Below are 144,179 nucleotides of genomic sequence, written 5' to 3' on the forward strand. Positions count from 1 at the left end.
TAAATGAGGAAAAAGAATACCCTTGGCAGGGAAGGGAGAGGCAAAGATTAAAACAGAGACTGAAGGAACACCCATTCAGAGCCTGCCCCACATATGGCCCATACATATACAGCCACCCAATTAGACAAGATGGATGAAGCAAAGAAGTGCAGACCGACAGGAGCCGGATGTAGATCGCTCCTGAGAGACACAGCCAGAATACAGCAAATATAGAGGCGAATGCCAGCAGCAAACCACTGAACTGAGAATAGGTCCCCTATTGAAGGAATCAGAGAAAGAACTGGAAGAGCTTGAAGGGGCTCGAGACCCCAAAAGTACAACAATGCCAAGCAACCAGAGCTTCCAGGGACTAAGCCACTACCTAAAGACTATACATGGACTGACCCTGGACTCTGACCCCATAGGTAGCAATGAATATCCTAGTAAGAGCACCAGTGGAAGGGGAAGCCCTGGGTCCTGCTAAGACTGAACCCCCAGTGAACTAGTCTATGGGGGGAGGGCGGCAATGGGGGGAGGGTTGGGAGGGGAACACCCATAAGGAAGGGGAGGGGGGAGGGGGATGTTTGCCCGGAAACCGGGAAAGGGAATAACACCCGAAATGTATATAAGAAATACTCAAGTAAATAAAAAAAAAAAATGAAATGGGAACTACTGGGTTTAGAAGGGTGTAAACAGTGAGTAGCTTGGGCAGAGGGGTTGAGGGGTGATTGCCAAATAATCATACATTTGTAATTTCCATAAGGAAACCAATTACTTCTTATGCTTTGTTTATTTAAAAATAAGCAAATAGAAGAAGAAATGTTTTTAAATGTAGCAAAGATGATAGATAAAAGAATTTAAAGATAAAAGAATTATTAAAAACTGATGAGTGTAAAGGAAAATGAGCTAAATTTGTCAAGACATCCAGATACACAGAATCTGAACTTAATTGACAAGATAAACAACGCTATAATACGTAGGTAACAGATGCTAATTCTACAACGCCACACACAGAAAAAAGTTTTGGTGCTTGCTGAGCTTCTAAACTCACAATGAATTCGGGACAGATGTGAGCTGGGAATCATCTATAACCTGTGTTTTAAACGATATATTTATTTTTATTTTGTGGATATATATGTGTACACACACACACACACACACACACACACACACACACACATATATGTATAATTTTGTGGAGTGTTCCTGTGTGTATGTATGTGCACCACATATGTGTGATCCTCTTGAGGTATAAAGAGGGCATCAGATATTTTGTAACTGGAATTACAGATGATTTTGAACTACCATGTGAGTGCTATGAACAATCAGAGATTTTTCTTTTATAATGTAATATGGTAATGTTTTTCTTGGAACCAAATACTCCTATGAAACAAAGTCTGCCATAAATTCACTAAAAGTTAGAATGGTTTCATGACTTGGAGAACAATTAGCTACTGATTAGCTTACTTAATAACATTCATTAAGGAGGAATAAATAAAGCAAAACTTTTTTTTCATAGACTACAATGTAAGGCAGGTTAGAAGAAAGCTATAATTAATCTTTAAAAATAAGGCAGCTACTGTGAAGTCATATAGATTGTCTACTTTGCCTCAAGAGCAGCATGAATTCTCAACTGCTGTACCCTCATTGCTCCAGCCTGGCTAGAGGGTCTGTGTGTCTACAGGACTGTTTTTGCCTGGTGTTTGGTCCTGCTATGCTCTCTCAAGACCACTGAGGACTTTTGGGAGAAAAGTTGGGAATTCCATAGCCATTCATGCTGTTGTCTACCAGCAAGGACAGTTGTATTTTCCCTCTGAACTGTATATTCTTAACTTTGTTTTATTTCCTATTATTTATTTATTATTTATTATTATTTATTATTAATTATGTGCTTTGGCCAGGACTGCCAGAGTAGGGTTAAGAGTTAAGCAAAGGAATAGGCTGGGTTTTTTTTGTGTTTTTCAAAGAAGAATTAGCAACTTACTAAACTTTTAAGTGTCAGCAGAAATTAGACAGAGAAATTCTGAAACAAAACAAAACAAAAACAATAAACAAATAGTCCTCTATGTATGGTAAGACTTGAGGTACAATGATAGGTCAGTGGGTTCAAAGGTTTCAGCATGATTCACAGAAAAACTTTAAGGCTATGCAAGACTGGGCTGGTGTTAGAGAGGTAGACAAATGCCAATGTGGATTCATTAAGGGTAAATGTGTGCTTGGATATCAGTAAAAAAGCTAAAATATACTCTGTGGTAAGATAGTAAATTATGGAAATCTTAGGTGAGGTATAATCAGATTCATAGTTCAGAAAGAACTATGACGTTGGAGGAAAATTAGGTTTTCTTTTTAATTGTTGAGAAAAACAACCTATATGAAGTCCTGTCTTTCCCAAGTTTTCTGTCACAGTCAAATAAATCTTACATGCTTGAAACCTGACCAGTTATTTCTGGGTGTGCAATTTCTACAGTGCACCAAGTCACCATAATCCAATCTAAGGATTACTGCAAATTTTGTCTTAGCTGATATTCTAACTTGGTCCTTAATTTTATCTAGTCTAATTTCTACAGGAATCAGAATTATGCTTTTAATAATCAAGGTGCAACATGACTGAAAGCAGAATATTTTATAAATTGAAAGTTAAATTCCTTAAATCCTTACTATTATCTCTTACAATATCCAAACCCATGCAGGTTGCCAAAACACTGAAGAAAGCACATGGCAAAGGCATAAGAGTTTATTGAAAATTGCTAAGAGGAAAGATAAAAGGGCTGATAAACTGATGAAGTTAGATGTCTAGTTGTAACTAGATGAAGTAGTTGTATCTGTTAGTTCAAACAGGAAACCTTATTGAGGTTTAGTAATGTTCAACCTCATTGTGATGTCTCCATGGTAGCCAGCTGTGCTTCTTTGTCACATTTGATTATGTAGCAAAGGGTTTCTAAAAATTAAATGAGGTAATCAATAGCATCATTAGCTTAGCCTGCTGTGTTGTATCACCAGTGTTCTAAGGAATAGCTGACTTGTATACATGCAGAAAGAAGGCTCTGTTTTAGATTACACTAGCTTGCCAGGCACCTTGCGTGCATGGGAGGAGTCAGTGTCTTAAGAATGAAAAAATAGATTCAGGGATATGACTCTCGATGTTCTCATTCTATATTTCTATAAGAGACCACATGCCTCTAAAGAACTGGTATTCTTCCCATTGTCTTTTACAATCTAGTGATTCACTTACTTACTCTGCTCTGACTATACTGACCATTACTGCTTATTTTTAGATGTTATTCACCAGATGAATTTTATCTTCATTATATTTAGAGTATTTATGAAAACACCCCATTTTTCTAGTGTTAGTCCTAATAACATTACTTAAAACTATCAAATTAATCAAGATGACAAAGTATGGTATATATTTCTTGTTTTATGCTAAAAATAAACTTTGGAATTGTGGTGGTTTATATGGGAATGACCTTCATATAATCATATATTTAAAAACTTGGTCTTCAGTAGATGGAATGTTTTGGGAAAGATTAGGAGGTATGTCCTTGTTGGAGGGTGTGTGTCACTAGGGATGGGGCTTCAGTTTGAAAAGAACCATAAAATTCCCAGTGTGCCTCTCTATCTCTACCTCCTTCTTGTGGACAAAGATGTGAACTTTCAGGTGTTTCAAGTGTCGTGCATTATTTTACCTACATGAACTCTAACCTTCTGAAACTGTAAGCTCTTTTGGAAGTTGACTTGGCCATGGTATCTTGTCATAGTAATAGAAAGTGACTAAGACAGGAATCATGTTTCAGTTTTCATTGCAAAAGAAAAGTTGAATGAGTTGAAGTTCAATGACTTGATAAAAAGAGAACTATTATTGAATGGAAAATTATCATGCCAAATTCTGGAGAAACATTCATTCAGAAATCTATCTGGAGTCTACTTACTTGAAGAGGAGGAGGAGAAGGAGGAGGAGAAGGAGGAGGAGGAGGAGGAGGAGGGGGAGGATGAGGAGGAGGAAGGGGAGGAAGAGGAGGAAAAGGAGGGGGAGGAGGAGGAGGGGGAAGAGGAGGAGGAGAAGGAGGAGGAGGAGGAGGAGAAGGAGGAGGAGGAGGAGGGGGAGGAGGGGGAGGAGATGTCATGAACCAAAAGAAATAAATGTTGTAATTATGAAAAATACTGAAGGCTAGAAGTTAATATGAGGATGAGAATACTTTATGGTCATAATGTTGGAGGAACACCTAAAATTTTCTGCATTTTTATCTCTAGGAAACATAATTTTTATAATATAAGGATTTGAGAAAAATCTCCTCACAGACATGTCTGAAAGAAGGGAACAAAATTATTCTTTGGGAAAAATGTACATGAAGGTCTATTATCTATGGAGAAAAGACTTTTCAGCACCTTGGTTCAAATAGGGGGTAAACTTATGCCACTCTACCATGTCTAGGCTTTTGTCTTAACTAAGGGGAGAAGGTAAAAAGTTGAGAACCAGCTCAATTCTTCCATGTTCTATGATGTAAGTAAGTTGTGTTTTCAGCCGTAAGGTCTTACCATCAGGCTGTGGAGAGTAGCTAATAGCATTGGTAGTAGCCTATGGTCTTTGGTGGAAGCTGTGGGATGACTTTGGCCAATGACTCAACAAATCATAATCCATTTCTGGCACTGGAGGTTTTAATATGGTGGTAAAAGATGCCCAGTTGGGGTATTGTCTCCTGCATTATATTATAGTTTTATTGTAATCCCTGAACTATATCCATATATTTTAGGAAGTCTCTAAAGCATTAGCTTTCCATATGGCTTTAAAAAAGGTCTTTAGTTCTTCTTTCCCATATTTCCTCCTTCACCCTGACCTCCCATAGCTCTCCTAATTTAATCCTATTCTCACTTTGTTTTTATCTCTTTATAACACTATCCTATATTTCCTAGCCTCATATTATTAAAATTCTATGTCACTTTCTAGTCTTCATAGTTTTGTGTCTATCCTTTCTAAAAAAACTGAAGGTGCCCAAGGGCAGGAAAACACACATATTTGGTTTCATCCTCCAGAATGCTTAAATTATCTGACAGTGCTCAAGATTATATGGTTTAGTTGATTTTAATTAAATTAATGTTAATTATAAAGATGCATTTTGTTTAGGTTGTATACTTTTCTAATAACTCAGCCCTCGGTCCTTGAAAAATATATAAAATATTCTAGGACCATTATCTATGTCCATAATATTGGTCACTAGATTTGGTCAGGGATAGTATTGTCCATTATAGAGTTTAATAGAGCCTAATACTTCAAAATTAATCACATTATCTTCTTATTGTTTCTTCATTAATTTCTCATTGTTAGAACAAATCACTACCTACCTACTTAGTATTTTAAAATAGCAATTATTGTATAGAGTTGAGACACCCTTGGTTTGTGTCACTCAGGGTTGTCTTTCTTCTAGAGGTGTTAGGGTATGCCGGTCTCTTGACTTCCACGTCCAATGTGCTGCTCGCCTGTCTCCTGCTTTGGCTCCTCTCCCTAGCATCACCTCTGTTCTCCTTCTTCCATCGTCATGGAATGTTTGCCTCTGGTTTTGACTCATTGGCTCTTCTAAGGGTTCTTGACATCACACTTGGCCCACTTATAGTTTTGGGACAACCTCTCCATTTTAAGGTCCTTAACACACCACACAATTTTTTTTTGTTAAATAAAGCAATGTAGTTTCAACCTCTCAGTCTCCAAAATTATTATACTTTCTTGTTTTGTTCTGTTTTGTTTGCATCTCTCTACTAAGAATGATACAAATCATGAGATTATCAATTTACTGAAATCTGAATCAAGTAACAAAACATTAACTTCATCAGTGGAATAAAGTCATCCAAAGTGGCAGAAGAATATTATGTCATTAATTACAAAGATGGGAAACAAGCTTGTGTGATATGAAATTTAGGCATTAAGGATTCTCAGAATTACTTAACAAAGAGTCTTTTGCCTACAACATGTTTGCTCGCCTACCTAACATGTCCTGCTGTATGGAGTCTTAAGCACGCTTGTTTGTGCTCTGTAATGACTTAGCTTTCAGAAATCGTAGATTGTTCAACTGAAAGAGAACAACAGGCTTTGTCCTGTGACCTTTTGTAATTTATAAGTCTAAATGGATTGAACAGCACTAAATAATTAATTTATGCTGTGTTTAAGCCCCTTGCTCTTATACTTTACACCCTAATTATTATGAATTCCTTCCTTGTGCAAATCCTTGACTCCCTAACCTAAATCAGGCTAATACAGACTTGTGCTCCAATTATAGTGATATCGTTCCCTTAACCTTGGCAGAAGTAACATTATGATAGGTCAAAAAGTATCTTTAGTTTCATTGAGAAATCAAGTCATCAGGGAATTGTGCTCATGGCTGTAGTGTTAATTAGTTTTTTCATGAACGTATTGTGTGGGTTAGTTAAGATTCAGACAGTCTCTGCACTTAAGTAAAAATATATGCCCTAATATGCTAATACCAGTCAAATGTGATTTTAATTTAATGATATTTTCCTTATGAATCAAGTAATTGGTACTGTTCATATTTTAACCAATTAAGACAAAACAACCATGAGCACATCTCAGTGAGCTCTGTTATAAAGGGAAAGAAATTTGGAACTGGCCACACTTTTCCCGAGATCCTGAATACAGGAGAAGAGGCAGGTAGCTTCTAGATAACTAACACATTACACCCAGTATCATGAACTAAATAAAAAAGAAAACAGAGTAGGTTTGAACTAAGACAAACTAAAAGAAAGGGCTGGTGAACTAGTTAAGCAATTTTGAGAGAACTTGCTGCTTTTCCAAAGGACTTGAGACCCATTTCTATCACCCATGTGATTTTAAAACTGGCTTACTTCCAGCTCTAGGGGATCTGATGCTTCTGGCCCCTAGAGCATCTGCACTCACACACACACACACACTCTTTCTCTCTCTCTCTCTCTCTCTCTCTCTCTCTCTCTCTCTCTCAGAAATATTAAAAATAATAAAAATGAAAAATTAAAGAAAATGGTGTTGTATATACAGCGTCTATTAAAGTTCCCATTGCATATCAATGTGTAAATACTGTCACAAGGATGGAATCCTGTAGTGGGGATGTTCCTCAGAAAAGGAAGACATCATGTGCATACTTTCTGCATACAGCAACTGATCTTATGTCAGAGCAGTGGTTCTCAACCTTCTTAATGCTGCGACTCTTTAACAGAGTTCCTCGTGTTGTGGTGAGTCCCATCCATAAAATTATTTCCATTGCTACTTCAGAACATTGCTACTGCTATGAGTCGTGATGTAAATTTCTGTGTTTTTAATGGTCATAGATGACCCCTGGGAAAAAGTCTTTCCACCCCAAAGGGGTTGTGACTCACAGATTGACAACCACTATACTAGAGGTTAAGAAAAGACTTACAGACTTATAATACAAGTTCTGTATATGTTGAAATAAATCATCTCCTATATCTCTTAAAATTAAAAAAAGCTGACTTGAATCATACAACTGGATTAATGGAAATATTTTGATAGAATTCTGCTATGTATAAAATATTTTGTTTTATGAATGTTTGACCTACATGTGGTTCTCTATACCATATACAAGCCTAGAGTGTCAAGTCTTTTGAAAGTGAAGTTACAAATGGTCTTGAGCTACAACACAAGTGTTGGGAATAGAACTGAAGTCTTCTGGAAGAGCAGCTAGTAGTCTTAACCACAGAACACTCTGCAACGTATTTTACACAGGATATACAGATATTCTTCACCAAAGATTCATTTCATATATATGTATGTGTATGAATATATATTTTAATTTCTAGGTTACATAGAGCCTAGAAATCTAATAGCATTTTTATCAACGAGGGTACTAGAGACAGACAATATGTGGTTGCTTAGTATATAATGATTCAGTGTTGTAGAAGTTTGTCTGTTTTCTCCCTGCTAACTATTCAACTCTCCAAATACTTTTCTGGCAGAACTTAATTAATTCCTATTAGTCTAAGAGAAAGAGGTTTACTTCCAAGTGCACAAACACAACAGACTACAATTCTTCTGTCTCTGGAGTAAAACAAAAAGTTTGATTTTGGCAGTATCAGCAGGATGCTTTGAGTTCACAAGCCTTTGGACTGAGATCAACTGTAGAAACCTCAGGGAAGACAGCTGAGGTACTACCATGCATCTTCTTGATGTGTTTTGACCAAGAACAAGCCCACATTTGAATTTTCCACCCCCCTCCCTCTATCTTACAACTGTCTGTAGTCTTTGGTTACTGGCTTGTCCATGGTCTGTCATGTGGGTCTGATTTTCCTGTATCTGTTTCTTTTGTGTTGTGCCTGTGTCAGTTCTGTGTCTGTAACCGTCCTGGACAAATGACTTTGCTTTGTGTTTATTGAACAGCATAGAGAACCTGGTAGCTGACAAGAATGAGGAGGGATACTTTTATAGAGATCTTTACCAAAGCGCTACCAGAGAAGATGTTCTTTTTATTGACCTGACTGATCCAGAATGACACACAAAACTGCAAACAAGGGTTACCAATGTATATTTACATATTATTTTCCCAATTATGGTGAATATTTGGTTCATTTAAGGTTGCTTTTTAACCCATTGGCTGTTTTCCGCAAATGAGTGCCAACACACACACACACACACACACACACACACACACACACACACACCACCACCACCACCACCACCACCACCACCACCACCACCGCCGCTACCACCACCACCACCACCACCACCACCACACATTATTCTTGAATACAGAGCCTTAAATGATCTCCAAGAATATATTAACTCAGCTGCCGGGTTCAGCAAAAGCTCAGTCTCTTTCAAGGGAAGAAATATTTTTAGAAAACATTTCACAACTTTCTATTTATTATGTTACCTGTAAGTGAGGTTACCCAGTATTTGTCTTGGTGTATTGGTACTATTAATTTATTATAATGAATTCCAGGATAATCTATGTTGTCTCAAATGACAGGATTTCCTTCCCTTTTAAAGTGGGAGAAGGGTTCCTTGAGTCATTGGTTTGGCTGGTGCATGATCAGATCTTGTACATTCTACAATAGGCACTGAGTTCACATGAGTAGCTCTATAGCCAGATGACACTGTTTCCTTCTATTATCTATCACCTGTGCCTTTAAAATTCTTTCTCATGCCTCTTCCTCAAAGATCTCTGAGCTTTGGGAGGAGGGTGTGTGGTATATATGTTTATTTAGAAGAGAGCATGCCACACCCTTACTTTCTGCACCATGGCTAGGGTCTTTGTGTTGATTATAACCTACTACAAACAAGCTTCTCTGATGAGGGATGAAAATGCATTGATACATGGATATAACAGTAAGTGGATAGGAATCAGATTAATATTATGTCCATTTAGCATAAATACTAGTTAAGATCTCCTCTAGGGACTATGACTTGTCTGGCCACAAGTTCTTGACTATATAGCAATACCAGATATGTTTTACATTGTGGAGGAGACCTTAAGTCCAATCATAAAGTGGTTGGTTACTACCAGAGCATGTATGCCACTATTGTGCCAATAGTCATCCATTTCCAGACCATTAATCATTATACTTCATGGAGTTCACAGCTGAGTAAGAGTGATGGCTACTTTTCTCCTCTAGTAGCATGCAAAGCACTTTAAAAACACTAAGGTGAGCCACAGGACTGAAGCTTACAGGCCACTACCAGCTTGATATCTCCATGTTCTAAGATTCACATAAATCATGTCTTTAGCATTAGAGTCTTACTGACAAATTCTAGAGGGTGACCAAGAGAATTTTTAAATTGGGTTGCTTATTTTCTTAATAATCAGTATTGGGGGGGTTGTAAAGCATACTGTTTTATGGATTTATTTCATGGTGTCTTGGTCATTTGTATATGGGAAGGCTACTGATTTGGGTCTATTAGTTTTGGACCCTGCTACTTTGTGGAGTGTATTTGTCAGTTGTAGGAGTTTATTGATGGACTATTTAAGGTGATTATGATAAATTCATGTCATCTGCATGAAGATGCTTTGGGTTCCTTACCATTTATATTCATTCTACCTCCCTAATATGTATCGTCGCTTTACTTGAGACTTCATGCCTTGTGTTGAATAGGAGTGGAGAGAATGAATATCTTTGTCTTGTTCCTGGTTAGTGGAAATGTTTGGAGATATTCTCCCTTTAGGATGATATTGGTGGAGGCTTTCCTGTATCTTTCTTTATTTATGTTGAGTTATGTCCCTAGCTTCCCTGTATTTTCCACAACTTTTATTATGAATGTGTGTTGGATTTTGTCAGATATCCTGTCTGCAGTCACACCAATAAACCAATTTAAAAAAAGGGGTACACAACTAAACAGAGACCACCATACCACAAGAACACATGCTCCACTATGTTCATAGCAGCCTCATTCGTAATAGCCAGAAACTGAAAACAACCCAAAGATCCCTCAAAAAAGAACAAAATACAGAAAATATGGTTCACTTACACAATGGAATATTATTCAGCTATTAAAAACAAGGACAGCATGAATTTTGCAGGCAAATGGAGGGAACTAGAAATCATCATCCTGAGTGAGGTAGCTCAGACCCAAAAATACATGCATAGTATGAATTCACTGATAAGTGGGTGGATATTAGCCAAAAATGCAGAATACCCATGATACAGTCCACAGATCCTAAGAAGTTGAACTAGAAGAAAAGCCCAAGTGAGATGCTTTAATTCCATTTAGAAGAGGGGGAAATCACAGGAGGTAGAGGGAGGGAGGGACCTGGATAAGAAAAGGAGGGAAAAGGAAAATGGGGATAGGATCGTGTATGGGGGGCAGGAACAGGAGAGAAGCCCAGAGGGACTGGAGAATGAATGGAAATACACAGAAGCATGGGGTAGGGAAAAGCTCTAGAAAGCCCCAGAGACTTGGGTTGTGAGAAGTTCCCAGAAGTCAGTGTGGTTAACCTTAGCTGAAATATCCAACAGTAGGAATATGGCACCTGAGGAGACCATGTTAGAAAGGGCCCACAGTGAAGGGATAGGGACACCAACTCACCTTCAAAATAGTTGACCCAGAATTAGTCCCATCTAAAACAAAATAAGGGGGCAAAAAGGGAACAGAACCTGAAGGAATGCCCAACCAGTGACCAGACCAACTTACCAACTTGGGATCCACCCCATGAGGGGGCACCAAATCCTGACACTACCTAAAACTTCATTGTTTTTGTGTTTAGGTTTTTTTCATTTTGGTGGAGTGACTTTTTAAGTACATAGTTATGATTCTCTGCATTTCCTTGATATCTCTTGTATTATTTCTCTTTCATCTCTATTTTTATTTACTCTAAACTGTCTGTATCTTTATTTCAGATAATTTTGCTGTAAGTTTGTAAATCTTCTCAAAGATGCATCTCTTAATTTTATTAATTTTTGAATATTATTTTCATTTCTGTTTCATGAATGTCTGCCTTGAGTTTGACTAACTTTTCTTGTTTACTTCTTAAAAGCTGTTGATTGTTGTCATTGTTCAGTTGAGGCCTTTGGGTACATTGCTAACTTATTGTCTTAAGATCTGTAAAATATCTTTCAGTTGGCACATGGTATTATAAATGCTCCTTATAGGACCACTTTAATTGTATCTCATAGATTCTGGTGTATTACATTTTCATTTTTATTCAAATCTAGAAAATTTAAAATTTCCTCCTCAATTTCTTTTTTTTATCCAGTTTTGATTGATTCAGTAGTGTGACACTTAACTCCCATGAGTTTGTGTCATTTTTATTGTTGATTTATAGCTTTATTTTTAATGTGGTCAGAAAATATTCAGGCTATTATTTAAACTTTTCTAAATATATTGAAACTTAGTTTATTTCTTAATATATGCTCTATTTTGGGGAAAGTCCTATGGGATGCTGAGAAAACTTATTTCTTTAATATTTTGGTGGGTTTTTCTGAAGATATATGTTAGATTCATTCAATTTACAGTATAATTTAGTTTTGGAGTTTAATTAAACTTCATGAAGACCTCTCTATTGGTTAGAATTGGGTTCTGAAATCTAACACCATGTTAAGTTTCAGGCTGTGGGTTTTTATTATTATTATTATTAGCATTACTATTTATTCCTTTTCTTTAATTTTCTCTTTTCTTCCCTCCCTCCCTCCCTTCCTCCCTTCCTTCCTTCCTTCCCTCCTTCCTTCCCTCCTTCCTTCCTTCCTTCCCTCCCTTCCTTCCTTCTTTCCTTCCTTTCTTCCTTCCTTCCTTCCTTTCTTCCTTTCTTTCTTTTGTTTTTACACTCCAGTTTTTATTCCCCTCCCGGTCCACCCTCTAACTGTTCCACATCCCATACCTCCTAGTTCCCCCATCCCACCTCTATTTGTGGTTTTAAATCTTATGCTGTTTCACTTAATGGATGCTTTTGATGGCTCAGGTAACACCCAGGCCATGATGAGCAGTTTGCCTAGTAACTCGATTGCATATTATCAAATGTTCGGTTTCCACTAATGCTGGATAGTATACTGAGAGCTGTCTCTCAGAGGGACAGTAGTTATTTGAAGATAATGGTACAGCCTTGCTCCAATGTCCTAAGTGTCTCTACTGTGATTTATCTATAGGGACCTTCTAGAGAATTCAAATGGCATCTCTATATGTCATTGATCCCCAAAGCACTATCACATCTGCTCGATCATATGGCTCGAGTACAGAGCAGCCTGAAGAGCGCCTTCTTTTTTTCTAGGACCTATTTAAAGTTAGAAGCTTTCCAAATCACTTGATCCAAGTGAGGAATGTGCTGCTTCCAGAAACCAAATAGCCCCACTAAACACTGTGCTTGTTTCTTTGTGGTTGGGGGTGGGGTCGGGGATTGGGACACATGCAGTGACTTGACTTTACGTTAGTAGGAATATTTCTGAATGCCAAACACCGCTGAGGTCATAGGAATTTCACTGATGCCCAAAGCCCTTGAATTTTGGTTGGATTAATGTCATAGTCTTCTTAGTGAAGTACAGTTGAAACGTATAAATAAATTTTCTTTTCTATCAAGGGGTTAAATGAGACAAAGGATGTTTCATCTTTGAAGAAATTTGTAAGGACACCATCTGGTCAAAAAAAAAATCCCTCTTACCGCCAGCATTTTTCAAAGATCAAAGTATATGCTTTAGGTCCTATCCTATTCTCCAAAGTCACACTTTGCTTATCAGCAGAGCTGCTTTGAATTATCCAACAACATAAGAATGTAAAGCCAAGATCTGACTGCTCAGAGTGAGGCACAGGACCTCTTAGCATAAGGAATAAAAACTGAGAGGAACTCCTACTGGGTGGGCATACTTGACTGCTTGATTTGGCATGACTACGTACTCTTCTGCAAAACTAAAAGTTTTTGTCTTACTCAGATACGTTGAGTTCATAGTTATTCTCTTGAGACCCAACTTCACTTTTTTTTTTAACACCATGATGTAAATCCAGAGCGCAGAGCGGTCCTCCCTCTTCCTCAGTGGCTCCAGTCAGCATAATGTCATCAATACAATGGACCAGTGTGATGTTTTGAGGAAGAGACAGGCAATCAGGACCTCTTTGAAATAAGTTATAATACAGGGCTGGAGAATGAATATAATTTTTGAGGTAGAATGGTAAACACATACTGATAGCCTTGCTAGATAAAAACAAATGACTTTTGTTGGTCCTTACGGACAAGGATTGAGATAAAAGCATTTGTTAGGTCAATAGCTGCATATTAGATACCAGGAGGTATGATAATCTGCTCACATAGGGAAACAACAGGTACTCCAGAAGCTGCAACTGAAGTCAGTGCTTGACTAAGTTTGCATAGACAATTATCATCTACATTATATACTTGTCTGAATAGGCTGAATAGGAGAATTTAAAGTAGATGTGGTGGGAGCCAACACTCTATGTCTTTCAAGTTCTCCATGGTGACAATAATTTAAATAATCCCTTCAGGGATGTGAAGTGATTTTGGTTCACTATTTTCCCTGGTAGAGGCAGTCAGAAAGAGATAGATCACTGGGATCAGGCTATTAAAGGGTAAGCTCTGCTCCAAGTCTTGTCTGATTGATGTCTGCTTCTGGATTCATCAAGAGATGGATAAGTCACGCTGCATGTTCCTGAACCATGAACTATACCACAGCAGCTTTCCCACTATGATGGATTGAACTCTCTGAAGCTGTGAGACAAAATAAAATGCTCTTTCCTGAAATTGCTTCTGTCAGGTATTTGTCACAGCACTGAGAACATGACCAGTGGAGCACACGACTAAGTATACATTCAATATTTTGGATTCTGTGACATCTCTGAACCTTTGATTTTTAACAGTTAGGGGTTAAAAAACAGATAAACCAAAATATGAATAGATTCATTCTGTAGTTCTCCATTTTTTTCAGTTTTTAAACTTACCAACACTTAGCCTGTACCAAAAGGATAGCAATGAAGGTAATAATATAGAGAAATTAATTAAATGAGTATTCCAGTCACTAATTCTCTTCTTAGGCATTATGAAGTAAAAGAATGCAGATTGAGCACTTCGTATCTGACAGAAGTGCCAGAAAATTGCAGTGCAAGCTTGATAATTATGTTCTTCATTATTTTTAACATATATCAAGATAAATATAGCATTTCTTTCCACTTTTAATAGCATGCATTAGTACAAGAAGATGAGAAGAAGGGCGTTCATCTCACAGTGTTATAGTTAAAGGCAATGACAAAGAAGGGGTGTGACATTAACGATGTGCAAGCATCAGGGCTGTTAATTGACATCGATTACATAATCATTCTATAAACTATGCACACAGTTAAAAGAAAATAACATGTGCCTTCTTTGCATGGCTGCAATTGCTGACAACAACCATCATTAAGAACAAGAATATAATGAAATTAGGGATGGATAAAATGATTTGTTTCTTGTCTCAACTGAATCAATACTTGACTAAGGCAAATCAGATGATGTATGAAACTTCAAGTACAATTAATTTATTGTCACTTAAAAATTTAACTTATATTCCGAGTTTCTTATTAATAGTGCCAATTATATTTTAAAGTGAACTACTTCTTACATGTCTTTCCCCTTTTTCTTAAATTTTAAAAAAAATAAGTGGTAAAACCTTGAAGGAAAATTCTAAATACATTTATTTAAAATTTATTGCTTGAAATTCTATGTTTTTTTAAGTGCTGAAATTTGAACCAGATCCTTGCACATGCTAAGCAAATATTTCACACTGAACTGCTTCCCCAGTATTTAATCTAACTCCTGCTTGGTTTAGATTTGGAATATACAAGGTCAATACAGCCATAGAATAGTGGAAATGACGCCATTTCTTTTGAACCTAGATCGTAATTAGCTATCTAAAGGCTGATGGAATCAAATGCAAATTTGGGGCCACATAGAATTAATCAAAAGCAATATAGATTATTTTGATCATAGTACAATTTTGTTTTCAGGAATTTTTCTATATATTTGAGTCATAATAAATAAAACAGATCAAATAGTTTTGCAAATATTATCCAATTAATGGGGAAAATATTAAAGCTCAAGGAAGAAGATATTATGATGCAGTCATACAATGTCAAGCAATCTTTAGGTTAGTCAAAGGGGAAAAAGCAGGTAAATAGCTACCCCTTTTTTGTATATACATGGAACAAAGTCGTCTTCCTGTCTAGTTTTATTCAATTATTACATTGTATAAAAATACATTGTATGAGATGAGAAAAACAATTTTAAGATTGACAGAAGCACCTTCTTGAACAAAATCTTCTAGATTTTCTCCAAATATTCAGCTCATATGTGAAAGGCTGGGTATTAAATGAAAATCTATTGATCATATAAAGGATACATGTGGTGGAGCTTATCCATAAACCCAGGGCTGGGTAATCAAACAAAGGCAGATACCAAGTACTTTTTTAAAAAACTTGGATATTTTATGTATTTATATTTCAAATGTTATTCACTTTCCTGGTTTTCCTCCAGAATCCCCCTATCACATTCCCCATTCTCCTGCTTCTATGAGGATGATTCCCCCCTCCAACACACCTACTCCCATCTTACCACCCTGGCATGCCCCTACACTGCAGGAAACAAGCCTTCACAGGACTAAGGGCTTCTCCTCCCTATTGATGCCAGACAATGCTATCTGCCCTTACATATGCAAGTGGAGTCATGGGTCCATCCATGTGTACTCTTTGGTTGGTGGTTTAGTCCCTGAGATGCTCTAACATATAACAAGGACACATGCCCCACTATGTTCATAGCAGCCTTATTTATCATAGCCAGAAGTGGGAAAGAGCCCAGATGTCCTTCAACAGAGGAATGAATACAGAAAATGTGGTACATCTACACAATGGAGTACTACTCAGCTCTTAAAAACAATGACTTCATGAAATTCATAGGCAAATGGATGGAGCTAGAAAATATCATCCTGAGTGAGGTAACCCAGTCACAAAAGAAGACACAGGGTATGCACTCACTGATAATTGGATATTGGCCTAAAAGCTCGGAATGCACAAGATACAATCCACAGACCATATGAAGCTCAAGAAGTAGGAAGACCAAGGTGTGGATGCTTCAGTCCTTCTTAGAATGGGGAACAAAATACTCACTGTAAGTAGAGTGGGGAGGAATTTGGGAGGACTAGAGGTAGGGGAAGGAAAAAATGGGGCAGGATCAGGTATGAGAGGAGATGACAGGGTTGATATGCAGAGGGAGAGGAATTTGAACAGAGGTTTGTAGCAATGGGGGGTGTGGAACTGGGGGTAGCCACCAGCAAGCCCCAGAGGCCAGGAAAGCAATAGGTTCCCAGAACCCAATGGGGATGAGATTACTTGAAATCTCCAACAAAGAGGAGGGAGAACCTGTAGAGACCATATCCAGGGGTTAGGCAAGGCCCTGTGGTTTAGTCCCTGGGAGCTCTGGGGTGGGGGTCTGGTTGGTCATATTGTTGTTCTTCCTATGGGGCTGCAAACTCCTTCAGTTCATACAGTCGTTTCTCTAATTTCACCATTGAGGACCCCATAAGTCAGTCCAAGGGTTGGTTCTAAGCATCCACCTCTATTTGTTAGGCTCTGGCAGAGCCTCTAAGGAGACAGCTATATCAGGTTTCTGCCAGCATGTACTTCTTGGCGTCTGCAATAGTTTGTTGACTGTATATGGGATAGATCTTTCTTTGTTTTGTGTGTTTGGTGTTTTGACTATTATGTGATGGGAGGAAATCCTTTTCTAGTCCAATCAATTTGGAGTTATGTAGGCTTCTTGTATGTTTATGGGCATCTCTTTCTTTAGGTTAGAGAAGTTTTCCTTCCTATGATTCCATTTCCATTTTCCTATAATTTTGTTGAAGATTTTTACTGGCCCTTTGAGTTGGGAGTTGTTGCCCTCTTCTACATCTATTATCCTTAGATTTGATCTTCTCATTGTGTCCTGGATCTTCTGGATGTTTTGGGTTAGGAGCTTTTTGTGTTTTACATTTTCTTTGATGGTTGTGTCAATGTTTTCTATGGTATCTTCTGCCACTGAGATTCTCTCTTCTATCTCTTGTATTCTGTTGGTGATGCTTGAATCTATGACTCCTGATTTTTTTCTAGGTTTTCTATCTCCAGGGTTGTCTCCTTTTGTGATTTTTTTTATTGTTTCTATTTCCATTTTTAGATCCTGGATGGTTTTGTTCAATTTCTTTACCTATTTGATTGTTTTTTTTTCTGTAATTCTTTAAGGGATTTTTGTATTTCCTCTTTAAGGGCTTCCACCTTTCTACCTGTGTTGTTCTGTATTTCTTTAAGGGAGTTATTTATGTCCTTCTTAAAGTCCTATAAAGTCACGAGGTGTGATTTTAAATCCAAATCTTGTTTTTCCAGTGTATTTGGATATCCATTATTTGCTTTGGTAGGAGAACTGGCCTCTGCTAATGCCAAGTAGTCTTGGTTTCTGTTGCTTAGGTTACTGAGCTTGCCTCTCACCATCAGGTCGTCTCTGGTGTTAGCTTGTCTTGCTGTCTTTGACAGTGGCTTGACCCTCCTGCAAGCTCTGGGAGTAGGCAGAAACTGGAAGGGTCCTGTCACAGACTGCTCCTGGGTTTATGTGCCCTGAAAGTTCCAGGTGGTTCAATTGGAGCAGAAGAGTTGTTCTTACCTCTGCTCTCAGATGTGTCAGTGCTCCTGGTGACTTATTTTCAGCTCTGGGCACTATTTATTTATTTTTACACTCCAGATTTTATTCCCATTCTTGTCTACCTCTGGTTACTTCTTGCCAAATAACCCTGGCATATGTCAAGTTGACAAAAAATTAACTAGTACAGTTTGTGAAATTGAAGTTAAGGAGGGAGAAAGAAAATTGGCATTGCAGGAAATTAAGGCATAATATGGAATATAACTTCAAGAATATTTTTCAGAACACAAAAGCAGGCTAGATGGCTGCTCACTCCAAAGCCAAGTCATTCTGAGACCCTAACCCTGCTATCTGAGGATGACACCTAGCCATTGGCTCTTCCTACAGTCACCCCTTTCTCTGGGATTCTAACCCTGACCTTTAAGGACCAAGTGACTATTCTCCACACAGGTTTCTGAATCCCTTCCTTCCTCTTCATTTGGGACTTCAAATCTACTGTTTGAGGATGTGTGGCAAGCTACAAGCTCAGCTCTATCTTCTTTTCCCCTTTCTGGGACATTAATTTGGTACTCTGAGGATTTACATTTAGTGCCTGTTTCCCCCACAGGGAACTCTCCATTGCCTTTCCTTCTTGGATTTTAACCTTGGCATCTGATGACCTGTTCCTAGACCCTGCATCGTTCCACATGCCCTGCCTTTCTGAGAACTCAGGCCAGGTGCTTGCTTACCCCAAAGTCACGCCTGACTTCCTTCACTCCACATTTAAAACTCTACTTTCAACATCTGAGGACCTACACTGAGCCAACTTGCTGAACACACAGATAGTCATCCTGCTCGCTTCCCTCTGAGACTTTGAGCAGCCACCCGATTCCTTGATCTGGGTCATATGTTCATCCGCAGCCATTACCCTTTCTCCTTTAATGTTGGCTATCTAAAGACCTGTGCCCAGTCATTTGCTCATCTTACAGGCAGACTACCCTTCCTCTTCTTTCTGAAACTCAAAGTCTGCAGTCCAAGGATCATCACATTGCCAGGTGCCCATTTGAATGTACTACAGTCATCCTGGCTTATCCACCTCCCCATCTGGGAAACGATGAGCAGATGCTGGGCAGCACCACACTTTGATAGAGATGGTTTAGATGTGCATGTCTTTGACCCTCTACTTAAATTTTAATCTCAATTCATGACCTTAAAGATAGAATTGAGGGGTGCACTGATCTCTCTTTCTCCCTTCTTTTCACTTTGGCTCTTTTAATGGACTTATTGAGGATGGGTCCCTAGACCTGACTTGGGGCATAGACTGTGACCCTCAAGTTCAGTAACAAGATGGCAACAACAAGGACATATTTAGGGGAGTGTTTATCACTCACAGTGAGCTGACTGCAGGTAGAGAGGAAAGATATGAATTCCAAATCATAAAAAAGGACAAAATAGGCAGCCTACAGGATGGGAAAAGATCTTCACCAGCTCTATACTTGACAGAGTGTTAATATCCAAATACATAATGAGCTCAAGAAACTAGGCATCAATAAACCCAATAACTCAGTTAAAAATGGGAAATAGATCCAAACAGAGAACACTCAACAGATAAGTACTTAAGGAAATGTTCGATATCCCCAATCATCTGGGAAATAGAAAGCAAACTCTGGTATTCTATCTTATACCTATCAGAATGGCTAAGATAAAAAACTCAAGCAACAGCACATGCTGTCAAGGATATGTACAAGAGGAACACTCGTCCATTGTTGGTGGCAGTGCAAATTTGTCCAACCACTCTGGAAATAAATTTAGAGGTTTCTCGGAAAACTGGGAATAGTTCTACCTCAAGACCTACTCATACTATTTCTAGGCATATACCCAAAAGATATTCTACTATACCATTTGGACTCATGATCAACTCTGTGCATAACAGCTGTATTCATAATAGCCATAAACTAGAAACAATATAGATATCCCTCAACCAAAGAATGGATTAAAAAAAACACATTTTTCTTTTCTACATATGTACCGCATACATTTACACAATGGAATATTACTCAGCTATTAAAAACAATGACATCATAGAATTTCCAAGCAAACGGATGGAACTAGAAAATATCATCCTGAGTGAGGTAAACCACACAGAGAAAGACAAATGTGGTATATAGTCTCTGATAAGTGGATAGTAACCATAGAGTATAGAGTAACAGTGCTACAATCCACAGACCCAAAGAAGCTAAGTAACTAGGAGGGCCCAAAGCTAGAATGTCACCAAGAAGAGGAAATAGAATAGATATTGGGTTGGATCGAGGGAGGGAGTGGGGTGGGAGAGGGTTTCAGGAAGGGAGAAGGAGGAATCAAGTAGGGAGAGGATGAGGGAAATCACTGGAATCAGTGTTAGGGGTGTATCTGGGGCGAGCTAGAAACCTAGGACAATGGAAACACCCAGGAATCTATGAGGGTGACTGTAGCTAAGACTCTTAGTAGTGGGGGATATGGAGCCTGAAATGGCCATCTCCTGTAACCAGAAAAGATTTCCAGTGGAGGAACCAGTACACCAACCCAGCCACAAAACCTTAGACAAACTATTTCTCATGCCAACAAGATATGCAAGGGTAAAGACCAGAAAGAATGGCTAACCAATGATGCATCCAGCTTGAGACAGATGCCATGAGAGAGCGCCCACCCCTGACACTCTTAATGATATTCTGTCCTGTGGATTGCTGTCTGTATGCAGGTGAGGGCAGGTACAAGATGAGGTGAGAGCCTGTGATTGGACAGTGGAAAAGGAAGGTAAGCTGAGAATTTTAGAGGCGAGTACAGAGAGAGAGGGTGGGGGTGGAGGTGGGGGGGGGAAGGGACAGAGAGAAGAAGACAAGCTGGAACCTATAAGAGAGGAGCCAGAACCACACAGTCCTGGGATCCATAAGTAGTCTGGATCTCTTAGATAGATGATAAATAATAAGAAGGGTGCACTTGGCCCATCTAGGGGTGTAGCTTGTTCCTATCAATTGTTTTGCGTTCATTGTGCAGGCGTTTTGAGGGTTGAGAATTTACTAATATAAATTTAACTGATGGATTACGAGCCTCTAGAGTTTTGATTTTACCTGGTTAAAGGGATTTGTGACAACCAGCCACAGGGGTGGATGGCGGGGAATGTGAGCAGAGAGTCTGCCAGGATGAGAACAGGTTGGCCGATCTGCCGGGCTGAGAACCGGCTGGTCTGTTCGCTGGTGCCTTGTCGGTGGTAATGTGGGATTCTTTTTTTATATTTCACCCAACACTGCTATACTTACAGAAAGGTACCTGGAATAATTGTTATCTGAGAGGCTTCACCCAGCAACTGATGGAAACAGATGCAGAGACCCACAGCCAAACAAACATTCAGCAGAATTTGGGGAGTTCTATAGAAGACGGGGATGAAGGATTGAAGGAGCCTGAGAGGTAAAGGAAACTACAAGAAAACCTATAGAGTCAACTAACCTGGCCACATAGGAGTCCACAGAGACTGAACTACTAGAGAGCATACATGGGAAAAACATAAGCCCTTGGCACATATGTAACAGTTGTGCAGCTGGGTCTTCATGTGGAGCTCCTAACAGTAGGAACAGGGGCTGTTGCCTGCCTTTGGATCCCTTTCCCCAACCAGGCTGCATTGCCTCACCACAGTCAGAAAAAATGTGCCTAGTCCTACTGCAGCTGTTGACATGAATGGGAGGCTCCCGTTTTCGGAGTCTTTTCTGAGGAGAAAGGGAAAGTAAGACAAGAGGGAAGGACAGGAAGAGGGAAAGAAGCTATGACCAAGATGTAAAGTAAATAAATTAATTAATGAAAATGTAAACAAACAAACCAACCGACCAGTTAGGACTTTTGGGGGGATTATTGGAACAATCTGAATGTTAATAAATAAATCCATTTCTGATTGGGGTGCCTCAGAGGGTTTGCTTTTCTGTTTGTCTTTGAATTCCTATGAACAACTTAAGGTTGTTTTGAGTAATTTGAATAATGAGCGTGATCATCCTTTGTGGCTGGCTTTGTCATGATTCTTCTGTAGAACAAGTTTGGAGTATCATTGTGTCAATAAGAGTTCCTGGAGAGAAGCCGTGTCTGCAAAGAAAAATTGCTTAGACCTCAGTGCTGGGGAGAGTTTGGGATGTTGCAGGTCCAGAGGCTGAACACTTTCTCTCAAGCTTGCTTTAGCTCCTTGAAGGCATTCCTACCTACCTCTGTGCCCAAACTAATATCCTGTAATTAATAGGTAAAGCCCATTTTAATCTAACTTAGCAATCTTCTAGCTTCCACCAAGCCTAAAGCTAAGAATTTCATCAGATACCATTAGAGGCCTATCAAAAGCTTCCCCCATGTTACTGTAATCTACATTCTGATATATTTCCTAGTGTATTAAACTTGCCTTGATTAATGACTTTCACTGTTCTATAAAACATAAAAACCTCACAGAAATGCTTCCATGGTCCAACAAGGAATTTAGGGGAACCTAAATTTGTGTTCTGTAGCCATGATCACCCAAATGTGAGCCCAAAATAAACTATTTGATTTATTAACTTTAAATCTGTAAGGTGAGAGCTGTTTTTTATTGTTGTTTTTGTTGATACTGCTTAATAGAGAAACATGCTGACCATGAAGGATGGTGGGCAGAGAGAGAGAGACAGAGACAGAGACGGAGACAGAAAGAATGGGAATTAGCTCCCAGAAGTGTTGGGAAAGTGAGCGTTAACTCAAAGTCAGGGGCTGCTGAGATGGTTAGACATTGCTCTTCCTCTTCCGGTCCATGAGTTGGGGACTCTAGGGAGACATGTCTATATCCTCTTCTGCCGTGACTAGTGTGGGTTTAATCCTTATAAAAGAAGCACGTCAACTCTAGGAAGGAATGTGGCTTGATTTCTTCACGCTAAGATGTCCAACTTCTCAGAGTGCAGAATGTTTTGAAAGGGACAAGCCCCACCATCTGACAATTACGCCTTTTGCAGACAGTCCTTGTCTGAGAAGATTTGGAGTTCTTGTGAACTATTTGAAACCGAGAGACAAAGGTGTTGAGGAGAGCTTCTATGGCTTATGTGACCACAAATATATTGTCTCTAGTACTTTGGTAACTGCTAACGAGAATGCCAGCTGACTAGCAAAATGCACTTTCTGTAAGTGCTTTCTCTGTTTTATACTCTCTAGTTTTGCTCACTCTTCCCTAAGACTCACAACATTTCAGGATGTTGAGTTATTAATTGAAAAGGTGATAGTCCTTGTTTGCCTGGAGTTCTCATCTCAATATAGGTATGATTTGAGAAGACGAATAATTAGACAACGTTGCAAGTTTTCATTTGTCCAAACCATGTGAAAATGTCACTCAATTATGAACTTAATCTGGTTATCATATTTCTAATACAGCAACTATGAAATATTTTTATTCTTGAGATTATAATATAATTATATCATTTCCCCTTCTCTTTCCTCTTTCCAAACTCTTCTATTTACCTCTCTTTCAAATTCATAAACTCAGTTTTCATTGATTGTTATTACATCTATTACATGATTATGTATATTCATGTGATATATATGTATACATATATATATATATTCCTATGTATAGCCTGTTTAAATCTGTATAATTTTACTTGTATAAGTTTTCAGGGCTGACCATTTGGTATTTGATAACCACTTAATTTGTTCTTCCCTGAAGAAGACTATTTTTTCCCCACTCTTAGCAATCCTTAGTCGTCTGTGATTCTTTGTATAAGGTCGAGGCTTTGTGAGCTTTCTCTTGTCCACTTTGGCATATCTACTGTTGATCAACTCATGTTTAGGTGGTCATGCTGGGGAGACTTTGTGGGTGTAGCTTCTGTTATTACTAGAATACATAGTCACACAGCAAACTCCTCAATCCTCTGGCTCTTACAATATTTCTGCTCTCTTGTATGAAATATCTATTTATATATAGATATATAGATATAGATAGGTAGATGATATATGGACATATAGATAGATATTCTGCAATATCTAAAATTGTTGATGTCTGATATGTATAGCAATGAAAAACTAGAACCTAATTTCTATGCCTGAAGCAACAATACATTCATAAAGAAATTGTTTTGTTCTTTAAGATGAAAATAAGCACAATTTCATGTTTTATTTTTAAAAGTTGTTTCATGTTTCTTGCTTTTTAACGAATTGTCTTAAGGCCAAAGGTCATTTGCAGATCAGTTTTATTGAAGTGCTTTTTAAAAGATAGCTTTGTAAGCAACTATTTTAAATTTATTATAGGGCAATTAATGCTTTTTATATCGGTGACAAGAAATGTATAGACCTGTTTATCCAAAACCAAGATATTAAATTTTACTTTAGAAGCACCTTACACATGGTTTTATGTCATGATACTAATTGTGGCTGTTTCTCTGTGTATATCTGCGTCCTAAGTGACATAAGACTTAGGAAGACTGACAAGCAGAGGATGTTTCTAAATCTGGACATGATTATTTAATTTCGAAACAGTATTACTTTTACTGATTGTGTGTGTGTGTGTGTGTGTGTGTGTGTGTGTGTGTGTACATATGTGTGTATAAGCCTGCTACTAGCTGTGTTGCTATAGAGGCTTATAAGTCATCTGTTTGTTAGCATTCTATAGAAGTACAGCTTCTGGCAAAGAAACCCAACAGCTTTCTTTCTTTTTTTGATTTTTTTCATCTTTATTAACTTAGGTATTTCTTATTTACATTTTGATTGTTATTCCCTTTCCTGGTTTCTGGGCCAACATCCCCCTAACCCCTCCCCGTGCCCTTCTCTATGGGTGTTCCCCTCCCCATCCTCTCCCCATTACAGCCCTCCCCCAACAATCATGTTCACTGGGGGTTCAGTCTTGGCAGGACCAAGGGCTTCCCCTTCCACTGGTCCTAAGCAGCTTTCTTGACCTTTCATAAAAATCAAGAAGAATGGACTTCAAGTATACTTGACCTATGAGCCACTGTTTCTATGCTTCAGTTGCTTAAGTTGGACCTAATATCTATTACTTACTCCCTGTACTAGTCAGAGTTTTCAGAAGAATAAAACTGAGTGTGTGTGTGTGTGTGTGTGTGTGTGTGTGTGTGTGTGTGACATTTATCACACATATACATATGACATTTATTTGAGTGGCTTTTTGTTAGAGTGGGTTACATGCCGTGGTATGAGTAGTTCGACAATGGCCGTCTCCTGATAGAAATGCTAAAGATCTGGTAGTTGTTCAGTCTATGAGACATTAGATGCCTCAGTAATCACAACCTGGTGCTGGAGTCTAGAAGGACTAGAAAGATTCTCCAACCATCTGGACTTAGAGTAGGTCTTCTACTTTAAATAATCCAAATATGAAACCCCCTTTGAAGGTGTGCCTAGTTGCTTGGGTTTCAGTTAATAACAGATGTATTCAAGCTGACAATCAAGATTAGCTATCACACCTCCCTTCCTCTGTGTGGGAGCAGATCAGACTGATCAGGAAGTCTTTTCCTGGCATTGTGGGACAATGGAGAACCATTGGGTTTCTGTAAAGGCTTATAATTACGTTGGTAATATGAAATGTCTTCAAACTATATTGTTCAGAAACATGGGGGTAGAGGATTGTCAGAACATAAACGAAGTGACAAATGTGTGTAGCACTAGTCTGTAATCCCAGCACTTGGGAAGCTGAAATAGGGAGGTCTGAAATTTCAAGCAAGCCTAGGACTCATGCTGAAATACTGCCCCAAGCCAATGAGTTGGCATTATTTGAACCAGTCCTTCCAAAAGCAACTCAAAGCCAGGAGGCTATGAAAAATCGTTCTTAAGCCTGACTACGGGGTTACTAAGTATGTTATATCCTTAGTCTGTCAGATTATTGAAACAATGAACTCTAAAGAATGGAAATATCCAGAAACTTCACACTTTGAAAAAGAAAAGACAATAGTTAGAGGGGGAATTTGTCTTCCAGGAAAAAACTTCACACAGTCTTCATAACTTGCCAGCCCATTTTACAGTATGAGATTAATGACCAGAATATGATGTGTCAACGGTAGGCTAGAATACAAGTTGATAGAGACCGCTTAGATAAGCTTATTCTTGGCCCTCCATTTAAACTTAAAATCCTGAGGACAGACTTTGACTATTCACTGGATGTCTATGTTTTTCCACACAGTGTGGCCACTTCACATACATTTCCATTTTCTGCTTTTCACTTTTAATCTGGTTCTTTTAGTGACCTTCTTGAGTATGGGTAGCTGGACCTGTCTGGAGTCCTAGGTTGTGATGACCAAATTCTGTAACACCAGCACATCTACATCAGACTGCCCAGGAGTCAGACTGTGGAAAGGCTATGTGACTTGGAGGTATAGAGACTTGGAGGTATGCAGAAACATGCTCATTGGACAACTTTCTGGGAGATACCTGGTCAATTTTGGGTGGCAGGGTCCTAGATGTTTCCTCATGGCCTTCTTTTCTTCCAACAGCATCCACACTCCTCTTTCTCCTTTCCTCCTTTGCTTCTCTTTCTCCCTTCATTTTTAAAGCTTTTGTTTGGTCCTTGTCTCTCTGTCTTTTAGGCATCAAAAAGAGACATGGCCTTGCTGAATGAGCTTACAGCCTGGATCAATGAAAGGCAGGCAGAGAATCCTAATCGTTCTGGAAGGCTGCAGTATCCCTGAATGTGAGTGATCGTCATGGGCTCCCTTGGGATGTTTCTCCATTTCAAGACACCTGTGGGATAATCCCAGGAGAGGGTCTATAGCTTGTTGGAGAAGATACTGCCCCTTATGGGTGCTGTACAGACTGGCCACTGAAAACTGTCTGTTCACAGGCAGAATGATTTTGGCAGCTGTGTAGTCTCCATCCATGCAAGGGTGGCTTGAAGCCAAGTGACCTGGCTGGTCATGGCTCAGAGGATCTTGCATAGTACGTGGCTATCCTGTCTGAAAATTTTCTCATTTAGAGAAGTTCCTGCTTGCACTAGCAATTTGGATAAAAACTGGATAAGGAAAGATTAATCCTTTGTTTCCACCATCTCTGGATCCAGACAAGCACTGGCTGGCCCTTGTGAATCCCTGCTGGACCATGTGACAGGATTTGGGGAAGGAGTGGGAGAAAAGGCAAAGGGTGAAGGTGGGTGAACTCCCTGTTTCCTGGACTTCCATTGTTCCTGCCAGTATTGCTAGAAAATGGCCACTATTCAGGGTCTGTGGGAACTCTGGTCCAACCTAGCACAGTGCTGAGTCCAAGCTTAGGAGGAACTTGCTGAAAACCCTTTATACATTCATCTCAGATCTGATAAACTTCTTGTTCCTCTCCAACATCCTCTGTGTGAAACCTTGAACCAGGGCCACCTCTAATGTCATTTACTGGCTCCCCTGCAGTTTCCAGGATACAGGAGTGGTCACAGGGCCTGAACTAGATACTGCAGTCTGAGATCCTTTTCTGGAAGGCAGGATTTATTCCGTTTCAGTAAAGCCCAACACCATGCCTCAGGCACACAGCTAATTAGGCCCACACAGATGTTGAACCCAGACTGAGTGACTCCTGCTTTGTACCTTGGCTCCTGCTGTCTTATCAGCGTCACATGTTAACATACTCTTTTCTGTCACTACCCTGAGCCCAAAGTCTCTGTGAGTGAGCACTTACATTGCCTAGGGGGAGGTCAACACCTGAGTTGACAAAAGGCCCACACTGGAGTCCCTGTGATGTGGTACACCAATTGTGAGCAGAGCTTCAACTCCTGTCTCTCTTGGAATAGAGCTTTGCGGTTTGGATGAAATCTATTTCATTTGAGTAGTCCAAATCTGTGATTTTTAAAAATTTATAATTTTATTTTATGGATATTTTAAATCATATTCTTTCCTTTCCACCAACTCTTCTGGATCCCTTCCATCACTCACTCAAATTCTTGTTTTCTCTCCCCCTGTCAAGTAAAAAATAAAAATAAAAACCAAAACTATTAAGCAACAACAAAACCTCAATGAGCAAAAAAAAACAAAACAAAACAAAACAAAACAAAACAAAAAAAAAAACAAAAAAAAAACCCAAATAAAACAAAATGACACACAAACAAACACACAAAAACCATGCAGTTTGTTTTGTGTTGGCTACCTACTGGGCCTGGAGGCCACTCTGAAATGTGGTTGGTATGGTCACTGTCACTCCATTGGTGATAACTGATTTTCCCTTTTACAGCAGGCATCAAGTGCAAATAACTTCTTGGTAAACAGTGGAACTTTGTGTCAACTTCTCTTTCTCAGTGCTGGGATTTTTGAATTGTTTGAACAAATGCAGGTCTTGACGACACTGTCACAGTCTCTGAGTTCATATGTATACCAGCCTTACTGTATCTAAAAGACCTTCTTACCTTGGAGACATCTACCACTGCTGGCTCTTAGAACCTTGCTGTCTCTTCTTCTATATGGATCTCTGAGCCTTGAAAGGAAGGCTTGGTAAAGACATCAATTTAGGTCTGAATACTCTGAAGTCTCTCACTCCCTGCCCATTGTTCAGTTGTGGGTCTCTGTGTTAATTCCTATCTACTGTAAGAAATTCTCTGATGACGGTTAAGCAATGCACTGATCTATGTATACAGCAGTATGTCAGGAAGATTCACATTATCACTGTTCTTTTAGCAGTGCAATAATATTAGTAGGGGTCTTAGTTATGGTTTTACTGCTGTGAAGAGACACCATGACCAAGGCAACTCTTATAAGGACAACATTTAATTGGGGCTGGTTTACAGGTCCAATATCATCAAGACTGGCATGGTGCAGGTGAAGCTGAGAGTTCTGCATCTACACCTAAAGGCTGCTAGCAGAATATTGGCTTCCAGGAAGCTAGGATGAGGGTCTTATAGCCCACACCCACAGTGACTCACCTACTCCAAAAGGGCCACACCTTTTAATAGTGCCACTCCCTGGGCCAAGCATATGCAAACCATCAAAGTAGGGTTTCCCCCCAAGTTCTGTGACCTATCTACTCTGAGGTTTGTGGTTGGCTGAGCCTTGTTAAGTATCCTAACTCCATCTCATGTAGTAAGCTCTACATCAAGTTTCTGAAAGTTAGTCTTATAACATTTGTATCATCACAGCACCAGGGTATCCTATCATCAGGTTGTTACAGTAGGTCGCAGTGTTTTATTTGTGCAATATTGCCAATTACTCCACTTAAGATGATATTGATGCGAATTTTCTGTTTATAGTTTTGACTGTCTTGAGGTACGCTTCCCGTAGCCACGTGTTCTCTAGTACTTTTAACATGAAGGTGTGCTGAATTTTTCTGAAGAGTTTTCCTGCAGCTTTTGAGGTGATCATATGGTTTTTGTCTTTAAGTCCATTTACGTGCTTAATTATATGTATAGACTTGTGTATGTTGAACCATCTTTGCATTTCACAGACGAAGTCAACTTGGCTACAGTAAATAATCTTTTTATAATATGCTTGTGTTAAGTTTGCAGCATTTTATTGAACATTATTGAGTTTATTTTTATCAAGTATATTAACCTTTGTGTGTGTGTGTGTATGTGTGTGTGTCTGTGTGTGTCTGTGTGTGTGTCTGTGTGTGTGTCTGTGTGTGTGTGCCTGTGTGTGTGTCTGTGTGTGTCTGTGTGTGTCTGTGTGTGTCTGTGTGTGTGTATGTGTGTCTGTGTGTGTGTCTGTGTGTGTGTGTCTGTGTGTGTGTCTGTGTGTGTTTGTCTGTGTGTGTGTCTGTGTGTGTGTGTGTCTGTGTGTGTGTGTTTCTGTGTGTGTGTATGTGTGTCTGTGTGTGTGTGTCTGTGTGTGTGTCTGTGTGTGTCTGTGTGTGTGTGTCTGTGTGTGTGTGTCTGTGTGTGTCTGTGTGTGTGTGTCTGTGTGTGTGTCTGTGTGTGTCTGTGTGTGTGTCTGTGTGTGTCTGTCTGTTTGTGTCTGTGTGTGTGTGTGTGTGTGTGTGTCTTTACTTGGTTTTGGTATTAGAATAACAATGGCTGCATAGAAGGAGTTTGGGAGTGCTCTTTCTATTTCCAACATTTTAATTGTTTAAGAAGATTTAGATGCAGATCCTTGAATGTCTGGTAGAATCCTATTTTGGATCTATCTGGTCTTGGGCTTTTTTAGTTGGAGGGATTTTATTATTATTTTAATGTCTTCATTTGTTATGTACTTCTCTTCTGCTTTGTTTTAAAGTTTGGTCATCTCATTGAATCTAGAAATTCACTTTTTTTTGAGGTTTTTCATCTTAATGAACTACAGGTTTTTAAGATATTCCTTTATATTATTCTGAATTGCTTTGGTATTTATTATAATGTTACCCTGGTCATTTCTGATTCTGTTCATTTTGGTCCTAGCTTTTTTCGTTAGTTGTGCCAAGAGTCTGTCTGTAGTTTTATTGTCTCAGAGAGCCAACTCCTGGACACATCAAGTCTTTGCATTGATTTTTATTTCATTAATTTCTGATCTGGTTTTTGTTTTTAATTCTTTGCCATTGACTTAGTTTGGATTTTATTTGTTCTTGTTTTGTTTAAATTTTTGAGCTGCCTCGGTGTAACAGGCCCCCAGATCTTAGCATGATTGGCATCAGGTCGCAGGCAACATTCTGACTGTAAAACCCAGCACATAGGCCCAACGCCTGTCAAAATGGAAACAAAGAGCTAGTCCACAGTCCTAGGAAAGTCCCCGAGCAAAAAGTCCCTAAAAATGTTAACCTTGCTTTTTGGCTTTTCTAGTTCAATTTTTGCTAACTAAAATGTGCCAACCAGGATATGAATTGTGGACATAAAAGACAAGGAGCTCTAAGGCTCAGAACAGCATGACTTGTTCGAGTTTTGTATGCAGATACTGGTCCACAATGAAGACTTTTTTTTTACCTCCCTGGCTTTCAAAGTATCTGTGTGGTGGTGTCTGGTGGACTTACCTTGAAATGTCATTAAACCATTTATTTGTGCTCTTTCTGAGATCTCCCTCTTAATTACAGCATTCAGAGCTGTAAATTTCCTTCATAGGAATGCTTTAAATATGTCCTAGAAATTTTGTTGTATTGTGTTCTCATTTTGATTTAATTCCAAAACCTGTTTATTTTTTTCTTGATGTCTTTTTTGACCCATTGATCATTCAGTTTGAACTATTTAATCTTCATGAGGTTGTGCTTTTAGTAGATTGGTTTGTCAATTTGAAGTTTTATTGCATTGTAGTCAGATAGGATACATGGAGTTATTTCAAATATTTTTGAATTTGTGAAGATTTGTTCTGTGTTTTAGGATGTGGTCTACTTTAGAAAAGCTTCTGTGTATTGCTGAGTAGAATCTGTATTCTTTGATGGCGGGGTGGGATATTCTGTCCAGATTCCAGTAGATATCTGCAAAGTACATTTGGCCTACATTCTGGCATTTCTCTGTAATATTTTTTGTCCAAGCGAGGTATTGAATTTACCTACTGTTGATGGGTTTATGTTGGGTAATCTGTGTCTTTAAATCAGGTATTACATTTTTTAAAAATTTGGTACATCAGAATTTGTTGCTTATGTGTTTATCATAGTAATGTCTTCCTGGCTAACTGTTTCATGATTAGAATGAAGCACCACTCTCTAGCCCTTCCAGTTTGTTTTACTTTATTCCTATTTTGTCAAATATTAGGATAGTGCATCCTATTACAATTTTCCAGGCATGATTTTGTCTATCTTTTACTCTAAGTTGATGTCCATGTTTAAGGCCAAGATGTGTTACTCATAGGCAACAGGTATATGGATTTTGTTTCTTGAAGTATTTATCCAGTCTCTGTCTTTTGATACCATTAATATTTAAAGTAGTTATGGAAAAGCATATGTCAATTTCAGTCATTGTGTTGTTGGATTTGTGTTGTTTCTCTTGTCTGTGGTACATTGTGTTTTAGTAATTGTGGCTTCATATTTCTTGGTTTGCTGTATATTGCTTTTATTATGTTTAGGTATGGACCTCGAATTCCTGATCTGTCTAATACTTTTAACACGAAGGGGTGTTGATTTTGTCAAAGATCTTTTCAGCATCTAATGAGATGTTCATGTGGGTTTTTTCTTTGAGTTTGTTTATATAATGGATTACGTTGATAGATTTTCATATATTGAAACATCCCTGCATTCTTTGGAGGAAGCCTACTTGATCATGAAGGGTGATCATTTTGATGTGCTCTTGGATTTAGTTTGTGAGAATTTTATTGAATAGTTTCACATCAATATTCATGAGGGAAGTTGTTCTGAAGTTCTCTTTTTTTGTTGGGTCTTTGTGTTGTTTTGGTATCAGTGTAACTGTGGCTTCATAGAACACATTTGGTAGTGTTCCTTCTGTTTCTATTTCATGGAGTAGTTTGAGAAGCATTGGTATTACATCTTCTTTGAAGGTCTGATAGAATTCTATGCCTTCATATTTCTTACCACAGGATCTTGACTATGCTCATTCCTTTCTTTAGATTTGTTATGTTGAACATAATTTTTTAAGGCTGATTATAGCATAAAAATTAAAAGATGGCAAATAGTTTTGTGGGTATATTATTGTAGGTTGGCAGTTATGGCCCTTTTAGAACTTGGAATGCTTTGTTCTAGTTCTTCTGGTTTTAAGATTTCTATTGAGGAAATAGCTGTTTTTCTAATGGGTCTTCCTTTATATGTGACTTATAATTTTTCTCTTGTTACTTTCACATATTCTCTTTGTACTACATACTTAATGCATTAATGGTAATAAGCTGTGAAGATTTTCTTTTCTGGTCTTGTCTATTTGATGTTCTGTGCTGTTCTTTTATCTGTATGGGTGGTTCTTTTCTTAGTTTAGGGAAGTTTTCTTCCATGACTTTGTCCTTGACTTGGGATTCTTCTGAATCTATGCCTATAATTCAAAGGTTTGATATTTTCATGGTGTCCTACATTTTTTGTATCTTTCTTGCTTGTAGATTTTTAATTTTTTAATATTCTTTTCTTGTTTGGTCTAGATCTTTTGCTTTATCTTTGCATGCTGATATTCTGTCTTTGACTCAATTCAGTCTATTTGTCAGGCTTTCTTTTGAATTTTCAAGTTTGGTTATTGAGTTTTTCAGTCCGATTGAGTCCTCTTCAATGTTTCTACCCTTTTATTAAATTCCATTTTGAAATTTTATACTGACTTTGTCATTTCTGCCAGGCTTAATTTTCTTTGTCAACACTTATATGGGTACCCTCCTTATTAAATTCTTTCTCCTTAATTTCTTTGATCTGTTTCTTTTAGTTTTTGCCATATTCTTTGAATTCTTTGACAAAACTATGATTGTTCTTTTAAAGTCTGTGTGCCTGGGTTCATCTAGATAATTCTCATTGGCAAACACTTCTATAAAACTGATAAATTTTGAATGGGAGCTACTGTCTGTTTTTTCTCTTATTTGTTATAATTTTGAATTGATATCTGGGCATGCGAACTTCTTTTATTAGTTCTGTTTTGGCTATGCACAGAGCAAATTTGGTCAGAGGAAAGGATGTAAGACTGAATGGACTTTAAGGTTGAGGTTGGCCAATGAAGTACAATGAAGCCAGCTGCGTAGTGTGGACTCAAGTGGTGTATATGTAGGATGTGCATCCTTTTTCAAGCCTGGAGTACGGGAGTAGATCTGGGTGTTTGGGTGAGTGTGTGGACAGGAAGTTCAGGTATTCTCACTGTGCTAAACCCTGGATAAGAATATGCATGTACTGGTTGGATGTGGTGTAGGAAGATATGTGTAGGTTAGGGCAGTCAGGGCTGGTCCTGGCAGAAAGAGAGGTTGGTTGTGTCATAGGCCAGGTGTCCAGAAGTAAATGAGGGCACTAGATGTGAGAACCAGACTTGACTGAGGAGTTGGGAAGGTTTATAGAGATGCAGATCAGATATATTCACTGGGTTAGACCATGGAGAAGGATATTTAGGATCTGACTCAGTAGGTATGTTGCTCTGTAATTTATTTTCATAATTTGGTGTGTCTATTTGTTGTCAGTCAGTGATTACAATGTTAAGACATTGGAATTCTGTCATTTTGTAATACTTTTATGCCCCACAGAGATGATCTCTTCATTTTATGCTCACAACTGTGTGTTGTAAGAAGTCATTTCCATTTGATCCATTCCAAACAAAGTCTCTAAGATTGCAAGTTTGAATTTCTATTTTAGCTCCTCACGTGAATGAGTTTAAATGTTTTGTCATGTGCTCTAGATCATATATTAGAAAGTAAAGATAGAAAAATGAGAAGAAAGAGGAAAGGAGAAGATAGGGACACTGGAAAAAGAGGAAGGGAGAGGAGAGAAGAAGGCAGGTCTTCGAGCACTCTTCATAATCAAGAAAATGGTATTGCCACTAATAATCTTCACTGTTCACTTGCACTAATGAATACTCTTCACTGTTCACTTGAGTAAGCAACCCCTTCATTCTCCCCTTGTTCAGTTTTTCTTCAATGATCTCTACAATCATAATTTTCTGTGAGTTAAAAAACCCAGTGGCCTAACATGCTCCTAGTTTACTGTTACCTGCTACAGAAGAAGCTTTAAAAAATTGAACAGTTGTTCCCTTTTTAAAAATACATTTTAGTGAAGTACAAATGTAATCAAATATATGTATTCCCCTGTTACTTATAACATGACTTTTGAACTCGGTTATGGTTAGATTGATTTTTTTCTAACAGTAGATTTAGTTTTTGACATTGACTCAGTACTGATTAATAATCACCTATATCATTTATATAACTTTATTGAGAAGTAGCCTTTTCAGGCATGTTTATTTGGGTCTTTTCTGTCATTAAATTTACAAAGGAAGACCCATGGAGCTGAAGAAACATAAATATTTACCCATGTGATATGAAAAGAGGACAAGAGGTACAGTCAGATCAATCTGGTACCCTTCATATATCTGTGGTTTTGCAATGTATCTGAGTACTAATGCAACTGTCCTTGTGTTCGTATTTGCAAAGATAGGCTCTGTGGTTATTCAAAACGCTGTCTCTGTCTCTACATGTCTTTTCTTGTTTCTCCTCATATTTTCTCCCAGGATATGTTACGATAAAAGAGGAACAAATATCGCCTTAATTATTGGTCACTAATGAGCAATGGAAAATTTATTAATTCTGTTATTCATTGTGTCTTGTGAACTGATTCCAGCTTAACACTGCAATCCATAATTGCATCAATATTAACGTTATCACATAAAAAGGGTTACTCTGCTGCCCATGCTTAAAAGCTATTATAATTTTGGGCTCTAATTAAGAAGCAACTTTCCCTTTTAATATGACTGATATTAATATTTGTTGACTATATTTGTATGTGTAGTTCAATCTCATTATTGAAAACCTAGTATCTTCTTAGCAAGTCTTGTCCTCATGAAGTTTGAATAAATGTAAACATGAAAATATACTATGTGTATTCTAAATCCAATGAGTCAGCAAAATCACCAAACTTTTCCAGTTGTCTTCTCTTCTCCCAATATATTCTGTAGCCTCTTCCATAACTCATAGCTCTCCTAAAATAAACACATTATATACTATTAAAGAAATATAAGCAATGTCTGATGGACTTACTCAAATTCTAAGCAATGGGATTGCTAACTTATCTGTCAAAGGAGGACCACTGTATTCTATCTGCCTCTATATTACTTTATGCAAATGGCCTATGACTGTGGCCCCTAAAGACCAAGTTTTTCACATGATCTCTTGGTCTGTCCTTCCTTGTCTGTTCAAAGACTCTTCTGACTATCATCATGTCTGCCATTGCTTGCCTTTATTCTACAGATCAGTCTTCTACAAGAAAGAAAGTCTTGACAGAGGGTGCATCACCTTGTACTTCTAGCTTCATCTCACCATGCTTGTACATTAATGTTCTCTACTTCTTCACTTTACTACTGTCTCTCTGCCCATTTGAATTAGGCCTTCAATGTATCAATCCACTCGTTATTTTCTTATCATTCATACCCTCTCAGGGGTCTTCAACACAGTTGCTGCTGCTCCTCTTATATGACTGGGCACAAAAGGCCTTGTTTCTAGCTCTTTATTCTATTCAAAATGACCTAGTTATTCTTCTTGTCTTTGTCTGCTAGGAACTGAAGTCAGATGTTGCTCATCTCCAGAGAATTTCCCTTCTACTGATTTTGCTTTCAATTTAAATAATTGTATTTTAACACTGTGTCTAATAATTTTGGTTTTTATTCAGTTATTTATGTGTTGTATTCCTTCACTGGAATATAAAGATACAATAATAAGAAACTACACTCTTAAAATTACTACTGTTTCCTTAAGTTCCTGAACAATGCCAGGTTTGGAATGAGTCCTCATCAAAGATTTGTTTAATAAATGTATGGAGGGAAGTCAAAAGCTTTCTTTACACTTAGAAAAATAAAAGCTACATAAACAAATGGAATTTTTGTTGAACTGATATTTTATATAAATTTTGTGCTTCATATTTGTTACATACGCAAACCTGGAAAACCTGTTACATTTAGCTAAGAATCATGAAAGAATATTCTGTTTATTGTTAAGTACAAGAAACGATTTGTGTACAGTTAAATAACCTCTGAAGGTAAACTCCTAAATCAGCATTTTATGTAATGTGCTCTTAATATTTTAAGTATACTTTGTCCATAAAATTCACTACTGACTCTAAAACAAATTATGTCATTGCTAACTATGCAAGACAACTCACGTTTATTACAGCTCTGGAAGTCATAAATCTGAAATAGATCACAATGAGCTAAAACCAATGAATAAGCAGGGCCTCACTGCTTCCTGGATAATGTAGAGAAAAATCTCTTGTGCCAGCCTCCAGGTTTTAGAAGTGACTCATATTTTGTAGCCTCTGTGTTTAAAGAGACTGACATTACCTCGTATCTTTCATATTATAAATTCTTTTCATTGTACCTTCCCACCTACAAAGACAATTATATTTATGTGGTGCCTTCTTTTAAGATCTGCTAATTATTTTCATCTTTTTTAATTTTTAAAATCATTTTTTATATGATTACATAATCTTTCCCTCTCCTTTCTTCATTTTAAATTCTCCCATATGCCTGTCTTTACTCACTTCCAAATTCATGACCTCTTTCATCATTAATCGTGCTATGTGTGTACACTGCCTGTATGTGTGTGCGTGTGTGTGTGTATGTGTGTGTGTGTGTAAATGTGTGTGTGTGTGTGTGTGTGTGTGTGTGTGTGTTCCTCAATATAGAAATAGAAGCTGCTCTGTCTGTAAAAGATTACTTTCATGTATATTTTCAGGGATGACAATTTGGTATTAGACTGCCAATTGGTATGCTCTTTCCTATAGAAAACGATTTCTCCTACTGTCAGTATTTTTCAATTGCCTGCAGTCCTTTGTGAGTTCTTTGAGGCCTTCTGAGTGCACCCCCCTGTTCAAGTTAGCACCTATTGCTGTCTTGCTCAGTTCATGTTCACACAGTCATATTGGTGTAGTTTTCTGGGTGTGGCTTCTGGCTTTACTGGAAGACACAATCTCATAACAAACTTTCTATTTTTCTGGATCTTATGGTCTTTCTGCTCTCTTCTCTGCAATGATCCCTGAGTCCCAGGAGTTATGTTGAAGGAGTCTTCAGTGGAACTGGGCTCCAAAGTCTGTATTTTGACTGGTTATGAAATGTATAGTCAAACAGATGGAACTAGAGTAGATCAACTAGAAAAGAACATACTGAGTAAGTTAATTATTTTAATCTATAATTCCATTCACAAACTCAGTTCTAATTTCCCTAATATAGTTGTATATTCTAGGGGTACAAAACAAGGGCTTCTTTGGGAGCTCTTTTCCTACCAAGAATACTCCGTCTTTTTACTTTTTAAGATTTATATCTACTCTATATTCAAGGTTCAATAAACTTTTCCCAAAGTTCAAAAAATTCTCAGTCTTACAAAATCCAAAATTCCTACCAAAGTCTCATAACTCAAAAGTACAAAATCTCATCTGAATTAATAAAATTAGCATGGAGGAGGGGTTTAATATAATTCATGTTGAGGAACTTTCTCTCTTTTAAACCTTTGAAATGCAAAGAATTAATTAACTGCCCCCAAAATACAAGTGAGGGCTTGTATAGGATATCAAAGATAGGTAAGCACACTGGCTCAACAATGGAGGCAAGGAAGGGGAGTCTTTCACTGTGTGTTCCAGACAATTTCAAAATGCCATGAAATAAAAGTCATTTCTGTGAGATGTAAATGATGCATTGCCATATAACGTGATTCTGCATATTATAATTAAATAAATGAAGAAAAACACAAGCTCACCCTGCTTAATTTATAGCTTTCTATTTCCAAAGTCTGTTTAAAAGTCAGTTGTAGCTGGACATGTGGAAAGTACCTATAAATCCCAGCACTGAGAAGGCTGAGACAAAGGGCCTACTATGAGTTTGAGGCTTGCTTGGGCTGCGTAGTGAGAACTCAAGAAGTTAGACTCCAACAAACCCAACAGTCCAAGTAAAAACTGGGGTTCAGAGCTAAACAAAAGAATTCTCAAAAGAGGAATCTTGAATGGCCAAGAAGCACTTAAGGAATGCTCAACATACTTAGTCATCAGGGAAATGCAAATCAAATGACTCAGATAGTCCATCTTTTACCAATCAGAATGGCTAAGATAAAAACTCAAGTGACAGCACATGCTGGCAAGAATGTGGAGCAAAGGGAACACTCCTCCATTGCAGGTAGGATTCCAAACTGGTGTAACCACTCTGGAAATCAATCTGGCAGTTTCTCACTTTCAAATTAGAATGTCTAAAGATCTGTCCAAAAGCAGAACAAAACAATAACAAAACAAGGCAACAACAGAACCAAAAAGAAACAAAGACAAAGTCAGTAGCCTAAAAGAAAAGTGTTTCCTGCATAGACCTGCAGGCTTAGCAGGGAGGTTGTTCATAGGCCTTATGGAAAATTCAACCTCACTTATGATATCGCTGAGTGAAAGAAATTTTTAATTCTTCTATGAAAGAATCATAACACAGAAAAATGTTAAAAAGGATACTGGCCATTGAAAAGAAGTATATTATTATTATAATTGTTTTAGTGATTACCATAAGATACTCCCTTGTGCTCTGAAGGAACCATACATTAAGAACTATTTTGGCTAGAAAATTTTTGCACAATTTTGTGAACAATTAGTCCATTTTCTTGCTTTTTTTCTTCTTGGGTCAGCTATCCAGCTTTCCTTGAAATTTTTCCCTAGAATGTTTGAATCACGCATATTGAGAAAAGTTTCTCGTGATGCCAGAGTAAAAACTTAGCTTGGGTGACATCAGTGCAGTATAAAGGATGGGTGACATCTACTAATGCTTATCTTTATAGTTCTAGGATGATAGCATGCTTAGGGACTCTCCCTCATGTCTTAACTTATATGTAATAATGTCTTTCTAAGCTCAGCTTTAACTCTATATTTTAATTCAATGGGAGCTAATATTGTCATATACTGTAAGAAGCTATACTAATACTATTTATTAAACATCTCCTTTCTTTTCTTAATAATTTGAAATAGTTTCTGTGCCACTTACATAATTTATGTCACTAGGTATCTTTCCTAGCTTCATTTCTGTTCTGACATAAAATACCCTGATAAAAAATAACATAATGGACAAAGAGGTTGTTTCATTTCAGTTCTCACTTCCAGGTTATATGTAGCCGAAAGGCAACAATGTCAGGGCCCTGAAGCAGATAGTCACATCATATCTTGAGTTAGGAATAGAGAAATGAATGAATGCATGCTCATTTACCTGCTTGCTTCTACTCAGATCAATTTCTTCAGTTTTACACAGTCCCTGGACCTCTGCCTGCAGATTGGTGCCACCCACAATGGACTGGGTCTTCCTATATAAATTACCTTAATTAAAATGATACCTGCAGAGAGCTGCCCATAAATAATCTGAGGCACACAATGCCTCATGTAGGCTCTCTTACTGCGTGATTCTTAGTTTTGTCAGTTAAACAATCAAGTATGTCTGAATTTTATATCCTGTATATCAGTGCTTATGTAAAGCAGTATCACTATATCTTTATATTTTGTACAATAATGCTGCCATTTCTATGCCAATCTCTCCGTCTCCCTCTCCCACTCCCTCACCCCCCTTACCCTCCCCTCCCCTCTCTCTGTGTGTGTGCATTTGGTATCATCTAAATAAACTTACGAATCATTTTGGAAAGACCTGAAATAAATCCATTTAGTGTGGTAATATTACATTACACTTATGAATTAATAAATTGTATAAACTTATGTTACTAAATTCTCTAACTATGTCCATAATAAATTTTGCATAGATTTGGGCCTCCATTTACTACTTTAATAAATATTTCATTTTTTATTAATAGTGAATTTTTTATTTCATTTTAGTTAATAGCGACTACATGTAAATATTTGTATCTAAGAATTTTACTTTTCTTTAGTACTTTGTATATAATTTTCCTCTAAAGCAGACTTTAAGCAAAATTTTTCATAAAAACTATTAATTATCTTTGTGACTCTTATTCATATGACAATATTTCAATTAATTCATGTGATTACACTGGGCTTTTCCAATACAAAACACATGATCTCTGAGTACTGACTTGCCTCTTCTTTTTAAGTACTTTAATGTATAATAAATATCAGAGCTACTAAGTAGATTTTTCAAAAATGTCAAAAAATCAAAGTAATTTCAGGTCACCCTTAAAAATTACATTGTTTTAGCAAAATAGTTTTTAATATATAAAATCTACATTTTCAGATCTATTACACTCCCTAAACCCTCCCAAATCAGTGATTTTTTTTTCTACGTCAAGAGTAATTTGTGCTGGAAGAGTAGGGTGAAGATGATAAAAATATGTGTAAAACTCTCAAAGAGCTAATAACAATAAAAGAAAAGAGTTTACATTTGCATTTCTGGTTATAATTTTTAAAAATTAGTATTGTATTATAACAGTTCCATCTATAAGACCACATCAACTACTCATCTTCAGATTGCTCTTAAGCTGTTTTAAACATCTTTGGATATGAGATATTGGCAAATTTGATTTAATAATTTAGTTCTGTTTTCTTATACCCACATGTGGCCCGTTTAGATTCTTTGTAGGTGTTTTTAGTGCTTAGATTCTTTGGAAGAGGATGCTGATGCTGATTTATTTTCTCTGACATAGAATGACAAAAACAGCACTCAATTACCAGAATATTGTATTTGATGTGACCCTGGCCACATGATGCTTATAGTGTAATTAGTATTCAAGCTATTCCAAGTCATAGTAAAAGATTATAGAAGTCACAGCTATTTTCCAGATAAGTAGTTAGAGGTATAACCTGAGCTCTGGTAAAGCCAGGACTCCTAGGTTCTTTTGTAAGTTAGGCCACTATTCAGTTCCTTTACTGACCTTGATATATATATATATATATATATATATATATATATATATATATATATATATATATGTGTGTGTGTGTGTGTATTAAAATTATTAAGAATTTCTCTTTACATTTTGAGATTATAATAAGGCACTTTGTATGTTTGTGCCACTATTCTCTGTTCTAATTCTTGACCCCTAATTTGTGACAAATGAGACCTTGTGTGTGGCTCTATAGAACACTTGACTTGACTCATCTTCTCGTGCATTCTAATACATAGTTCATCTAAAATTTTACTATTGTGAAAACTGTGATGTACATTCTAGGCTACTAAAGAATGAATGCATTGTGGGTCAAGACACATGTGAAATAGCAGATGCTGTAGAAACTTCTAGTAGTGGTGGTCATTAAAAATATATGGCGATCACTGAGGGAAAGGAAACGAACCCTTGGATTCATTCTGCAAAAAGAAGACACTAAGCAACTTTGTGCCCCTTGAACTTGACCCTTGACCCTGTCGTGTTCTTTTATGGATACATCTTAGTTCACTAAAGAGTTGATGATGAAGTAAAAAAGATGTTTATGAGCCTCATGTTGTTCTTCTACATTTCCAACGACATCCACAGAACGTAAGCTTTTTATGCACATTTTATCTGCCACTTATTTTATCCCAACAGATGTACATGCAATTGTTCTTTTAGGATTCACTTCAGCCCACAGATGTCTGCACAGCTGCTTTCTCATCCAAAGGGGATTTTCTTCTGTGGAAGCAGTCATGTAAGCAGATTTTTGTGTTTTGTTTTTGGTTTTATTTAAAGCACTGTACAGTTCCCCTTCCACTGAACAAGAATTATAGGTAATAGTATTAGCTCTACAATGACCTTGAGATTTTCCTCAAGAAAGATCAGAAAAAATAAGTCATCTCTCTGTTTGTCCACCATTTAAACTATAATACATGTTTTTGCATTCTGGATCCTCAAGAAGTATATCACCTTGGAGTTGAATCTCATGTTTCATGTGTCTCCTGTTTCTGTGGCGGAATTAACATGCTGAGGAGAGTGGGAACAGTCATAATCCATTCAGAATGGGGAACAAACTAACAAGTAACTATTTTTGGTAAAAGTCACAGGTAGAGAATAGCTTGAGGCCTAGAAGAACAAATGACTTGATTTGCTGCTCTGATTATCTGCATCAACTAGACGAATGACCATCCTAACGTGTTAGAATAGTAGTTTTGACCATATATCCCAGAATGGAGACTTTATAAATTTTGCTTTTTTGTGTGTAACTACAGAAATTTATGAATATTTATACTTTTGTAAGGAACATCTTTCATTTGATTTGTTATTTATTTTCAGCAATTAACATTGTTGAAATTAAAACAGCTAATCTAAGGTTTCTTTTATAGATTATGGGCTAACAACAAGTCCTGTGTCATGATCTATCAGAAGCCACAGAGCTTGTCTGACGCTTTGAAGAAGTGGATACATGCTATTCTGATGAGTAGGTCACCAGGACCACATTCATTGTCCATCAAAAGCTTAAACTGGCCAGATAGTGACATCACCTCTAATGTTATAGTGTTTTTTCAGAAACCCACTTTTATTTATCCTAATTAAACACAATCAGCATTGTGTGCGTGTGTTTCTTTTATGATATGGTTATGTTTTTATTTGTTGGTTTTATTTTAGTGGAGTATATAGTAAAAAAAAACTCTGTGTAGAATAAGTGCTTATACAACCAATAGATGGAAATACTTCTTGGAATTATTGACAGAGCAGTGATCTTTACAACTTAAAACCATAGACAAAGGTAGCGTTTAAAGTCTGAAACGTGTATCCTGCTCTTCCCCCCTCTTTGAAGGAAGATATGCCAAAAACTGGGGAGGGTGTCTCAGTTGGGAAAGAAGTTCGGGGATTATGGGAGATGTTGGGGGAAAAAGACAAAAGATAAGATAGAAGGAGGAGGAGGAAGGGGAAATGATGTCATATTTTAACTATTTATATTTTAAAATTCTATAAATAAAAGTACAAATAAAATGATAACTAAGCATTAAAAATTCTAAAGCTTGAGGTCCTTTCATTTTCAGCTTACTTTTGTTGAATGTGGAAGACATGGTCCAGGTCTGTCTTCTGCAAACACATGCCCAGTTGCCCCAAGACTGTGTTGAAAAGATTTTTGATTCTGATTTTAATTCTGCTGATTCACGAGCTCAATAAGTCATTCCATCTCTAGTGTCTTTTTCTGTTTTTGTTGTTGTTGTTTAACATTTTATAGTTTTCATTGTAGAGGTCTTTTACTTCCTTAGGTTTATTGCTAGGAACTTTTTAAATTTACCGGGAATGAAAACTGTTTACTGATTTCTTTCTCAGCAAATTAATTACTTGTATGGTAAAGAGAATCAGCTGAGGAATGGGTGGGAGGAAAGAAGACAGAAGATAAAAAGAATGTTACATTTTTCTTTTCAGGTACTTTTGGCTTTAAAAATTTCTGTCAAAAAATTGGGTATTTTCTGATAGGCCTGCTCTTAGAAGGAACATTTCTTTTCCTCCTCACAGCTGTCTTTATGCTGTGTTTTTGATGCTTTAACTAAAATATGATGTGAAAAGTTTCTTTCTGGCTCTGTTTCATAGGCTTTTTGTACCTGGGTGGGTACCTCTAGGTTTTGGGAAATGTATTTATTTGAAAACATTACATATGCCCTCATTACGGTATTCTTTTTCCTCTAAGTGAGTAATTCCAACAGTAGAACTTTTCAGATTCCTACGTTTCTCCCATGTTCTGCTCCATTTGTTAAAATCTGCCTTGACTTGCAGCGAGCGATCCGATTCCTCCTCTGTGGTTCGCAGTCTCGAGTTTCTGTTTTCTGTATGCTCCATTTTGTCGCTGAGGGAATTTCCACTGAGTTTTAAGTTGGCTTACTGAACTGTTCATTTCTAGCATCAAATTATTTTCTTCAGTAACCCTGTTTATTAAGTTCAGTTTTTACATTTTGATTTTCTATATTTATATTTTGGATCTCTCTCTCTCTCTCTCTCTCTCTCTCTCTCTGTGGTTTGATCATAATCTTGATTATTCTTTTTAATGTGGCCAAATTATCTTTCACAGTTTTTTCATTTGGTCTCATTACTGTGAGATTAGTATTTTGGGTGGAGAATATTGTCTTCATTTTTTTCTGTCACTTTTATTTTTGAACTTAGACTTGTGCATGTTGGATAGTCTGTTAGTTATATCTTTTTTTTTTTTTTTTTTTTTTTTTTTTTGGAGCTGGGGACCGAACCCAGGGCCTTGCGCTTCTTAGGCAAGTGCTCTACCACTGAGCCAAATCCCCAACCCCAGTTATATCTTTTTTTAGTGTAGCTCAAATCACCTTTCTTCTTTCAGTATGTGGGAGGACAATGTTTTGAGAACATTAACTTTAAAGGGGTTGGACTTTGTTTTCTTTTGTAGAATTCGTATGTAGGGCTACAGATCTTTGATTGCCCACCACTACTTGTTTGAAGGACAGTTCCAATGCCCATCAATTACATCACTTGCTGGCCTGTGGCTCTCTGGTGTTGTTCTCCCATTCTAGTTTCTCTACCTTGAGTAAGTTCTGGTCAATCAAACAATGGTGGTAGAACATCTTGGTTAACAGAGTGTTTTAACAGAATGCCTTAGGTGATATATGGCTGTCTTGTCTTAAGTCTGTAGAGGTGAAGTCTACAGGATAGACTAAACTACCCATGGGAAATATGCAACTCTGTACAGTCCTTGGGATCTTGGTCAGTAGCTAGGTTGTGCTACAATGTGTGACTTGTGTGACTCCTAGTGGTATTGAGAAGGTGGCAGGGCTAGGAAGGCTTTTTTGCTGGAGTGGCTAATTATATGATATGTGATGTTCTACATGGTTTTCAGGTGACATGTCAGGGGAGCAGGAAACAATCTTCTCAGATATTTTATTGAATGCAAGTATTTTTATTATTTTTAACAATATGAAAAATGAAACTTTTGAATTTTGCCCTTTCCCTTTCTTTCCTTGCCTTTACTTTCATTCTTCCCTAAAACTCCTCCCTGTCCCCCAATTCTCTTCTAATTCATGACCTCTTCTTTAATTATTATTGTGACAGTACACACACACACACACACACATACAGAGAGAGAGAGAAAGAGAGAGAGAGAGAGAGAGAGAGAGAGAGAGAGAGAGAACACTACTGGACCAATTCATGTCATCCATAAATACATGGGTTTTGACTAATCAATTTGTATTAGAAAATCTTGCTAGTGTGATGACAAACACTGGAAGGATTTGGTGAAACAGGCAGAAGTGGGGGATCACGAGTTTGAGGCCAGTCTGGGCTATGCATTTTGGGGTGGAGAGATGGCTCAGTGATTAAGAGCACTGGGTGCTCATCCAGACGCCCTGAGTTCAATTCCCACCAACCACAGGCCATCTGTAATGGGATCTAATGCCCTCTTCTGTCTGGTGTGTCTGAGGACAGTGACAATGTCCTCACATACATAAAATAAAAAAATAAATCTTTAAAAGAAAGAAAGAAAACCCATCAAGGAACTTGTAATGGAGAATACGGATTCTCCTTCTCTCTGCAGCCATTGATTACTGTCGTTCTTCATACAGAGGTGGGACCTTGTAAGATTTCTCTCATCCATTTAGCATGTCAGCTAGCACTGTAATTATGCAGGTCTTGTTTAGACAACAGACTTTTTGTAATTTCATGAGTCTAGCCACCATTCCATGTCTAGAAAATAGTAACAGGGTCCTGGTGTGTGATTTTTACAATCTTTCTGCCATCACGGTCATAATCTTTAGGTGTAGTGATTGCGCTGTAGATATGCCAATTGTGTCTGGGAAACCCATGCCACTTGTTCTCAGCAGAGTTATAGATCCCTGTAATAGTCTCCATCTGTTGCAAAAGAAATTTTCTTTATTGAAGGATGAGAGCTACAATTATCTACTGGAACTACTCTAGATAGTACAAACAATATAAGCAGATGTGTAGCAAATATTGAGATTGAAATAGAGATAAAAGGTCTTTGAAATGAAAAAAATACAAAAGTAAAGGCCCAGGCCAAGGTAGATTCATTGCTGAATTCTAAGATTTTTTTAAAGAACAAACAAGAATGCTTTTCAAAGAAACATTTATGTTTCTTCCATGAAACAGAAATGGAAGGAATTATACCAAGATCACTTTCTACAGTTTGTATTGCCCTGATACCAAAGTTAGATAAGTACACACACACACACACACACACACACAAACGGGGGAGGGAGGAAGGGAGGGAGAGGGAGAGGGAGAGGGAGAGAGAGAGAGAGAGAGAGAGAGAGAGAGAGAGAGAGAGTTAAACTCCTCTGATATATATAGAGGCAGAGTTTCTCAGTTACATAATTGTGAAGTGATCTCAATCACGCATCAAAACCATCATTTTCCATGAATATGCCTTCATTCTAGATTTGGAAGGGTAGGCTGGTATATGCAAGCTGACATATAATATACCATAGAATCAAGGACATAAATGATTTATCATGCCTATGTCAAATAATTTTTTGACAGAATCCAGCATCCCTTGGTGATAGTAGCTTTCAAGAAACTAGTGCTAGAAAGACACAATAAATATATAATATAATAAATGTGTTTATGGCTAACGTATATTCAACAATAAACCAGGAAGGTTGCAAAGCATTTTTATTAAAATCAGGAATTAAACAAGGATATCTACTTTCTCTGCTTTTATTCAACAAATCCTAGAAGTCTTAGCTGGAGCAATTAGATGATAAAATAAAATAAAAGTGATGTAAATGAAAGGAAGAAGCCAAAGTTTCTATATTTTCCTTTGCTATATAATTCTGTATGTAGGATCCCCTAAAGATTCTTCTACATAATTTATAGAACTAACAAATATTTTCAATAAACTGGTAGGACACAAAAGGCAATGTGTAAAACCCAATAGCTGATCTATATGTCAATAATGGATATACCAAAAAAGAAACTAAAACAATAATCTCATTTACTAAGTTTCAAAAAAAAGTTTAACGATAAAGCTAACAACAGAAATGAAAGATGTCTCCAAGGAAAAATGTATAACTCTGAAGAAAGAATTAAAGAAAACATTAAAGCATAGAAACAGGCTTACTGACAAAATTGGTATCAAAAATGAACCTATTTTAAAAATCTACAATTTCAGTGTAATTTTCATCCAAATTCCAATGACATGTTTTCATAGAATTAGAGAAAATTCTCAAAATTTATATAGAGGCCCAGAAGACCCCGGATTGGTAAGATAATCAAGAGCAGTCTTAAATTGTACTATGGTTTTACAGGAACAAAAATATAGAACTGACATAAACCAGACTCAGGGATCAATGAATGCTATAAGGACCTCAGACATAACCCTAAATGTGGTTAAGTAGAACTTCGTATTTCATGTAAGCATGAAAAATACACTGGAGAAAAAAAGTCCTTTGAGATATGGTGCTGGTGGGTAAACACAGTTATAAGAATATAGCAAGATTACTGCATCCCATGCTCTGCACAAAATCAACTCAGAATGGACCAAAATCCCTAATGCAAATTATGGGCATAAATACATTTTATGAACCAGGACTCTAACTATCTCAAGAAATAAAACCAAGAAGTGGCAAGTGGGATTGGCTAAAATTTTAAAACTACCATAAAGCAAATATTAATTAAGTGAAGAAACATGATTATGTTATGGTAGGATCTATTGGCACTATATAAATATATATAAAATGGAATTAGTATCTAGACCATATAAGTAACTCAACCAATTCCCCAAATCTAACAACTCAATCAATAAATGAAATAATTAAATGAGTAGACAGCTTTCAAATGGTGAAATACAAATATCCAATGGACATACAAAAAACAATTTAACATTATAAGCTAGCGAGGAAATGCAAATTTAAAGTACACTGAGATCCCATCTCACTTTAATCACAATCGCGGTTGCTAATAAAACAAATAACATCATATGCTGGAGAGGGGGCAGGGACCCCTATATACACATTGATGAGGGAAATGTTAATTAACTGCTGTGGAAATGAGGCTGGAAAGCCCCAAGAACACTATCAAAAGAACTACCGTGTGACCCAGCTACACCACTTCTGAGTATATATATACTTTGAGAACTATAAATTAACGTATAACAGAAATACTGGAACATTTACTACAGCACTATTCACAATAGCTAAGTTATAGACCTTAAATCACTACCTTTAAATCACTCAACAGATGAATGGATAAATAAAATGTGGTATATATACAGAATGAAGTTTCACTTAGTTATAAAGAATAAAATTAAGTCATCCTGAACGGTAACAGAGATAACTGGATATCAACATAGTAAGCAAAACGGATTCAGAAAGACAAAAAGCATATATTTTTGCAATCCTTTGGATCCTAGGTTTTGTATAGTTAAATAAAATCATCTATAGACATGACAACACTGTCCTGGGAAAAACAAAGACAGTTGGGGAGGGTAGAGGGAGCCCTGTGGATGAACGTGATCAAACTGAATGAGATTCTTGAATAAAAAAAGTCTGTCTTTATGAAACCTATCACTATGTACAATGTATGCATAGCAGTAAAATGCAGCAACTAAAAATTTAAGAATATATTGCAGATAGAATTTCATTATCAAAAGTAAAATATGTGTGTACGTGTCCAAAATTGCAGAAACCCTTGGCTTAAATCGCTGAGATTTTTATGAGATGCAAGTATCCATTTATACCAAAAGTGGCATGTTTAAGATTTACCAATTCATTGAGAAAACTTATGTCTAATATTTAAAATATAGGTTAATGTTTCTGTTGTTAACAGCATCCCTTTTTCTCATTACATTTGGTTGTCCACATCTGAAATTATTTTTAATTATTTAAAATTTTTATTTGGTTAACTATTGTTTTTATTAGCAATATTATATAGTAATTTTCACAGACAAATTTCCACAGATGAGATTACAAACTCCTAGAAATTGATCTTAATTTGGCTTTTGTAGTAAAAATAAAGTGAGGAGCTGTAGTTTTTATACTCCCAATTAAACGCCTGAACTATAAATCCCTTTAAAAGGTGGTACCCTGAAATGATTTCTATAGCTATTTCCCGGTTTGCTCTTTCATCAAGATTTTTATTGTAGTAGTTTTTGTAAGGAAGCATTGGTGTTATCTACCAACATGAAAACTATTTGTTGATTTAAAGTGCAAGGGGAGATTTTGGCATGCCCAAAATTTCACATGCAATTGAGTTTTCCCCATAATTACCTAGTCATGCTCCATGCCCTTTACTAGAAAACTCAGTTATTTCTTTGTCATACTTTTTGTTTTGTGAGATTTGTTTCAATCGCAAAGAGTTCATGACGTTTTTGCATAATGCTTTATAAAACAATGGTCCCAGAGAATCCAACATTTTCATTTTCTCCTTGAGATCTCTTCTTACAGCAACTCTTCTTCTTTTTAATTAAAAAAGAAAACCAAACATTATCAACTGTTTTTTTAAATCCCCAGCATATATATTTATATGACCTATTTATAAGTATATAAATATATTAAAACATTAATCACCAAAATCTGAGACAGTTACAGCGGCAATTATTTTCATTTCTCTTTTATGAACTATGAAAAATGTGATGACACTGTCTATGGGTCTATCATTACCTCAGTTATGCTCCCTTGCAGGTTCATTAAAAGTCCCAAACGTTTGAGCATTTCCTTTTTATTCTTTTATTGTTTTTTGAAAACATGACAAACCCTTTCACCATCACTACCATCAACAATGATGTGTATCCTGGATGCCATGTCCTTTTAAAGCAGCTTTGGAGGCTTTCAGAATATAATTAATCTGATTAGTGATTCAGCTTCCGTTTATGCTAACATTATCTAACACAAAGAGCCCCCTACAGGTTAAAGTTTAAATGTGGATTACCAGATAAAGCCAGTCCTGAGGAGCTTTCTATGCTGCAAAGAGAAATTGGATTTGCTTTTCACCTCATCTCAGGCTCTGTCATCCTGGTTTTTGCCCTGTTCCCCTGTACGCAGCAAGGATATTAATTTTGCAGTAAAATCTTTAAGCAATTATGCAGATAGCTCTGAAAAAGCAACATACACACAATAAGAGAAGCTTAACTGGAAAATGGACCCCAGATATTCATTAAAAACAGATGGCTACATTGCCAATAGCATAAGTTGCGATGTTTCAGCTAAGCCGATATTAATCTCACACAACATGAATGGAAGATAAAGGTGTTAGCATGCAAACTGTGTTGTTTATGCTTTTTGCTTACAAATAACACAATAATGATTCATAGCTGTTTGCTTTAATAAATGACTCTCAAATCATTCTTTACTCAAAAATGAAATATTCTAATAGTCCATTCCATACTAAATACTGATATTGCTTTCAAAACTGATATACTATGAGGAACTACATTATTTTTATTTTTAAAGATTGTTATTAGTAGGGGATCTCACCTAAAATTATTTTCAAAAATTTTATCTTTAAGTTCATTGAAAATGGGAAATAGTTAATCAGTGTTCTTTAAAGTATAAAATATAATGTTATATTTGTTTAATGAGCAAATCTCTGTTAATCTGTTGTTGGAATAATTTGGTAAGTGGAAGCTTAGAAAATTTGAATCTAAACTAAATAAGATAAAATACAACTGAAAAGGCTGAGACAAGATTTTCAATAAAAACATTTATTATAGAAAGAAATCTTATGTAATTAAGATTATGAAATGAATAATCATAAAAATGTATTCATTTATCTAATTAATAAATAGAACTATTGAATTAACTATAGCTAAAACTATGTATATCTTTGTAATTAGTAGTATAAATTGATAAGTGGTATAAATAATAAGTGGTAGAAGACTTTTAGAAAATTTTAACCAAACATTTTAATAGCTAAAATGTAATAAAAAATGACTTTTAGGAGAGAATTTTAAACACAGTTAATCATATGTCCTAGTTAGGGTTATGATTGCTGTAATGAAACATGGTGACCAGTCAGCAATTTGGGGAGGAAAGCTTTTACTTCACTTATACTTCTAGGTAACAGTGCAGCAGGGCCCTAAAGGAAGTCAGGACACAAACTCAAACTGGGTACAAGCTAATGCAGAGGCCATGGACGGTGCAGTTTACTGGCTTGCCCATCATAGCTTTCTCAGCCTTGTTTTCTTATAGAACACAGGACCTCTAACTCAGGGATGACACCACCCACAGTAGGCTGGGCCTTCCCCTATCAATCACTTATAAAAACGCCCTCCAGCTGGATCCTATGGTGGCAGTTTCTCCGTTTTGGTTCCCTCCTTTCAGATTTTGGGTCAAGTTGCCATAAAACTCATCAGCACATCACATGACCAGAGAAATAGAAACACTGAATCCAAGGGCTAGAGAAATCACCTTCACAATATTCAGTGCTTTTTATAGAGAGATCATACTGGGCCTAAGGATGAAAATGGTCCTCGTTTTACCAAAATAACTACCTGATTTCTGTGTTGTCACTTGCAGCAAGTACAAGCTTCTCTATTGAGGGCTCAGTGATACACTGATCTGAGGGTATAGTAATATGTCATCGGGAGTCATTTTATTACTATGATCCTTTAGTAGAATAACGTTTCCCACTACGGCCCATTAACCTGTCTAGACCCATGTTCTTGGCTCTTTTCCGTGTCAGATACGGGTTTCATTTTATGGAGCCAGCCTTAAGTCCAACCAAACCTCCATTGGTTACTCCCACAGCTTTTGTAGAGCATGTGTTGGCTGGCCGGATGCTACTGTAGCTTTTACGGCTCAGAACTGGGTGGGACTGAAGGACCACACTTTCCTGTACTACAGCTGATGGAGATGACGCTTCCAGCTGAGTATCAGCTAGATTTCTTTATATGGCATATCTTATATTATCTTCAGTGATAGGGTATTGCTGTCAAGTTCTAGTGGGTAACCCATAATACCCTGTAATGTTTGTGGTTGCCTATGGAACCTCATTAGTTAACAACTTAAAAGAGGCAACTTGCCCTTGGTGTGTTGCCCTGCTAATTAAGATCAAAGTCTACCATTGTCCGGATAGCCTTCTAGGATGGGCACAAAGTGCACGACTCCCTTCACTAGCGAGGCTTCTCCTTCTCTGACTTTCTCTGGCGAGTTCAAAGTTCTCTACCTGCAGAGTGTCATGTCTGTTAAGATTACAGGTTCAACTTTTCTTTCTCCTGATGAGAACTCAGTTCAGCTAGCACTTGAAATTCCCAGAATGCCTTTCTATGCTAATGAGGCATTTTGGTACCTTAAGCCTTCAACTAATGACCTTTGCCCATTCTGGATATTCTGACTGCTTCCTCCCCAAATTGTACAAGCCTTGAATTACCTCACTGCAGCTGGTCACTATTTCCACGTGTACTCACGGGGCTACCAAATCCATCACCCCCTCCTTTCCCCTTGCTCTCATGGACTGATTTGACCCACAATTCCTGAAGGCAGAGAGAGTCACACTGGTACTAAGAGGTTATCTCATAGTTTGTGACTAGTTGAGGTGTGTTTAAATTTTATGTGGTTTTGAAACTAGATTTTTCTATGTAAATAAGGCAAGTATGGGTCTCTTTGTGTTGCAATAACTGTCTTCTAATTTTCGATCCTCCTGCCTCAGCTGTCTGAATGCTAAGGTTACTTGTGTAAGTCATCATGTTTTTCTGGTATTTAGAAATGATTTTTTATTCTTTTTAGCAATCTGTGTTATGAATATCACTTTCATATAATCTAGTATTTTTATTTGACTTATTTTTACTGGATCTATATTTCATTGTTCAAACATTCATTTCATTAATCCTCCATTTAAAATTAACAGAGAGGGATGGTGAGATGTCTTAGCAGTTAAGAACAATGGCAATTATTCCAGGGGATTCAAGTTTGGTTCCCAGCATCCCAGCAGCTTAGAACCATCATGAGCTCCAAATCCAGAGCAGATGGTCTCTTCTAGCCTCTGTGGGCACTGCGCATCCACACGGTACACTGACATACATGCAGACACAACACCCACAAGCATAAAAATAAAAATGAGTATGTCTTCAAAATGTACCTTAAACATTGTAACCATCATTTAGAAACTTGCAAAGTTCATTTGAGTGATTTTTACACAGTAAAATACAATAAATATGAATAAATAGAAAATTGTTCGGGCAAATGCTTGGTGATCAAATCCAACCGTCTCTTTGATTAATTAATCAAACATGTAGTTTTTTAATTTTATTTTTCTTGGATATTTTATGTATTTACTTTTCAAAGGCTATTCCCCTTTCCCCCTTCCCATATCCCCTTCTCCCTCCCCCTGCTTCTATGAAGATGCTCCCACTCCCACCCACCCACTGCCACCTCAATGCCCTGGCATTCCCTTACACTGGTTTTAAAACTGAGAATCAGAATAAAACTACCTTGGTGCCAAAGAAAACAGTGGAGTTGTTCTAAATTGTCTTTCCGGTGCAGTCTAAATTTCATCACCTCTGTTCTGTTTTCAATCCTGCTCTGTACTCCGAGCCCGGCAGATCCCATGCTGTTCCTCTAATATGTCCTTTGCCTTTCTGTGCTTGCAGGGATGTGTGGATGCCGGCTCTGCCGTAGTGAACTGAACTCAGATGGTTCTGCGGATGCCTTAGCTACCCTGGGAACCTTTCCTTTAACTCCATATGTGATCATAATTTGCTGTTGCTTCATTTATAGTTCAGTACATAGATCTCTGAGTTTCTATTCACCGCAATCTTTTATATGTTCTTTCTCAATAAGTTAAGAGCAACTCTAAGTCAGAACTGCTATTTATTTAGCTTTCCTTTCTAGAAGCAGTTCTGGAAATACTCATTAAAATACATAGTGACATGAGGACATCTTGACAAGATAACAACAACAACAACAACAACAACACAGTAAAATAAAACTGTTGGGCACAGAAGGGGGTGGAATTTGAAGCAAAACGATTAAAATTGCATTATGACAAATAAGTTGTAAGTATAAGAGAATACTTTTCATTTATTAGTGATCAGTCTCAACTGTTGAATTTTGTATCCTAAGAAGAGGACAAGGCAATGGCTCTGCAAACCTCTTTGTTCTGTCTTCCTTGTGACGTAGTTGTTTGGAGACAGAAGAAACAAGAAACATGCAAGCCAGGATTAAGAGTGTGGTACAGGAACAGTCCAATGAACAAAGTGTCCTTAAAAAGAAAGAATGACAGAATTAAAGAAGAGAGGGAAGAAGGACGGATGGTAGGGAGGGGGAGAGGAAGGGTGTAAAGGGGAACTGACTGGAGGGGAGGAAAGGGAGAAGAGAGGAGGAGAGGGAGAAGGGGAGGAAGGAAGAGAGAGGAAAGGGAGGGAGCAAGAGACAGAGAGACAGAGCAGGGAGTGGGGGAGGGAGATTAGGAGACATTTTTCTGTCATCTGTTTACTGGAAGGAGCTATGCAGCAACACAGTGTGTGCACTGTGGTTAAGAGGATTGTATACCTTCTTGAAATTATATAAACATGGCCTCCAACTGAATCTAGAGACTGCAGAAAATGTCCTTACTCAAAGCCAACATCCTATTCACAAATAATTTATAAGTGTTTTGTTGCTTTTATGTCCAGTTGAGAAATTAGCACATCATTATTTGGCAGTTGAAAAGATAATGTAAACTTTTTTTTTTTTTGGTTCTTTTTTTCGAAGCTGGGGACCGAACCCAGGACCTTGCGCTTCCTAGGCAAGCGCTCTACCACTGAGCTAAATCCCCAACCCCAAGATAACATAAACTTAAGAGCCAGTGTTACATATGTGGATCTAGACAGAGCTTAATTAGCCAATGGATTGACTGAACATTGAAACATTTTCTTAAATTCTTTTGTGTTATCAATATTCTTGTCTTTGTTAATATGTTCTGACAAGTGTAATCAAACAATGATAATAGAAGTCAAAAGACATTAATTTAAAAATAATGCCTGTGACTTGAAAATGATACTAAACCATCTTTTATTTCGGTGTTTCCAAGGGATTCTTAGGTACTACCAAATTAGCAATGGGACATGAAATGAAAATCTAGTGTGGCTTCACATGCCAAAATTTTCTTAAGCAAACACCTTTTAAACTTGGTAAGTTAAAAGCATCCCATACACTTAAAGAATACTTGTAAATAAAGCACGCTAAGCAAACGATGATGAAAAAACAGATTATCTTTGAGATTCTGATGTGAGCGATTTTGAACTCTGACAATGGATATTCAAATACGATGAAATGTCTATATTGAAAGAAGTGACGGTCTACCCAGTGCACTGAACAACGTGAGTCACTTCCACAGTTAGATGCTGTCCAAGTAAGGCAGCAAGCACGAGGCCAGGCAGAAGGCCAGGAAATCCACCCTGAAGCCATGAACATCGTTGCATATTCCACTTGACTCTGCTGAACAAAGCCACTGTTTGGGTTTGGTGGAGAGGGGTTTGAGTCAGGGCTTCACTTTACAGCTCGTCTTGGCCAGTATTCCAGACTGGCCTTGGAGTCACAGCATAGTTCATTCCACATGTGCTAGGACTGCAGGTATGAGCCACCATGCTCAGCTTAAAAATGACATTTTTGTACAGCTCATAGTAAGAGGTTCAGATGTAGGTGTCTTCTCTGGTATTCCTTTAGCAGTGTGTAATAATATGTTTACCATTTTAGCAGTAGAAATGTTTAACTGGCTCAGCTGCATGCTGACCCTGATGATGCTCACTTGAAGAAGAACTGAAATATAAGTGCGGTTACTTTCCCCTGTCCTATGTTATTTTTAATTTTTTGAAATACGGGGCAAACAATATTTCCAAATGAGTATAAATTAAGGTCTTTGAGGGGAAGACCCAGTTTAAAACAGTGATGTAAATGCTAATAGTGTCTTTCTTTTCATCACTATAACGCAACTAAAAAAATCTATGTAAATTAAAACTATAAATAATTGGCTAGGTACAAAATGAAATATCCATTACTCTTCGAGTTCTCATGTCAAAGAAGCAAGGCGTCTTCATTAAGAACATGAGCGTCTTCAATTAAGCACAGTGCATAGGTGATCTGTGGGCAGCGTGGACAGTAAGGACCTTGGGAGATCATATCTCATCAGAAGAGACTTCAGCCACCCAGGTGCTGTGACATCCATTATAAGAACCTCTCTCTTGCAAGTCTCATTTTTGTTTTTTTTTTTAAATAGAAGGCAGAAATATGAATTTCGGTAAAACCTTTAGGTCTCTATGTTTTTAGCCAGTCTAATTTAATGGTAAAACGAAAGTGATCTATATAACATGAAGAGAACATGCCCATAGATAGGTTGCTTTTGGCTCAGAAATACACCATTCTGATAGAGATTCTGATTTAAAAACAAGACAAGATTGGGTTTCAAATTACCAGTTTTATGCGTACTATTATCTCCTGATGATGCTGATGACACATGATCACTGGCTATATAAAATAATTAGACACAGTTGGTGGAGAGTTTTAGATGTGGATCTGGAGGACCATGAGGTTTGCCAATAGACTAAGCAAGAAATGCTTTTTATTTTAGCCCAGTATTTAATACGTGTGGACAGGGCAATCAATTTATAAAAGTTTACATTCATTTTTTCTTGCTACAGGATATATTTAATTCATGAAGTTTACAAGAATATATACCCGAGGAAAGCAAGTGTCAACATAGACATGCTGATATTGTAGCATGAACAATTAACTAAGCAGTTAACAGAATCAGAAATATTTATATTCTGATTATATGCCTTATATGCAGTATCTTACTTGATGTGTGTAACAACCTTAAAAGTGACTGTTCAGAAAAGGCCAGCCATTTGCACAATATCATTGAGATTTCAGGACCCCTAATCTCAGAATCTGGCCTTTTAAGGAAAGTGTTTTTGCGACTGTCATTATTCATGTTTAATGCTGAGTCCTGCACGGAGCCAGCTGGCCTCATTGCCCCAGTGCCCACGAAGAGTATGTTATCATTCAAAACTGATGGCTAGCGAAACTGCGGCTTCAGGAATGTGAATGACTTTTCCTGTGTTTGGAGCACCGGGAGGAGGGTTCCAATCCAAAGGCCTCAAACCAGGTGTTTTTGAGCACCTCGTAGTGCTACCGCAATAACATCGTTTCGAACATAGTCTTCTTAAGTGAAACTGTTTTCCTATTTCAACTAAGACTTATACTCTTTGAGCTCATACTGAATGTTAGTACAGGTCAATTGAATAAAATGTCGCTTATGAATGAAGTCGTTTACGTTTCAAAAGAGCATACACTCCTTTTCGGTTTGATCGTTAGAGCATTTACCTTTTAATTTCAGTTATTACTAATCATTATGGGCTATGTGTATTCAACACAATGTAGTGATGTTTAAAGCATCTTAAATTAGATATTTGTTTTTCCTACCTGATAGCTAGATCTCAGTATACAAACAAGGGGTTATGAATAACAGCGACTTCGTTCTGAATTTCTTTTCCAGAATTCAGAGGAAAGCCATTTTTACGTTTTCCAGGTTAACTTTTGTGCAGTTTTTTTCCCTTTAAGCTACAGAACGTTTTATGAACATTTTATTTTACTGCTTAGAATATTATATCATAAGGAGATAACAATTAAAGCTTGCAGGGTATTTTTATATTAGGGTCCTATGTTTGTTTTGAAGAGCATTATTCTTTTCCAAATTATGTCTTGTCAAATTGTTCAGATTGTTACATCTTAATGTATCTAGGAATAGATTTCGAATATGTTTGCAGAGGATACCAGGATAGCAACTGGGGGGGGGGACTTTAAATTAGTGACACAATACCTGCCTATTACATTAGTTGACTCCTATTCTCTCAAAGTAAGGTTCCTTTTAAATAGTTTAGTTCTTCACTTTGAATAGCCATGTTGTATGCATATGGGGGACTTAAATATGCTATGACATCACTATATATATACATATATATATATATATGATTTATAATTAAATTACAAGAATAGCAACCTGCAGCTTTTCAAAACCATGAGCACAGAACTGTGGGAAATTTTAATAAATGAACCCAGACACTCATTGATTTTTAAAGCTTATCTCTTCTTCCTCTATCTCATAATGTTGATATTGGTCTGGTCTGTTCCTCTGCGACTGTTTGAATTGAATTATCCTTTATGACTGATAGTTTCTTATTAAATTACTTATTGATGTGGCTTGACACTAGTTGAATAGATTCATTAAACTTCACAAGTTGTTGAAGCCTAGTGCACTGGAAAGGAGAAAAAAATAATACCCTCTTTCTTAGACTTCTTAATGGACAAAAAGCGTCATGTTTTTTTGAGCCCTTTTAAAGCATTTAATAAAGCATGAAAAGATATGACATCAATCCTACTAAAACACAAGAGAAAATGAATGATGTTACTGTAAATCTTTACATCAATCACACCCAATACTTTGGAAAACAATATAGTTTTGTTTGCATTTCAGAAGTGACAAACAACGTTTGTGACTGGCTTAACATAGTCACTTTCTATTAGTGAAGACCAGGAGCAAGTCAGAATTAAAATGTGGCCCTGCGTTGCTAGGCAGCTGAGTTGTCTTGACATGGTGGTTAGTTTCCTTTTCACTGAATGACAACAGTGAAATGAAAGAAGTTTTGAAAAACTTGATAATGGTTTTCAAAGGAAACGAATAATTGGTGGTGCTCGCCTGTGCAGCGCTGTGTGCAAAATTTCAGGCAGCCATGAGAGGGGACTGTCACTAAAAATTTAAACTCTTGGACGAAAACTTGACCTAGAGTCTTCTGCTTTTGGCGGTTCATTTTCCAAACACCCCCTCTGAGACCAAGGGGTATAGGATGAAAGCATTAAAACAGATGGGTAAAGAAGAAAAGGACCAATAGTTGTGATTTAATCCACTAGTGAAAGGGGGGACTTAAGTAAAATCTTAAAAATGAGCAATGTGTAAAAAGACCGTTGGCTCGCACCTATAAAAAAAATGTTTTAACCGCATGGTAGGCTACAGTCAAGCAGACACTTGAATGGAAACGCGTTGAATATAAAGGATCCAAGCTCGCTGACTTACCCTGCGTGGGATAAAACAATTACACTTGCATCAGTTTTGAAAATATTCCTGACACGATCACTCTAAAGGCTTATGGAAGTCATCCCAACTTGAACATCTATTGTCTGAGGCCCAAGCTGAAGACAGCATATGCTTAAGGAAGGGGAGCAAGTTAACAAAAACATGCGGACCAAAACAAAACAAATAAAAAAAATAGAAACACAACAAAAATAGAGGGAGGGAGGGAGGGAGGGAGAGAGAGAGAGAGAGAGAGAGAGAGAGAGAGAGAGAGAGAGAGAGAAATACATGTATACAGGCTGCTCACTCTTTCAGCCAAGTGCGAGAACTTTTTGTTTCACTCTCTTTGCCATTAATTTACCCAGAATTTTAAAAACTGAGCAAAATGGACTCATATTGAAAGAAAGGACCAATTAGTGTTGGATTAACATTCATGGTTATTTACTGTTGTTTTTGTACTTGTTCCTGTGCTCTGACTTCCTAAAATTTCACAACCCAAAGATTTAGAAAAATGGGGTTGTTTAGACGCAAAGTGCAATGAAGTGGCTGCGACCATTGTGCGGACACCACCTCTCTCATTATACCCTCTCAATCAACACTCAGTACACAGGAAACCGCAATAAAGCCCATCTGCCACGGTTAATCTGCAGGCAAACCCACACCCATGTCTATGCCCGTTACTCTCCAGCCTTATTATTCTCAGGTCCGAAGCTTCATAAGGGATCAGCCAAAGTCCATTAAAGTAAATAATAGCCAGAAATGACAGGCTTAGCAAGGATTGGGAGGAAGTTGAACACCAATCTGAGCTCTGAGCTCTGATTAATAGAGAAAAGCATTGGGAGAAAAGGGGAGAAAAATGACCTCAGTCTGCTCCAAAGAATTCCTGAACCTTCGTTGTTAGGGCAAGTGCCGCCATCTGAGACGTTAGTGATCCTTGAATTTCCTTCACTTTGATGCAGCTCAAATGGGAAAATTCTGAAGGTTCAGCAAGGTCCCAGACCTCAGCTGGAGAGCTGTCTGGAGTCAACCCTGTCAAAATTCTCTTGTGCAAGAGAAAGCCTTTATTAGCTAGATTGCAACAAAAACAATAACAACACCCACAAATGCCCTACACGCTCTCATAAGGAGGCCGGCCTGTGCTCTAAATCGCCTCTGCGTTTATTGTTTCCTTGTTCGTAGTCAGTTTTTAAAAGTCTCCAAACAAATGCAGTAAAATAAAACAATAGGGATTCTTAAAATGAAGGTTTCGCAGGGACCAGCTGAATTTAGTGTGCTGATAGGCGAGTAGGACTGTGTCCGTGTGTTGGGGTGGAGTGTCAATTTAATTTTAAAATGTGGTATTTCTCTTTACCGTACAACTCAGGGGGGAAGAATCCTTCTCAAGCAGTTTAAAATCTGTTCAGTCAAATAAAAATCATAAAACATAGCAGATATTACTACTGTAGGTTTTATAAAAAACTGACCAGGGGGAGAAAAACCCAAACCCAAATGACACAGCCCTCAAATTAGTGGAAATTTTCTCCCCCCCCCCACTTAAATATAAATATCCTTTGAGCTTCTATTTGGTCAGTTTCTTAATGTAAGTGGTCTGGGAGGGTCACATACCACCCCAACCTCTCTCCCCACAGAGGCATATGTGCTCTTGAAGTGAGACAGGTTTAGTTTGGGATTTTGCTACAGCTCTTCGCAAAGCTCTGAAGAAATTTGTTTCTGCTAGACACCATCTGTGGTCAGGCAGAATTCATTTCAATCTGCTCTACGATTTTTTTAAATGACTCTCCTCGTACAAAACAGTATTTGTTTTACAAAAACGCGGACTGGAATGAGGGTAGTGGCGAGAACTCTCAGAAACTGGGAGGCTTTTTAAAGTAAGAGAGACTAACGGCACAGTTCCCGCCCGCCTCTGCGAGACCCCAGTCTGAAGGGCAGACTGCATTTGGCACTTACAAGCAAATGCAGAAAAGACCCCAGTGATTTCTCAGGAAGATGTTAATGATCCTGATGAGAACTGGATATTGGGGAGGCTCACCTTTAAATGTATTTTTCACTCAAGTTTATACTGTAGCATGCGATTTTCATAAACAAAGTAACGAGGTAAGGTAGAGAACGGTGGTTACGTGATGGTGTATCACAGATATTGCTGATGGCTTGGTTAATGTACTCTTGATGCACACGTGGTACAATTTTTATATTTTAATCTTAAGTGGAGAACAAGAAATGACAATTATTAAAAGACAAAATAGAAATCACCAGGAGCTGCAATTGCTATCTAGGCTGTTCAAAGATGGCAAAAGGCATAGTAAATCAATATTAACTTTTCCACAAATACAGGTATCACGACAAGGATATCACATAACATTATTATAGGTAAATTTGAGTACAATTTGGACGGTTTTAAAGGACCCGGGATGAGCACAAAAGTTAAGGCTAACTTGTCCTCTGTCACTTGAGCTGGATTCTTATAGAGGAAAAAAATCCTGTGAATCAGTTGTGCATTTAGCTAGAGATGTGAACAGTGATGGCATTAATATATAAGTACCATTTCTCTCTCTTAAAAATGTAAAGATTAAAATCAGAAGGAAATTAAATATTGTGCAATTATAAAAAAGTTGAAATTCAGTAGGTTTAATAGACAAAAAAATTAAATGCTTTGTAAGTAAAATAACACCCTGATCATAAAAAGGACACACAATTAAAAACTGAGAAAAGGTTATGTATAAATGTCATTCAAAGCATTAATAGTAAGACTATCCAATGTAAACCTTAGGGGTGAACATGGAAATAGAAAGAAAACAGATGGATCAGAAAATAAAAAAGAACTTCAAAGACAAGGTGCATTAAAAGTGAACATACAAGTGTACCTTGCTTTTTAAATTAGTTAATGTATTTCAGGCTCCAGCTTTGGGTTACAATACTAATTTTTGAGAAAGTTAAGTCTGATCCTACTCACATATCTCTCGGCTTTTGGCTACCTTTGTGGGAAAGGAGCACACAGCAAAAGGGGTTGTGACTGTGGTTGTTTTGAAGTAAATCTTTCTTGACCCTTTTCATTCCTTCAGAAATGGTTTTACATCTTTATACAAATTAGAGGAAGGAGTTGGACATTTAAACCTTTTAATGAAATAAAATATTTGGGATCTATTCCCCTATTTTCCTATGACTCCTGTAATTAAGCTTTATTTCCAGCTTGGACTTCATTACACAGTATGCAATGGGAAATGGTAAACTTTCAGCTTCGCATGAAAATGCTTTATTTGGAATTCAAGTTTAACGATTCTGAGAGTTGTTTGGTTCTAGAAACGTGTGCCCTTTCTGTGAGTGCTGTGATGGTGAGCGTGAATTGTTAGCTGTGTGACTTTATACATCCAAAGAACTTCACCCCTTCGCGCACCGCCTTCATGCAGCATAATGCTGTACATTCCCAAGTTACCTTGGAATTTACATAAATAAAAATAAAAGCTAATGTAATATAGTCTATGCATGTAAATATGTTTAAAGCCAATTAAGGCAGGATGTCATATATACATATCACAAAATATAGGATCTATATGCATGCATATTATAGCTATGCTAATACATACACGGTGCCGCACAACATGAAGAGGACAGCAACTGGACTCGTGGTCTTGGCATTTCTATTTTTTTTGGTTACTGAAAAGTAACTGAAATTTTAATGCCATTCATATAAAATGAAAATTGTTTTAATAATAAGTCTACTTTGTATATATATCAAATTATTTTTCTAAAATGTCTGCATTAACATGTTCAGTGGAATTGACTTGCTATGAATTTTAATATGACAAATTATCTGTGGGCACAGCTTATTGCCAACACATTGAACTGTATTCTTTCCTATATAGGAGAATAATACTTAAAAGAAAAGATACTGGCTTTTTCTTTTATGGAATACTCAGACACTGGGGGCTGTTGGTTACATTAAAAATAATAAGGACTTTCAAATTCTCTATATGAGATGTGTTATAGACTTTGCATTAATCGCAAGGTATCTGTGATCTTTAAATTATCTACATTTACCTTGGTTTCATCTCTTTATTTCAATTAATAGTGACTATGGACACAGTATCATATTTGGATACTTCTGAAACATTTATTAGTATCTTAGTGGAAATTATGCTTTTGAAGAAACTTTTGAAACTTTAAAATATATGTAATATATATGATTATGTCAATGTTTTATATATATATATATAACTACATATTACATAGGCATATACCCTGTACATATTGAATAAGAGTTCACCAGTTATATTATGAATATATATTTGACACTTCATCTCTTAAAAATAAACTGATAAAATACCAAAAAATCCCAGTTAAATACTGAAGAGTATTTCAATTAGCTTGTCTATAATCAATCTTTAATTTTTAAATAATACTGTCAGTGGATTAGAACCAGACACTCCTAGGAAATACAGATTCATACAGAATGTACACATCTACCACAAATACCATTAAAATCCTTTTAAAATCAAAGACTTCAGTGAGTGTAACTACCTGGTGCTCATCTCATTATGAAGTATGAGGCTATAACTGAGAATACATCTCATGTAAAAGAGTTTCAAGTATAAAAATGTCTCTCTAACTTTAGGCCACATATAGCTTATTTTCCTTGTGTACCCAGAAAGAATGTCATGTGTGTGTCTAATAGGATGCTGTTTATCCCACTATCTCTTACCACTCTGTCTCTTTGGATAACAATCACGGGACCCAGATGCTAAGGGTAGGGGCTATTCTCCCACAAGCAGCTTCTGGCTCCTTGGCAGACGTGGTAGGCAGTTGTGTTGGCAGTCACAGACCTGCCTCTGGCTGTCTTCTGAGCTTTTGCTGCTGAAGGGGTGGTTGGCCTGCTCTGTCCTCCAGGATACCATTTCCCTTGACAGCCTTGGGTTTTGTGAAGCTTTATTCTCTACAAATCCCTTCTGCAATCTCTGGATGAACTCTCTTAAGGGGGAAGATGGAGCTGTTCTTTACCGTTATGTCTAATGATCGGTTGAATTGCCAGGTCAAGTACTCAGGAAAACCAAACCGAACCGAAGCTTTTCTATTCCCTAGAACTACCTTATTTTTATTTTTTTGTTTTACCCTCTACATAGTGTGTATCCACTCAACTTCTAGGATGCGGGCCAAGTTTTGTATGAATACTGCGTTTTGTAATTTCTGTTGTAATCGGTGTGAGTTTTAAAGAATTCTTTGCTCATTACAATTTCTTTTACATTTTTTCCCTACATTTTTTACCTCTGAAACTATAAGGAAGGAAACTTGCGATTTTGATAATTGACTGAGAAACAATGTGATGAAATAAAAGCTACACAGCTTGTGAAACGGAAGCGGAAATGCTCCTTTACTCCCCGCACGTTTGTGATCTGAATGACATTTTAAAGCATATGCCTAGGTTGTACAAACAAAAGCACACAGCGGAAACAAAGCAGGTTTCAAAGGCACCGATATAATTGCCTGCCCAATAATTTATAAGACATTTTCACACTTCCCCACCATAATATCACAAATAGCATCATGGACGTGTATCAGAGATTCAGTGATTCACTGGCTTACTTATGGCTGAACATGTCAACCAAGTCAAAACAGAGCTATACTGGGCTGTGCTTGCTTTATAGGTAAAAACATTCTCTTAAGTTTTCTAAAAGAAATATCAGGTCTATTTTTCACTAAAAATGTCCATTTTAATAAATGAAGTCTATTAAAATCAATTGGTTTCTATTGTTCATTTTTATCCCATGGGATTAAAAATCTCCACGTTATCAATGTTTTAGATTAACAACTGAACTGCTTGACAGATACACACACACACACACACACACACACACACACACACACACACACACACATATATATATATATATATATATATATATATATATATATATACAAATTGAACGTGGGATTCCAGACATCTGAAGTTGTCTATAATGGTCATTGTATGCTTCATGAGAAATTTATAGAGTTTTCTGATATGTACAACCATCTTTAGACAGTTGAAACAAATATGGAGAGTAACTTCCCTAAAGCTTCCAGGAGAAAGAAGAATTATACCGTGTTCAATAATGTTTTAAATATCGAATCCTCTGTGACTTCAGGTATGCCCTTCTTATACACACTGTTCCCCCGTTCGTGTGTTCACTGTAGAATCGAGCACGTGGTTCCAAGCTTTCTGATTTATGGAACCATTCGTGTGCTGGAAGGGCACTCTTAGGTGGATCAGCATAGAATTCCAAAGGTTGCTGCAAATATAAACACATATTCTTATTTTTGTTCCTCTATCAGTCCTGCTATTCCTCCACCATGTAACACTTCACAAACACTGACAGAAACCATAAATGTTACGTATTTTAGTAAAGGTTTTGACTTCTCACCTTGTTCTAACTTGCTTCTCATTTTCTGTACTGTGTAAGAACTATCAACGTGAATTTAGAACATACTTCATGTGAATTTTCCCCTCTGAACTTCATATTCACATCGTTGTTCAAAAACTGAGCTTAAGAAGTAATTACAAAGGAATTTTATTTACACCGTCAGAATTTCAAGTAACACTCTCCCAAATAAGAAAGCAAAATGCAAACAAAAACTGGTTTGGATTCCCGCTTCTATCAGTAGGTGTCACTATTGGGACTCGAAGGTGGTGAACCCAGTACAGAATTCTCTGCAAGGATCATGCCTTGTCTTTGTAATGCAGAAGGCAGTTCGCTAAGAAGGCTATTTCCAAATACTCTGCGAGTATACCCAAATAAATGTGAAGCCATTTGAAAGGTAAAACTACCTTTCCAAAAATTATGTTGGTCAATTCAGTGACAGCAACAAAAGCAATTCACGGAATGTAGAAGTAAATAAGTAGTATCCTGGTATGATCGGATTTTAAATAGTATTTAAGATAAAATGTAAGTGTCAAAGATCAAGAGGAGATGTGCAGCTTTGAATTGTGAAGAAATCTGAAGGGTAGCCCTTTACCTTTACCTCACAGTCTATATTTCAGTAACAGCTATCAAGCCAGGTCATATTTTAAAAATAAAACGGAAAGGCTACCATATTTCTTTTGTGTAGAAACATAATAAATATTCTTATTCTAGGAAATGCTGAATAATTTAAAAAGTCTGGTTAAAAGTCGGACTTTCTGCCTCCAAGGGTTACTTTATGTGCTTTAGCGACGTGTGCATGTTAAATCACAGCTATTACATATTATTTGCTAGAGTTTGGAAGTAAACTTTTAAGGTTTGCCGGAAATCACTTCAAATATATTTCAACTGAAGACTTTTTCATCCCTTTGTTAATGTAAAGAATATGTGGGCAGTTGTGGGGAAAAAAGTCGAATTCCCACACTTATAATACAAGAAATAACGTTTCCTATTAAAATTGCTTTCAAATCAACACTTTTGTGGGAGGCTTGCCTAAGGAACAGTAGCTACAGTAACCTGTTATCTCGTTGTTGAGTAGCTTTGAGACATCGCATGGTGTCCAAGCAGCTCATACACCAGAGCTTTCTGGGGTTTTTTGTTACCTGAGAAAAAGCGTTCAGACACGGCAAACGTGAGAATTCCATTATCTGCTGTTTTGTACACTATGCTTAACGACGACTCAGCTTATGTGAAACTTCCCCATAAAAGCCGAAAGTCACCCTCCTCTTCCCTTCCTTCACCCGGGGAAGCTCCGTTAGGTCAGCTGCGCAGAGAGGAACTCACCAGTAGAGGCCTCTCTAGATTTAACTTCCAGTTGGGGACTCAGATTGTGCCTTCAATTCACTGTCGTTAGCACGACTACTTGAAAGGGCTCTTGTTGCATAGGAAAAAAGATCACTCTTTAATGCCCTTTTAAGTTCCATGATGTTGATTAATGTTGCCCTTTACATTAATGATGTTTCAAGGAAAAGAAAACAAATTTAAAATGGATAAATTCTATTGAGGATGCATTAATTAGACAGAGAGTTCGCCATATGCTGTGGCTGGAGGGCTTGCTGGCCTTTCTCTTGTAGTTACCTGTGTAAAATCCACCCTATCCTCTACATGAATGCCCAAGCTGAATAGCCATTTGAATGAAGGCTTTAGTTTGATTCGCCATACAAGGGGTACTGTGTCACTGTGTTTTCTTTCTAGGAGTCACTAAGTGATTTCTATATCTGTTGTCATGGTGATATGGCAAAGCAGGGGAAAATGGGGGCAACTTCAGGCTTTCTCCTCACCCTCGCCACTGAGATGTTGTTAGCAAGCCCATAAAACATTGGGCTTTATCTGGGGCTTCTTTTTGTTCTCTGATTGTCAATAAAACTCATTTTAAGGGTAACAAGGACATCTAAATGTCATCTGTCACAGTGTTAGAGAGATTAAGTTTGTTTAGGGACTTGTGTGGGACAAAGGCCACTATTTGTTCCGTGGATACAAAGCAGTGTTGGCTATCACCACTCTTGATTTAGAAGGCGGCCCAGAGATCATCGAGGAAACATCATCTCTGTTTCAGGTGACAGGGAGACCCTTCTGACTTGATAGCATTACAATGCAAGGACAACAACCACACAAATACATGTTGCCATTTTGAATGAAAATCAGTAATTCCAACACTCTGTTCCAGAGGCCCAACTACACGTCTGCCCCTGGAGAAGGGGAAAGAAAGCAGAGAGGACCACGGACCTGTTTTAAAACGTGACGTACGCACGATGGCCCTGAATGAATGATAAAAGAGGGGAGAGAGGGTTTGCAAGTCCAGTCCAACAATAATGTGCATTCATTAATTCAGCATTTGCTCAGTAATGAGGCTAAATGGAACATACAGATTAATGAAGACATTGGTATTATTAAAATCAAATCCTGTGGTTCATATGCTTTTCTTAATAATGAACACTGTGGCTATTGGAGGGGAAGAACAGGATTTTTTCTATTAATTTGGCACACGTCCCAGATCTCATTCAACCAGAACCTATCCCTGCAAAATGCAGCCCATGGCCTTATAGATCTCAGCCTTTCTATTCAATGTGTGTTAATTTGAGGGAAAAATATTTTCCCTTCATAAAATGTCTTCAAAAAACGTGAAGCTGGGGCCTAAGTAATAACTGATTAATATTAGAAATAAGAGAACCCTTCTAACATACAGAATGAAGGGCGTGTATATAAAATGACAGGAGGGTATAATGGGAAGCTCACATCACATCTGCCTGCGCTATGTAAATTGAAGCAGCTCTCTTGGGGTTTTTAGAGTCTTGTTACATCAGCACATCCCCAAAACGTTTTATAGGAAATATTTATGCCAGGGAAGACAACTATCCTCAAACTTAGATGAAATGTGAATGTTTACACCATATTTGGTCCTGATCGTAATAATGTTTATTGAATATGAACGGAAGCAGAATATCACGACATGCTTTTCTCCTGTTTCTGTCTGAACCCAACCCCATATACCACACCCATTATGTACACACACATCACATGGCCCACAGCTCACATTTGGAAAGATAATGATAAACTCCCTAATGACTATGGTTCTATGGAGAAAGAGGAATAGACAGAGAGATAGAAATAGAGACGGAATTATCTAGAAATACATCAGCCCCGTTTAAGGACAGAGTATGCAATAAAAATATATTTAAGAAAAGTAACATGTGTTTATCGGTGTCTGTGCAAGTGTGTATATATATATACATATATATATACTTAAGGCTCTTAATTTTATGCTTTTTCAAGTATTACTTGAAAATATATTAATCATAATGAAAAATTTCTCATTATACAACATTCAACTCGAGCCAATCTCATTTATATGTAATTTTATTAGGTAGCTGACCTAAAAGTTAAAGACTAACATTTACATCTGGAGCTTGTAAAGCAAGTTACACTACCCATAGCTAGAAGGCCTGTGATACCAAACATGTAAGAGTTAGGAAGAACTGCAGCTGGATTCCTCTCAGAACGATTCCTGGAGCAAATGATCTTGAGCCCAGCGCGATTCCTTTTAAATTAAAAGACTTATTCTGCACAAACTAATAAAAACAGATACAGTATTGAGATAGGGTTACAGTCAGATTATGGGCCTAGATGACTTTTGTTTAGCATCTTAATAGCTCTCTCAATTGTTATTCATTCAGCCACACACAGGACACCAGGGTGTTACGAAAGACAATACTCTTGGGGCATTTTGAGTTCAATTTGTGTTTCCCGACTTAGGCAGAACATGTGTTAGCATCAGCTATGGCTAACACAGGGGAATTGCAATGTACGATGAAGTTTTATCACTTTGTTCCGAAATAATATTTCCTTCTCAAAACACAGTTTCGAGAAGAGCTGAAGAGGAGAAGAGCTTGGTTTACCACTATCAAGCATAGGAGATGCATGGTTTCCTCTTAGTAGTTTTTAAATGTATTTATGGTAGTTTTCAGGCAAGGAGGTGCATGGAAAGGATAAAACGTGATTTTTTAACGAAAGTCTAATAACTTTTTAAAAGTCACACTGTCATTCATGATTGTACCTGTAAACAACGTAACAGAATAGACCAGGAAGTAACCTGAAAGTGAAGCATAAAGTGTGTCCATGTACACACATGGGGTTTTCAAGGTGGAGAGTGCTTTGTTTTCAAAGGCTATCTTGCTATGCTAGGTTCTTCTAGCCTCAGAGTCAGGGTGTTTCTAATGAGAAAAGCAGAAGGAAGTGCTACTATGGGATTTATTCCTTTTACTGAGTTTTTCCTGAGATAAAAGTCTTCACAATGCCTCTGAATAGTTTCTGGACTTGGTTCTTTGAGACCTTTTTGCAATCTAAAGTGCAGCTGGCAAGTTTCTAGTAAGGTTTCAATTTTAACATGTCTATTGCCTTGAAATCAATCCATCCATCTATCTCTATCTCTATCTATCTATCTATCTATCTATCTATCTATCTATCTATCTATCTATCTATCTATCTATCTCCAAATAGGATTGACAATATTTAAAAGATACATTTATAAAAGAGAAAAAGATATACTTGAAATAAAACATATTCCCAAATTTCCAACAAACTTGATCTTTTTAGGAGAAATGAAGTCTTCAATTTTACAAAACCCAAGTATTTTGAAGTTGTACATTAAAAGGAACCTAAAATATCTCTTGAGAAGATTACGGGCTTTAAGAGTGGTTTAATCATGATGTTGGTGATTTAAAAATGTTATTTAGGGTAATGTTTTAAAACAAATTATGGCTTTGGAAATGTCAATAAATTAATTTCCATGTAAAGAACACTTTTTTTCTCTTTTTTTCTGTTGTGCTCAATTTCTTTTTTAAAATTACTAAATGCGTTAGCTCTGTAACTTTTAGGTCAATGTTATTCTAAACTAAACTTCTCACTGTGCAAAACAAAAGTTATGGTTAATTACGAGTAGTTAAAACAATCGGAATTTGAGAGCTGAAGGAAAGCCACCCTCTCAAGTCCTTTCGAGTTGAATTGTGGGAGTCCCTATCACTCTGCCAAGGTCTATTCTGTCTTCAGAGAATATTCTAATATTCATAATATTATGTACTTTTCCCATTGCACTTAGAGATTCTGAACAAAACATTTTTTTTTTACCAGTGAAAAGAGAAGAATTTATTAGCCATCTTTTCACACATTACACTTGTCAGGATTACTCTAGTTCTTACAAAATCAAAGTACATTTTATAAAAATACAGATAAACTTTCTTTCAATAACAATATCTGTACTTACAAATGTTTGGGTTTTATATATTATTTCTGATAGATTTTTTAAATGAAATTTGACCACACAGAATACTTACAGACATTTACTAGTTTAAGGCTTCCTTTAAGTTCTAGAGAAAAATAAAAATTAAAAAAAAATCATTGTAGTAAAGTAATTCCTTAAAGAATAAAAGAAAAAAGTGAAAAGCAATGAGGGTAATGTAATTTTAACTCTAAAAGGCAATTTTATATGCTTGTCGAAATAAAGAATACTGAGTGAGCAAAAAGTCTGACATAAAATTGATTTTGCTTTTAATTATTGCCTATGCTCAGGTGACCACTTATAACATTTTCCTTTAATATTAAACTTTCTGATACTAGTACACTTAACCTAAGACTACAGTCAAGGCGGGATGTGGCAATGCACACCTTTCATCCCAGCACTGGGGAGTAGAGGTAGGCACATTATTATGAGTTTGAGGGCAGAGGCCAGCTTGGTGAACAGCTATACAGCAAACAAACAAACAAACAAACAAACAAACAAACAAACATCACCTGGCTGACAATAGTCACCACATTTCTACTGTCACAAAATGTCTATGACTCTCCTGTCTACAAGTTTGTGTCTTCAAGAAATACTCAATCTGAAGTAGTGACATTTTCACTGGGAAGCAGCCATTTTGAGTCCTCTGAAGTTACCACCTCCACTTCCTTGCTGGCATCAGAATGACCCAGCGTTTCTTCTAATCTCCCTTCTCTGTTCCTCTTGTGGAGCCATTTATCTTAGGGCATTAAGTGCTCCTGTTGTTGTTGCGTTTTATCCTGGTTTATCAGTCACAGGCTCTTTTACTGAAACCTCAGTGTTTGCTAGGTGACTTTTTAATTTACATTTTAAAATAATATTTCACATTTTAGACCCCATTACTTAAGCTCAATTATTTAGTGGAATTATTTTAAGTGAGTAAAAGTTTTAAATGAGTAAAAAACCAGTATTACAAATTTAAGTGGTATTCTGCCTTTATTTTCTATGTTTTTAGTGGTGAAATTTGTATCATATTTTGGTCACGTTTTCACCAAAGGACATTTTTAAATTATAAAATCCTAAAGGAAGGTCTTGACTTTTCAGATTATAGTATGAAGATAATTATCTATCTATCTATCTATCTATCTATCTATCTATCTATCCATCTATCTATCTATGTGGCTATTTATATATCTATCTATCATTTTCTGTCAATCAATGTATCTGTCTAGTTATGTTTATATACATATTAATAAAAATAAAAATAAGGGCATAGATAAATTTATAAATTTATATTACTTGTAGTCTTAAAATAGTAAGAATTACAGTCAAAATAAAAAAAATCATTCCCAATTTTATTCCAGTCATATTTTCAAAATTCTTCATGTGTTATTGGTTGATCCACTTTTTTGCTTCAGTGTTGAAGGTTATTGGAATGATTATTGAGTTCTTGACTCAGAGTCAGAGAGTTCTGAACTCACATCTTTATTTCTTCCATTTTTACCAAATTGGATATTTCTTATTTACATTTCAAATATTATTCCCTTTCCCATTTTCCTGTCCATCAGCCCCCTAACCCGTTCACCTCCCCTCATATATGGGTGTTCCCCTCCCTATCCATCCCCCCATTACTGCCCTCCCCCCAACAATCCCATTCACTGGGGGTCCAGCTTTGGCAGGACAAGGGCTTCCCCTTCCACTGGTGCCCCAACAAGGTTATTCACTGCTACCTATGCAGTTGGAGTCCAGGGTCATTCCATGTATGGTCTTTGGGTAGTGGCTTAGTCCATGGAAGCTCTGGTTGGTTGGCATTGTTTGTATCTTTATTTCAGAACGAAAACTAAACTTACAAAGCTACAGGCATATTTCATTCTTACTGAGCTGAGGATTATAACTGTTCTGTGACAATAAAGGTATTATCCACAGAGTACTTCTCACAACCAGACTCTTAAGAAAGGACCCTAGGACATTGACAATTGTGATGTTATCAGTCTGCTTATGACCAAAGCATCACTAAAAGCATATTAGCTTAGGGTTAAGTAGATTGTGTTGGTTCTGACACTTGTGAGATGATTGGCCCATTACAATTCAATTAACATTGCTGAATTTAAATTTTTACTTCCATGAACATTGTATTTCTTTGAGTGATTTATGAGACCTGTGTTATATCAGTGGATGCTATTAGTCTCATTTGCCACATTTCACATTTTCCAGGCTATATGTGCTCCCTCCATGGCTATTTCTAGCTAACAGTGCACAGTTAAGAAGGACTGTATAGTTTGATTGTGGTATATGACATTGCATTTCACAACATAGTATATATCACTTCATATATTATATCTAGCATTTATCCAGCAATTGTAAAAACATCCTCAAAAGCATAGCTATTAATGAAACACAGGTTCATAATTATGAATGGGTCAGCATTCATAACTGTTACAGTGTAATCTAAGCTTGTATAATTCTTCTGGTTTGAAAGTAATGCTGTGCCGGAGTCGGGCAGAGCCTTCAAGGAAAGTGATACCCCAAACTCCTCACGTAAATTATGTCTAAAGAAGACATTTTGTAAGCAATAAACTCTTTGGTAAATTGTTTATCACTCTTATATACACTTGTGTGTCTTCTCAAATTGCCTTTAGTCTTCTAAGGTCGGGAGCGTGGATTAGATCCCCTGTACAGACAAACGATAAAGCCACCTTAAAACACACCTAGGCCTGGGAACACTTCTCCGAGTCAGTCAAAACGTGTCTTAGTGTCAGTTACTGTATTCAGTCTTGCCTTAATAACTGGAGCGCTCTGTAATTCTTGTATGAGCTATGACTGTTATAAAGAGGTCTGTTAAATAGGCCTTGTAATGGCCTAATTTCTGACCAGCTAATAAACGTAAAGATTTTAGATATTATTCCAATGGAAATATTTGGGTATTTTCTTCTAAGATGCACGTCCTGTGTAAGCTAACAGAGGTTTTTTGTTTTTCTGTTTGTTGTTTAAATTAAACCATGAAGAGACATTGGCACACGGGGAATCACTGCCATTGTAAGAATTCCCTGAAAAATCAATTAAAACAAAATTAATTAAATTAAATGGACGAAATTTCTGAAAATTCAGTTATATTAAAGCTAAATCACACTGCTCTACATTAAAAGGACTTGTTAATATTTCTCTTTCATTGCTAATGTGCTATCTTTCTAGAGATTCATCAATTTTATATATGCAAAATAATTATGTTAGATCATTTTACACTGGTACATTGCCAGTGTGTCCCTGTTAATATGTTTATCTGTTCTGTTTAAAACTTTTCACATTTCCAAACAAACTTTATAGGACTTTTTTTAATCATATTTTAACCTTTTGATGACATTTTAATAAGGAATATTTTACTTTGTTCTCTGACCCTCTGTTTACCACCTAGGTTTTGATTTTTTAATGCAATAATTTTATGTCATATGTGTTATAAATTTGTTTCTCTCTCTCTCTCTCTCTCTCTCTCTCTCTCTCTCTCTGTTTCTCTCTCTCATTCTCTGAGACTGGATCTCACTTTGATTATTCTGGAAGTTGATATGTAAACAAGGCTGGTCTTGAACTCACACAGATCTGCATGCCTCTGCTTCTCAAATATTTGGATTAAAGGAATATACCACAATCCTAGCTTAAATCATTTATGAGTTTATTCACTAGAAATCATGGTTACTTAACACAGAAAGAATAACATGAATTGATTGAACTGAAGTTTGAGTTACAACTCTCAGGTTTAAAGACTTGATGAGATAGTTAACTTGGCTAAGTGTTTGCTTCAGGAGTATAGTTTTATGGAACTACCATTAAAAAAAGTAGATGGTAATATTCTGTAATCACTGCAGAGGAAGCAGAGACAGGATGATGCTTAAGTCTTGATGGTCAGCCATTCTTGTTGAATACAGGAGCTCTAGTTTCAGAGAGAGAGAGAGAGAGAGAGAGAGAGAGAGAGAGAGAGAGAGAGAGAGACAGAGAGACAGAGAGACAGAGAGACATAGAGAGAGACAGAGAGAGTCAGAGAGACAGAGACACACAGACACACAGACACACACACACAGAGAGAGAAAGAGAGAGAGAGAGAGAGAGAGAGAGAGAGAGAGAGAGAGAGAGAGAGAGAGAGAACAAAGATATTAAAGCAAGAAGCTGTTGAAGATACCCAACTTTAACTTCTGGCCTCCACAAACATGCACTTACATGCACACATACATACTGTCTTAGTTAGGATTACCATTTCTGTAAAGAGACACCATGACCAAGTCAACTCTTGTAAAGGATGTTTAATTGGGTCTGGCTTATTGGTTCTGAGTTTCAGTCCATTATCACCATTGCCCAGAAACATGGTCGCGTCTAGGCTGACAAGGCAGTGGAGGAGCTGAGAGTTCTATATCTTGTTCCTAAGACAAACAGGAGAAGACTGACTTCCAGGAAGCTAGGAGAAGGTTCTGAAACCCCACCTCCACAGTGACACAATTCCTTCAACAAGGTCATACCTCCTAATAGTGCCACTCCATGGGTCAAGCATTTCCAGACCACCACACATATTGTCTTAGGCTTTCTATTCCTATGATAAAGCACCATGACTATAAGCAACCTGGAGAGGAAAGAGCTTATCCTATAGCTCTCAGGCCACACAACATCACTGAGGGAAGCCAAAGCAGGATCAGAGTGGGGACCTGGAAGCAGGAACTGAGACTTGTAGTGATACTGCTTAATAATTTGTTCTCTGTTTGCTCAGTTTTTCTCTTATACCAACTAGAACTACCTGCCCAAGAGAGACAGCACCCACGGTGGGCTGAGCCCTCTTCTATCAATCATTAATCAAGAGAATGCAAAAAATACTCAATAAAATTCTTGCAAACCAAATCCAAGAGCACATCAAAAAAATCATCCATCATGATCAAGCAGGCTTCATTCCAGGCATGCAGGGATGATTTAATGTATGGAAAACCATCAACGTAATCCACTATATAAACAAACTGAAAGATAAAAACCACATGATCATTTCATTAGATGCTGAGTTAGCATTTGACAAAATTCAACACCCCTTCATGATAAAAGTCCTGGAAAGAACAGGAATTCAAGGCCCATACCTAAACATAGTAAAAGCCATATACAGCAAACCAGTAGCTGACATTAAACTAAATGGAGAGAAACTTGAAGCAGTCCCACTAAAATCAGGGACTGGACAAGGCTGCCCACTCTCTCTCTACTTATTCAATATAGTTTTCGAAGTCCTACCCAGAGCAATCAGACAACAAAAGGAAATGAAAAGGATACACATTGGAAAGGAAGAAGTCAAAATATCACTATTTGCAGATGATATTATAGTATATTTAAGTCTTAACATCACCTGCCATGGCTTCTCCCCTCTCAGTCTCTCTCTCTCTCTCCTGTCTCTCCTCCTTCCTCTAGTCTCCTCCTCTTCCTTCAAACTTCTCTCCCGCCCATCCTTCCTTCTCCTCCAATGACAGGCCTTCTTCTATCCTGTACCTGCCCCTCACCTGTACTTTACAAATTCAATGGGGAAGTGGTTCTGGTGAAGTCACCTGAGTTCTGAGTAGTGACTAGGCAGCTGTCCTTGGGGCAGTGGAATTAGCATCAAAATACAGATACCTTCAGGGCAAACCACAACACTAACCAAGGAACTTACATACACATGTGAAGAACACACACACATACACACACACACACACACACACACACACACACACACACACACACCACGCACACACTCAAGCACGTGCGCGTACACACACATGTGCCCATATAAGCACATGGTTACCTGATTAAAAGTAGGGATTAAGGGACTGAATAGTTGGCTTAGAAGTTAAGAATATACACACTGTTCTTGCACTCAGCACCACTGTTGGGTGGGTCATGACTGTTGTAACTCTAAGTCTAGGAGTCTTTAATACCTCTGACTTCTACAACCGCCTCAAGTCTATATACCACCACATAGACAAATATTCATACACTTCTATTTTAAAAGAAAAAATGAAATGAAGTTTTATTACAATAAAAGCAATTTATTGCATTATTTATATCTTATAGATAAACTTATTTCTACATAAATCTGATTTATATTTAAAAAAGAAGTTGGGTCAGTGATTTTTTTTTCCTCTCCAAATTCAGAATACAGACATCTAGACCAGTGGTTCTCAACCTTACTCATGCTACAACCCTTTAATACAGTTCCTCATGTTATGATGAACCACAATCATAAAATTATTTTATTGCCACATTATAGCTATGGTTTTGCTACTGTTATGAGTTTCAATGTAAGTATCTTATATGCAGGATAACTCATATAGGACCCCCAAAAGGATCATGATCCACAGTTTGAGAACCACTGATCTAGATAAATGATAATTTCTACATGTTTGAGGAAACCAAGTCATTATTACACACAATAAAAATAACTAGATTTTATTAATCTTGTAAATGCTATACTGCTTAATCACATGGGAAAGAAAAGGCCCATTACTGTAATTCACATTCAAAGTTTCAATTGCATAAGAACAAATAAAGGTATGTTGTATTTTTTTTTTTACTTAGATGAAGTAATCTTTGGAAATTCCCATTATAAACAAATACCCTGATTATACTCTTAGAATTAAATTGCACTACTCCATAGTGCTGACTCTATGCAAGTTTTATTATAATAGATTACAATGTCTGGTGTGAGGGAATGTGTAACTAAATCAGTCTTCTTTGAAAAAGTACAGTCATCTTTATGAAAGTAACAGTGAAACTTGCTTTGAATTGTGTTTAAAAGGAAGTGCAACACACTGACAATCACCTTCTTTAAAGGGTTTTGGGAACAAGGAAACAAAAGGAAGTGGTGTGAAGTCATAAGACTGACAGTGTGGACTTCTTACACTTCTATTTCACTCTAAGGGGCAAAAAGGAAGCTCGAGTCTTTACTAATTTACAGAGTTCTCTGAGTACATGGTAACTGTTTGTCACGGAGGAAAGAGGCTGTGCTGTGAAATGACATGGCCCACATCCAGGATCCCAGACAGAAAACTTCTGAATGACCTATTTCTATTGGAAGAGTCATTGTGGCCAGATGTGAAATGAGGTTATTCATGGCAATTTCACTTTGCATTAATATTTGTCTACAGTTTCAAAGTATTTTAAAAAAAACTGATAAACTGTTTCAAATTTAGTTTTTGCTGACTCTCAGGAGAGGTGTTTTTGAGGGCCTCCTAACAGTGGGAATGGGGGTGTCCCTGACTCTTTTGCCTGCTCTTGGGACCCTTTTTCTCCTACTGGGTTACCTTGTCCAGCCTTGATATGAGAGTTTGTGTCTAGTACTATTGTAACTTGGTGTGCTACACTCAGTTGTTATCCCTGGGGAGGCCTGCTATTTTCTGAAGGGAAACAGAGTAGGAGAGGATCTGGAGGAGCAGGAGTGGTAGGGGATAGGAGGGGGACTAGAAGAAGTGGAGGGAGTGGAAACTGCAGTTGGGATGTGTTCTATGAGAGAGGAAGAAAAATAAACACATGAAGAAGGGAGGATTCTAAATAAACAAGATGATCAGAGTTTTGGAGCAATGGCTGATCATAACATCAAAAGACCCCAGGACAGGGGAGATAATTCAGTTGGTAAAGTGTTTGCAGCAGACCCGACTTGTGAGATGTATTTGTAGAGCCAGCAATGGGGAGGTAGAGACAGTCAAATTCCAGAGCTTACCAGCTACCCAGCTTGATTACCTGGTGACTTTCAGGCCAGTGGGAGATCCTGTCTCAGGAAAAAAAGGAGTGGGTAAAGAAGGGGTGGGCAACTCTTGAGAAACAATAACCAAAACTGTCCTCTGAACCTCCCAGGTACAGCCACATGTGCACAGCTTTCAAACACACATTAGCAAACACAGACACACAAACCTGTGTATACACACAAATGAAAAAAATCCTAATTTTTATCCTTTACTCTTTCTGTAAGTGTGAAATTTTATTTGCCTCTTCAGACTTTTCCTCTTTAATTGTTAACATGATATTGGCATTTATAGCTGCAAAGATTTAAAGAGTATGAATTCAAAGTAGTAGTCTCAGTATATACAAAATAATTCTACCTATTTACAACATTTTGTACTCCTCTTTACTGAAAGGACAAGGTAGTTTGTCATGGTTTTGATGATGCTTGATTTTCAGGCATAGCCATTCACACAATAATGATTTTTCTTTGTCTAGAACCTTAAATCAACAAACATTCGGAAATAAGGAAACAGCAGCATACACTTACTTTTGTGTGTTTGTATTTCTACTTTGTATACTAGAAGATTATAGTATTCGCCATCATGATCATGCAGCTGCTTTAATGGTACAGTTGTTTGGTTTGTCCTTAGAGCCTATTATAAATTAAAATGAATATTGAAAACTGATGTTAAGAAATTGATGGGTAGAGTTATTTATGGAATAATTTGTATTGTGACCTTAGAGCCAGAGTGTAAGTTATGATACCTTTGTTTTCTATTTTAATTTTATTTTTACATTTAGTGTGTGTGTGTGTGTGTGTGTGTGTGTGTGTGAGAGAGAGAGAGAGAGAGAGAGAGAGAGAGAGAGAGAGAGAGAGAGAGGGAGAGAGGGAGAGGGAGAGGGGGAGGGAGAGGGAGAGGGAAAGGAAGAGAGGGAGTTAGAGAAACACAGACAGAGAAACACACACAGGGAGATAATTTGTCTGTGAGAATGTGTGAGTGCAAGGATATGTGTGTGAGTGTGTGTGTGTGTGTGTGTGAGAGAGAGAGGGGGGGGGGAGGGGGAGGGAGAGGGAGAGGGAAAGGAAGAGAGGGAGTTAGAGAAACACAGACAGAGAAACACACACAGGGAGATAATTTGTCTGTGAGAATGTGTGAGTGCAAGGATACGTGTGTGAGTGTGTGTGTGTGTGTGTGTGTGTGTGTGCATATGCATACATATCATCGCACACATGTAGACATCAGAGGACAGCTTCCTGGAATTGGGTCTCTCCTACCACATTGATCCTGGGGATTTAACTTAGGTTGCCAGGCTTGGGGCAGGTGCCATTTTTCATCTTACTTCACTTCACTGTGTTTTAAACTTCATGGCCACCACGGTTGGCTGTGTCCTCATGAAGAGGATGAATTTTTTATTTTGGAGTATAAAAAGGTACCAGAAAGTTACCTAATCACAACTAAATTATTTTTAATTATAGTTCATGAAAATTCTTTAATAATTTAATGCTAGAAGATAAAAGTATATATATATACATATATATATGTATATATATATTAGTCCTTTAGTGTGCAACTTTGAAATTTTCTCTCGAATAGAAGACTGAGAAGAACATAATTAGAAGTGTAATAACAGAAATTTGAATCTTCTTTCTATCATTTATTAGCTTTATATCCTTGTAAAAGTGATTAAGCAGTTTCAATTTCCTGGACTTAAACAAAGGAAGTATAATAAAACTTATTGAAAAGAGGATTTTGGAGATTAAGTGAGAATCTGATAGAATAGTATCAGCCCTGCTAAGTTTGAGTCAGGGAGGCACATTTTAAAAATCTAAAAGAAATGGGGTTGGGGATTTAGCTCAGTGGTAGAGCGCTTGCCTAGGAAGCGCAAGGCCCTGGGTTCGGTCCCTAGCTCCGAAAAAAAGAACCAAAAAAAAAAAAATCTAAAATAAAAAATAAACTCACTTTTCAGCCTTAGTGCTGCCATCAAATGATTCACTCTTTCAGAAAGATTTTGTCAGTGGCTCTGTCTTACAGACTAATGTGGCCCACTGTGGTAGAAAGTATGGGCTTTCCCTTGGCTTGACTCTCATATATTCTTTTCAGTCCCTTTTATTTTAACTCTTATCTCTTGCATACTTATTACCCCAAGCAGTCCGTTCACTATACAGTCACCGTAGGCTAGATCTTAGGCCCTCCTTTTGCACAGCTGGTTACAGTTGCTTCTCGTGTGACTTTACCCAGGTCTGTGATTATCAGTGACTAGAACAAATGCACGTTTCTATTTTAGGCTCTACCTTTGATTTTCAAGTGCTTCAAGGTAGCCACCAACAGGCACACCTCTTGGGAATAGCTAGAGTTCTTCTGGTTCACCCTAGTCAGACCTTCTTGTGTCTTTTCTCTATAACCAAAAGTTGTTCAGGCCATGGAACAGCCATATAATCTACCTGGTTGTGTACGCCAACTCCCTTAATCTTTTGTAAGTTCCGAAATATTTCTGGAATCATCTATTTTTCCTACCACTAAATTCATTCCGTATGACATGGAAAGGATGAATCTTGAAAAAAAATATGAACTCTTATAAGTCCTTTTATTTCCAGCAGCACCTCAATCCTGTACTAAATGCTTTAGTTATAGAGTAATGAATGAAACAGATAAGGTAGCATACAATCTAGAAGGAGTTCTCCTTGGCCTGTCTGCTGTCATCAGAGTATCCAGGGTGGTAGCCATTCAAGCCAGAGAAAGGTATTAGATAACGAAGTGTAGATATGCATGCATAGGCTATAGGACCCAGTGGAAGGGAGCAGTTCTCTCTCCCTCTCTCTCTCCCTCTCCCTCTCCCTCTCCCTCTCCCTCTCCCTCTCCCTCTCCCTCTCCCTCTCCCTCTCCCTCTCCCTCTCCTTCTCTCTTTCCCTCTCTCTACCTCTGCCTCTCTGTTTCTCACTCATCTATAGCTATCATTATATATGATTTTTATTATTTAAATCAAATCAAATTTTAATTCTAAATTTATTTATTATAAATTTATTTTTATCACATTTGTTCCCTCTCTCAAGTCCTTTCAGGTTCTCTCCCCCTCCCTACCCAACCAACTATAAGTTCTTTCTCAAAAACCCAATGCAACAATCCCCAAACCAAGAAAACAAAATAAAACCACACCAGAAAGGAAACAAAGCACAACACCAAACTTTAACCAAACAAAAGCATACAAAAACGGAATTGTCTGAACGTGAGACCTGCCTTGGAGTGTACTTCTCAGGGAGAAAACTGATTTCCCCTCTCCTAGAAGGTGTAAAGACAGAGGGTAAGAGTTAGGATCTCAGCTGTAGGCGTCAACCGGTATAATTTGATTGTATGTGAGAAAAAAGAAACTTACTGAGGAAACACTTAAAAATTAAAAACTTCTCTTACTCTCTTACTCTCTCTGTCCCTTTTCTTCCTATTCTCTTACCCCCTCTCTCCACACATTCCTGGCCAGTCTCCTCTCTCTTTCTCTCTCCCCCACCTCCTCCTCTCTCTCTTTCTCTCTCCCCCTCCCTCTCTCTCTTCTCTTTCCTCTTTCCTCTCTCCTCTCTTTTCTTTTTCTCTCTGCCTTTCTCTGTCTCTACTCCCTCAATTCTCCTCCCCATGGCCCTAAATAAACTCCATTTCATACAAAAAAAATTAAAAAGTTTACTTCAGTGAGTATATGATTTCATTTATATTGCTTATTGTGATACAGTTATTTAACTAAATCTCATTACTAGACGAGATGCAGGCAAAACTTTCTGCTAATTTTTTTTCTTGAAAACTGGACATTAATAAAAAATGTATACTGAGTATTTATTTATTCATTGGCTGTTCGTTTGCTTTCCATTGCTGTGGGTTTTTAATTTTGTTTTATTTTCAGCGGTAGGTCTCGAGCCCAGCACTATGTGTGTTCTACGTGGGAACTGTATGTCTGAACAACAGCCCCCAACCCCATAAGTATATGTGAAAACAGACTTCTCCGCTTTTTAAATTTTAAAAAAACATTTACGGTTTCTTACTTTACATTTTCAATGATGTCCTTATGTTACCACATGTAGTTTTCTATGATCCATTTACTTTTAGGTTAGTAACAAGTTGTTCTGAGAACGAATCGCCACTGGACACCACTTCTTACCTGTGTACTCTAAAAGTTGGTCACCCGGGAGAAGATGGAGAGCTGCGACTATCAATGACATTATAAAGAAGTTCCTGCTGTCTCCAGGGTAATTTCAGTTTCTGGCAGATGTGTTCTCTTTAGGTCCATGAGGGCCTCTTCAAATCACTCATAAAGTGTCACTGGGTAAGCCACTTTTGGGAGGAAGCCAAGCTCTTTTGGCAGCTGAATAACTCTTTCAGGCAAGTATCAATCTATTCAGTGCACTGAAACAGTGCATTGTGCATGCACTGGAAGAATTTAATTCAACAAGCATGAATTAAATTTATTCTGTATACCACTTTTTGTTTTTTAAGTAGTAATATCACTATCCTCAATCTAGTAGTCCTCCTGACTCAGTCTCCCCCAATGTTGGCATTCAAGGTGTGTTCCACCATGCCCAACTGTCGTTTAATTTTATATGAGGTGTAATAGGGAATTATTTTATTTTATACCTACTATTATTTTCTTCAAGAAAATAATCTTAAAATAATGGACATTTGAAACCATTACAAAAATGTTTTCAAACTAGAGTATTTTGGAATACACTTCGAAATAAAGTACAAGAAATTCTTGAGGCATTTTAGTCATTAAGCTTTATTTGGAATGATTTTCTGGGTCCATGATTAACTTGGAGAGGGGGTATTTCTTAATAGGATTGTAAGATTCTTAATTGTCCAGGGATAAAATCATTTGCAGGTAGTAACTATTTATGTTATATGAAATAAAAGTTACAGAAATGTCTGAGGTTTCGGACACTCATTTGAACAAATTTCTGGTGTTTGGGGACATGGGTCATTTACTGGTTCCTGTCACAACATATTTAATTAACAGATTTTAAAGATGACATAATATCAATACAAATCCAGGAGACTGGAGAAGTTATGATAAAAATGGGCTCTGTGTTAATAAGATTACCAAGTTGTTTGTAGAAGTCAATAAAGAAGACCTAGAAAATAAGAAAAGCCTCACACATCACCAATGGAGATATTAAGCCTCAGTAAGTTCTGGGTTAGACTGAGAAACCCTGTTTAAATGCAAAAGGTGGAAGGTATTTCTGACATCAGCCTCTGGATTCCACAAACATTCACACACACATACATGTATGTACACTCAGTCATACACACCTGTCCCACCTGTACAGAAAAAATGCATACACATACTCATCCCCTCACACACATGAAAAATGAAAAAATCTAATATTCGTTATGACACAAGCAATGCAAAAAGATGATATATATTTTAACAAGAAGGTTCTACAAAAATATGGCTTTTATAATAAATGAATACATTATATGTGTCTTATACATTTATATAGTAATGATTATAATACAAAAGATTCTGCTTACACAGTAGAAAAGTTATACAGAGTAAATTGTGTAGAATAAAAATTTGTCAGTTTTCTCTTTGAGTTTCCCATTTTAATTTGAGAGCCTTTCCATATCATACCATAAACCAAATTTTGGATTTTTTTATTAATAATTAATTCACTCAGTGATCCTCTGATATTAGAAGTATATCACATTCTTTCTGGAATATATATGTGTATACATATTAATATATATTTACATACATATACACACATACATATACACATACATATATAAAGAGAGACATTGAAAGGATATATTAAATTTTCCCTCAGAAAATTGTTTATTATTTATCTATAGGTTTACCTTTAACATGAATATTGCTACATTCAAATTTAAGATATGTATAACTATAAATGCAAGGCAAATATTTAGAAGTATACTTTGGAGTATATGTGAGTGCATTTTAATCTATAACATCATTATAAAATAGATATTAAAGTATGTTTCTGTTTCTTATGTCAAGAAAAATAGATTACAATTGTTTCTACTCACTTATTATCGTCATACTTCCCACTATTTAGAGATATGTTTATGTATATACTTGTCAGAATGGTAGCTGAAAATATTCTTAATTGTTGTTTGAAATAAATTTTTAAAATATGATTAAAGTTGAGAGTCCTTAATAGTAAAAATGACCTGTTGACAAATTTACTGATTTGCTGTTTATTTTTAGTTTTTATTTATTCAAAAGAACTTTCTGTCAAGTGAAATGTGTGCACTATAATTTTACCTTTAACCCAACTTGCCCTGGATAGTACCTTTCATTGAAAACAATGAGCAACATTCTTGTCTGTCAATGAATCATTATTGCCTAACACATCCCTTGTCACTGGTTAGTTTAGCTTCACAGGGACTTACATGGTACTCTGTTGTAAAGAACATCCACGTATTTCACATTTTTTTTGTACCCATGTTTATTTTTTTCTGACACATCATTTTATACAGTGCTTTTATTATCAAGAAAAGTCTTAGTTTTGGTCCTCCAGAAACATAGTAACCTTTTTCTTGTCCCAAAAAGTTAGTGAGTAACCTCAGTTCTTTTATTTTTATTACTTGTATGTGTTTGTGTATTTGTGTGTGGGTATCTGCATGTGACTGCAGATGCCCAAGAGGACCAGAAGAGGAAGCTGATGTTCCCTGGAGCTCCAGTTACAGGCACTTATAACTGCTAGGTGTAGGTGCTAGGAATCGAACTCAGGTCCTCTTCAAGAGTAGTATGTACTCTTTTTGCAAGTATATATTTTTATTTTTGAAATCAAAAGATAATTACATTATTTCCCCTTTCTTTTCCTCCCTCTATCCTTCTCATGTACTCTCCATTGTTGTCTTTCAAATTCATATTTTAATTATTCATATATAGATACATATATTATGTATATAGGTATACATATGTGTATGTCCTAAATATATAAGTACCACCTGCTCAGTCTATATAAAGTCATCTGTGTCACTTGTACGTATACACTGATTACTGCTCAATAGTCAGGATGCCAGTCCCTGGCTACAGTGTCAGGCTACCTTGTTAGTTGTAAATTGTAATTCTGGTCATAAAGGTTTATAGCTACTTTCACTTGTCATATTAATGGCACTATTTATTTTCAGTCTGCTCTGTCTTTTCTGTTAGATTTTTTTTTTTAGTACTTTCTCTAAACTTCCTTTGTCTTCTGTTTTTCTAGCAACCGAAAGCTGGGGAGAGAGTCTTTCAAAAATGGGTAGACAAAGGATAAAACAAGAAATTCAGTTCCTGCCACTGTGAGTAGGACTGCTTTTTCCCAAAAGCTGCTGTTTTTTTTTTCCAACTAACATCCCGATAAAAACATCATCTAAATTACCTTGTGCCTGCTCCCACAGCCCATTTAAACTTCTATTGTCTTCAGTTTGCATTAGTCTGGGGGAAAATGGGCTACATCTGTGAGGCTGAATGAGACTCTGACTTCCTATCATTTTTTATGACTCTATCATCAGAAGGTGCCCGCAAGAGAGGACATTTCCACCTTTCTCCAATGATGTCTTCCATCACTTTTCAGTCTGAAGCTTCAGGCAGACAGGCTGTAGACTCGTCGGTCCTCCAAAGACTACAGTGGTAAAGCCACTCCTGAAAGATCAGACCCTTGCTAATTACAGCACTAACATCTATTAACTTTTTCATTCATTGCCAATTTTTATTCATTTCTTAAGGCTAATACTAATTGCAACTTTAAAACAATAATAATGCTAAATAGGGCAAGCAATCTGGGAGCCAAAACAGTGTATTACCCTCTTCAGACACAGGTTCATTATACACACACAGGAGGGCAAAACAGTGCCTTAAGAGCCGCCACTGCAAAAGTATTTTTTTAATTTATATTTGTTTGAGGGTTATTGAACATACCTTTTTAAACCTATAAAGTGAGACTTGGAGGATAATCAACTTGGCGAGCAGTCTCAATGGGAGTTTTAAGATGAAGGAAAAACAATAAAGAGTAAATACGAGGAGAAACAAAGTATGAGTTCTTGTGAAGTAATTTGTAATGAACCAAAGGATTTTCAATAAATAGTGTCTTTGTTAAAATTTGTTTTGGATTAAGCCAGTGTAAGTCACAGAGATATTTTGCTAGTTTAGACATGACTTTCCCAAAATGATCTCACTGCTTCAGTTTTTTAATTTACTTTGTAGGTGCAATTATTGTACTAAAATGACAGTCAAAATAATTGATCCTAATTGGCAGAAGAGATGGGTGTATTTTTATTTCCTGATTTACTAATTTGATAGGAATTTGCTGACATGTCCATTATAGTCATCCGTGTCTTAGATAGTAAAATTACAATTCTTGTCTGATAAAACTCCTAGGATCTCTAGCTGCAGGATTTATTTTCAGTATTACTTAAATCTTCATCTTGAATTTCTGCTTCCAGAACCATACCTTTCTATTATTACAAGGAACTAAATTAACCATCTGTTTTATCATAGGATACACTAAATATAGAGAGGTAGAAGGGCATCAGGGTTAATAAACTCTGGTTTGTAATCAGGTATTAACAACATCAAGATCATAAGCATGTTTGACCATTCCTAATGCAAGGCCAAGAGGAGTGAGACGTGAATGGCTGGCACCTCTCTGTTGATTTTGTCTCTTCTGTTTAGAGAATTGCATTCCATAGTTGACAATGGGATCTGTGAGCTGAGATAACCCACAGATGCTAGGACTCCCACAAAAACACCAGCCTAAGAGCCATAATACATAGAGTGGACCTGGTCTAGACCCATGCAGGCCCTGTGCTTGCTGCTCCAGTCTCTGTGAGCCCACATGAGCCCTGCTTAGTTGACTATGTTGTCCTGGTGTTTTCCATCCCCTCTGACTTCCCTCTGCGTGTTCCACAGGGCTCTCAGAACTCAGAGAGGAGAGACCTGATGGAGACTTTCAATTTAAATTCTTTCTTTGTATTATGTCATCCACTAGGCTCCACTCTTCATGTTGTGTATTATTCAAGTTTAGGCAAGTTGATAATGTCATGCACTTTTTTTCATTTTTCTTCTATTTCATTATTTAGACCAATTCTAAATTTAAATATATTTTAATCATATTTTCCTTTACCCCAAGTCCTTCTATAGCCTCTTCTCCTCCCTTCCCGCCCAACTTTAAGCTCTTTCACAAAAACCAAAACTCAATATAACAATAAAATGCCCTAAAACAAAACGATATCCAAAAGTAAAAACCCCATCAAGCTATAATCAGATGAAACATTATTATTATATTACACAAAGTAGTTTGTTTCAATGATCTGCCTCCTTGCTTGTTTATCAATCACGGTCTCCTAATTCCAGAAAACTCTTAATCTTTTCATGTGTATATAATTGATTCTTTCCTGAACATACACAATTAGAATCAAATCTGTAGAGGAATTTTAATCCAGCAACAGGACTGCTCTGGGAATGGATCATATCCAGAGCCCTAGGTTTGTGTGATCTGGCAGGAATACAGACATGCCTTTAATCTCAGGATATAGAGGCTAGCAGATCTACTTACTCTCAAGTAAAGAAAAGCTTAGGTGATACAGGACTTTAACCCCAGCACTTATGAGACAGAGACCTGCAGATCTCTGGGTTCTAGTCAGTGAGTTCAGAGTCAGTGAGTGGAGAGGCAGTCTGATGGAGATGAGGCAGTTTGTATGATGGCAGTTTAGTTCATGGAGTTCAGAGACAGGTTTTACAGGGTCAGTTTGAGTGAGAGAGCTTGCAGAGAAAGCAAGATAGACACAGGCAAAGAAGGAATGAGCCAAAGAATGAGGGGCCAGAAGACTAGACAGGTTACTGACTTAGTGTGAGGCCAAGCAGAGCAATTCAGTCAGAAGCTGAGAGGAGCCAAATAGACTCAGTCAGCTTGAGCCAGAATGACTGGGTTGAACCAGCCAGCCAGAGTTCAGAAAGAGCTAGAAAGAGTGAGCTTATTCAGCAGTAAGCCACTGGGATTACATTTAATCAGGTGAATTAAAGTTACATTTACATTTTTCAATTGCCCCCCCCCAGTTTTGGAATAATATATATAGGTTCTTCTATGATCTTTAAAACTTATTTCTTTCTAGCAATGAGAAATGTAACTGCTAATTTGGAGGTTTCCCACCTGTGCATAACTTCCCTGAAATAATGACTCTGAGACTTAATTATATATGAATCAATGCTTAGGTCTGGTCCCCGACTAGTTCATATCTTAATTACCCATTTATATTAGTCTAAGTCAGGACACATAGCTGGTTACTAGGTCTTCAGTTTCATACGACCACCTTCTGTGTCTAGTGTGAATCTGTGACATCTGATGATTTTTCCAGATTATTCTCTCTGTATTTCCACTTTCCTATTTCCTCTCTAAGCTAATAAGCCAACAGCGTTTTTTTTTTTATTGACAAGTGATGTTTCTATACAGCAAAGAGATTCTCTCTATAGAGAAACATTCTTTTTTCCACAAGTATTACTATGTTTTCATCCGTGTGCCTATAAAAGAACAAATTGGCTGCTTCCATCTTTTAATATTATGATCGGAGCTGCAGTGAGCACTTGCCTACATTTATGCTGTCTCATTTTCTAGCTCTGCTATTCTCTTTGTGCATTATTTCACCGGTGAAATATTGTTTTGATTGCAGTAGTGTAGAAGAATTTTATCCAGCAACACGGCTGTTCTGACAAGGGATCACATACAAGATATGATCTGTCTGGAATACATACTTTAACCCCTTTGACTGGAATACATTTACACCCCTAGTACACATCATTAATCTCAAACAGTGTAGGGAAAGTTAGTCTGGAGAAGGAAGTAGCCATGTTGGAAAGTGATGTCTAGAGGGGCAGACAAAGTGATGAATTAGAAAAATTTGCCAGAATGAGTCAGAGATAAGATACGCCCAACTCTCATGAGAACAGATGAAAGAGAGGCTAATTAAAGAACAGTGAGGAAGAAAGAGTTCAATTGTGCTCAGTTCAGTTCAGTACAGTTAAGAGTGGTTCAGTTTGGTGCAGTTCAGTTTGGGGAGTTCAGAGGCAGTTTTCTAAGTAGACAGTCAGAGGCTGACAGGAGCCAATTTTAATTAGTTACCTTGGAGAGGAGTTTAAGCTAGAACAGGTGAAATAAACTAGCCACCCAAAGTTCAGAAAGAACTAGGATGACTTTTATTTAGCAGTAAGTCTCGGCGGCTGGAACATTCTACCCCTAGTGTTAGAGCTTGTATATGCTCAGCCCAGGGCATGGCACAATTAGGTGTGGCCCTGTTGGAGTAGGTGTGTCACAAGGGTCTGGTCTTTAAGACCCTCACCCTAGCTGCCTGGAAGACTGGCTTCCACTATGAGCCTTCAAACGAAGATGTAGAACTCTCAGCTCTGCCTGCACCATGTCTGCTTAGATGCTGCCATGCTCCTGCCTTGATGGTAATAGACTGAATCTCTGAGCTTGTAAGCCAGCCCCAGTTAAATATTGTCCTTATAATATTTTCTTGGTCATGGTGTCTGTTCACAGCAGTAAAACCCTAACTAAGACAGAAGTTGTTACCAGGGACTGGAGTTTTTCTGTGATAGGCCTGCCCATGCCTTTGTTTGGAAGAATGTGTATTTTGAGTTATTGATTTGGAAAGTGGTGGAATGTTTTAAATGGGGGCCTAATGGGCCATCCTGGTAGTAACATAGAAGACTTTCTGTTGAGAGTAATTTGAACTATGAAGACGTGGACCAAGAGGTTTCTGAGGAGAAGCATTTCAGTATAAGGCATAGAAATTGTTTTTGTGGTATTTTGGTGAAGAATGTGACTGCCTTTTGCCCTTGTCTGAAGCATCTGCCTAAAGCTAAGGTGAAGAGACTCACATTAATTGCATTGACAAAAAAAGTCTCAGAAAAACCCATCATAGGCTTGTTTTGTGGTTAAGTCTCATGAAGAGTGCTTTGAATTAGCTTAGTGAGCTGAGAAAGGGAAAAAAAATACAATATAAGGGTTGAGTATTAAAGGGGCAACAGGAAGTGAAATGGAGCTGAATCCTGTGTTCAGGAATATTAAAAGATCCCACCCAGCTAACTTTAGGTCCAGGCATGCTAGTAGTACGAGCCTTTAATCCCAGGAGGCAAAGACAAGCAGATTTCTGAGTTCAAGGTCAGCTAGGGAAAGAACAAGTTCTAGGTGAAGAAAAGCTTATGTCCAGGTGTGGTGGTACATACCTGGTTTTTTTATTGGATATTTTATTTGTTTACATTTCAAATGTTATCCCCTTTCCCAGTTTCCCCTTTGGAAACTCCCTATCCTATCCTCCCTCACCTTGCTTCGATGAGGGTGGTCCCTTATCTACCATTTACTCCTCCCTCTCTGCCCTGGTATTTCCCTACATTGAGGCATTCCCAGGATCAAGGGCCTCTCCTCCCATTGATGTTTGACAAGGCAATTCTCTGCTACTTATGTGTTTAGAGCCATGGGTTCCTCCATGTGTACTCTTTGGTTGATGGTTTAGTCTTGGGAACTCAGTAGGGGTGTGGTTGGTTGATATTGTTGTTTTCCTTTTGGTTGCAAACCCCATCAGCTCCTTCAGTCCTTTCTCTAACTCCTCCACTGGGGACCCTGTGCTCAGTCCAATGGTTTGGCTGTGAGCATCCGCCTCTGTATTTGTCAGATTTTGGCAGAGTCAGTAGACAGCTATATCAGGCTCCTGTTAGCAAGCACTTCTTGGCATCTGCCACAATGTCTGGGTTTGGTGTCTATATATAGGATGGATCCCTGGGTGGGGCAGTCTCTGGATGGCCTTTTCTTCATTCTTTGCTTCATTCTTTGTCCCTGTATTTCCTCTCTTCAGTATTCTGTTCCCCTTTCTAAGAAGGACTGAGGCATCCATGCTTTGGTCTTCCTTCCTTTTGAGTTTCATGTGGTCTATGAATTGTATTTTGGGTATTTTGAGCTTTTGAGGTAATATCCATTTATCAGTGAGTGTATACCATGTGGATTCTTTTGTGACTGGGTCACTGCATTCAACATGATATTTTCTAATTCCATCCATTTGCCTAAGAATTTCAGGAAGCCATTGACTTTAATAGTTGAGTAGTACTCCATTCTGTAGATGTACCACATTTACTGTATCCATTCCTCTGTTGAAGGGCATTGGGATTCTTTTCAGCTTCTGCCTATTAAAAATAAGGCTGCTATGAACATAGTGGGGCATGTGTCCTTGTTATATGTTAGAGCATCTTTTGGGTATAAGCCCAGGAATGGTAGAACTGGGTCCTCAGGTAGTACTGTGTCCAATTTTCTGAGGAACTACCAGACTGATTTCCACAGTGGTTGTCCCAGCTTGCAATCCCACCAACAATGGAGGTACATACCTTTAATCTCAGGAGACAGAGCCATGCAGATCTCTGAGTTCAAGGTCAATCTACAGAACAACTTCCAGGACAGCCAAGCGTAGGCAGTGAGGGAGTTGGAAAATAGAAAGTTGGTAATAGAATAAGGCGGGGATGAGGTGGGGTGGGGTGATGGTGGCATGTTCTGAAAAGCTCTCAGGGAGAACTTTCTCTCAGGATGGAGACCCTCTAACTCCAAAGACCAGACCGAGACACCACAGGATGCAATCAGCAAGAAGATTTGGTTTATTGTCGGGATACACAGGCACAGGCACCTGCGGGCGCTTCAGTCACTCGGGGGACTGGCGCGCCCCACGGAACCAAGGATGGGCTTTTATAGGATTTTGGGGAGCAGAAGCAAGCATACAGAAGCAGATGTATGGTTACAGGGATATAATTGGTGGATTCTAATATGGCAAGGGTTTAGCCCGGGGGCAAGTTTCCTAGCTACCTTCCTGAAACATAACAGCTGACTCGGCCCCCCAAGGGTTCAGCCCGGGGGCAAGTTTCTTAGCTACCTTCTTGGAACATAACGACTGACTCGGCCCCCCACCAGGGTGTGGGACCTCTCCTGGGGCTTTTTTTCATTGTCAGGTGCTCAACCGAAGTCGTCCTGTTGCCAGGCCTTCAACCAAACATATCTTGCTTGGCAGCCGCTGTGTACTCAGTGTTCTAACCTTTCCCTGAACCAGTCATCTTAAGTACAGCCTTGCAAAATGGCGTTACTGCTGCTAAGCTGGGGTCTTTCATTCCCCCATTTTTTTGTTAACTTTGAGTGAAATCTTTCACTCGACTTGGTCAAGAAATTTCTGTCTGGTGGGGGCTTATTCTCCCACTGACTCTAGGCCACAAAAGGGCTAGGAGGAGCCACGTAGGAGTTTTAACTTTAAGGGGTTTGGAGTGTGCTGAACTCTCCATGTCTGGGGTGTAGTGTTGTTATTAGTCAATTCCTCAGACCGGACTGTCTTGACGTGTGGTGTGTGGATCTAAGCCGAGACTCCGTCTACCTTTAGGGCGGTCGGGGTAGTCAGGAGGACGGTGTAGGGTCCTTTTCACCGTGGCTCGAGATTCTTGGTCTGGTGTCTGTGTACCCACACGGTGTCTCCAATCTGGAACGGGTGTGGCACCACCGGATGTTCAAGCTTGTCCTGGTAAGCAGTGGCCAAAGGTCTCCAGACGTCTCTCTGTACAATCTGTAGGGCCTGTAAATGGGCCCTCAGAGAAGGGCTGTCAGCAAAATCAGCAATGTTTGAATCAAAGAAATGGACAAATGGGGGTGGTGTTCTATATATTATTTTAAAAGGAGTTAGACCATGGGGGCCCGGGGTATTCCGGGCCCGATATAGAACTAGGGGAAGGAGGGCCACCCAATCCTTTGAGCCAGTTGTAAGCGTAAGTTTGGATAAAGTCTCCTTAATTGTTTTATTCATGTGTTCTACCTGACCTGAACTCTGGGGTCTATAGGCACAATGTAATTTCTAATCAATCCCCAGCAATTTGGCCACCAACTGACTTACTTGGGAGACGAAAGCGGGCCCGTTGTCCGACCCCAACGCTTGAGGCATGTCATACCTGGGAAAGATTTCTTCGAGGAGCTTCTTGGTGACCATTTTTGTAGTCTCGTGTTTTGTGGGGAAGGCTTCGACCCATCCTGAGAAGGTGTCTATAAACACTAGGAGATACTTGTATCTATATATACCTGGTTTAATTTTAGTAAAATCAATTTTTCAATGGATGTCGGGACGGTGTCCCCTAGGACGAACTCCTTGTCTAATCATGGTCCTTTTTGGGTTAACCTGAGCGCATGCTTTGTAACTCTCAGTCACCTTTTGTATCGCTTTGTCCCGATTTAAAAAAACACAGATTTATCTCTTCTCGATCTAGTCATCTTTTTAAACCCCAAATGGGTTAATTTATGTAAAAAGGAGATCAATTCAAAAGTCCTTTGTAGACCCACTGTTTTAGTTGAGGGTGGTAGATGGCCCCCATTTTTTTAGGAGCTCTATGTCCTCATGGGCATAAACCCAACTGGTTTGTCCCACTGGTGGGGGCGTGGGTTGGTCTGGGCTATTTAAGGGCAAGATTTGTTTGTTCATGGCCGCTTCTCGAGCCGTGGCATCGGCCAGCGGTTTCTTCGTGTCTCTGGGTTGTGTCCTTTCTGGTGTCCTGGACAATGTATAATACTCAGTCTTTTGGGCAAGAATAGGGCTTCTAAGAGGGCCAGAATTATAGCCTTATTTTTAATATCTTTACCCTCAGATGTGAGCAGCCCCCGCCTCCGGTAGATCTCTCCGTGGATGTGTGCCATGGCAAAGGCATAACGGCTGTCTGTATATACATTTAGCCTCTTATCTTTTGTCATCTTGAGCGCCTGAGTCAAGGCGATGAGTTCAGCTCGTTGTGCGGAGGTACTAGCAGGCAGGGCTTTTGCCCAAATCACTTTGTCCTCCGTAGTGACCGCAGCTCTAGCCTTTTGTTCTTCCTCTGTCAAGAAGCTGCTGTCATCTGTGTACCATGTGTGGTCAGCATTCTGAAGAGGCTGGTCCGATAGGTCCGGCCTGGTTCCATGTACTTTTGCGAGGATTTGTAGTCAGTCATGCTGTTTTGCCTCCTCTGGTAGAGGAAGCAAGGTGGCAGGATTGAGGGCGACTATGGGCCCAAACTGAACCCGTTCTGCATCCAGTAACAAGGCTTGGTGTGAGAATTAGAGAGCCAGCGGTCTGGGGGCTGCTTTACCAAGGCCTCCACTGTGTGGGGTGCTAGGATGGTGAGTGGCTGTCCCAAAGTCAATTTTTTAGCGTCCTTGATCAGGACAGCAATAGCAGCCACCATCTTTAGGCACGGTGGCCAGCCGGAGGCCACAGGGTCCAATTTCTTAGACAGGTAGGCCACAGGGCGTTTTCAGGGTCCCAACCTTTGTGTTAGGACCCCTTTAGCATACCCCTGTTTCTCATCGATGAACAGTTACTGAGCAAATTGTAAGGGTTTGGAACAGTCGGATGAATATCTTCTATCTTCTTGTTGACCTTTCTCAAGTCTTGTATTGGCCTATAATCTCCAGTGTCGGGTTTCTTAACAGGCAGAAGAGGCGTATTCCAAGGCGACCGGCAGGGGACTAGGATGCCTTGATCTAGAAGCCTCGTAATGTGAAGCCTTATACCTTGATAAGCTTTATGTGACAGGGGGTATTGTTTTATGGAGACTGGAGTTGTAGTGGTCTTTAACTGTATAATTAAGGGGGGCTGTTGGAGTGTCAACCCCATCCCACCAGTCTCTGTCCAAGCCAGTGGAAAATTCGTGACCCAAGTGTCTATTTTTAGGGATTGTGGCTTGTCCTGTCCCAGTTCATATAGTCTATATTCATAGAACTTGAAGGGGAGTTCCGTGGGGGCCAGTTATTCGGGCCCCTCTTTCCTCAAAATGAATTTGTGCTTTTAGTTTGGTGAGCAGGTCACGGCCCAGCAGAGGGTACGGGCAGTCCGGAACATGTAAGAAGGAATGGGTCACCTTACCAGTAGCCAGCTGAACCCAGCGGTCCGTAGTCCATCGGTATTGTTTCTCACCAGTAGCTCTTTGTACCCAGGCCGTCCGGTCGCTGAGTTGTCCTGAAGCTTGGGTGAGGACTGAATGTTGGGCTCCTGTGTCTACCAGGAAAGTAACCGGCTGTCCCCCAACTTTAAGCGTTACCCTGGGCTCAGGGGGGGGCTCCTGGCCCTGACCTCCCTAATCTTTATCTAGAGCCAAGAGGGAGGTTCGTGGTCGAGGCTTTCGGGATCCGCCAGGCTTCTTGGGGCACTCTCTGGCCCAGTGCCCTTTCTCTTTGTAATAGGCACATTGATCTTTATCCAGCTTCAGCCCCTTTCGAGCTCCCCCCTATCTCCCTTTCTTTTTTGGCCCTGAACTACGGCGGCCAAGATTTGACTCAATTCTCTCTCTTATTAAAAATCTTTTTAGCTTTTTTAAGTAAATCCTGTAATGTATAGCCCTGTAAATTTTCTAACCTCTGTAACTTAGTCCTGATATCTGGAGCAGCCTGCCAGATGAAGGACATAGAGACACTCGTCATTTGTCCTGGGTCATCTGGGTCATAGGGAGTGTACATACGGTAGGCCTCCTTAAGTCTCTCTAGAAAGGCGGAGGGAGTTTCCCCTGTTTCCTGTAATACCTGTTTTACCTGAGCCAAATTAGTAGGGCGTCGTATAGCCCCTCGGAGATCCGCTAGAAGCAACTGGCGATAAAGGCGTAGGTGTCCCTTACCTTCAGCTGTATTAAAATCTCAGTTTGGTCCTCAGGCAGCTGGGTGGGATGCCCATCATCTCCCAGAACATGCTTTTTGGCCTCTAGGAACACTCTTTGTTTTTTTTTTTTTTCTGAGGTTAAGAGGGCCTGTAAGAGCTGTTGGCAGTCATCCCAAGTAGGCTGGTGGGTAAGTAAAACAGATTCTATTAGGTCGGTGAGTGCCACCGGATCTTTGGAGAAAGAAGGGTTGTGTTGTTTCCAATTGTAAATGTCAGCTGCTGAAAACGGCCAGTATTGGGTCTGGCCACCGGTTCCCTGTCTAAGTGGGAAAGCCTGGGAGGTTGTATCTGGCACCACCTCGTGCTTATTGTGTAATCTCCCTGCGACAGGGGAGAAACCCTTATCAGACTGTGGCCCGGCAACTGATCTGGCCGGCGGCTCTGCCTCCTCCGTTTCAGCCGGGCCTGTCAGAGAGAAGATCTATGAGAGGGGAGTTTGGGTCTGCCGGGAGGACAGGTTTCTTAGAAGGCTCTGATTTCACAAAGGTAGAGAGAGGAAGACGTGGCCGGCGGACCGGGCGGGGCCGAGGGGACAGGCTGGGGGTTGAGGGGAGGCCAATTCGGGTTCACGAAGGGTTCCGCCCGGGGGGGGGGGGTTAAGGCGAGACTCTCTCAAGTGATAATATAAGAAACCTGGTCAGGATGTCCGTGGACGACCCGATCTTTAACCTGTAAAATAATGATCTGATTAAATGTGTCATTTACTGGCCATCCCGCTCCGAAAGTGGGCCACTCGGATGTGCAGAGAGTCTGCCATTTTCCTTTTTTAACCTCGATGGACTGGTTGTGTGCCCGGTCGTGGACGTCTTTCTAATGATCAAGAGTGAGACTTAGGGGCGTTGTTAGGGACTGTCCCATGTTAGTTCTAAGGAAGATTAGAACACAGAGAAAACAAACAACACCAACAGTCAAACAAACAACAGACAGGCGTGCTGCACGGCTTTGGTACCAAACTGAAAGCAAAAAGTCAGATGGAGGTGGCAAAGGTCCGGGGCCCTCTGAAAGCCAAAAATACAGACAGAAGTGCCGTTAGTCCGGATCTTTCTCAGATAGAGGTGGCAAAGGTCCGGGGCCCTCTGAAAGCCAAAAATACAGACAGAGGTGCCGTTAGTCCGGATCTTTTTCCTCTCCCAGATTGGGCCTCGAAAAGTCGGGCCCCAACACCCTTGGAACGTCTTCCAGGGCTGCGGGGCGAGAAGTCCGAGCTCGTCAGCTCCTTCTTCGTCCCGCCCAAATTCCAAACAACCTGGCTGAGCGCTCACAGAACAGACCTGGCTGAGCACTCACAAAACCTGGCTGAGCGCTCACAGAACAGACTTGGCTGAGCGCCCACAGAACAGACCTGGCTGAGCGCTCACAGAACAGACAGAATAAGGCAGAACGAGACAAAATCAGACAGACAGACAGACGCCGGCCGGCTTACCTCCCAGTGGGTGGTCGGTGGTCCCTGGGTGGAGGATCTCCTTTCCCGGCCAACGCACCAAATGAAAAGCTCTCAGGGAGAACTTTCTCTCAGGATGGAGACCCTCCAACTCCAAAGACCAGACCGAGACACCACAGGATGCAATCAGCAAGAAGATTTGGTTTATTGTCGGGATACACAGGCACAGGCACCTGCGGGTGCTTCAGTCACTCGGGGGACTGGCGCGCCCCACGGAACCAAGGATGGGCTTTTATAGGATTTTGGGGAGCAGAAGCAAGCATACAGAAGCAGATGTATGGTTACAGGGATATAATTGGTAGATTCTAATATGGCAAGGGTTTAGCCCGGGGGCAAGTTTCCTAGCTACCTTCCTGAAACATAACAGCTGACTCGGCCCCCCAAGGGTTCAGCCCGGGGGCAAGTTTCTTAGCTACCTTCTTGGAACATAACGACTGACTCGGCCCCCCACCAGGGTGTGGGACCTCTCCTGGGGCTTTTTTTCATTGTCAGGTGCTCAACCGAAGTCGTCCTGTTGCCAGGCCTTCAACCAAACATATCTTGCTTGGCAGCCGCTGTGTACTCAGTGTTCTAACCTTTCCCTGAACCAGTCATCTTAAGTACAGCCTTACAAAATGGCGTTACTGCTGCTAAGCTGGGGTCTTTCAGTTCCAGCCCCAGCAAGCAGCAGAACATGGCAGTTTCAGTCATGAGGCTCTGGCTTTAGAGTCTAGAAAAAGTCTACTAGGACAATTGATGCTGGTTAGTTGGAGCTAAAAAATTAGTGGTGATTAAGAAGAGACCAGCATCATTGAGGGGAAATCTTCTGGGAAGTGTTTTCTGATAGCACAAAGAAGCTGTGTTCCAAAGACAACAAGCTTGCACCTCATGCTGCAGCTGTACTTAGTAATGTGTAAGAGTCACCCAGGTGGTACTGGTTTTGAAGGCATGAGGGGTCATGAAGAGCAGCTGAGGCTTGGCAATATGAGAGGTCATGGAAGGCATTGGTGAAGGTGCAGTCTCAGTTGCAGCTGATGGCCCAGGACTGAATGGGGGTCATGCATAGGATTTGAGGCTTGGCACCAGGAAGAGACCCTATGCGAGGGTATTGGTGAAGCCTAGTTGTAATAGAAGACCCAAGAGTATTGGATTGGAGATGCCAGTACCATGGGATGATTACAAAGAACAGCAAGCAGATGTAGATTACTCTGGATTTACAGTGCTACAGAGGACAGAGCTGGAGAAGTGACACCAGTCCTTTGGAGGAGCCCAGAAGATCATGTGTGGATCCCAGACATTGAAATAAGAAGCTATAACATTGAAGTTGCCTTGGAGACCCCAAGATATTTGAGATGCCAGAGCCATGGGCCATCTGCTGATGAAAGCTGCCAAGAAGAAGTGGAACCAGCCCAAGCAGAAAGACATTTGTTGAAGTCAACAAAATTTAAAAGGGAGTTGGAGACCACTTTGACATCAGCTATGGAGATGCAGAGTTTGACGTTTGCCCAGCCGGGTTTTTTGTCTTGCTTTAGGGATAATAGGTAAGTGATTGGATGAATCTTAGAAGAGACCTTAAACTTTGAACTTTTAATATTGTGGAGATTGCTAGAGACTCTGGAAGTTGAACTAAATATATTTTGCATTATGCAATGTTTAGGTGTGACCTCCATAGACTCATATGTTTGAATGTGTCTATGGTGACAAGTCTATGGGGGCTAGGGAGTGGAATGTTATGGTTTATACATGCTTAGCCCAGGGAGTGGCACTATTAGAAGGTGTGGCCCTGTTGGAGTAGGTGTGCCCTTGTTGGAGTAGGTGTGTCACCATGGGTATGAGCTTTAAGACTCTCACCCTAGCTATCTGGAAGACTGGCTTCCACTAGGAGCTTTCGGATGAAAATGTAGAACACTCACCTCCTCCTGTACTGTGCCTGCTTAGATGCTGCCATACTTCTCTGCCTTTATGATAATGGACTGAATCTCTGAACTTGTAAGCCAGTCCCAGTTAAATATTGTTCTTATAATGTTTTCTTGGTCATGGTGTCTGGTCACAGCAGTAAAACCCTAACTAAGACACCTAGCTTAGCAGATGGAAGCTGGAAGCTGAAGCCTTCAAGGTACAGTATCAGACTGTATGGAGGCTCGAAGCTTCCAGTTCTAGGCCTAGAAATAGTTAGAATAGGAAAGCCATTGCTCTTAGCTCAAATCATGCCATGTATTCATAAAGGCTCTCATCTCATCCCTTCACCTGAGAAAATAAAAGTGACATTTACATGTATACAGTAGCTCCATGGTCTGTTTTAAAGGTGTCTAGTATCAGTTCTCCAACTTGTCTTGCTTTGTTTTGTTGGGTACTTTTACATATTCATATGGACTTTGAGTCATTTTTTATAGCCACAAAATAATCTGATTTTTGAATGAGATGACCTGGGGAGAATCAGCTATGAACAATATTGACTTCTCCTTTCTGTAAACAGGAATATATATTCATTTGTTCAGATTCCTTTGGTTTCTTGGATCACAGTTCTTTTTATTTTCTTTTTCTTTTAGTTTTTCTCAGAGAGAGCTTGTACATATTTCATTCATTGTATAGGCTTTTTGATTGAGGAGTTTAATAGGATAAATAACCATGTATTTCTAATTTCAAATTCTGTTTGTCTACTCTAGTAGAGAAACATGTTTAACTTCTATATATGAATCTTGTATACTGAAACCTTATAATAACTGCATATTAGGTTAAGATTTGTTCAGTATTTCAAATTTTTAACACACACAGCCATGCCATCTGTGAATATGAACAGTTTTATTCCTTTCTTCCTGGCCTACATACCTTCATGTTATGTAGAATTTCCAACACCGTAGCAAAATAACAAATAGACAAATTGGAGAAGTGATCTACTGGCTCATGGTTTCAGAGGGTTCAGAAGAACCTGATGTTGAAACCATGGCACAGTTTTCAGTTCACATCATGACAGGCTAAGAAGCAGAGAGAGGGGGAATGGCACTCTATCTAGCTTCTTAACCTTTTATTCTATCCAGAACTCCCTACGCCCTGGAATGGAATAACGCTATTCATGAAGTTGTCCTTTTGCAGAATTCTTCCAAATGCTTCATAGACACAAAGGAGTGTGCCTCAGTCTCCTAAGTGACTGTAAATCCAGTGATACAACAACGAAGCTTAACCAGCAACACAAATGCTGTAGCATTTGTTAAAACTTAAGCATAATATTTAAAATGAGTGGTAATGGGGAAGCAATTAGGTTGACTGTTGATCATCACCCCTCCGTCTGCTCCTTCAGATTGAATCCCCAGTCTCACCCCAGATCTATGATGGAACACTTGCTGCAGTCTATTTTTTCTCTCTCATCCCATGCCCAGTGGATCACAATAATCTTCTCCTCCCAAACCATGCCATTATCCATCACTAACACCAGCAGGGCATACCCTCAGAACACACCAGCTGAGCAAGGCAAGAAAACTGGTCCATAAAAAATTTTATACCATATAGTAAAGAGGTATTACACTCTTCTAAATTCAAGAGAGGAAGCAGAAACCAAGGGAAAAAAAATCTATGCAACTGACACAAGACAAGATATCCACTCCTAGACATATAATCATCCCAATCCCGGATGCTTAAATGCCAGAGTAAAACACAATAACAGCTAGGACATTATTTCTCCACTGTAGCCCAGCAACCCTATCGCAGTGGCCAGAAATATTCCAACATAGCTGAAGCCCAAGAAAGACCTTAAAACAGCTTGCATAAACATGTTAGAGATTCTTGAAGAGGAAATTAATAAAACTCTTTTTATTAATCATTTTATTCATTTACATTTCAAATGATATGCCTCTTCTGGGTTACCCCTCCACAAACCTCCCATCCCATTCCCCTCTCCCCTCTTCCCTTTGCCTCTATGATGGAGCTCCTCTACCCACTCACCCATCCCCATCTCACCCCTCTAGCATCCCTCTACATTGGGGATCATGCACCCCTCCCCTCCCACTGATGTCAGATAAGACTATGTACCTCTGCTACATAGGTATCTAGAATCATAGCTCCCCCCATTTATAATCCTTGGTTGGTGGTTTAGTCTCTGGGAGCTCTGGGTGGTCCAGTTGATATTATTCTTCTTATGGGGTTTCGATCCTCTTCAGCTCCTTCAGTCCCATCTCTTCCGTTAGGGATGTAATTCTATATAATTAAAAAATATTTTATTTATTTATATTCTAAATGTCCCCCCTTCCTGGTCCCCCTCCCAGACTTCTTCACCCCATCTTCCTTCCCCTTTGCCTCTGAGACAAAAACCCCCACCCCCTTCACCTACCCACCCACCTTCACCTCTCTCTCCTGCATCCCCCTTTTCTGGGGCATCAAATCTTTACAGGATTATGCACATCCTCTTCCACTGAGGTCAGACAAAGCAGCCCTCTACTACATATGTGTCAGGGGCCACAGATCAGCCCATTTTTGCGGTTTGGCTGATGGCTTAGAATCTGGGAGCACCCATGGGTCCAGGTTAGTTGATACCATTGGTCTTCCTGTGGGGTTGCAATTCCCTTCAGCTCCCTCAATTCTTCCTCTAACTCCTCCATATGGGTCCCCAACTTCAGTCAAATCGTTGGCTGTAAATATCTGCATCTGTCTTAGTCAGCTGCTGGTAGACACTCTCAGAGAACAGCCATGCTAGGCTCTGTCTGCAAGCACAACATAGCATCAGTATTGGTGCCAGGGTTTGGTGCCTACTGATGGGATAGATCTCAAGTTGGGCCGGTCACTATATGGCCTTTCCTTCGGTCTGTGCTTCAGTTTTGTCCCTGCAGTTCTTTGAAACAGGAATAATTCTGGGTCAAATATTTTGAAGGTTGGTTGGTGACCCCATTCTTCCACTGGAGGCCTGGTCTATCTACTGGAGGTGATCTCTTCAGGTTCCACCTCCCTACTTTTGGGCATTTAGGCTAAGGTCATCCCCATTATGTCCTGGGAGCCTCTCACATCCCAGGAGGTCTCTGGGACTTTCTAGAAGTTCCCTCCTGCCCCCACCCTCCGCAGCTGCATTCATTCCCCTGGCCCTTTGGGCTTCTGTTCTGTCTCCCCATCCCCATGACAGATCCTGTTCCCCCTTTCCCCTCCCCTTCTCTTCTTGTACCCAGTCCCCTCGCCCTGCCTTCCATGATTATTTTGTTCCCCCTTCTAAGTGGGGTTGAAGCATCCTCACTTGGGCTTTCTTTCTTGTTAAACTTCTTACATTTTGTGGGTTATATCATAGATAATTTGTACTTTGTGGCTAATACCAGGCATGTCCTTTTGAGTCTGGGTTACCTCACTCAGGATTATATTTTCTAGTTTTATCCATTTGCTCGCAAAACTCATGATGTCCTCATTCTTTATAGCAGAATAGTATTCCATTGTGCAAATGAACCACCTTTTCTGTATCCATTCTTTTCCATTCTTTGGTTGAGGGACATCTGGGTTATTTCCATCTTCTGGCTATTATGAATAAGGCTGCTATAAAAAATAGTAGAGCATGTGTTATTGTGGTATGGTGGGGCATCTTTTAGGTATATTGCAGGGATCAGTATAGCTGGGTCTTCAGGTAGAGCTATTGTCAATTTTCTCAAAAGCTGCCTGATTAATTTCCAGAGTGGTCGTACCATTTTGCAATCCCACCAGAAATGGGGGAGCGTTCCTATTTCTCCACATCCTTGCCAGCATGAGGTGTACTTGAATGTTTGATCTTAGCCATTCTGATTGGTGTGAGGTGGAATCTCAGGGTCCTTTTGATTTGCATTTCCCTGATGCCTAAGGATGTTAAGCATTTCTAGAACAACGTAAATTGGTCAATATTTATTTCCTTGTAAAAAACTCAAGTCCAAGTGCATCAAGGACCTCAACATAGAACCAGACACACATGGGAAATAGTCTCGAATTCTTTTGCATAGGGGAAAATTTCCTGAACTGAACACCAACAGCTCTGGCTCTAAGATCAACAATTGACAAATGGGATCTCATGAAACTCAAAAGCTTCTGTAAGGCAAAGGACACTGTCAATAGGACAAAGTGGCAGCCTACAGATTGGGAAAAGATCTTCACTAAATCTACATCCGATAGAGGGCTAATATCCAAACTATATAAAAACCTCAAGAAAGTAGGCTCCAAAAAACCAAATAACCCAATTAAAATTGGGTAGAGCATTAAACAGAGAATTCTCAAGAGGAATCTCAGATGAAATATAATTCTGTATCTTTTAAATGCAATCAAATGAAATATTATCAATAAAATAAAGTGATTAAATCAATATATCAAAACACAAACCCTGAAAACATTTTACTTATGTTTGGTTTTTCCTATCTGGACAGGGTCATTTATCTGTTGTTTACTCATTTTTGTAGCAGGCAATTTTATTCTGAGGCAAAGTAAAGTAAAGGTTAGATACACTGCAAGAGATGACAGCTACTGAGCTGAAGTGCCAAGCAAGGATGTAATTTTAATGGAAGAAGTAGTGTAATATTGAAGTTTAGTAAATGAAGTGAGAATCATAATGTGTTTCTACTTTTTTAACAATAATTGTGGCATATAGAATTGATATGGTACAGTAAAGAAAAAAGGAGGATATTATTTATGATTGCTATGATCATGGAACACTTGGTTTTTCATAATTTATATCTTTATAAACCAATTTAAATACAAGTTAAAATACTTAGGTGGTACAGAAAATGAAGTTAGTAATGTGATAAGTTTAGACATGATGAAACTAAAACATTCTCCAGATATAAAAAAAAATTCAAAGACAATGAATGTTAATAATTTAAATAAAATGACTTTCCAACATTATTAGTACATAACCAATATGTTCAAATCATGGTGTAATAAAGCATAACATAGAAAACATGAGGGAATGAAGGTACCCATAAAATATTTGCTATTGAGTCCCTCCTAGGATCCAAAGCTTGGAATCCATAGGAAGGATCGATGACGAGGCCGAGAGTAAAGTGGAAGTGATAGGAGGCAACTGTTTGATCTGACTTTAATATGGACAAAGGGAAAAGCAATGATGAAGTACTCAAATAGAGCCTTAATAATGGCATGGGATATGGTATAGAAAATGTGATAACAATGGGGAATATTTTACTTTAAATTTCTTGTATTGCTAAAGGTATTTAAGCAATGAGAGAGACAGAGGCAGAGAGACAGAGAGGCAAAGACAGAGACAGAGAGACAGAGAGACAGAGACTCACTGTTTGACTTCTAAGGCTGTAGAACAAGATGAAGATGGGATTGTGTGTGTGTGTGTGTGTGTGAGTGTGTGTGTGTGTGTGTGTGTGTGTGTGTGTGTGTGTGCGTGGGCTCATGCTGTGGAACCAGAAACTACGTAATATAACTCCCCACTATTCCTTGACAGAGAGGCTATAGAATCTGAAGCACTATGGGGGTAATTAGTTTCTAATGAGCTGACTCATGTAAGCCATTAGGGACACCTGGCTGTCATCAGCTGAGGACTGAAGGGCATTAGAGAAATTACACTTTGGTTAAAGAACTGGAGAAATGAAGTTGGCACTGAGCACAAAGCTTCCTCTCTTTGGCTAGACTATAAGATATACTACACCATGCTGGGGCAGAATTGTCACAACAGTCCTACTTGCTGTAGACTCTGAATGCTACTTAACAGTCCAAACAAGGTAGACTGCCAAAATGGTGTGGACTACTGTGGGCTCAACCAGTAGCTTTCTGATTTGAATAAAGGGCCACTGCCCAGGAGAACATTCATATCTAGTAGTGTAAGCTAGGACCAAAAAATTGGGCTACAGAACTCACAGACTTCAGTGGGGAAACAGTGGCTGCTGTTTTGTTAAGTGGACACAATATGTTTTTCAAATTCTATTCTAACTCTTCATATCTGTGGCCATAAATCATGGCTACTGTATTTTTTTCTTTGTTGAAGCTCCTCTTAGTAGGAAGAAGCAGTTTCTAAACAGACTCTTAACTGATCTAAGAATGGAGATGTGACTGTTGAATGCTCAGCTGAAAATAGGATATCGGTATTATTTTCTCAAGACTCAAGAAACATTGTGGGAGAGCAGAAAAGAATATAAAAATCAGAAGAAAGACTAAAGTATTATGGGGTACTGTCCTTCTGATATGCTATGCCCATTATAAACAGTAAGGAAAACACTTCATGAGTTTTCTTACCATTTTTCTTAGGATTTCTATTGCTCTGAAGAGGCACCACAGCCATGGCAGGAGCACATTTCATTGGGGCTGTTACAATTTCAGAGGTTTAGTCTATCGTGTGATAGGGAAGCATGGCAGCATGCAGGCAGACATGGTGCTGGAGAAGGAGCTGGGAGTTCTACATCTTTATCTACAGGTAGCAGGAAGAGATGGTGACTCATTTCCTCCAAAAGGCCACACCTACTCCAATAAAGCCATACTTCCTATTAGTGCCTATTAGGAAGCTATGGACCAAACATTTAAGCACATGAGTCTGTGAAGGGCATTCCTATTCAAACCATCACACTATTGTTACAAGGATCTTCTGAATGTATCACATTGTTTTCCAGTTTGACAGTGTGCCAACTGAACTAGGACCATGTTTAAGTCTATAATTGGGGATTGTGCACAACATTATTGTTACCTACCAAAGGTGATGGAGTAACTGTAATAAGAAGGGCACTTCTTCCACATATCTTAAATGATATCCAGAAATCTAGATACATGTCCTTGACATATTTAAGCTTTGAACTACAGTGGGATTAATGGTCTACTATTCTGTACAGGCAAACCTGTCACTTTTCTCTGTGCAAATCTAGTGAGAAGCAGTATTTGTATCACCTAGTACCTATTTATCATAAAAGTGAAAAATGTCTAGGGTAGAAAAATTATGCAATGAAAATCACCAGTGTTGATATGGGGTCAAAATAGAGACAAATATTATATTTACTGTTGAAAACTTCTTTGTCTTTTCTTACTGCTGTGTCCTTATCTTGTTGGATATTGCCTGCAAAATAATAGGTTCTGATCATGACTTGAACAATCAAATAATAATTTATAAAAGATCTCTCATTGTAAAATATATGTTGAAGTCATCATCTTCAATATCTGCAAATATAAAGTAAGAGAAATTAAGGTTTCTGTAGATGTAATAGAACAACAGAGACCCTGTCAGTTTCGATCCCTTTGGCAAACTTCAATCTCCTAAAATATTAACCTTACTGTTGTGGTTTGAATAAGAATTTCCCCCCACAGACTCATGTGTTTGAATGCTTGGCCCATAGGGAGTGACACTATTAAGAGATGTGATCTTCTTAGAGAACACATGGTCTTTCTGCAGGAAGTGTGTCATTGTGGAGGCAGACTTTGAGGTCTTGTATGCTTAAGCGAGGCCCAGTGGGTCAGTTTCCTTCTGTTGCTTGCTGATCAAGATGTAGGACTCTCAGCTCATTCTCCACAACCACATCTGCCTGTGTGCTTCTCACCACGTTTTTCACCATGATGATAATGGACTAAACCTCTCAACTATAAGTCAGTCCCAGTTAAATATTTTCCTTTATAAGAGCTTTGTGATCATGATATATCTTCACAGCAATAAAACCCTATGACAGTTACTATTCATAATAGTAGCAAAATTGAAGTCATGAAGTAGCATGAAAATAATTTTATGGTTAGGGGGGTCACGACAACACACAAAACTATATTTAAGGGCTGAAGCTTTAGGGAAGGTTGAGAAGATAGTAGAGTTAACACAAAAATTTATTAAAGTGAAATTTTCATCCTATGTGATGAGATCTTTATTAAAGAAGTAGACAGAGACAACAAGAAATGTCATGCAACAAAGAGAAATTAATTGAAGAGAGACAGCTTGAAGTCAAATGCTAAGTATTAGAGGCTACCATCAGAATGTTAAAACAGGATAGAGACAATTTGTCTCACAGTTTCCACAGAAGAACAGTCTTTCTGAGTCCAAGATTTCAGTCATGTGGTCCTCAAAATTGTGAGAGTAGACTTGTATTGTTTACTATCCCAGTTCTATGAAACTAATACAGTGACCAATAAGTAGTTATTTGTAAAACATCAGACAAACTTTATCTCCATCTGAAGCCTTAATTTAAAGTGCAAAAGAATAATCAAAATATACAACAATGTTTTGAGGAAATAAAAGACAGTGAGAGAAGAAAAAGGTTACTTCCTTCATTTCTTGGAAAATTTTCACTTTCCTATAATATTTCCATAACTAATATAAAATTATTTTATATTGCTTCAAAGATGAAATAAGCATGTAGGAGACATTCTGCATGACACACATTAAAAAAATAGTACAATAAAATAAATCTGATTTTGTATGTGTGCCCACATAAGGCAGCATCATTAAAACTGTGTGTTATTGGCTTACCAGACATGATGAGTAAGACATTTCACATAAGGCGTCTCATTTAAATCTCAATTGTTTCTTTTTCATTTCTCACAAACAAGAAAAGCTCTACAGTTTGATCTGCCTCAGCTTGGAAAACACTGCTATGTCAGTCAATGTAGCGAGTTAACTATTTCAGTGTTAGTAACTGTCAATTCTTGCCTTCACATTTTTTTCCTTTTTTTTTAATCTTTATTAACTTGAGTATTTCTTATTTACATTTCGATTATTATTCCCCTTCCTGGTTTCCGGGCAAACATAGCCCTTAGTCAAGTGGCTAGTAGCCTAGCTAATCTTTTTTTCTACTAAGTTTTTTCCCAATTTGTTGAAACAGGCTTATAAAGCTTCATAAATATTTGAAGGAAATAGTAAATAACCAAAAATTATGAATTCTAGGAGCCCATTATACTATAAGCATTTATTAAATGATCAAAATCTATGCATGTGATTTTTCTATAAAATTTTTTTTTGTTTTTTTTTGTTTCTTAACTCTTTTATTACAACAAACTTTCTGCCAGGTTGGAGTATTTTGGTATAGCATAGTCTAATGTCTTAGAAAACATTTTGGGAACCATTTTGCACTGTTATCAAAAGCACTTAAGATAAAGAGGAAAAGCCATCGAGACTTCCTGACACTTGCATTTCGTTGCATTCTAGAGAGAGGCTTTAATGCCCTTCTGTTGAGTTCTGACATTGATGCCCACGCTGTTGACCTTTGGCATTAATGCCAGCACTACTGGGGCTCTGCCATTGCCCATCTCAGTGCTCCCACCACTTTTATTCTCAACTGCTGGTGCCCCACACCTCTGTCCTAGAGGATAAACATTAGCTGTTACCTGACACAACATAGCTAAACTTTAGACATAAGGGATCTTCAAAGATGCTATGTTGACGTTTGGTTTAGTTTTGCTAGGATTGGTTTGAATGACTAGAAAAGATGAGGCCATTGTTTTCCTTTATCTTCCCGATCAGCTTATAAAATCATGGCCCTTTAAATGTTTACTCCACTTTATTGTTGCTAATTTTCAGGCTGTAAATACGATTTTTTTTTTTTGGCTGACCTTCTCTGGGTGATTATTTTTTTTTTATTTATTTATTTTTTTTTTATTAACTTGAGTATTTCTTATATACATTTCGAGTGTTATTCCCTTTCCCGGTTTCTGGGCAAACATCCCCCTCCCCCCTCCCCTTCCTTATGGGTGTTCCCCTCCCAACCCTCCCCCCATTGCCGCCCTCCCCCCATAGACTAGTTCACTGGGGGTTCAGTCTTAGCAGGACCCAGGGCTTCCCCTTCCACTGGTGCTCTTACTAGGATATTCATTGCTACCTATGGGGTCAGAGTCCAGGGTCAGTCCATGTATAGTCTTTAGGTAGTGGCTTAGTCCCTGGAAGCTCTGGTTGCTTGGCATTGTTGTACTTTTGGGGTCTCGAGCCCCTTCAAGCTCTTCCAGTTCTTTCTCTGATTCCTTCAATAGGGGACCTATTCTCAGTTCAGTGGTTTGCTGCTGGCATTTGCCTCTATATTTGCTGTATTCTGACTGTGTCTCTCAGGAGCGATCTACATCCGGCTCCTGTCGGTCTGCACTTCTTTGCTTCATCCATCTTGTCTAATTGGGTGGCTGTATATGTATGGGCCACATGTGGGGCAGGCTCTGAATGGGTGTTCCTTCAGTCTCTGTTTTAATCTTTGCCTCTCCCTTCCCTGCCAAGGGTATTCTTTTTCCTCATTTAAAGAAGGAGTGAAGCATTCACATTTTGATCATCCGTCTTGAGTTTCGTTTGTTCTAGGGATCTAGGGTAATTCAAGCATTTGGGCTAATAGACACTTATCAATGAGTGCATACCATGTATGTCTTTCTGTGATTGGGTTAGCTCACTCAGGATGATATTTTCCAGTTCCAACCATTTGCCTACGAATTTCATAAACTCGTTGTTTTTGATAGCTGAGTAATATTCCATTGTGTAGATGTACCACATTTTCTGTATCCATTCCTCTGTTGAAGGGCATCTGGGTTCTTTCCATTTTCTGGCTATTATAAATAAGGCTGCGATGAACATAGTGGAGCACGTGTCTCTTTTATATGTTGAGGCATCTTTTGGGTATATGCCCAAGAGAGGTATAGCTGGATCCTCAGGCAGTTCAATGTCCAATTTTCTGAGGAACCTCCAGACTGATTTCCAGAATGGTTTTACCAGTCTGCAATCCCACCAACAATGGAGGAGTGTTCCTCTTTCTCCACATCCTCGCCAGCATCTGCTGTCACCTGAGTTTTTGATCTTAGCCAATCGCACTGGTGTGAGGTGAAATCTCAGGGTTGTTTTGATTTGCATTTCCCTTATGACTAAAGATGTTGAACATTTCTTTAGGTGTTTCTCAGCCATTCGGCATTCCTCAGCTGTGAATTCTTTGTTTAGCTCTGAACCCCATTTTTTAATAGGGTTATTTGTTTCCCTGCGGTCTAACTTCTTGAGTTCTTTGTATATTTTGGATATAAGGCCTCTATCTGTTGTAGGATTGGTAAAGATCTTTTCCCAATCTGTTGGTTGCCGTTTTGTCCTAACCACAGAGTCCTTTGCCTTACAGAAGCTTTGCAGTTTTATGAGATCCCATTTGTCGATTCTTGATCTTAGAGCATAAGCCATTGGTGTTTTGTTCAGGAAATTTTTTCCAGTGCCCATGTGTTCCAGATGCTTCCCTAGTTTTTCTTCTATTAGTTTGAGTGTGTCTGGTTTGATGTGGAGGTCCTTGATCCACTTGGACTTAAGCTTTGTACAGGGTGATAGGCATGGATCGATCTGCATTCTTCTACATGTTGCCCTCCAGTTGAACCAGCACCATTTGCTGAAAATGCTATCTTTTTTCCATTGGATGGTTTTGGCTCCTTTGTCAAAAATCAAGTGACCATAGGTGTGTGCGTTCATTTCTGGGTCTTCAATTCTATTCCATTGGTCTATCTGTCTGTCTCTGTACCAATACCATGCAGTTTTTATCACTATTGCTCTGTAATACTGCTTGAGTTCAGGGATAGTGATTCCCCCTGAAGTCCTTTTATTGTTGAGGATAGCTTTAGCTATCCTGGGTTTTTTGTTATTCCAGATGAATTTGCAAATTGTTCTGTCTAACTCTTTGAAGAATTGGATTGGTATTTTGATGGGGATTGCATTGAATCTGTAGATTGCTTTTGGTAAAATGGCCATTTTTACTATATTAATCCTGCCAATCCATGAGCATGGGAGATCTTTCCATCTTCTGAGGTCTTCTTCAATTTCTTTCCTCAGTGTCTTGAAGTTCTTATTGTACAGATCTTTTACTTGCTTGGTTAAAGTCACACCGAGGTACTTTATATTATTTGGGTCTATTATGAAGGGTGTCGTTTCCCTAATTTCTTTCTCGGCTTGTTTCTCTTTTGTATAGAGGAAGGCAACTGATTTATTTGAGTTAATTTTATACCCAGCCACTTTGCTGAAGTTGTTTATCAGCTTTAGTAGTTCTCTGGTGGAACTTTTGGGATCACTTAAATATACTATCATGTCATCTGCAAATAGTGATATTTTGACCTCTTCTTTTCCGATCTGTATCCCTTTGATCTCCTTTTGTTGTCTGATTGCTCTGGCTAGAACTTCAAGAACTATATTGAATAAGTAGGGAGAGAGTGGGCAGCCTTGTCTAGTCCCTGATTTTAGTGGGATTGCTTCAAGTTTCTCTCCATTTAGTTTAATGTTAGCAACTGGTTTGCTGTATATGGCTTTTACTATGTTTAGGTATGGGCCTTGAATTCCTATTCTTTCCAGGACTTTTATCATGAAGGGGTGTTGAATTTTGTCAAATGCTTTCTCAGCATCTAATGAAATGATCATGTGGTTCTGTTCTTTCAGTTTGTTTATATAATGGATCACGTTGATGGTTTTCCATATATTAAACCATCCCTGCATGCCTGGGATGAAGCCTACTTGATCATGGTGGATGATTGTTTTGATGTGCTCTTGAATTCGGTTTGCCAGAATTTTATTGAGTATTTTTGCGTCGATATTCATAAGGGAAATTGGTCTGAAGTTCTCTTTCTTTGTTGTGTCTTTGTGTGGTTTAGGTATAAGAGTAATTGTGGCTTCGTAGAAGGAATTCGGTAGTGCTCCATCTGTTTCAATTTTGTGGAATAGTTTGGATAATATTGGTATGAGGTCTTCTATGAAGGTTTGATAGAATTCTGCACTAAACCCGTCTGGACCTGGGCTCTTTTTGGTTGGGAGACCTTTAATGACTGCTTCTATTTCCTTAGGAGTTATGGGGTTGTTTAACGGTTTATCTGTTCCTGATTTAACTTCGATACCTGGTATCTGTCTAGGAAATTGTCCATTTCCTGAAGATTTTCAAATTTTGTTGAATATAGGTTTTTATAGTAAGATCTGATGATTTTTTGAATTTCCTCCGAATCTGTAGTTATGTCTCCCTTTTCATTTCTGATTTTGTTAATTTGGACACACTCTCTGTGTCCTCTCCTTAGTCTGGCTAAGGGTTTATCTATCTTGTTGATTTTCTCAAAGAACCAACTTTTGGTTCTGTTGATTCTTTCTATGGTCCTTTTTGTTTCTACTTGGTTGATTTCAGCTCTGAGTTTGATTATTTCCTCCCTTCTACTCCTCCTGGGTGTATTTGCTTCTTTTTGTTCTAGAGCTTTTAGGTGTTCTGTCAAGCTGCTGACATATGCTCTTTCCTGTTTCTTTCTGCAGGCACTCAGCGCTATGAGTTTTCCTCTTAGCACAGCTTTCATTGTGTCCCATAAGTTTGAGTATGTTGTATCTTCATTTTCATTAAATTCTAAAAAGTTTTTAATTTCTTTCTTTATTTCTTCCTTGACCAGGTTATCATTGAGTAGAGCATTGTTCAATTTCCACGTATATGTGGGCATTCTTCCCTTATTGTTATTGAAGACCAGTTTTAGGCCGTGGTGGTCCGATAGCACGCATGGGATTATTTCTATCTTTCTGTACCTGTTGAGGCCCGTTTTTTGACCAATTATATGGTCAATTTTGGAGAAAGTACCATGAGGAGCTGAGAAGAAGGTATATCCTTTTGCTTTAGGATAGAATGTTATATAAATATCCATTAAGTCCATTTGGCTCATGACTTCTCTTAGTCTGTCTACATCACTGTTTAATTTCTGTTTCCATGATCTGTCCATTGATGAGAGTGGGGTGTTGAAATCTCCCACTATTATTGTGTGAGGTGCAATGTGTGTTTTGAGCTTTAGTAAGGTTTCTTTTACGTATGTAGGTGCCCTTGTATTTCGGGCATAGATATTTAGGATTGAGAGTTCATCTTGGTTGATTTTTCCTTTGATGAATATGAAGTGTCCTTCCTTATCTTTTTTGATGACTTTTAGTTGGAAATTGATTTTATTTGATATTAGAATGGCTACTCCAGCTTGCTTCTTCTGACCATTTGCTTGGAAAGTTGTTTTCCAGCTTTTCACTCTGATGTAGTGTCTGTCTTTGTCTCTGAGGTGTGTTTCCTGTAGGCAGCAGAATGCAGGGTCCTCGTTGCGTATCCAGTTTGTTAATCTATGTCTTTTTATTGGGGAGTTGAGGCCATTGATATTGAGAGATATTAAGGAATAGTGATTATTGCTTCCCGTTATATTCATATTTGGATGTGAGGTTATGTTTGTGTGCTTTCATTCTCTTTGTTTTGTTGCCAAGACGATTAGTTTCTTGCTTCTTCTAGGGTATAGCTTGCCTCCTTATGTTGGGCTTTACCATTTATTATCCTTTGTAGTGCTGGATTTGTAGAAAGATATTGTGTAAATTTGGTTTTGTCATGGAATATCTTGGTTTCTCCATCAATGTTAATTGAGAGTTTTGCTGGATACAGTAACCTGGGCTGGCATTTGTGTTCTTAGGGTCTGTATGACATCAGTCCAGGATCTTCTGGCCTTCATAGTTTCTGGGGAGAAGTCTGGTGTGATTCTGATAGGTCTCCCTTTATATGTTACTTGACCTTTTGCCCTTACTGCTTTTAATATTCTTTCTTTATTTTGTGCGTTTGGTGTTTTGACAATTATGTGACGGGAGGTGTTTCTTTTCTGGTCCAATCTATTTGGAGTTCTGTAGGCTTCTTGTATGTCTATGGGTATCTCTTTTTTTAGGTTAGGGAAGTTTTCTTCTATGATTTTGTTGAAGATATTTACTGGTCCTTTGAGCTGGGAGTCTTCACTCTCTTCTATACCTATTATCCTTAGGTTTGATCTTCTCATTGAGTCCTGGATTTCCTGTATGTTTTGGACCAGTAGCTTTTTCCGCTTTACATTATCTTTGACAGTTGAGTCAATGATTTCTATGGAATCTTCTGCTCCTGAGATTCTCTCTTCCATCTCTTGTATTCTGTTGGTGAAGCTTGTATCTACAGCTCCTTGTCTCTTCTTTTGGTTTTCTATATCCAGGGTTGTTTCCATGTGTTCTTTCTTGATTGCTTCTATTTCCATTTTTAATTCCTTCAACTGTTTGATTGTGTTTTCCTGGAATTCTTTCAGGGATTTTTGCAATTCCTCTCTGTAGGCTTCTACTTGTTTATTAATGTTTTCCTGTGTTTCCCTAAGTGTGTTCACGTCTTTCTTGAAGTCCTCCAGCATCATGATCAAATATGATTTTGAAACTAGATCTTGCTTTTCTGGTGTGTTTGGATATTCCATGTTTGTTTTGGTGGGAGAATTGGGCTCCGATGATGGCATGTAGTCTTGGTTTCTGTTGCTTGGGTTCCTGCGCTTGCCTCTCGCCATCAGATTATCTCTAGTGTTACTTTGTTCTGCTATTTCTGACAGTGGCTAGACTGTCCTATAAGCCTGTGTGTCAGGAGTGCTGTAGACCTGTTTTCCTCTCTTTCAGTCAGTTATGGGGACAGAGTGTTCTGCTTTCGGGCGTGTAGTTTTTCCTCTCTACAGGTCTTCAGCTGTTCCTGTGTGCCTGTGTCTTGAGTTCACCAGGCAGCTTTCTTGCAGCAGAAAATTTGGTCTTACCTGTGGTCCCGAGGCTCAGGTTTGCTTGTGGGGTGCTGTCCAGGGGCTCTCTGCAGCGGCAGCAACCAGGAAGACCTGTGCCGCCCCTTCCGGGAGCTTCAGTGCACCAGGGTTCCAGATGGTCTTTGGCTTTTTCCTCTGGCGTCCGAGATGTGTGTGCAGGGAGCAGTCTCTTCTGGTTTCCCAGGCTTGTCTGCCTCTCTGAAGGTTTAGCTCTCCCTCCCACGGGATTTGGGTGCAGAGAACTGTTTATCCGGTCTGTTTCCTTCAGGGTCCGGTGGTGTCTCTGGCAGGGGTCCTGCTGCTCCTGGGCCCTCCCCCACGGGAGCCCAGAGGCCTTATACAGTTTCCTCTTGGGCCAGGGATGTGGGCAGGGGTGAGCAGTGTTGGTGGTCTCTTCCGCTCTGCAGCCTCAGGAGTGCCCACCTGACCAGGCGGTTGGGTCTCTCTCTCACCGGGTCTGGGAGCAGAGAGCTGCTGCGGGCCGGAAAATTTTATTTTTAATGTATATAAGATCCTTAAAATTACTTGATATATCTAGAGTATTAATGACATCATCAATATTTTTGATATCACAAAAACCAGTGTTATAGTTTAAAACTTTAAAGAAGAAATTTCTTTCTACTGTAAAAATCCACCTTAATTATAGTAAGGGTATAGACACATAGCTTCTAGACTTCTTTCAATGCTTTAGACTATTAAATATTGGGAAATCTTTGACATCTAACTCTGTAAAATTAACATTTCCCTGTGAATAAAAACTAAAATATATGGTATAAATTAATTCATTCTTTATATTCCAGATCATATGTGAAAATGACTGCTGATTGAGAATGGATTAATCTGCATTGGGATGCTATAAAACTTAAAAATCTTCCAAAAAATTCCAAAAATTCTTTTTTTTTTTACAAAAGGTAATTTATATCTGAACTTGTAGACTTTTCCTTCTCTATATGCTGTTCAGTTTGAAAAAAACTAATTGAACAGCTACAGTTTAGCATTCCTAAATATTACCATGGCTCTGTAATACCTTGAAGTACATAAGACAGATTTATAAAAAAAAATACAAACAAAGAGCAGAACTTTTTTTCAAGGCTTGATGTAACAACTTTTAAAGAAATCTATTTTTTACATATTTTTTTGAAATTACAGTATAATCCATCATTTTCGATCCTCCTGTCTTAAATACTTATCTATAGGTATGCTTGAAGCACCATGACCAAAGCAACTTATAAAAGAAAGCAATTAATTGGGATTAATTAATCCCAGAGTGTTAGAGTTCCAGAGTGTTAGAGTCCATGACTCTCATGGTGAGAAAATGCATGGAAGTAGGCAGCTTGCATGACACTAGAATAGTTACTGAGAACTGCTTAAATCCTGGTGCTCAAGCATGAAGCAGAGAAAGAGAGAGTTAAATGGGAAACCTTAAATACCTACTCTCTAGTGACACACCTCTTTCAAGAAGGCCCCACCTCCTAATCCTTCCCAAACAGTTCTATCAACCATAGGAGCTTATGGGAGCCATTATCATTCAAACCATTATACTACCTCCAAACCCTTCCATATATCCCTCCTTGTACTCTTTCAAACTAATCACCTCCTTTTCCATTGATTGTTGTTGCATACAAATATACATTCATATCATCTAAAAAGAAAGATTTTTTTAACAACTAAAAATATTTCATTAAATCTAAGACTCCATATGGGGAGTTAAGTAATAGAAAAGCCAGAGACTTGGTCTCTGACCTTAGTTTAGAATCCTTCCATTGTACATTGGTATTTACATTGTATATTGTACATATACATTTACATTGTACACGTACATTGTAATTGTCAACTACAGGGCATAGACATCACTTTCTTTTGCAGTAAACAAACTCTTAAATGTAATTTCTAGCTTTCTGCTCTGCTATGTGACCTGAAAGATTATATCAACAAACTGCTGTGAAACAAAGTCCTTTATATCAAAATGTAATGTCATTCTTGTCTTTGTTTGAGGGGTTTGCTTTTTGTTGTTTCTATTGTTGATAGGGCTCTTTTTCCCAAAGAGGATATAGAAAGAAAGAACTATATAAATCAAGCTGTTCTTTACGAATCCAATTCAAGAACTCCTTAGGTGAGGTCAGATAGCAATGGTATTTATCATAAAGAAGTCATAGTAGTAACTGTACAAAATATAGACTCAGGAATTGTTGAATGAGGTCTATATAGGAAAAAGTAATAAAACATTTCCTTTTCAAATTTGCAGCCAACAGAATCCACTCCAAACTAAAATAGACAAAGAACCTCTGACATAAACATATTAAAGTATTTTTCCTTTTAAAACTTGAAATTGTGTTTGTTCATAAGGCTGTTGAGATAAATTCATCACGTATCTTCACAGAAGCTTAAAAAGGTTCAAATGATATGGAGACTCTTCAGAGCAGAAAATGTAAATCTTTTCCCCATCTCCTTCAAACCCACAGTTCTTATCAGGCTTAATGAGAATTGAACTTGAGTAATAACTCTTAAGAGTTGTTTTCTAGGAGCTAGTTCCCAGGTCTCCCTAGGTCCAGCTGCTGCTGATTCACACAGGAAGTGGTATTAGGGGGAGGAAATCAGAGCAGCACAGAGACAAAGCGAATCAACCAACCATTACCTTTTGTACCAAACAGAACAACGGCGTAACTACTGTGGTTCAAAACAGTCCCTCAATTCCACTCATTTATGCTGCTCCGGTTGGTAAGACCACCAGGAAACCTGTGAACCGCTTTGGAACACACACTGAATCCATAGCACTTCTCAGCTAATACTCCCTTCTGCTCAGCTAGAACAATGAAGAACACCAAGCAGTTTAATCTCCGGCAATAATTCCCTTTGTTAGGTTGAGAGGCTTTTCCCTGAATTAGGTTTTAAGATTGGATTTTCAAAATTAGTTGGCTCTCCTATGTATTGTAAAGCAGACGTAGGTGTGTTTATAACGAAGTCTGTGCACTCCTTACAGTTTTGCTCTTACTTGCAGTTTTTACTTGATCTGAAGTAAAATCGTCTTTTGCTAGCGAACAATTGTAGCTGAACCACACAATTGTTAACACTCTTTTCCCAATTTTCTGTACAGTTAGGAATGTAAGTGGGTTCTTTATATCATGCTGTAGAAATGAATTTGACAATAAAGGTTTTAAAGGCTATATTGCATATTATTTTCTTATTTATGTAAATATTAAACATGTCAGCCATTTACATACATTCTGCTCTCAAATGCTTACAATAACATTTTTGTCTATAAGTAATACTTGCATAATTTTTAAAACATTTATGAGGTACATATAGATAACTATATGTCTACACAGAGAAGAATATTTGAGGATGGGTATTATCTCTTCATTCTATTATGGCTGACCACTGATGAGAGTGACAGTGGCTTAGGACTAGATCAACACAGAAAATGAACATAAGATCAGTACATTATACATATAAGTCAGTTATTTACAATTTCAGAAATATTTAGAATGAAAGATTGGTATTATTTTCTTGATCCCATGCAAAAAGAACATTATCTGAGAAATAATTCTCAACTTATACAAATACTGGAAAATTTTGTTTTAGCTTTTTATGGTTGTTACATTTCTGTTTTTAAAACTAATTGTGATGAGGATACAGTTCTATAATCATGCTGGAGCACTAATTGACATATACTTCTATTGACTAAATTATATAATATTAGAATTGAAGCAAAGTTGCTTTTTTAGAAAGAACAATTCTTATATGACTAGATGGACCAATATAATATTGTAAGATATTCCTTTCTTTTCATTTTTTCCAAATATATATGTCCTTTATTCTCCCCCAAGGGCCCAAATTGTACTTAGAATCAGGATCTTGTTTTCAGAGTGGGGTAACTTAGGTCTCACTCATCAGCCTACTACGTTCCTTTCTCAGATACGTAGATATCCCACACTTTCTGATATCCTTGTTTTTAACTGTTGTGGCTTGCTGCATCAGAACTGCTGGATTTGAAACAAGTCTTCAATTCATCCTTCTGGGTTTGAGAGACAGAACAAGCAACACCTGTCATCATCAGAACCCTGCAGATTTACTATTCACCCAAGACATTTCAGACTTCAACCACAGACCCATTCTCCTGATTAATGATGTTGATGGGGAAGGGAACACACACAGACTTCATCTCATAATGGAACCCCAGTGTAACACCCTTGATCATGTTCTGAACATTACTTCATAGTCTTGGTCTAGTGAAGATGGTTCTGACAGTGGCCTTTCTGTTACCCCACCATTTATCAACCTGGAGCCCCTTCTTTTTTCTTTTTAGGAGACTCAGTTCTACATTGATGTGATTGAAGTCCCTTTTCAGAGTTACCTGGTTTCCTTCACAATGACTGTGGGCCCCTTCAGAGTGGTGTTGACATTTTCTGGAATATCTGACAGTCTGGTTTCTGAGAACAGTCTTCATTCTCTCAATTGATGGGGCAAAGAGCTGAAAGGTATTTTCTTAAAAATGGTTTCAAAACACCCTTTTCTCTTTCATAATTACATAATAGGAAAAGGTCTTTTATAGCGAAGCATCTGTATAAAAGTACAAAGTGTTCTAAAATGGCTTATGGAACTCCTGAGTTTGTGGGTCTCTGATTCTTGTGACTTCTCCTAGTCTCTCTTCCCTCTGTTGGTCTGTGTATTGTTCAGTTTGGATGTGATCATTTTTATAAACAGGGAAAACAAAGAAAAAAGCCCAAAGGAAGTACACGTACTATATGAAAGATATCAGTTAAGAAAATAGTGAGTTCCAAAATCATTAATTCTAGTTGCTCCAACTAAGATAAATTGGACCCTGTGAAACAAAGACTAGCTTTTCCATTCTTCCTCCCTCTATTTATTCCTCCCTTCCTTCTTTCCTCTCTCCCTTCTTTCCTTTCATTTCTTTGGTTTTGTAAACCAGGGTCTTACTTTGTAACCCTGGTGGCCAGAAAACTACTTTGTAGTTCAAGTGGGCCTCAAACTCCAAAAAGTCCTTCTGCCTCATCCTCTTGACTCTAGGGATTTCAGGCATAAATACAAATATTTTATTGTATCTGGCTTAAATATCATATCTTTGTACAAGTTGATCTTGTGAGAAGCCGGCTTAACGGGCAAAGTGGAGGTTTGTATCAACAGAGAAGGCTCCTTCAGTATTGTCTGTGTCTGCGGAAACTGACTTCTGTTAGGATAATCACAGGGACTGAGCGAACAAGAGGATTCTCAGTCAGCCCAGCTCCTGTATTCACCCTGCACTTTGCAGCCTTGGCCTAGTGAGGACAGCAGGCTTTTTCTCCCTGCCTTCTCAAACGTCTTGTCATTTAGGACAATAATGAAGAATTATTATTGGTGGTCAAGGATGTCAAGAATAACTGAAAGACTAATAGTGCGTCTTGCCACAGTCTCACCTGTCAAGGTGTCTGTTAACGTCAAGATCACATGCATTTTTAAGTTCAGTAATTGAGGCCAACAGCTCATAGGTGGGATATGATCACATTTGATGTGATATTCCTGAGACGATTGTGGTTCCCTTGACGTTCTCATATTCGTAGGACTGATAAAATGCCATACTATTGGTCGGAGTGGGGAATACACTCCAAATTTCTTTTTTTTTTTTTCCCGGAGGTGGGGACCGAACCCAGGGCCTTGCGCTTCCTAGGCAAGCGCTCTACTACTGAGCTAAATCCCCAACCCCCTCCAAATTTCTATCATAGCAAAGTGTGTGGCATTTATTTAGTAAATATATATATATATATATCCTTAAATCCATAAATATGCATTACACATGTATGTTCTATTTTTCTAAATACATAATATGGCCTACTTGTATATAATGTTGCTTGTATGGATATTTGCAGGGCTGACCATTTAGTATTGGACAGACGGCTGATTGCTATTCCTTGGGGAAGGCCGTTTCTATCCTCTCAGCATCCATTGTAATTCCTGTGTATTGGAGGAGAGGAGGCCTCCAGAGCTTTCCCAGCTTCACTTTGCCATGCCTACATTGTTGCTCTTGTTCAGTGCACACTTATGCAGTCTCCCTGGTGAGGTTTTATAGATATACTTCTAACATTCCTAGCAGATCCGCTCTCACAGAAACACCCCCGAGCCTCCAGAGTAGGCATTGTCTTATAAATATATCCATTGTGACTGGGCTCCATAACTCTGCATTTTGACTATGTTCTTTTTCTAATGATCTATTTCAGGGGCTACAATGATTAACAAGACAATCAAGTAAATGAAAGCCAACTTCTTCCTTTATAAACTCCTTTTTTCCCTTAAGTGTTGACTTTCTCCATTTTCATAAACTTGGCTATTATTTTTAGGCCTTTGTTTATAACTTTGACTAGTGTGTGTGTGTGTGTGTGTGTGTGTGTGTGTGTGTGTGTGTATGTGTGTGTATGTATGTGCAGTGTCAGCTGAGTCTAGATAAGGACATCTAGTCCCCTGGCGCTGGAATTAAAAATTATTGTGAACCATTTGGTGTGGGTGTTGGGAACTGAACTTAGTTCCTCTAGAAAAATAGCAAGCACTCTTAATTGATGAGTTATCTCTCCAGTCCCAATTTTCATTATCATGGATATGGTTAGGATATAGGATAGGTTTATAACCCCATACATACACACAGACACAAACACATACATATATACACATACACTCATATATAAATACATACAAACATTTATAAGCACATACACCACATATCACACATATATATGCTCACATACACACATACATAGACACATACATATTTATATACATGCACACATATACACACATACATATTTCTACACATGTACACATATATATGTAGGACTAGAGCAGACATGGAATGCCACATAACCCTACATATACATACATATATACACCTATAAACACATATACATATACTTATATATTCACATATATACACATATACAGACATATACACACATATAAACTCATATGCACACAAACATACATGCCCAGAAATGCACATATAAATACAAAAATACACATAAACACACATATATACATACACATACAAACATACATATACCCACATATATACATATACACAAATATATATACACATATATACATAATACATACAAATACACACAAAATTCATACACATATCTACACAGAGACACATATGCCCCCAAAATTTAAAACAAATCAAGTGTAAAATAAGTTTTCATTTGCTACATCCACAAATAATATTAAATGTATCATTTCAGGAAGTATGCTTAATGCTCTATGTGCTATTTTTCAAAACCCACTTGCTTTCCATATAAAATCAGAATTTTAGCTCCCAGATTATTAAGGAAGTGCATCTTCATAAAAGAGTAGTTTTCAAGACTATGGCACTTTGTGCTTTTCATTGAGAAACATACTTGTTTGCAATTTTGCTACTATATTAAATGTCATATAGTCTACATTACTGCTATAATCATTCCTAACAGTCTTAATTTACAAATGGCAGCAAGATAAAATAATAACATGTCCCATTATTAAAGGTTAAATATTTTACTCCTCACTTGCTCATCTCCACATCTTCCTACAAAAGCAATTCAACAATCATCCTCATTAAATATTTAATTCCTGTAAGTTATCATCAATTGCTTCCATGCTCACTCGTGACAATTTCTAATTAATTTTAAATGCCATTTAATAGCTATTGTCCAAAAAATATGGATGAATTTGTGACATGCTTTTATTGCACAAAGAGTAGTCTATGTAAACTCTCAAATTAAATTTACACTGCAGTCAAAACTCATTTGATGTTTGCATTTTCTATTTGGTAGACAAGATAGTCTCAAAAGGCAATGGAGGCTAAAGATGTGTTGGATAACTCTATAAGTACAGTCTCAAGGCTCCTGTCATCTTAGCTGTCTAAATTACTTCAACGAGACTCAAGAGAATTTAAAGGGGAGAAATTACATGACAAACAATTATATTCTAACACTCTATTTATAACAATGCCCTTTCAGATTATTGTTCCTGTAGACTGACACATCACTGTAATCCCAGGGATGAATCAGGGGACCCAGAGTTAGATCATGCACAGCTTGTAGGCAAAGGAAAAAAAAATACGAACTAAGAGCTGACATTCAGGAAATATAGAGGGACTGAAGTATAAATTCAGCTGGGATGAGCTTAATATATCAATGTCAATAACAACGGTGAACACATCACAAGAATACATGCATATTAATTGAAAATAATTCAGATTAAATCACTGCTGTTTGACATTTTGAGATAGGCACTTTATCTTTTCAAGAAAAAGAACACTATAAAATCTTTAATCTGAAAACACATCTTAATTGCATGTTAGCACCTCCTAATTGCTTCCATATTATATTAAACATTTTGCTAATTACTAGCCTGATCATGGTGTAAATAGCTTGAGGCAAGAGCTCACATTTAGCGGAAGAGTACCAGGCACAGGAGGGCCAGAAGCAACTTCAGCACTCAGTGGATTCATGTACTCGTGTCTTCTTCTGGGGCCACCAACCTTTAATTCAGATCTCTGGTGAACAGAGAGACAAAGAGGCTGTGCAGAGTTGGGATACGTTTCCTGTAGCTGTTAAATGCTATCTAATCCTGTACTCGAGAAAGGTAGTCTTAATATTAGGGATAAGCTCAGAGATGGTGTGTAAATCTGACTTCAAGATTTAAAAAGGCTCACCAGAGCACGACAATTACATGTAATATTATTTATTTTCATGATCATCGTTGTTGTGATGCTGATCGTTAAATCCATGGCTTTTCTTACGTTTGGGAAATTATCTACAATGAGCTATATCCCAGCCCTGATTTTAGCCTTGATCTAGAGATTTTGTTAGTTTAAAGAATACACAATTAACCCTTTTCTACTTGGGATCTTTGGCATATACATGTATAAAAAGTTTTGTATTCATCAGTCATCTACTTATTTGTGTTTTCATCATCAATTTATATCTATGTAAGAAGTTAGTATTTCCTGGAGGTATTGAATGATATAGAATACCTAAAATGTCTGTAATCATAGGATTAGTGCTTCTTAGAGAACAAATAATTAACCAAAATAAAGGCTAAAATTTATCATCAAAATATAAGCAAAAAGGCCTCAGTGGTAATAATGAAGTGGCCTTATTGATTCATTTAGTGTAAGTGTGTGGTGTGATTCTGCATGCACCATGGTGCATGTGTCGGGGACAGAGGACAGATCGCCAGGGTTTGTTCTCTCCTTTCGCCATGTGTGATGTGAAGCTTAAACCAGGGTCTGCCAGACTGGCTCGCAAGCACTGTTTCTTGCTGAGCTATCTCGCCAGCCCTGAAGCGGTGTTTTCCCATCATATCCTTACCATAATACTCATTGTTTTGCAAGGATAGGGAATTAGGTTAAAGTTTCCTCAGTGTTTTTCAGGAAAGAAATTGAACCAAACACAGTCAAAATGCTTCGAGCTTTTAAAATACTCCCCTTCTCGGACCACTTCTTAAGAAACTCATAATAAAAGACCATGCTTTCGAAAGTTCTACACGGTTGTCTTTATAATATATTATTGTTTGGATTTGTTATAAACGTGATACAGTATAAAAGTGTGCCCCTGATGATAAGCCTTTGAGATATTTATCAACATCCCCCCTCTCCTTCCCAATCTGAAGCTGTTTGCGGTAAGGTTCCTTAGGTGCGACATTTACATGTTGAAGCCCTGACATTTGGGATTTAGCCTTCACAGAAGAAATTAAAATTAAAGGATGTCTTCATAGTGGGATGTTAATATGAAGCAACCCATGACTTTGCAGTGGAGGAAGAATGATAAAGTTAGAGTAGCAGGGGCAGCAAGTGAGGCCTCGGCGATAGACAGTGTTCAATGTGGTAAAGTCTTTGACTTTCATCCCCAGAACCACAGAAAGCAGGGAAGAGGTATCAAAACCCGAAGATGTCCCTACCTTGCTTGCTTCTTGCCTTCATGAATTCACAGAAGAAAGGGCTTGAATGGAAGAACAGAACATGATGAAAATATAAATGTCAGAGAAGAGGCCTCACTAGGAGAGCTGATCTTTATAATGTAAGATAACCTGTGGTGTTGTGTCATGGCACCCCAAGCAGGCCAGCACAAAACATACAGAAGACATGCTGCACTCATGAAGTAAGCTATTTGTTTCAAAGCCAAGAAAAGGATTTTTGTTACCTTGGCAGAGCCTAGCCTATCTTCACTGACATGGGGCTGTTTTCTTCTGTATCTAAATGTCCATTTCAAAAGATATTTGATGCATAATAAACAAAATATAGTTTTCAATATGAAAAAGGGAACGATTTTATTATCAGTAAAGTATTACTAGGAATAAAGTATTTTGCTCTCTAATGTATAAAGCTGAAATAAATAACACATTCATGAAAATTCCTTAATTTCTTTGTTCATAATTTTTCACTTCTAAAGTGGTCTTTCTCTTTCCCCGTTTTCTGTCTTTCTTTAAGTGAAAAGTGTATATTCCACATAAGCTTTGCTACGAATTTATTTATTTTTTATTTTCACTACAATTATTTATGAAGATGAATATTGAATTATTCTTTGAATTATTTTCTTATTTTGATTTTGTGCTAGTCTGTGTAGATTGTTTTGAAGCCCCCGGAAAGCACATCACCTGCAATTTCAGAAAAGGGAAAATGAAAAAGTACGTAAAACTCTAGAATGAAATTTCACCCCACTGCAACCTCAATTAATATTTGTATGACCCTTTTTGTCATGCATTGGACAATCTTATCTCTTAGTGTATAGCTGTACATTATTTTATTTTTTAAAATTTTATTTTTTTTTTTTTTTTTTGGTTTTTTTTTTTTTTTTTTAGGAGCTGGGGACCGAACCCAGGGCCTTACGCTTCCTAGGTAAGCGCTCTACCACTGAGCTAAATCCCCAGCCCCTTAAAATTTTATTAAACTGGTGGCGTCGTTATTTACTTTTATCTGTAATACTGGTATTATAGAAGATTATGTGAAATTTTTGATACTTTTGCCAATTTGTACACGGTTTACTGTTTTTTACATTTCACTAAATATTATGTATCCATGTGTTCTTCAGATATGATTTTTGTATTTATTAAAGTATTTTTCAGTGCTTTTTACACTATCACTCTGATATGTCTTGTATTCATATCTTCTTTTTTTTAAATTTATCATTAATTTTATTTGTCTTTTTTTTCCATTTTTTTTTTTTATTAACTTGAGTATTTCTTATATACATTTCGAGTGTTATTCCCTTTCCCGGTATCCGGGCAAACATCCCCCTCCCCCCTCCCCTTCCTTATGGGTGTTCCCCTTCCAACCCTCCCCCCATTGCCGCCCTCCCCCCACCAGTCTAGTTCACTGGGGGTTCAGTCTTAGCAGGACCCAGGGCTTCCCCTTCCACTGGTGCTCTTACTAGGATATTCATTGCTACCTATGAGGTCAGAGTCCAGGGTCAGTCCATGTATAGTTTTTAGGTAGTGGCTTAGTCCCTGGAAGCTCTGGTTGCTTAGCATTGTTGTACATATGGGGTCTCGAGCCCCTTCAAGATCTTCCAGTTCTTTCTCTGATTCCTTTAAGTTTTCCATTTGTTTCTTTTTTCATTTTTATAAAATAATATTCATTGAGAAACTATGCCACACTCTTGATGCTTAATGTTTGACAGTATGTATGTGGTGAAAGAAACAATGATCCATAAATATTTTGAATTCCTGTTCATATGCTGTGGTGGCTTTGCCCGGGGATTGGCACCATTAGGAGGTGTGGCCTTGTTGGAATAGATGTGGACTTGGAGGAAGTGTGTCACTGTGGGGCTCAGCTTTGAGGTCTCCTCTAGCTGCTTGAGGATATCAGTCTTCTTCTTGCCTTCTGAACAAGATGTAGATCTCTTGGCTCCTCTAGCACCATATCTGCTTAGATACAACCATGCATCCTGCTAGGATGCTAATGGACTGAACCTCTGAGTCTGTAAGCTAGCCCCAATTAAATATAAAAGTTTATATGTTTATAAAAGTTGCCCTGCTCATGGTGTTCCTTCATAGCAATGAAAACCCTAACTAAGATGCACTAAATTTTTCTTTATGTATATTTAAATTAATTATGTGAGACTTTCACATGTATTAAAAGTATATATATGTATATATATACATATATATATAAATTACTACTGGGTAAGAGTAGAATTCGCCTTTTCACTACTGGAATTTACTGAATTTACAGTAGGATATGGAATATTGGACAGAGTTTCATTTAATGGGCTTCTTCTTTGTATCACAGGATATAAAACAATTATTTGTATATGTTGTCTCAATCACATTTAAATTAATATGAATCCATGATAAACATGATGTTAAGGAATAAAATATAAATATCAGTCGTATGTCTGATATATAATGCCAGTATACACATTTATGCACATATTTATATAATATTTTAATAGAACAAATACTGACATGTATATATAGCAGCAGAGGTTGTGTCCCTCTTAGCAGATGAATTTTCCTTATATAATACTGATTGCTTCATTATTCCTGTGCAGTTATTGTTCTTCCTTCCTTTCTCCTGAAGCCTAATGCCGTTATTCTTATTCACACCTAAATCCCACTATGGACTCCCAGATCTATCCACACCTACCCTTTCCCCCAACTTCAATGACCCCCAACAACACTTTGTGTTGGCCATATATTTTTGAGTATATATATATATACTCTCACCCACCCAGAAGTCATCAACTGTCCATAGCCCCTCAGTAAGACATAGTGATCCATATACCTCTTTCCACTTCATGATAGAATGGTCGACTGGCTTGGTCTTATGTGGTCCACCACAGCTTCTGTCAATCCATTAGTTCAGCTATTTTGTCAGGCCCAGATGACATTGTTTCTCTTTTGTCTCCCTTGACATACAGCTCTTACAATCTTTCTATTGACTCCTTCACAATGGTTTCTGAGCCTTGGGAAGGAGTATGATATAAATGTCCTATTTGTGACTGAGCACTTATTAGTACTCATTCTCTAAACTTTGACTAGTTGTGCATTTCTTGCACTAACCACCTTTCTTTGCACAAAGAATATTCTCTAATAAAGTCTGAGATCTACCTTAATCTATGGGTAGAGAGATATTTGTTAAAGTGGCATTTGATACTATGAGCATTTAGCAAGATAATAGTAGTGAATTAGCCTTATAGAGACTGTGAGATTTCAAACTGTGAGGTTTTGGTCCAACACATGCAAGTCACGTGTTTCCTTTTGTGATGTGTCTCTTAAATCCAATCAGAGAAGAGTTTGCCCCTGCATAACATCCATGCTACTATTGTGTGGATAGGCATATCTTGACATGAGAGTCATTATTCAATTTTCAAGGTTCCCCTGTTCCATTTAATTTCACATGCAGTGAAGATAAGACAATGAAAATGTAAGTAAAGTCAGAATCATTCAAAATTATATATCATATTTATTAAAATGTGTACATTTAAAAGAAATTTTAAATGTAAAAATAAAGTTTAAAATGGAGGTATTCGGGTCCAATGAGAGAGTTAGTCACACATTATTTTATTTGTTCCATAGTTTCCATATACAGAGATCTGAGCCAATGTTTTTCCCTCTATTTATACAATTTATAAAGAAGTCTTTTAACTTGTCTAGAAGCAGCAATATTCAGATACAGACTTGAGGAAGACAAACCTGACAATATGCATAAAAACAAGACTTTAGCAATGATCAGAAGTGACAGGTCTCTCTGTCTGTCTGTGTCTCTGTCTCTGTCACTCTCTGACTCTGTCTGTCTCTCTCTCTCACAAGCACATACACATACACACACACACACACACACACACACACACACATACACACACACACACACACACACGCCCCTCATGATGCATGCTTTGTTTCAAGATTTAAGTGTGGGCCTTTATTAGCAGTAGTTTTGAAAGTCTCGACCACCACATTTTGTGTTCCTAAAGGTCTGTTACATAAATTAGATGTTAAACAGCTCGGCTTTGCTGAAAACCTCTAGTGAAATTTTATCATGTTTTAAAGCAATGTAATTGCTGTATTTTTCTGAAACTGTAATAATGTCTCTTTCCTCATAAATTAGAATCTAGTGGTTCTAAAACACTGTTTTCAGCAGGTGACTCCTCTTCTTTTAAACGGTAGAGGTTCCTCATTATACTCCAGGGAAACACAACTTTTCCAGGCCACCCATGCTTGTGGGAAAATTAAAGGTCTATCACTAACATTTATAATTTAATCACTCTACCTTCTTCCCTGAGTGGCATTGTACGAGACTCTGACCTCTTGTAAAGTACATATTTATTCAATATCTCTAAGAGTTACCGGGGAGCATTTTACTCTGGTACATAACAACTTCAACCCCATGGTGTGTGTGGGCTCTCTGCTCCGATTAGTGGGTTTCTATCTACAATTGTTTTTCTAAGGTCATGCATTTATGTTTCCCCGGGGCATTATATGACATCAGATGTTGTGACTATAAACCACAGTCTCATTCTCAGTTTAACCCTGATCCATCATTTAATTATTTCCCAGTCCCACTTGCTTCTCCTTCCGTTTACCCTAAGGTAGTATTTTCTTTGATAGTGAATTGTGTTTTGTGAAGACACCAAAAAGATAGATCCTGTTTTCTAATCCAGTTTTCAGCCTGTGTTTATTATAAAATTGGTGTAATTTACACTTAATGTTATTGTCGAAATGTGTATGGATTCTGTTTTCATAATTTTGTTAGTTCCATTCTCTCTTCCTTGTCCATTCAATTTTGTGGGGTTTTCTCTTTGTGTGTGGGCAGGTGTTTTTAAACCCATCAAGTAAAATTGTGTTGCTTCTATACACTTGGGTGTATGGCCATCTATTGGAATATGGTTGACTTACCACGGGTAATATCTTTAAAGAAAGCTGGCTGTCTTTCCCAGGAGCTATCAATTTCCAATTTTTAACTAAGGATAGGACTTCATGCCCACATCTCCGCCCTTGATGGGATTTTGTCTGGCTTGAGCTTTTGAAGAACTTTTGTATGCTGTCACAGTCACAATAAGTTCATATGTATAACTTTCTTACTATGTCTGAAAAATGTTGTTTTCATGTAGCTACCCCACTACCTCTGAATTTTGCAGGTTTTCTATTTCCTCTTACACAATGTTCTCCAAGCCTTTAGGGAATGTGTATGATAAATATGTGTATGATAAGTATGTCCCCTTCAGAGCTGAGAATTGTCAAGTCTTTTATTCTCATCTCTTGATCTATCTCTGTATTAACTACCATCATCTGCAAAACCAATCTTCTCTAGTTAGATTTGAGTGATGTACTTATCTACGGGTATAAAGGTAAGACACTAGGACTTTGTTTGCTTATTTAATTCTCTGTTGATTTAGCAGAATTATAATGATACCTTCCCCCAGGAAACTATGACCTGTCTTCCATAGATCTTTGGTCTAATAACTCTCCGAGATATTGTTTTTATTTTGTGGAGTAGAATTTAAACCCACTCAGAAAATGGTTGGTTATTTCCATGACAATTGTGCCAGTATTCCACAGTGGGCATGCCTTGCCAAGTCAGACATTTCTGTGACTCTCATATTTTACTGCTGGTCAAGAGAGATAATTCTTTCCCCATGCTAGCATGCATAGCACCTTTCAGAATTATGAAAGGTAGCCAAACGGTATAAAATTTCTAGGTGAATATTGACTGGATTTCTTCACAATCTATAACTGAAGTTATAAGATTTCAATATCCAGTTCTGGAAAGTAACAAAGATCACTGGCAATAGCCTACAATGTTTGTGCTTCGTTGACCAGCAACTCAAAGATTTCATATCCTCCTGTGTTGTCAAAATCAATATTGTTAAAGTTGCTATTTTACCAAAAACAATCTACACAACACAGTTATCAAAATTCCAATGCAATTCTTCATATAAATTAAAAATTATTTCCATATATACAGAAACACAAATGATCCAAGATAGCCAAAATAATCCCGATATCTAGACAAAAATCTGCTTGAAGCATTCCTATCTCACATTGCAAATTATACTACAGGATAACAACAACAACAGCAGCAGCAACAACAACAACAACAGTATGGTTCTGGCATCAAACCGAACATATTTTTCAATGAAATAGAATTGAGGATCCACATGCAGAACCACATCCACATTCTTTCAGTCTCCTGATTTTTGACAGAGATGCCAACGATAAACACTGGAGAAAAAACAGCAATTTCAACGATGATGCTGCCCGGATTAAATTAGCGCATCCAGAGGAATGAAACTAGATACTTGTATTCCACCTTGCCTAAAACTCAACTTCAAATTGATCATGGGCCTCAATATAAGACCAGGTACCCCCACTCTTATAGAGAAGATGGTCATAAACACTCTTGACTTACTGCCCCAGAAAAGAGCTTTCTGTATAAGATACCTATAGTTCACGCATTAAGACCAACAAGTGACAAATGGGAAATTAGATCTACAGTTTCAGGTGTGTTTTATTGGGGGTCAGGACTGTCTGAGACTTTCCCTGGTGTTCTGATGTATGATGAAGGCACTTAGTTTCTTATCAAAAATCAGAAGAGACGTGCTTGGCAAGGTTAGTCATGGCATGGGGCCAGATCCTTGGGGAAACTGCATTTTAGGATCCTGGGAACCCAAACCCCACTGTCCCCAGTGGCAGTTGTTGTCTAAGCAATTATGTATGTGACTACTTGAGCTATCCTGGGCTTTCTGCATGCAACATTGCTTGATTAATTTCCTTCTGACCTCATCTCATTGTATGATAGCCTTTTTTCTCACTCGGTCCTATCCCCCAACCTGCTTAGACTGTATCAAAAATGTTCTTAATGAACTTGCTTGGCATAAGCCATCAATTCATGTAAGATCTCCGGGTCCCGACTTTCCTGTCTTCTTTGCTTTTCTCATCCCCAGTACTCCCTCTGTCATTGATGAAGGACCTGCTGCTCCAGGTCCAAGTTTATGGGCTTTTAGATTCCCATTTCTTTGTGTCAACGGCTGATACCTAGAAATACTCTGTACCTGGGACCTCAATGTCCACACCAGTTTGGGAAGCAGATTAGTATCTTGCTCAGTCCTCATCAGAGATGCTCTTCCTGTAGTAGATGAAAAACAAATACAGAGACCCCCCGACTGGCAATGCACAGAGAGTGAGGGACCTTGAAACACCTAGTTCTAAATGGGGTGATGTCTCCATTAAGTCTCTCTCCTTAGGGCTCAGGGGACTTTGAGAAAGAGGAGGCAGAAAGAGTATAAGAACCAGTGGTAACAGAAGATACCAAGGAATACATAGATACAACAGGAATGACCTCCATATGAACTCACAGAGACTATGGTAGCACACACAGGGCCAACATAGGTCCAAGCCAGATGGAGCCTCCTCACTGAGAGAGGGAATTAGACATGATGTCCCCATGCTAACCTGAAGCTATCTCTGACTAATAGTCACTTGCAAAGGAAAAAAGTAGTTGTCCCTAGTGGAGTCTCACTGGGTAGATCAATCACACTTTAGGGAGGCCTTATGACTAGCAGGTAGACTGACAACTCAACACTAACTCAATGGCATTTTTGAAAAATTTTCCCCATTAAACTTTGTCTAGACGTTTTATTACCTTTCTGGTGTTTTGCTTATATATTATGGGTTCTGATTTTCTGTTTATAGGATCTCTGTATATGTGTATGTGTTTGTGTGTGTGTCTACCATGTGTGTGTCTGTGCATGCATGTGTTCATGTGTGTACCTGTGTGTGCACAACTCTGTGTGCATGTGTGTGTGTGTCTCTGAGTGTGTGTGCATGCATGTTCATGTGTGTGTTTCTTTGAGTGTATGTACTCCTTGTTTCTCTGTTTGTATGTTTGTTTTGTTCTGTTCTTTCTTTTTTTGCTTTGATTTGCCTTTTTGTTTTCTAAAGAGAAAGAGAAAGAAGGCATGGGGTTGGGTAGGCATGGAGAAGGCGAGAATCTGTGAGGATACAAAGGAGGGAAAACCATCATCAGAACTTTCATCATATGATTAAAAAAATCTATTTTCAATAAAAAATAGATAAATAAAAGTGATATTTAAAGGACAAGAAAGTCAATTTTGAAAAATTAAAGGGAGGGTTGTTCATAGAGAAATGTTCAAGTAAAGGTGTGAAGTCTTCAAAAGGTGAATGTGCTTGACCACCCTCCTTCCAGCTCCTCCCTGACATTCCCCTGCACTGGGGGTCCAACCTTGGCAGGACCAAGGGCTTCTCCTTCCATTAGTGCCCAACAAGGCCATCCTCTGCTACATATGCAGCTGGAGCCATGGGTCAGTCCATGTATAGTCTTTGGGTAGTGGTTTAGTCCCTGGGAGGTCTGGTTGGTTGGCATTGTTGATCTTGTGGGGTTGCAAGCTCCGTCAGCGCCTTCAATGGGAGTTCTGTAGATGGACACACTTATCACATCCACTCTTTCCTAATTGGGTGGTAAACAGGTGGAATCTGTGACCACTTATTGAATAAGCAACATCCATGGAAAAACAAAAATTATCACAGAATGTCAGTATGTGTTTGAATTATGCTAGCTCTTGTTCACTAAAATAATTTACTAAAAAGCTTTATTTTCTTTAAAATCCAAATTACCAGTTTCCCTAAAATGTATTTACCCATTGACTTCTTTTTTTTCTTTTTTCTTTTCTTTTTTTTTTTTTCGGAGCTGGGGACTGAACCCAGGGCCTTGCACTTGCTAGGCAAGCCCTCTACCACTGAGCTAAATCCCCAACCCCTACCCATTGACTTCTATTGTGATTTAAAAGTGGCATAAGGCATCACTTGTCAACAAAATTCTGCTCATTTCCAAAGAAGATATAAGAAAATTGATAACACTGAATATAGAGTAGCAAGGCAACACATTCAAAGAAATGATGGAAAATCTAAATTGCATAGACAAACACAGAAGCAGTTATGCTTCATGGACACTAACACTGGACTATTTGGACAATTACAGTATCAACCAACCAGACCCTCCACTGAGCCCCCAGGGACTAAACCACCAACCAAAGAGTCCACATGGAGGGAACCATGGCTCCAGCCACAAATGTAGCAGAGGATGGCATTGTCCAGCATCAATAGGAAGAGAAGCCCTTGATCCTATGAAGGCTCATTTCGCCAGTGTAGGGGGATGCCAGGGTGTTGAGCTTGGAGTGGGGGATGGGAGGGAGAGCATCCTCAAAGAAGCAGGGGGAAGGGAGATGGGAGAAGGGGAAACCAGGAAAGCAGATAACATTTGAAATGTAAATACATAAAATATCCAATAAAAATAAAATAATAATAATAAAAAGGAAGTTGAGTTTCCTGACTCAAGAGTGAAGAATGAGGAAGATGGGCTATGAGGTGCTCATTTGACCAAGAGAGTATCCCCTTTTATTTAGATGTAAAACCCTAAATCTAAAAGCCATGTGCTTTGAAACTGTTTTACTTATTTCATCGTTTTAGAATAAATTTAACAAGAGGGATTAATCCTATGATTCATAATTAAAAGATAATGAATAATATGTAGTATGCTGCCCCTTTTCTTCTTGTCTTTGTTTTCACTTTAATAGTTAATATAAAATTTTTTCATATTTCCAACAGAGATCCTAGATGCAAGTTGTAGCATAATTTTAAAATCAAATTATTATATGCAATCCTATGAAGGTAATTTTGTGGAAAGCCATGATAATAAGATATGGATTTTTAGCTTTCTGATGTTGTATTATAATGACTAGGGTGTAGATAGCAAATAATTATATCTTGTAAAATTGGATACAAAGACATAAGTGAAATACATTAAATTTTTTTCTGTGAACAAAAGACTTTTGTGAGCATATTATAAAACTTTTGCTAGATCTTTAAAAGTATGATAAAACTTACTCATTACAAGCTTAATATTTGTATGTTTTCTGAGTTAACACACTCGTACCAATTACTATAAAAAGGATAAAATAGCTTTTATAACCTTCGTACAACACCAAGATTTTTAATACGGGTTTTAAATGTTTAAAAGAAACTACCATCTTGAAACAAAATTAATCAGTTTTTGTAAAAGTTTGGTTTTTTGCATTAGAAGTCCAGGACTTTTGTTTGTGTTTGTGACTGGCTGGGGATTCTTGGATATGGGAGAATATATGAAATAATGAATTTCATATCCCGTGAGGAGTTTTATGTTTTCTGAGAGAGGTCATTCAAAGGACGTGGTGTTCTGTGATGGTTTGTGAGCTTCAAGGTCATCTCTACAGCACCCTCTACCTCGGTTTTTGAGACTAAGTCTTTCTCTCCACCCGGAGTTCACTGATCCAGAGAGAACGGGTGGTCAGGAAGAGCTCGGGATTCTCAGGTCTGTTCTTACCCACCTCTGGGATTGCAAGCATGCATCTGCCATTTCCCTTGGTCCTGATGGTTGAATTCAGGTTGTAGTACATACCAACCAAGCACGTCTACTTTACTTATCATTTTAGTTAGGAATTATATTAAGTCATATATGTCTATGTCTTTTATTCTTTCCCTGTTATTTGTAAGGGCAGATATGTCTTAATTTAATTTGAATCGCTATGGTTAAATAGTAACCAAAAGCATCTTGGGGATGAAAGGGCTTACCTCGTTTACAGGTTCTTGTTTCTCATTGAAGGATACCAACTAGGGATCCTGGAGGTAGGGTCTCAGTAGAGGCCATGCTCCTTACTTTGATCCCCATGCGTGCTCAGTCTCTTTCCTTTTACAACCCAGGACCACTTTATACAGCCCAGAACTAGCACCACCCAGAGTGAGCTGGTCCCTCTCCCATCAGTCATTCGTCATGAAAACGCCTCCACAGATTTGTTTACAGGTCATTCTGATAGAGGTTGCTTCTCAGGTGAAGTTCCCTCTTCTCGGATGATGCTGGCTTGTGTGTGAAGTTGACAAAGTAACCTAGGACAGAGCGGGGTCTGGAGGCGAGAATGGAGACAAGCGATAATATCTGGATTCCTTCTTCTGAACCAAATCAGTTATATTCAAAGCTGTATTCAACCCCACCGACCCATGTGAACTGCCCAACTGTTGCTAAATATGAATTTGATGGGTATATAAACTTAAAGCAAAATCAAGTCTAAAATTGGAAACCATTACATTTTTACTTTTCTATTCCAGAAGACCTCAATTCCCCAGTGCTTATCTATTCCTTATCAATGTGTGAAAACTTTAAAAGGTTACACAGAAAATCTGAGGTTCCAATGTCATAGAATGCATGGAGCTTAATGCTATTCCCTGCCTTTTTTAATACACAGCATCTCTCATAAATGCTCATCTAAATTCTGTATCAGAAAGTTCCATCATGCATTTTCTACACTATACAGTATGCAAATACAAATCATTTATTTTAAAAAACTAAAATTCAAGTCTTAAAAATAAATTCCATGAGAATTAATTCATGAGACCATCTGTGGTTTTCTGAAAAAAATGAGCTATATTTCAATTTCATTTAACATTTATTAAGGATAAGATACAATTTTGCTGCTGTTATCATTCAAGGGTCTTTTCTGGAATATGATTAGATTAATCTGAAAAATGATAAAGACTGATGTGTAAGGTGTACTAAATACATATTTTAAAATCTTGCATTTCCTTTAAGCCTTTTATTTCTTGAAAAGTTGCTCTAAGATGGTAAAATGATTTAATTATCTCTAAGTATTTTGGGTGAAAGGGTTGTGAAGAAATGGAAAGAAAATTAAAGTTCTTAAATTTCAAGTAGAATGAGTTATCATTTAAATTTTATCTTGTAAGATAAAAACACAAATGAGTTTTTGTTTTTATTTAAATGTACAGGAGGATAAATAAGATTTAGCAATGAGTCTTTGTTTTACTGAAAACAAGAAAATAATGAAAGAGGAAAAAGTAAGAAGACAAAGGGGTGAAACTGAGCGGTGAGATGGCTCACTGAGTTAAGGCACTTGCAGCCAAATCTTGCTATGTGAGTTCAGTTTCTGGAACCCACGAGGTGGAATGAACAACGGGTCTCAATTGTTCCCAGCGCACACACTCTGTGGTACATATGCATATCACTCATTCAATGACTATACAAATAAATGTAAAAAAGTTAGAGTAATGCCACAGATAAAACAGTGCCATGATAAACATACGTTCTCTCAGCTCACGTGCTGGAAACACATTAGCTAGATGTTTCTGAGTAAACACTTCACATAAAGCTCCAGACAAGAGTTTGCTCAGTCTGCAGTTCTCTGAAGCGTGGTCAGGGCTGGAGGATATCTTCCCAAGCGTTTCTCTCAGATGGTTTGTAGACGTCTGTACTGCACAGGGCTTCTGGAATTTCCCCAAGGGCGGACTGCATGAGAGTAGGAAAAGCACAGGTACTGTGCTGAATGTGACATACTTTGGAATGGGTATGCTAACTTTTGTCACCTGCTGTCCATTAGATGAGAATGACTGAGTCGTCCATTAGATGAGAGTGGCTGAGTCGTCCATATGTATGAACGTCAGAGGAATCTGTCTTCCCCTTCCTGATCTGACACTGGGAGCGGTGTCAAGGAATTCTGGGAAATAGTTTTAGAGCACCACAGTACATCCATGCACACCACTTTAATTTATAAGCATTCAAAATACACCCCCTCAAGATAAGGAATTTATTACAACAAAATGACAGCGTAATCCTTATATCTAAACAAAACAAGCAAACACAGAAAACCTGTTTATTATAATCAAATAGCCAGTGATCAAGTTCTTATCATCATTTTGTATTATGGTTGGTTTAGTTTGAATTGGAATGCAACTGAGGGCACCACTTGCATCAGAAGCTCTCAAGGTATTTAAGATCTTACTTTGATCATTCGGTTCAAAATATCTGTTCAGCCAGACAAAGCTATAAGATGGATCACTTTAAAAGTGGCCCTTGAATCACAGTCAGCCACAGCTTTCTCTGTATCTCTTACTATTCCTTCCACAAGGACAGATACAAAAAGAAGGACACAGATTTTCCTAGGTTACCTTTGAACCCCAGGTTTGCATTACTGCTTTGGCTTTGTTCCCAATAAGTCACAGGTGCCTAGTACAGAAGCACATGGAAGCCCAGTGGGGACACGCTGACCATTAACTGTCCAGAATCTATTCGTCCCAAAGAGCAGTTGCACATCTGGTACATAACAGTGCAATTGTGACTGATACTTTGTGTGTATGTGTGTTTTCTAACTGAGAAACTATTCGGAAAGCATCATAAAAAGGAAAAGACCGTCAAGGGGCTGCAACATAGCAAGACTAAGGAAGTACAGCCTTTTTTTCACTTTCAGAAATGACTGGTTCCATTCATTTACATATTGATTTTGTTTTATATGTACCTTATTAGGTTTTGGTACAGAACACCTGTCTCTGGATTCAAATTAATTGACTTTGTTAAATGTAGATAATCCAAATATAATACATCTTTTACAATTGATTTAGTACTTTCATATTTCTTATATTAGATATTTGTACTACCCCCACTAGTTTGTTTATAAAACCTGGCATAAATGTTTACAAAACCTATCCTAAGTGTTCAAAATTAAAATTAAAGTGTAAGAAGCTCATAATCGACTGTACCATGACTGCCTATGGAAAGTGCATATTTGTTCAGATGCTAAATATCTCTATATAAACATAGCAGTTTACTTAATAAAGTACTCTGAAACATCTCATAGTGTTCGACTATTTTTCCAACTGCTTTTCAAGCAGTTGATCATTAAGATAGCAAATATTTTCCCAAAATTGTATTTCACAACATATGCTTTATATAGATTGACATATGAACATATTGTTTCACTATTGATCATTATGTGAATTTGCAAATATTATGAAAAACTTTTATGGCAGGTTTCTTCTTAATTTTGTTCAGTGAATATCAAGACTGTCACTAGCAAGTCTTGTTAAACGTCATTTTATAAGACACAACCATTATGGTAAGAAACGTACACAGACAAGACTTTTGTTTGTACCTAGCATTAAATTTTAACTGCCATGGAGTCTGCTTTCATATCCAGTTTTTAATGCTTAATATAATTTTTTATTTCCTATTTTCTTTCTTCCTTAAAAAAAACTTCCAAAGTACCAGAGGGTAATTCCCTTAAGAATGTTGTCTCAGGTATGGTCAGAATATTAATTAAGCCCATCTATTCCTGTTGAGTAGTAACAATGTCACCAACTGAATGGAGCCTCTGACCTGTGAACGATCTATTCATGTGTTTCAGTCTGCTCAAACACTTCTCTAACAAGTGAGCATAAACCTTTTTCACAGTCTTCTAAAATGTTTCAACTGTGTGTTTCATGTTTGATTCTTGAATCCTTAACCAATAGTGTGGTTCTTCCTCCTGGGGGAAGACTTGCTTGCATGATACATTTTAGTGCCTCTGCCTTTCTAACTATTTCTCTGTGGTTCCTATGGGATTTCTTACTGTATTTGCCTGTAAGTGGAGGATTTTATAAAAGAATTAAGTTTACTCAGATTAAATCTTCTGGGGTATATACAAAGTGGTTTTAAACAATTAGCAATAATTTAAAAGCATTGGCTCAGACTGGATTAAAGGTATATGATCCTCATTTAAATATAGTCCTTAATTGGCATAGTTTTCCCACTTGCATGTGCTTTTTTTAATCTACTTTGAATTAAAAAGCATTAAACATTGAGTTTGTCAGTTCGCTTAATGTGTTACTCGACTGCATGTAACACATTGCTGCGCTAAAACTTATCTTAATTTAGATAGTAAAACTAACACAAGATGTAATAGTAAGAAAATGATGTCTGAGTAAAATATGGGTGGAAATTCCTTTTTAAAAATCCTGCTGTGGAACTGGCTAAGGGGACCATGATTATTCTGCTTCTGAAACTTTAATTAAAATTCATTTTGATAGTTACTTGACTCAATTAATTATTATTTCATATAATGGAATGATAGAGGTCTTATATAGTCTCAAAATCATCCTTACATTGGTTAAAATTATGACTTGTCTTTGGATAGTTGGAGAAGAGGGATGAGAAACATATGTGTAGCATCTCTTAGTAGACATACAGTCATACCAATGAAGAAAGGCACTTTTCTGTATATAAATTTACAACCTCAGACACAAGAGCAAAGAAATTTACATTCTTTTTCAACAAATTTATAATTTCATAGCACACACACACACACAATATTATCCAAGGGGAATACAAATGATGGTATATAAAGTCTGTCATTAAATATTTTACTATGATGGCTCCATTCTCTAGAATTTTAAATTGAACCACATCTTATTTTCAATATGATCTGTTTTTGTAAATATAGTCAATGTGTTAAAATATGTAATTAAATGAAATATATCAGGAAAGGTAAAACGAAACATAAAGGAATATAGGAAATATTGAAAACTATAGTCTGTAGGGAGTTCTTCAATGGTTATCCAAACTCAGACAACTTTTGATCATCAAAAATATGTACAATGATTTTGGCCTCAAACTCACACCACTATAAACAAAATGTTGTGTTCTTAGAGTTGGGTATAAATATTCAATCTACTAGAAGATACTATTTCATTGGCAAATAACTGCCTAAGGAAGAGTGAATCCCTAGCCATTATTGAAGGGAGAAACAAAACTAAAGATGAACTCAATGTAGACATTGGGGGGCTTAGTTTCGTGATCTTTTATGTACAGAAGGGAATACATTATTTTAAAATGTGTTTTTCAGCATTGACGAGAATATATTTGTATCTTTCTAAACTAAAGCAAGCTTCGTTTTTAAAGTGGTTCTGTTACTACTTAGTCCAAAGACACTTTATCTCACCATACATGAGGTCATGCAGAGAGTGAAAGAAAACACAGACCATAGGAGACAGCAGTAAGGAAGAGGATATAACTAACTTAAAAGTATTTTCATAGCAAAATAGGAGACTCAGGGAAGTGAAATACTGACCTCCCCATGCCATTAGCTTTATATAATATAGATACCCTGTAAAATCCCTATTTTCTGAATATAAGTATGAATTTTAGTTACACAGAACTGAACCATTTTATAGATGCATCATAAGAAACAAGAAATTAAGTGAATCAGTAGCCATCATTGGAGGAAGAGAGAAACCTGAAGATGGAGGTGTATTTCATTTAACAGGGTGTAATGAAGATATACTAGAAACTTCGATGACTATAAAATGCTGTACCATACCAAATGTTTGTTGTATGTTTTGATTGTGACTACAAGGCTGTCTTAGCATGTTCTTGTTTCTTATGCTCACATGGACACTGCTTCTACAGCCAATCCAAATACTCCCATACTGAGTCCATCCCTGGAACTCTCATGACTCTCAGGGCCCTTCTGACCAGGACTAGGTGCACTACGCACTTGAACCAGGCTGACCAGTGTCTCTCCACGTGCTCTTTCAAATTCGTGTCATCTTTACTCATCAGTTGTTATTAAGCAATATGTATGTGTATGTAGTTCATGTATATGTATGCATACTGTTACTTGTATGTTTGTTTCAGGGATTACCATTTGGTACTGCATAACCAGTAGCTGGGCTTCTTCCCTGGGAAAGACTATTTCTCCCACTCATGGCATTCTTTAGCTGCCTGTAATTCTCTGTGTAGGGCTAACTAACACCCTGCAGGCTTTCCTCTGTCCACTTTGATGTGTCTATTGTTGTCCTTGTTCAGCTTCCTTTTAGACCGTTGTGCTGGTGGGACTTTATGGGTGTAGCATCTGACTTTACTGGGAAACACAGTCTCACAACAAACTCCCTGATCGTCTACTTCTTACAATCATTATAGGTATCATTCATTCCCCAAAAAAGTTATCGTTCATTCCTAATTAAATGTTTTAGAACACCTTATATTTTTTATAATCTTTTGTTAATGATACTCAAAATTCAGATATTATAAAAATATTGGAAATAGTATCTGATTTTCTTGCTCATGGGTACAGTGTTACTCTCTGGAATTCTTGAAGAAAATCTTCTGGATTACAGGAAGTGAATGTAAATTCTCTCTCTCTCTCTCTCTCTCTCTCTCTCTCTCTCTCTCTCTCTCTATCTCTATCTCCCCCTCCGTCTCTCCCCCCTGTTTCTCTTACTGTTTAATAGGCAAGCAAATGACACCCTAAAATAGCTGTTGTGTTTTATGTGTTCAGTGATAAGGCGCTAGCTACATTGTAGCCACCATTTGATACTATAAGATATTTAAAATATCTCTAATCAGATGATAGGTAAAAACGGTAGTTTATTTTGATGTATATGTCTTTAATTAATGGGATTGCACTTTTTAAAAATATATTACAAATGCTTCTTCTCACATGAAACTGTCTGATGAAAATCTTTTTCTAATTTTTCTGTTAGAATAATTCATTATTACTTGTGGGAGTTCTCAGGATACTATAGTATTTTCTCCATGGCTCAGAAATGAGTACAGAGCTGTTTCTCTTTGTCCACTCTTGTCTAACTCGATGTTTTGTTTTTGAATCTTAAAAGATACTTTCTTGCCCAACAGTTAATTAACAATATCTCTCTGTGGCTTGGGCTAGAATTGGATGTCCCATGGCTATTTCCATGTAGAGATTTGGTCTGGACTGGGTATATGTCAGGTGAATCATGCTGGGGCTCTCTCAGGTGGTTCTTGCTGAAAGTTTGTGAGGTGTTTTATGCCGGGTTTTGCCATGCAGTTCTTGCTACAGATCTGCCATGTGGCTCTCAGCGTGGCTTTGACAGTAGTTCTTGTTGGGGATATGCCATGTACTCCTTTCTATGTTCTGTTAGGTGGTTCTGGATGGAGGTCTTGATAGTCCTTGTTGGGGTTCTGACAGGCTCCTTTTCTGGGGATCTGTCAGTTGCTTCTTGCTGGTGATCCATCAGATGATTATTTCTATTGATCTAGCATGTCTTTCTTTTTGTGGGGCTTTTGCACTTCTTTCTGGAGATCTTCCATGAAACCTTGTCTGGCTAGCTGCTGCCTGGTAACATATCTTCTTTTCGGTGGTACATCTAGAATACTAGAATACTATAGGCAAAGATGGTCATCTCTATCTCTCCATGCAGTTATTTTTCAGCTGACTAGCTTAGACTTCCTGTGTGACAGTCCCAGGATGTTCAGTGTCCTTGCATAACCAACACCCCAAAAGATTTCTTCTTTTAATACAGTAAAGGGGATGTTAATAGGCTTCTTTTGACTTGTTCCTGAAAGTCAATCAAGATCACTTCTACTGTATTCTTGTGATTGTATCTCCCTGCCAAGATTCACCATGGGATGAAGATGTACAAAGCTGATAACACTGAAAAGCAAGAGCTTGCTGTGGCTGTCTCTCCCTTCTGAAATATAGGAAAACGTACCAATTTTCTGTAAAACAAGAGAGACCTTTTTTCCCCCTCTTACTGTTTCCTTAATAATTTAAATTTGGGAACCTGTTTTCACCAACATATTTTAATGTATACCACAAAAGTTACTTTCATCCCGGGCATAGATGAGGGCAGTGCATGGCATAGATACGCTCTACATGATTTCATCCTCAGTTTGCATGTCTGCCCTTCAGGTTCCACATGTTTGTTTCTAGGTGGATTCGTGGTACTTTTACTCAAATGTCATTATTCATGCCGGGTATTTGGTGGTAGCCTTACTAAGTGCCTGCATAGAACAGCATCTGAGTGCTAAGGACACACCAATTGCTAAGACACTGCTCCGTCTTCAGAGAGACCAGGCTGAGCATAGGGAGAGGGAGCCTCTTTCTTGTTTCAGGCTTTTCTGGCTTATATAGAGTTATCCAAACATCTTTTTCTTAGACCTTCAAATTTTACCTCAAACCTCTGTCATGGTGAAATGAAACTATTTTTCAGGTTCCAAGAAGAGTTTAGCAAACAAAACAGTACAAATGATAAATGTGCACTCTTATATGATTTCAGCTGGGATTTATTAACAGAAGATGTATTTCTTCTTCTGGGTCATGAGGAACATTTTTTT

This window comes from Rattus norvegicus, chromosome 8 (genome assembly GCF_021556685.1).
Source record: "Rattus norvegicus strain SHRSP/BbbUtx chromosome 8, alternate assembly SHRSP_T2T, whole genome shotgun sequence".
NCBI lineage: Eukaryota > Metazoa > Chordata > Mammalia > Rodentia > Muridae > Rattus > Rattus norvegicus.